Here is a 144,179-nt window from a genome sequence, read left to right on the forward strand (position 1 = left end):
ACCTTTAAGTCTTCTGAAATAATGATCCCTAAATCCCTTTCCTCAGATACTGAGGTTAGGACTGTATCACTGATTGTATATTCTGCTCTTGGGTTTTTACGTCCCAGGTGCATTATCTTGCACTTATCAACATTACATTTTAGTTGCCAGATTTTTGACCATTCCTCTAGTTTTCCTAAATCCTTTTCCATTTGGTGTATCCCTCCAGGAACATCAACCCTGTTACAAATCTTTGTGTCGTCAGCAAAAAGACCCACCTTACAATCGAAGCCTTCTGCAATTTCGCAGATAAAGATATGAAACAATATGGGTCCCAGGACAGATCCCTGCGGTACACCACTGGTATCAAGACCTTGGTCTGAATATACTCCATTGACTACAACCCTCTGTTGCCTGTCCCTCAGCCACTGCCTAATTCATTCAACAATATGGGAGTCCAAGCCCAAAGACTGCAATTTGTTGATAAGCCTTCTATGTGGGACAGTATCGAAAGCCTTACTAAAGTCTAGATAAGTGATGTCTACTGCACCTCCGCCATCTATTATTTTAGTCACCCAATCAAAAAAATCTGTAAGATTAGTTTGACATGATCTCCCTGAAGTAAACCCATGCTGTTTTTTATCTTTCAATCCATGGGATTTTAGATGTTCCACAATCCTCTCCTTAAGTATGGTTTCCATTAATTTCCCCACTATTGATGTCAGGCTTACTGGCCTATAGTTGCCCGATTCCTCCCTACTACCTTTCTTGTGAATGGGCACAACATTTGCTAATTTCCAATCTTTTGGGACGACTCCTGTTTCCAGTGATTGGTTAAATAAATCTGTTAATGGTTTTGCTAGTTCACCGCTGAGCTCTTTAATAGCTTTGGGTGTATCCCATCAGGCCCCTGTGACCTATTTCTATTACTGTTAGACAGCTGACTTAGAACCTCTTCCTCTGTAAAGACACATGCGTCAACAGATTCATTAGTCTTTCTTCCTAACTGAGGTCCTTCTCCTTCATTTTCCTTTGTTAAAACTGAACAGAAGTATTCATTGAGGCAGTCAGCTAGTTCTTTATCTTCTTCCATATACCTTCCTTCTTTTGTTTTTAATTTGGTAATTCCTTGTTTTAGTTTCCTTTTTTCATTTATGTATCTGAAGAATGCCTTATAGCGGGGTTTTTTTTCACGGACTGAGCTAATTTCTCTTCTGCCTGTGCTTTAGAAGCTCTTATAACTTGTTTGGCCTCTCTTTGCCTAATCTCATAAATTTTCCTGTCATCCTCGTTTTTTTTTTTTTTTTTTTATAATTACTAAATGCTATCTTTTTTTAATGATTTTGGCCACTTCTGCTGAGTACCACAGTGGTCTCTTCCTTTTTTTGCTTTTACTGACAAGCCTAATGCAATTTTCTGTTGCCTTCAATAGTGCCACTTTTAAGTAGTCCCATTTCTCCTGGACTCCATTAAAACTGTTCCAATCTGATAGGGACTCGTATACCACTAATCTAATTTGAGAAAAGTCTGCTTTTCTAAGATCTAAAACTTTAGTTTTTGTGTGGTGTGACTCAGTTACTGTACTTATAGTAAACCACACTGACTGGTGATCACTAGATCCCAAGCTTTCCCCTACAGTAATATCAGATACCAAATTCACATTTGTGAATACTAAATCTAAAATGGCCTCCTTCCGGGTTGGCTTCTCAACTACTATTTTGGTTTTCCAGTTTACATCAGGAAGATTAAAGTCTCTCATAATGATAACTTCCCCTTTCAATGTCATTTTAGCTATTTCCTCAAATAGTATATAATCATATAATTCTTTGACTTGGCTAGGTGGTCTATATATCACACCTACACGAGTTACCTTATGATTATCAAGCTGCAAGATAACCCAAACTGACTCTAAATTGGTCTCGCTAACTTGTATTAAATTAGATTTTATGCTATCTTTCACATACAGGGCCACCCCTCCCCCTTTCTTGCCTTCTCTGTCTTTCCTATATAGAGAGAACCCTGATATTGTTATATCCCAGTCATTACTCCCATTAAACCACGTCTCAGTAACAGTCACTAAATCTATATTCTCAGATGCCATTATAGACTCAAGTTCATTGATCTTATTCCTTAAACTGCAAGCATTTGTAGACAAGACTCTGAGCTTGTCATTTCTTAACCTATGTGCTACTGGCATCTTCTGGCATTGTTCCGGGGGGCAGTCGGACTGCTGGATTATCACTCTTTTGCCCCCCTTTCCTAGTTTAAATGCTCCTTAGGAAATACTTGGAACTGTTCACCGAGGACATTCGTTCCCTTGAGAGAAAGATGCAAACCATCTTTCTTGTACAGTTTTTTTCCATTCCAACAAGAGCTAAAATAAGGCACAAAGCCCAAACCCTTGGTTCAGACACCATTCACCAAGCCATACATTGAATTCCTTAATGCGCATCTTCCTGTCATGCTGAAGGTTATGCACAGGCAAAACTGCAGAGGATGAAACAGTTCATGCAACCTCCCGTATATCATTACCAAGTGTGTAAAAAGCTTCCTTCACCTTTGGGTTAGTAGGGTTAGGACAGAGAGCAAACGGAATGCCTTTTAAAGGCTTTCCATTTTGCATTCCGTCACAATACAAGTCTATGGTCAGAAGAACGGATCCGTCCTTCTGTCTTATGGATTCCGTTATTTTCCGTTATAACCATGTTTTAACGGAAAGCCACAACGAAATCCCTAACGCTAGTGTTAACCCACCCTTACTAGTTACTAGTTAGTCACTCTTCCTTCACTGGTTACATTTCTATCATTTGTTACAATTCTGCTGTACAATTTCTCTAATCATTGTTTTTCTATCACTCCTTATATTTCTCTCACTGGTTTCACTTCTATCGCTGGTTCCATTACTGTGAATGCTTAAAATTATGTTATTAGTTGCAGGAAGTAACAGACTGAGCAGAAGAATTGAATGATACATCTGCTGTATAATCTGTAGGGGAGCCTGGCAGTAAGGGGTTAAGACCCTGCAGCGCCCCCTCAGGAAAATGAAAGCAATACACAGTTCCCATTGACATTATGGGCAATCCAAGTAATGTACTGATGTGTCTGGCTGTCCAGAAAAAGAAATGCTCCACGGAACTGCTTTCATTCATAGTTGAGGGTTCTGGATGAGGGTCCTGCTCTGTAATGTCAGAAAACCACAATAAAGTATTTGAAAATCAGTTTCGAGTTCCAGATTCAGCCACATCCACCCCAAACATACTGCACACCTGCAGACACCCGCCCAGGCTTGTGATGGTAGTCACCCCCTTTAAGAGATTCTTTATCTATAGTTGGCTCATTTGCCATTATGGGTTTCCCCAGGTGACAGTCTATACTCTGCATCTTCTTAACCCCTCGTTACTCACATCACCTGACAACCATAAGCGCTCCCATCTATTTACCTTCCAGGGATCCTAGACTCGCCTGACTACTAACATTATGTAAAGTGCTATTGTTTCGGTTTATTTTTAATATAGTGCAGGACCGGGATGTGCAACATTTTTGTAATGTATTTTATTAGGGAAAGATGTTTTGTTCTACAGGATAACAAAGTGTAAAGAGTCTTCTTAGCAAACCCGTAACATCTCTTCTCAGCAATGCGGGAACATGTGAACAGGGACCAACACAGATGCCTTCAGCTGCAAAGCGCACGTACAACAGCCAGTGTCATAGGTACAAAACTGCTGACAGATGCCCTGTAATATATATTAAAGTGAACAGAATCATTTACACTCCAATCTATCTTTCTTTCTTTATCTATCTATCGCATATCTATCTATCTCTCCACCCATCTCTCATTTCTGTCTCATATCTATCGATTTATCATCTTACCTTTGTTTTGAATTTTTGCTACAACGATGATGTAAATCAGATAATAGAAAGAGGATCATCCTCCTCATCATTACAGTCTGTAGCCTGTGTGGTTGTTTCTGTGTATTTGTAAACATTTACTTTACTTTCGATGTTCCAATAAATATTGGGAACCTTTAGGCAGCAGGTGTCAAGCTGCTACTCTTGTAATCATCAGGGAGAGGAGGTCCTGGTGGCCCCATCTTATTTTCCTGACATTGCAGACCCTGTGCAGGTTCTCATCACCATTTTTAATGAGGACAAGACTGACTTTGAACCCCCCATCTGCACCCTAGGGGCCCAGAGCAGCATGATGTAGTGTGTGATTTCATGTCTGCCATATAACATTAGAGGCGCTGGTTACATTGTAAGGACACCTGAACGCAGGTGCAGGAGAACGCACGTAAGAGCCGCACTCATTTCTGTGCATCTCTGCAGCATATTTGCACCAACATATGTCTAATCTGTCCGTTTTTGGCGAAGATTTGATTTTGTCGCCGATCTCAACCTCCCATTGAAAAGGGTGAAATCCGCAGCTAAAACCACAATCATTATTGACATGCTGCAGATTTAGAAATCCGCACGGCAGGTCAATTTCTGCACAGAATAAAAAGTGTAACGTGTACATGAGGTCTGTGTAATCTCATTCATTTTACTGGTGCTGTAATATTCTGTGGTTTTTCTGTACGGGAATCCGCACTTAAAAACTGCGCGTATTCCGCAATGTGTGCAGGTGATCTAACATGGACCTTCCTTGTGTGACGCAGTCTGCCCCATTCATACCCAGCACTGGTTTCCCATTAACCTCAGTGACCCGGCCCCATGATAACTGTGCCATCCTCTGACCCTAGAGTTGCGACATGAGTCGGGGCCCCGCCTAGCATTGTCTCAGCTCCTCTCTATCATTCCTTACATACTTTTAGTATATTTTATAATGGTGATGACTGTGCTACTTAATGTCCCAACTGCATCCTAGTGTCAGGTGTGAGCAGTGAAAGGGGATGTGATTGTGCGGCTCAGGTCCCTGGTTGGATCTGCCTCCTCTATTTAAGCCATTCTCACCTGCTGGGCCTCGCACTTACCAGCTGGGAGGATAATACGGGGATTGCACAGGTGAGGATGGAGGATGGATTTGTATCTATTCATCTATCTCATATCTATCTATCTATCTATTTATCTATCAATCAACCTATCTATTTATCTCTATCAATCAATCAATCCACCTTTCTATCTATTATCTATCTATCTATCTATCTATCTATCTATCTTTCTTTTATTCACCCAGGCCATGTTTTATCCCTGTTCAATGGTACAAATGTCTTATATATATATATATAGGCGCATTAACACAGATTATATAAATAGACAATAAAATAAATCACACAGTGTTACTTTGTGATATTGATGAATTCGTTCACAGTATCTCTCCATCTACACATAATACCACATGCCCATACAAGTTCAGCGAATGTACTCTACATAAGTAATTGATCACTACTACTTGATAATAAACATATATGAAGTCTATAAACCTATAATAGGATGAATGCATCTCACAAAATACCATGATATATCATATCAATATTATCTACTTATATAATCTAATCTACCTCCTATCATATCTATATAAAGACATCAGTACATGTTTAGCTATTGATTGCACATTTATAATGGACCGTGGAAGGGCACAAGGGGAGCACAAGCCTCTCGGCCCTTGCTGCAGCTCTTCTTTATATTTCGCCATATAAGTTTTACAATATCCCCTCAGTTTGCTCCGGAGTCCACAATATCAGGAGGTTTTGTATAATTATTAATATATGGGCAGAGAGAACACTGATACATTATTTAACATTGTAGCAAAGAATAAGTGGAGCTGTTGCCCATAGCGACCAGTTCTGATACATCTCCCTCAGTATCTTCATGGTGTGATGAAGGCTATTCGTGAGGATGGAAGGAAAGGAGCCCAGTGATATATCTGAGCTGTAGGTGCTCCATACGGCCTCTGTATGTAAGACATATGGTGATCACCTGCACCGTGCACGCACTTGTCTCTGCTGCTCATTCACTGAAGGAAAATGGCATTATTAGGGAACAATGGAGGATTTCTATAGGATGACAATGCTGGAAACTGGTTCTGCAGCCAGAACTCTGCCCTATGTGCGTGACATGACACTGACCGGACTCTGTCCTATGTGTGTGACATGACACTGACAGGACTCTGTCCTATGTGTGTGACATGACACTGACCGGACTCTGTGCTATGTGTGTGACAGGACACTGACCGGACTCTATCCTATGTGTGTGACATGACACTGACCGGACTCTGTCCTATGTGTGCGACATTACACTGACCGGACTCTGTCCTATGTGTGTGACATGACACTGACAGGACTCTGTCCTATGTGCGTGACATTACACTGACCGGACTCTGCCCTATGTGCGTGACATGACACTGACCGGACTCTGTCCTATGTGCGTGACATGACACTGGCCGGACTCTGTCCTATGTGTGTGACATGATACTGACCGGACTCTGCCCTATGTGTGTGACATGACACTGGCCGGACTCTGCCCTATGTGTGTGACAGGACACTGACTGGACTCTATCCTATGTGTGTGACATGACACTGACCGGACTCTGTCCTATGTGTGCGACATTACACTGACCGGACTCTGTCCTATGTGTGTGACATGACACTGACAGGACTCTGTCCTATGTGCGTGACATTACACTGACCGGACTCTGCCCTATGTGCGTGACATGACACTGACCGGACTCTGTCCTATGTGCGTGACATGACACTGGCCGGACTCTGTCCTATGTGTGTGACATGATACTGACCGGACTCTGCCCTATGTGTGTGACATGACACTGGCCGGACTCTGCCCTATGTGTGTGACAGGACACTGACCGGACTCTATCCTATGTGTGTGACATGACACTGACCGGACTCTGTCCTATGTGTGCGACATTACACTGACCGGACTCTGTCCTATGTGTGTGACATGACACTGACCGGACTCTGTCCTATGTGCGTGACATGACACTGGCCGGACTCTGTCCTATGTGTGTGACATGACACTGGCCGGACTCTGTCCTATGTGTGTGACATGACACTGGCCGGACTCTGTCCTATGTGTGTGACATGACACTGGCCGGACTCTATCCTATGTGTGTGACATGACACTGACAGGACTCTGTCCTATGTGCGTGACATTACACTGACCGGACTCTGCCCTATGTGCGTGACATGACACTGACCGGACTCTGTCCTATGTGCGTGACATGACACTGGCCGGACTCTGTCCTATGTGTGTGACATGACACTGGCCGGACTCTGTCCTATGTGTGTGACATGACACTGGCCGGACTCTGCGCTATGTGTGTGACATGACACTGACCGGACTCTGTCCTATGTGTGTGACATGACACTGACAGGACTCTGTCCTATGTGCGTGACATGACACTGACCGGACTCTGTGCTATGTGTGTGACATGACACTGACCGGACTCTGTCCTATGTGTGTGACATGACACTGACCGGACTCTGTGCTATGTGTGTGACAGGACACTGACCGGACTCTATCCTATGTGTGTGACATGACACTGACCGGACTCTGTCCTATGTGTGTGACATGACACTGACAGGACTGTGTCCTATGTGTGTGACATGACACTGACCGGACTCTGTGCTATGTGTGTGACATGACACTGACCGGACTCTGTCCTATGTGTGTGACATGACACTGACCGGACTCTGTCCTATGTGTGTGACATTACACTGACCGGACTCTATCCTATGTGTGTGACATGACACTGACCGGACTCTGTCCTATGTGTGCGACATTACACTGACCGGACTCTGTCCTATGTGTGTGACATTACACTGACCGGACTCTGCCCTATGTGCGTGACATGACACTGACCGGACTCTGTCCTATGTGCGTGACATGACACTGGCCGGACTCTGTCCTATGTGTGTGACATGATACTGGCCGGACTCTGTCCTATGTGTGTGACATGACACTGGCCGGACTCTGTCCTATGTGTGTGACATGACACTGACCGGACTCTGTGCTATGTGTATGACATGACACTGGCCGGACTCTGTCCTATGTGTGCGACATGACACTGACCGGACGCTGTCCTATGTGTGCGACATGACACTGACCGGACTCTGTCCTATGTGTGTGACATGACACTGACCGGACTCTGTCCTATGTGTGTGACATGACACTGACCGGACTCTGTCCTATGTGTGTGACATGACACTGACCGGACTCTGTCCTATGTGTGTGACATGACACTGACCGGACTCTGTCCTATGTGTGTGACATGACACTGGCCGGACTCTGTCCTATGTGTGTGACATGACACTGACCGGACTCTGTCCTATGTGTGTGACATGACACTGACCGGACTCTGTCCTATGTGTGTGACATGACACTGACCGGACTCTGTCCTATGTGTGTGACATGACACTGGCCGGACTCTGTCCTATGTGTGTGACATGACACCGACCAGACTCTGTCCTATGTGTGTGACATGACACTGACCGGACTCTGTCCTATGTGTGTGACATGACACTGACCGGACTCTGTCCTATGTGTGTGACATGACACTGACCGGACTCTGCCCTATGTGTGTGACATGACACTGACCGAACTCTGTGCTATGTGTGTGACAGGACACCGACCAGACTCTGTCCTATGTGTGTGACATGACACTGACCGGACTCTGTCCTATGTGTGCGACATGACACTGACCGGACTCTGTCCTATGTGTGTGACATGACACTGACCGGACTCTGCCCTATGTGTGTGACATGACACTGACCGGACTCTGTGCTATGTGTGTGACATGACACTGACCAGACTCTGTGCTATGTGTGTGACATGACACTGACCGGACTCTGCCCTATGTGTGCGACATGACACTGACCGGACTCTGCCCTATGTGTGTGACATGACACTGACCGGACTCTGCCCTATGTGTGTGACATGACACTGACCGGACTCTGTGCTATGTGTGTGACAGGACACCGACCGGACTCTGTCCTATGTGCGTGACATGACACTGACCGGACTCTGTCCTATGTGTGTGACATGACACTGACAGGACTCTGTCCTATGTGTGTGACATGACACTGACCGGACTCTGTCCTATGTGTGTGACATGACACTGACCGGACTCTGTGCTATGTGTGTGACAGGACACTGACCGGACTCTGTCCTATGTGTGTGACATGACACTGACCGGACTCTGTCCTATGTGTGTGACATGACACTGACCGGACTCTATCCTATGTGTGTGACATGACACTGACCGGACTCTGTCCTATGTGTGCGACATTACACTGACCGGACTCTGTCCTATGTGTGTGACATGACACTGACCGGACTCTGTCCTATGTGTGTGACATTACACTGACCGGACTCTGCCCTATGTGCGTGACATGACACTGACCGGACTCTGTGCTATGTGTGTGACATGACACTGGCCGGACTCTGTCCTATGTGTGTGACATGACACTGGCCGGACTCTGTCCTATGTGTGTGACATGACACTGGCCGGACTCTGTCCTATGTGTGTGACATGATACTGGCCGGACTCTGTCCTATGTGTGTGACATGACACTGGCCGGACTCTGCGCTATGTGTGTGACATGACACTGGCCGGACTCTGTCCTATGTGTGTGACATGACACTGGCCGGACTCTGTCCTATGTGTGTGACATGATACTGGCCGGACTCTGTCCTATGTGTGTGACATGACACTGGCCGGACTCTGCGCTATGTGTGTGAAATGACACTGGCCGGACTCTGCGCTATGTGTGTGACATGACACTGACCGGACTCTGTCCTATGTGCGTGACATGACACTGGCCGGACTCTGCGCTATGTGTGTGACATGACACTGGCCGGACTCTGCGCTATGTGTGTGACATGACACTGACCGGACTCTGTCCTATGTGTGTGCCAGAGGTAACTGACTAATGGATAGGATTCCCTTTAGACCAGCAGTTACTGGGGCAGAGATGGCTTGTGTCTGGTTCACTCCGTGTCCTGTATATGTAAGTGTATACCGTGAGACCAGTCAGCTGGCTCCAACACCATTGCCCCAACTTGTCCTATGTATATTAGAAATATATGTATCACTCTGTATATTACTGTATGTATCAGTCTCAATATCACAGTGTCCGTCAGGATACAATGTTTCCAGCAGACAATGGTATTTTCTGACCCAACATAAGTTGAAACCAGACTCAACATACAATGTCTCAGACTCAGACCCAACCACTCCAGGCCCCTTCTCTGGTAAAACAGCCGGATTAGTTGCTAGTTTGCAGCTATTCCTGACTGTTAGGGCTCATGCACAAGATCGTGCCGTTTTTGGCAGTCCGCAAATCGCGGAGGCGGCCCGTGTGCCTTTTGCAACTTGTGGAACGGAACAGGAGGCCCTTTATAGAAATGCCTATTCTTGTCCGCAAAACGGACAAGAATAGGACAGGCAGGGCCGGTGCAAGGATGTTTGCCAACACAAGCAAAGCTACATTTTGGTGCCCCCCCCCCCCCCCCCCACGCTTCTCCTCTCTGTGGTCCTGGTATCTTCTCTCTGCTTCAGACAGGTTTAAGGACCATATTTTTCGCCCTCTAAGGCACACCTAGGTTTTAGAGGAGGGTAATAAGAAAAAAATATTTTCCATTACACCTCAGGTCAGACCCCCAATGTTAATCAGACCTCAGATCAAAACCCCATGTCAGACATCATCCCCCAGCCATCAGCCCCCAATGTCAGCCAACAGACCCCCATGCCACATTTTTCCGCCCTCCCCAGGGTGTGCCCTAAGGCGGCCGCTTGGTCTGCCTTATGGTAGCACTGGCCCTGAGGACAGGACTCGTAATTTTTGCGGGGCCAACTCTGTGTGCTGTCCGCATCTTTTGCTAACCCATTGAAATGAATGGTTCCGTATACGGAATCAAATACGGCCCATATACGGAACACAAAAAACGTTTGTGTGCATGAGCCCTTATATGTAAGGACTAGTTTTATCTTAGTTATCTGCTTATTTTTCTTAAATCTTCATCTTCACTTTATCTTGGATGACATTTTGGGGCTTTGGAACCGATTACTCAACATACAATGGTCGTCCTGGAACCAATTAATATGGTAACTTGAGGGGCCGCTGTATTGTGCAGTACAAATCACTCTGTTCATTAGTGTATTTTAAATATGTAGTTTATATTTAATGGTAAATTTGGCTTTAAATGTAAGATTTGGTGACATTTTGGAAAGTTAGTGACCCCTGGTGTAGTATGGACCATATGGCCCCCCCCCCCCCCCACTCTATTACTGATCATATCGTGCACTTCCCAATATTCCCAGCATCTTTCAGAGAGTTGTGATTCCTTCCAAGGCCGTTTCTCCCTCCGAAGCCTCTTCATTGTTCAATACCCGGCACTGAATGGCCTTTGATATAGACTGGGGGCTGTTGTATTTGATGGGGGTTGTTAGATGTGAGGGAGCAACATTGTTTAAGGGCTTGCATAAAATTTGAAAAACGAGGCTGCTTTCATCCAAGAACCGCGCCATGCCTGGAAATAGGTTGTGTGGGATATGGCAGCTCTTGCCCATTCACTGCAATGGAACTGAGTTTCAATACCACACACAACCTGTGGACAGACGTGGCTCTAGTGGAACCCTTTAAGCAGCGGTGCCCATGTCTGCTGCCTCGGATTGGAGGGGTTGAAGGTCCAATCGGTGATCATGGCCGGGGATGAATGGTCACGTAGCAGGATACTTTCTTCCCCCTCACTGTACTCAGATCTGGCAGCATTTCTGCACCCGAGGCCATTTCGTAAGTAGCGCAGCTTGTTTTTCACTACATGACCCAATGTCACCTGAGCATCCGCTGATGTCACCGGCGGCCGCAGAATTAGCAGGTGGCATTCCTGCCAATATTAGTTTGGTCTCGCATACGATTATCTCATCTGGGTGCAGACTGCACAGGAGCTTAAACATAATTAATCACGTTTAATTAAGAAAAAACATCTTTTGTGATTCAATTGATCACCATTTTTAAAGATCTCTGTTTACTGTCAGTGAATATAACATTAATTAACCGACATGTCAGGAATGGTGACAGGACCTCTCTAATCCTGTAGCACAATGTCATCCATCCGGCTTCTCCTGTCTGTTAGAAAGTGGAGGGAGCGACGAGAACCAAAGACCCGACTAAATTATAAATGAAGAATCTGCGACTTCCCAGGATTTTACCATTATCTAATATATAAGGAGAAATTCACACGCTGCAGATTTATTGCAAAAACCTGAGCTAGTGAACTCCTGCTCCATGCCTCTATGGATTTCTACAAACCCCATTCACATTAAGGAGAAAGTTACAGAAGATTTTGCATAAAATCTGCAGCTTGTGAATTTACCCTAACTGTCCGGGAGGCTCAGGGAGGTTTTGCCATGCCTTCTGGTGACCTCCAGAGAGACTCCACGTCAGGGAGAAGGGAGCTTTCTGGGTTTTGCATAGGAATAAGGTAAATCGACACAGATGCAAATAGGAAAGAATCCCTAAGCAAATCGTGTTAATGCGGAGAACAGAGAAACCTATTCACACGAGTCCAGCGACCTGCAGAATGATCAGCAAAGGACCTGTGAGAGGTAAAATGGTGATAGATATAGATAATAGATAGGAGATGGAAAGATAGATATGAGATAGATAGATAGATAGATAGATAGATATACAGATGGATAGATAGATAGATAGATATTGATAGATAGATAGATAGATATGATAGATAGATAGATAGATAGATAGATAGATAGATAGATAGACAGACAGGAGATATAGATAGATAGATAGATAGATAGATAGATAGATAGATAGATAGATAGATAGATAGATAGATAGATAGATAGATAGATAGATAGATAGATAGACCCCAGCAGCCCAGGAGTAAGCAGCACTGAACATGAGGTCCTGAGTTTTCATCACTTTATACCTTGTAATGAGCAAATTTTAAGACAAAATCTGGGAAATATCGACTCCATGGGATACAGAAGCAAGCAGGACTAAAGCTCTTCATGAAAAAGGAAAAACGTATGGACAGACGGCAATTAACAGGACAGACTACAGACAGCGAGCACCATCATCCTCCAGAGTCCAGAGAACTGAGCACCACAGGTAAGAGCTCCAAACACCAAACCCCCACAACCTCACTAGAAACTGCTAGAGACCAAACGCCATAGAAATAAGAATATCATTTAAGAAACAGAAAACCACAATTTGGAACAAGGAATGTCCATCAATGTAGATGAGGAAAAGACACAAGCCTCAGCCAGCAGGGGGACATCCCTGAGGTAACATACTCAGAAGGGCTGAGGAAAGGAAAGCTGTAAAAGATGCCACCATTATAAGGAGCCACAGAGGAGGAAAACAGAGGTAGTGTTCTTCACAGAGAAGCCGCCTGGCTGGCACACAGCCTTTTGCAGACATTATATTAACGTAACAAAGCGCGGCATCAACAGGGGCCGACAGATCAGGATAAAGGAAACAGGGGATGAGGAGGACACGGTACTCACCATAAATCTATACAACACCGGCGCCATCATGATGCAAGGCAATGAGGACAACTTAACACAGTTTGAAGGAACCATTCCTCATATAAAAAACCTGGCCCAAAAAAGAAGAAGACCAGAGACAACCCCCAAAGACCCCCTGAGGCTTTAGATGGGATGTTTCCCACCCAACACCCGGTATTTTCAGAAACTGTTCTCAATTTATCTTATTTTCTCAAAAGAAAGGGATCAAAAAATTTATTGTGCAACAATCGAACAAGTCACAGCAGTTATCAGCGATCCACACTTCACCAATCTGACCAATATCATCATACATACGGGTACAAACAACCTTCCAGACCATCAGCAGCAGATCGCGGAACAGCTGACCCAGCGGCCAAAAACTGCACAACAGAAGTCCCCAGCCAGTAAAATAACAGTGTCATCCCTGCTGCCCAGAAAGGATGTGCCCAACGATACCATCCAAACCATTAACACTGAACTAGCATCTAAGATCAGCTCTGTGCCAAACGTCCCCCCGGCACAACACCCGGCATCGACCACCTTCCTCTATATGACAGCAAACACATCAATAAGCAAGGAGTCAGTCTCCTGGCCAAAGAAAAGTAAGGACATTGTACTAAACAGAACCCCCCGGCCTAGACCCTACACAGGCCAATTTGGAGACAACAGGGAAAGTCCATCGACAACACAAAGACCTCAAGTATCAAACGCCACACCACAAACAGGAAACAAGGCCCTGTACCCCAACGCGGGCCACCAGAGGCAAAAACCATGGAGGAAACCACCCGCCTCACACAGAGAAATACAGAGCAGAGACCTACACGAGATAAAAAAAAACCTGCTCAGAACTTTATGTAGAACATTCAAGTGACTGGACAACACAAGTGTTATCTATCATACCAGGACCAGTCAGACCCCCAGCTTGTCCTATGAATCCCGCTCATTACAAGGTGTAAGGACCCGCTATCACATCCTTTATAACCAGCAGCTGGAACATCCAAGGTCTGAACGTGTCAGCCTTTGGATGTAAAGTAAATGATAAGGACTTCACCCACAGTTTGAGAAACATTGACACTCAAATCCTTCTAGAAACATGGACTAAGGCAGAGAGTGAGTCCCTGCACCCACTGGATACACCACCAAACTTGGCCGCTGTTCAGGAGGAATACTAGTGTGGTATAAACTGGAGCTTCCATGAGCAGATCAGACCAGTGAAATGGGGAAACAGCCAAATCTGGATCAGACCAGTGACCAATACATCCTAACCTCCCAGTCCGACATCTACCTCTGTGCGGCCTACATACCACCACCTGAGTCCTCCTACTACAACCCAGAAGAGAGCGCTATCATTCTGGGGCCATCTACATGGTAGTAATGAAGGCTCCCATCACCATAAAGCCAAGGTATCCCAGGCAAGGCAAAGCCCCAAAATCAACTTACTGGAACCCAGCCCGACCAGATAGTCACCCCACACCACCTCACAAAAGCCGGGATCGGGAACACAGTAAACAAGAGACAAGAGGAATGCGTCAGTGAATGGAGGAAGGAGGTGAGAGCATCCCAGAAGCTGACGGTGTACCAGAGCCTGCAGAGAGACTACAAACTGGCCCCATATCTGGAGAAACTAGCGAACCCCAGGGAGCGGAAAATTCCTGAGCCGCTACAGACTGAGCGCCCACAGCCTGGCCGTTGAATCCGGACGGCATCGACAGAACTACATGCCTAGAGAAAGCAGACTCTGCCAGCAGGGCCACCTGGAGGCGGTGAAGGATGAGGCCCACTTCCTGATATACTGTCCCAAATACTCAGCAGTGAGGGACATCCATTTTAGGAGACTGTCTGATCTCTGCCCAGACTTCAGCTCCATGGAGGAGAAAGAGAAGCTGCCGATCCTGCTGGGAGAGGAAGAGAACACTGTGGACATAGCAGCACAATATATCAGTGCCTGCCACAGCCTGAGAGGAGCCTGATATGCCATGGACTCCGATACCCTTACCCGGGGTGTGTCCGCACCCCTCCGTCATCATACACCATGGACTCCTATACACCGACCCCGGGTGTGTCCCCATTTCTCAACCCCCTATTTCCCACATGCTTTGGCAATACTAATGTATAATTTTGAACCTGCCAATAAAGCTTTAGGAGATAAGAGATAGATAGATAGATGATTGATAGAGATAGATAATAGATAGATGTCAGATGCATAGATAGTGCTGACAGAACATCTCGCTGTGTAATCAGGTTGAGCTCTAGAAAACGTGCAGATTTTTGGGGGATAAACACGGATAGATACGTTTACATATGTAGGAGATGAACGTCACGCTATATCACGTGTTCTGTGTTGAAGGACTCTTACATAGATAATGCTGGGCAATGTGGGATCTGTGCATGGTACTTCTGCACTCCTGTGTTACACTTCATGTGTATTTTCCGTGTTATTTAGTTAGCACATGCCTGATCTTAACTGCAGAGTCTCCCTTTAACCCTGACAGATCCTGGAGGCACTGAATGAAAAGTCTGAGACTCCAGCCTCAAAATGTACTGGAAGGTACAATCCCTTCTCTGGCTTTTTCTAGCAGGTAAGTGACTACCATAAAGGTCATATAAGAAGAGCGCCCTCTATAGAAGGGATGAAAACCTATATTCCCTCCAGGAAGCTGAGATATGGGGAGCTGTATAATACAGTCCATACACAGTACTGCAGATTTAATGGTGTGCATGTCATTTCAATAAAAAGTGGTTGCATCCCAGACAAAAGGGTGGTCCTGTATGGTCCTGTATTAGGACCCCAACAAACAGTTCCACTTATCTGAGCTTTCAGGTTCTCTGTATGATATTGAGGATATTTTGGGGATCAATACAGTGTATGGGTGAAGTTAAACTTTAATAAAAAAAAAAATATATATATATATGTATCTACTTCATTGTAAAACCAGAATGATACAATATAACCATGTGAGCAGCGCCTTCTACTGGTCACTGCCTGGAACTGCCACACTTTAAATGAAACAGTGTGGAGTAAACAAAAAGGGGTTAAAGAGCCTAAAACAGAGATGCTCAACCTGCAGCCCACCAGCTGTTGTAAAACTACAACTCCCACCATGCCATTCTGTAGGCTGTCCGGAAATGATGGGAGTTGTAGTTTTGCAACAGCTGGAGGGCCACAGGTTGAGAATGCCTGCTCTAAAATATGGAGCTTATGACAGTGCAGGAGCGTTCTAAGGGCGGGTTCGCATTGGCCTTAGGGAATTCAGTTATAGGTTCTATTATGACAAAGTTTAAGGCGCCTTTAAGAGGCATTTCATTTTGCTCCATCCTAATACACATCTATGGGGCCAAATAACGGTTTCGTTTGTTTCTGTTATACATGACGGAAAAAATTGTTTTGTTGACAAAGATCATTGGGGAGGAAACTTTCAGCAATTTCAATGTAAGGACCCTACAATTGGCCAGGAACCTTAAATAGCTGACAACACAGTATATCCGGGTATATTCCATGGCACTGATGTTTTTCTTCAGGTTGCAGGTAAATCCATTGCATTATATTAGGGCATAAACACAACTCAATGCACAGTGAAATATACAAGTGCATGACAAATTTAGCTCTGCTACATCTGTAGGTTAGTGATATAAATGGGACAGAATAATTAAAAACTGGTCCATAGAAGAAACATATTCACTAACATTATTGTGAATGTCTTATCTGTGTTTTCCATATACAGCCTTGTGTGCGGATGCCGGAGCACAAACTCCCTATACGACAGTTGTCTCAGACACTTTGACGACACGTAAGTGAAGCTTCCTCGCCTAAGCTCAAACTCACTTCTTTAATCAAACAGTATATTGAGACTCAGTGCAGGCCATATGCTAAAAGTCTATTTTTTGGTTACTGTGCTTTTAAATGTGCATCAACCTATCCCATCATATATTGAGATATTGGACCATCAATATGACATCAGTATGGACCCATAGTTTGCTGTTTAGACATCAATGCTGCATGTAGGTACTTCCTCACACCCAAGAAATGCAGTGATTTCAAGAAAAGTAAGAGTTTTTTTTAACCAATTGCAAGATCATTATATTTTACAATAAGAAATAACTCAACTTTCAGTCTTTGATTTTGGTGTGAGGAGGAGCTGGCTAATGACTGAATTACAGTAAATTAGCGCACATGTAAAATGCTACCAGAAATGCTAAACCAATATATGAGATATTTAGAGACATTAAGAATGAAAAATGTAATGTTTTTTTTTTATTTTAAACTCCAGGTGATAGAATAAACTCCAGTACAACCACTACCCCACCAATTACTAGTAGTGAGCCGACAACCACAGGGGTACTGACCACCACACAGCCTCCAACAACCATAGAGCCAAAAAGTACCACTGAATCTCTAACACCAGAGTCTGTAACAACCACTAAATCTACAACAACTAGAGCACTTTCAAAACCCACAGAACTAATATCAACCATCGAGCCACAAACAAGTACTAAAACTCAAACAACCACAGAGCTTCCAACAACTACAGAGTTTACAATAACTACAGAGCCACCAACAACCACAGAGCTTACAAAAACTACACAGTCACCATCAACTACAGAGTTTAAAATAACTACAGAGTCTACCACAAAAAGAGAGTCTCCAACAACTACGGAGTTTCCAATAACTACAGATTCTCCAACAACTACAGAAATTACAACAATTACAGAGTCACTAACGTCTACAGAGTCTCCAACAACATCAAATTCTCTAACAACCATAGAATCTCCAACAACTACAGAATCTCCAACAACTACAGAGTTTCCAATAACTACAGATTCTCCAAAAACTTCAGAGTCTCCAACAACTACAGAATCTCCAACAACTACAGAAATTACAACAATTACAGAGTCACTAACGTCTACAGAGTCTCCAACAACATCAAATTCTCTAACAACCATAGAATCTCCAACAACTACAGAATCTCCAACAACTATGGTGTTTCCAACAACCACAGAGTCTCCAACAACTACAGAGTTTATAACAACCACAGAGTCTACCACAAATAGAGAGTCTCCAACAACTACGGAGTTTCCAATAACTACAGATTCTCCAAAAACTTCAGAGTCTCCAACAACTACAGAAATTACAACAATTACAGAGTCACTAACATCTACAGAGTCTCCAACAACGTCAAACTCTCTAACAACCATAGAATCTCCAACAACTACAGAATCTCCAACAACTACGATGTTTCCAACAACCACAGAGTCTCCAACAACTACAGAGTTTATAACAACCACAGAGTCTCCAACAACTACAGAGTTTATAACAACCACAGAGTCTACCACAAATAGAGAGTCTCCAACAACTACGGACTTTCCAATAACTACAGATTCTCCAAAAACTTCAGAGTCTCCAACAACTACAGAAATTACAACAATTACAGAGTCACTAACATCTACAGAGTCTCCAACAACGTCAAATTCTCTAACAACCATGGAATCTCCAACAACTACAGAATCTCCAACAACTACAGTGTTTCCAACAACCACAGAGTCTCCAACAACTACAGAGTTTATAACAACCACAGAGTCTACCACAAATAGAGAGTCTCCAACAACTACGGAGTTTCCAATAACTACAGATTCTCCAAAAACTTCAGAGTCTCCAACAACTACAGAATCTCCAACTGCAGAAATTACAACAATTACAGAGTCACTAACAACTACTGAGTCTCCAACAACCAGAAAATCTCCAACAACTACAGATTCTCCAAAAACTTCAGAGCCTCCAACTACAGAATCTCCAACAACTACAGAATCTCCAACAACTACAGTGTTCCCAACAACCACAGAGTCTCCAACAACTACAGAGTTTATAACAACCACAAAGTCTTCAACAACTACTGAGATTACAATGACAGAGTCACAAACAACTACAGAGTTTATAACATCTACAGATTTTACAAAAACTACAGAGTTCACAACAAATAAAGAGTCTCCAACAACTACAGAGTTTCCAATAATTACAAACTCTTCAACAGCTACAGAGATTACAACAATTACAGAGTCACTAACAACTAGAGAGTCTTCAACAACCACAGAATCTCCAACAACCACAGATTCTCCAACAACTTCAGAGTCTCCGACAACTACAGAGTCTCCAGCAACTATGGTGTCTCCAACAACCACATACTCTCCAACAACTACAAAGTTTCCATTAACTACAGACTCTTCAACAACTACAGAGATTACAGCAACTACAGAGTCTCCAACAACTACAGAATCTCCGACAACTACTGAGTCTCCAACAACCATAGAGTCACCAACAACTACAGAGTCACCAACAACTACAGAGTCACCAACAACTACAGATTCTCCAACAATTTCAGAGTCTCCAACAACTGCAGAGTCTCCAACAACTACAGAATCTCCAGCAACTACAGAATCTCCAACAACTACAGAATCTCCAACAACTACAGTGTTTCCAACAACCACAGAGTCTTCAACAACTACAGAGTTTATAGCAACCACAGAGTCTTCAATAACTACAGAGATTACAATTACAGAGTCACAAACAACTACTTCAAAGGCTACAACAACAACAGAATCTACAACCACTTCACAGGCTGAAACAACAACAGAATCTGCAACAAATTCACAGGCTGAAACAATCACAGTAGCTACAGCAACTGAACTGGCTGCAAACACCACAGAAGCTACAACAGCTTCACAGGCTGAAACAACCACAGAAGCTATAGCAACTTCAGAGTCTCCAACTACCACAGAAACTACAACAACTTCACAGGTTTCAACAATCACAGAATCTACAACAACCTTACAGTCTGAAACAACAACAGAAGCTACAACAACTTCACAGGCTCCAACAACCACAGAAGATACAACAACTTTACAGGCTATAACAACTTCACAGGCTGAAACAACAACAGAAATTACAACAACTTCACCGGCTACAACAACCACAGAAGGTGCAACAACTTCACAGGCCCTAACAACCACAGAACCTACATCAACTTCACAGGATGAACCAACCACAGAACTTACAACTACTACACAGACTACAACAACAACAGAACCTACATCAACTTCACAGGCTGAAACAACCACAGAACCTACAAATGTTTCACAAGCTACAACAACAGAATCTGCAACAATTTCACAGTCTGAAACAACCACAGAATTTACAACTACTTCACAGGCTACTACAACAACAACAGAATCTACAACCACTTCACAGGCTGAAACAACAACAGAGGCTAAATCATCTTCACAGGCTCAAACAGCCACAGAAGATGCAACAACGTCACAGATCCTAACAACCACAGAACCTACATCAACTTCACAGGCTGAACCAACCACAGAACTTACAACTACTTCACAGGCTACAACAACAGAAGCTACAACTACTTCACATTCTCCAACTACCACAGAAACTACAACAACTTCACAGGCTGAAACAACCACAGAACCTACATCAACTTCACAGGCAGAAGCAAACACAGAATCTACAACAACTTCACAGGCTACAACAATCACAGAAGGTACAATAACTTCACAGGCCCTAACAAACACAGAACCTACATCAACTTCACAGGCTGAATCAACCACAGAATTTACAGCTACTTCACAGGCTACAACAACAACAGAATCTACAACCACTTCACAGGCTGAAACAACAACAGAGGCTACAACATCTTCACAGGCTTCAACAACCACAGAAGGTGCAACAACTTCACAGGCCCTAACAACCACAGAACCTACATCAACTTCACAGGCTGAACCAACCACAGAACTTACAACCACTTCACAGGCTACAACAACAGCATCTCCAACAACTTCACAGGCTGAAACAACCACAGAATTTAGAACTACTTTACAGGCTACAACAACAACAGAATCTACAACCACTTCACAGGCTGAAACAACAGAATCTGCAACAACAGAACTAACAACAACCCCTACATCTACAACAACCACAGAGCAACCACCAACATCAGAGCCTCTAAAAACAAATATGACTTTTAGACTACCTGACATGGAATTTAGCAATGATCTCACTAACAGCAGCTCCGAGGGATTCCAGAAACTACGAAGAGAAATAGAGCAGACTGTAAGTAACATAATCATATTCTTAACTACACCTGACGAGATGGAAGCTTAATGGTGTACATATACTGCGGAAGTTATACCGATCATTTACTAAGGCAACATATACACTATTATTTATATTATCATTCTTACAATGGGTCAGCATCACTGTGCCGGGAATTAACTCTGACAGGGTCACAGTTGCAAACCAAATGCTGGGGGCCCTTCTTTCTTCTGATTATTGTTTTCACTTTACATAGTAAGTCATAGTGCAATGAAATCCCTCTACAGACTTGCTGTGATGGCAGATGTCAGGCTCCACTTGTTATACATTGGTTTTATTTCTCATTACTTTGTGTCTCCCTAGATACAGAATATCCTACAGACAAAGTATGGGAATTTGAATGTCTCTGTAATCTCATTCAGGTGAGCAAAACCTCCGACGTGATGTGTTATATGGGGAGGGGGGGACGACGACGACGACATTTTTGCAAAATTCCACAGTGACTATACTTTATGATATAATTATCTTCTGATTTTCTATTTTGATAGCTTTGTGTTGCTGTGTGGGAAGGGGGCCCTGACCAAGGAATACACTCCCCTAGTAATGCAAACAGATTGTAGGTGGATATAACAATGACCCTCCCAGGATGTCTGCTCAAGATAAAGGGGCTGCTTAAGGGCTTGTCCATGGCTGTTGTGGTTCGGTGGCCATATTGTGGCCCGCATACGGCAGGTCCGCAATACATGGGCACCCGCCCGTGTGCACTCTGCATCACGGATGCGGACCCATTCACTTGAATGGGTCTGCAATCACGGAGATACGGAACGGAAGCATGGATCGGAACCCCACGGAAGCACTACGGAGTGCTTCCGTGGTGTTTCTATCCGTGACTCCACACTGCAAAAAAATAGAACTTGCTCTATTTTTCTGAGGTGCAGACAGATAACGGACCCATTCAAATAGAATGGGTCTCGATCCGTCCCGGCCGCCACACGGACGTTGCTCGTGCATTGGGGGGCACAAAGTGCGGTCCTCAGTGCCCGGAACGGAACCACAACGACCCTGTGAATAAGCCCTAAAGTAGAGGATCCCTTTAACGCTCCTGGGGTTGTTGTCCCTGTATGATGACGGGAGGGTAGTGGGCATCTGATACAAACTCATGAATCTGTGTATAATGAGAGTCTCTGATCTCATATGTTAATTATCTTATGTTTATCAGCCTTGGATCGGTGATCGTCATCTTACAAATCCTCTTTCCCGATGGCACTGTGGTGACTATTGCAGATATTCAAGCCTTGTTTGATGAAGTGAGGAGGACTGGCATGCTCGGAAACCTGACAGTGGATGCTTTCAGCATCGCATTTAATGGTAATAACAGATATAGCCTTACACATCATAGAATATTAGACAAGGGGTATAATACAAGTCTTATCTGATGGCCAAAGACATGAATGGCTTTAGATAATATTATAATATTATTAATATATTGCAATATCTCTATGACACCACTATGAGTAATGACTCATATATTTGTTTCATGGCTCAGAACAAGTCATAAATTCTCTTTTAAGGATCTTGACTGTGTCCCGGCAGTAGGTTTGATGTCATATAGTCAGTCCTCAGAGCTAAGATCTTGTCCGAGTTTATTGGAAACAGGTTATAATAGATGCCATGCCATTTTTTTTTGTCATATTATGTAATATATAGCACAGATTTTCCTTCAGTTACAAGTCCTGGATACATTTGTCTTATCAGAATTCTAGCAAGTGGTATGGTAATTTGCAGCTCATATCTTTAACCCCTTAAGGACCAGGCTCATTTTCACCTTAAGGACCAGGCCATTTTTTGAAAATCTGACCAGTATCACTTTAAGTGCTGATAACTTTAAAACACTTTGACTTATCCAGGCCATTCTGAGATTGTTTTTTTCGTCACATATTGTACTTCATGACACTGGTATAATAAAGTCTAAAAAATTAATTTTTTTGCATAATAAAATACCGAATTTACCAAAAATTTGGAAAAATTAGCAAATGTCAAAGTTTCAGTTTCTCTACTTCTGTAATACATAGTAATACCCCCAAAAATTGTGATAACTTAACATTCCCCATATGTCTACTTCATGTTTAAATTATTTTGGGAATGATATTTTATTTTTTGGGGATGTTACAAGGCTTAGAAGTTTAAAAGCAAATCTTGAAATTTTTCTGAAATTTACAAAAACCCAATTTTTAGGGACCACTACAGCTCTGAAGTCACTTTGCGAGTCTTACATAATAGAAACCGCCCAAAAATGACCCCATTCTATAAACTACACCCCTCAAGGTATTCAAAACTGATTTTACAAACTTCGTTAACCCTTTAGGTGTTGCACAAGAGTTATTGGCAAATGGGGATGAAATTTGAGAATTTCATTTTTTTGCCTAATTTTCCATTTTAACATATTTTTTCCACTAACAAAGCAAGGGTTACAGCCAAACAAGACTTTATCTTTATTGCCCTGACTCTGCTGTTTACAGAAACACCCCATATGTGGCCGTAAACTACTGTACAGCCACACAGCGGGGCGTAGAGTGAAAGGTCCGCCGTATGGTTTTTGGAAGCCAGATTTTGCTGGACAGTTTTTTTGACACCATGTCCCATTTGAAGCCCCCTGATGCACCCCTACAGTAGAAACTCCATAAAACTGACCCCATCTAAGAAACTACACCCCTCAAGGTATTCAAAACTGATTTTACAAACTTTGTTAACCCTTTAGGTGTTGCACAAGATTTAATGGAAAATAGAGATACAATTTCAAAATTTCACTTTTTTGGCAGATTTTCCATTTTAATATTTTTTTTCCAGTTACAAAGCAAGGGTTAACAGCCAAACAAAACTCATTATTTATGGCCCTGATTCTGTAGTTTACAGAAACACCCCATATGTGGTCGTAAACTGCTGTACGGGCACACGGCAGGGTGCAGAAGGAAAGGAATGCCATACGGTTTTTGGAAGGCAGATTTTGCTGGACTGTTTTTTTGACACCATGTCCCATTTGAAGCTCCCCTGATGCACCCCTAGAGTAGAAACTCCAAAAAAGTGACCCCATTTTAGAAAGTACGGAATAGGGTGGCAGTATTGTTGGTACTAGTTTAGGGTACATATGATTTTTGGTTGCTCTATATTACACTTTTTGTGCGGCAAGGTAACAAGAAATAGCTTTTTTGGCACGTTTTTTTTTGTTGTTATTTACAACATTCATCTGACAGGTTAGATCACAGGTTAGATCATGTGGTAATTTTATAGAGCAGGTTGTCACGGACGCGGCGATACCTAATATGTATACAATTTATTTTATTTATGTAAGTTTTATACAATAACTTCATTTTTAAAACCAAAAAATTGTTTAGTGTCTCCATAGTCTAAGAGCCATAGTTTTTTCAGTTTTTGGGCGATTATCTTGAGTAGGGTCTAATTTTTTGCGGGATGAGATGACGTTTTGATTGACACTATTTTGGGGTGCAAATGACTTTTTGATCGCTTGCTATTACACTTTTTGTGACGTAAGATGGCAAAAAATTGCTTTTTTTACACCGTTTTTTTTTTTTTTTTTTTACGGTGTTCACCTGAGGGGTTAGGTCATGTGATATTTTTATAGAGTCGGTCGATACGGACACGGAGATACCTAATATGTATACTTTTTTTTTATTTATGTAAGTTTTACACAATGATTTTATTTTTGAAACAAAAAAAAAATCATGTTTTAGTGTTTCCATAGTCTAAGAGCCATAGTTTTTTTCAGTTTTTGGGCGATTATTTTGAGTAGGGTCTCATTTTTTGCGGGATGAGATGACGGTTTGATTGGTACTATTTTGGCGTACATGCGACTTTTTTGATCACTTTTATTACCTTTTTTGGAAAGTAAGGTGGGACAAATTTCAATTTTCTCATAGTTTTTATTTTTATGGCGTTCACCGTACGGGGAAAGTAACATGACCGTTTTATAGATCAGGTCGTTACGGACGCGGTGATACCTAATATGTGTAGTGTATTTTATTTTTTTAATCTTTATTCAGTGATAAATGTTTTTTTTTAATCTTAACTTTTATCACTTTTTTTTACATTTTTTTGACCCAGACCCACTTGGTTCTTGAAGATCCAGTGGGTCTGATGTCTGTAAAATACAGTACAGAACGCTATATAGGTTTCTGTACTGTATTTTACTTACACTGAACAGATCTATGCTTTTAGCATAGATCTGTTCAGCACCATGGACAGCAGGACGCCTGAGCAGGCGTCCTGTTGCCATGGGAACCTTCCCCGTCTGCCACAACTTCGCAGATGGGGAAGGGTGATGATGGGGCTTGGGGGGCTGCCTGGGGGATCTCTCCCTCTCCATCTGGGGGCTGCAAAGGCACAGGAGCCCCCCGATCAGAGAGGGAGGGAGCTCCCTGGCAGCCCCCCGAAGCCCCGTCCTCACCCTTCCCCGTCTGCGAAGTTGTGGCAGACGGGGAAGGTTCCCATGGCAACAGGACGCCTGCTCAGGCGTCCTGCTGTCCATGGTGCTGAACAGATCTATGCTAAAAGCTTTCCATACAGCGGTCGCATCAACGATGTCAGCTGTTTATACCAGGGTGCCAGCAATGTGCTGGCACCCTGGTATAACCCACTAGACGCCAACGATTATTCAGGGGAAGGCGGGCGGGGGATCGCGATCCCGCCTGCCGCACCGCCCGCCTCCCACAACGCCCCCACCACCTGCGACACCCCCCCGCCGCCATAAAATCGTGCAGGGTGCAGGGGTGGTGCAAAATCTTGATTTTATGCACTCTGAAGTTTCTGATCAGAAACTGCAAAAAGCGCAGCAAACCACAGGTCTGAATTGACCTGCGGTTTGCTGCGATCGCCGACACGGGGGGGTCACATGACCCCCCCTGGCGTTGTGACAGGATGCCGGCTGAATGATTTCAGCCGGCATCCTGTTTAGATTAACCCCTGGGGCGCCGGAAATCCCGATTTAAAGTTAGGACGTACCGGTACGTCCTTGGTCCTTAAGGACTCGGGAAATAGGGCGTACCGGTACATCCTATGTCCTTAAGGGGTTAAGACAAGTGATCATTCAAATATTCCTATTAAATAATTATTGTATTGTATGTTCTATGTTTTATAGGTACACAGTTATTGATGCCAACAAGCACTCAGTCCATGACAACAACAGAGACAAAGACAACCATAGAAGCTACAACAACTTCACAGACATCAGCAACAAAATCCACAATGTCAGAGGCTCCAACAACAACAGAAGTTTCAACAACTTCACAGGCTGAAACAACCACAGAACTTACAACATCTTCACAGGCTATAATAACCACAGAAGCTGCAACATCTTCACAGACTCCAACAACCACAGAAGCTACCACTTCACATGTTTTAACTACCACCAAAGCAACAACAAATTCACAATCTGAAACAACCACAGAACCTACAACAACTTCACAGGCTACAACAACCACAGAAGGAACTACTTCACAGGCCCTAACAACCACAGAACCTACATCAACTTCACAGGCTGAACCAACCATAGAATTTACAACTACTTCACAGGCAACAACAACAACAGAATCTACAACCACTTCACAGGCTGAAACAAAAACAGAGGCTACAACATCTTCACAGGCTCCAACAACCACAGAAGGTGCAACTTCCCAGGCCCTAACAACCACAGAACCTACATCAACTTCACAGGCTGAAACAACAACAGAATCTGCAACAACTTCACAGGCTGAACCAACCACAGAATTTACAACTACTTCACAGGCTACAACAACAGAATCTACAACCACTTCACAGACTGAAACAAGAACAGAGGCTACAACATCTTCACAGGCTCCAACAACCACAGATGGTGCAACTTCCGAGGCCCTAACAACCACAGAACCTACATCAACTTCACAGGCTGAAACAACAACAGAATCTGCAACAACTTCACAGGCCCTAACAACCACAGAACCTACATCAACTTCACAGGCTGAAACAACAGCAGAATCTGCAACAACTTCACAGGCTGAAACAACAACAGAATCGGCAACAACTTCACAGGCTGAAACAACAACAGAATTTGCAACTATTTCACAGGCTACAACAACAGAATCTACAACCACTTCACAGGCTGAAATAAGAACAGAGGCTACAACATATTCACAGGCTCCAACAACCACAAAAAATGCAACTACTTCACAGGCAACAACAACAACAGAATCTGCAACAACTTCACCGGCTGAAACAACAACAGAATTTGCAACTACTTCACGAGCTACAACAACAGAATTTACAACCACTTCACAGGCTGAAACAACAACAGAGGCTACAACATCTTCACAGGCTCCAACAACCACAGAAGGTGCAACTTCCCAGGCCCTAACAACCACAGTACCTACATCAACTTCACAGGCTGAAACAACAACAGAGGCTACAACATCAACTACACAGGCTGAAACAACAACAGAATCTGCAACAACTTCACAGGCTGAACCAACCACAGAATTTACCACTACTTCACAGGCAACAACAACAACAATAGAATCTACAACAACTTCACAGGCTGAGACAACAACAGAGGCTACAACATCTTCACCGGCTCCAACAACCACAGAAGGTGCAACTTCTCAGGCCCTAACAACCGCAGAACCTACATCAACTTCACAGGCTGAAACAACAACAGAATCTGCAACAACCTCACATGCTGAAACAACCACAGAATTTACAACTACTTCACAGGCAACAACAACAACAGAATCTACAACCACTTCACAGGCTGAAACAACCATAGAAGGTGCAACTTCCCAGGCCCTAACAAACACAGGACCTACATCAACTTCACAGGCTGAAACAACAACAGAATCTGCAACAACTTCACAGGCTAAAGCAACAGAATCTGCAACAACTTCACAGGCTGAAACAACAACTGAATTTGCAACTACTTTACAGGCTACAACAACAGAATCTACAACCACTTCACAGACTGAAACAAGAACAGAGGCTACAACATCTTCACAGGCTCCAACAACCACAGAAGATGCAACTACTTCACAGGCAACAACAACAGAATCTACAACAACTTCACAGGCTGAAACAACAACAGAGGCTACAACATCTTCACAGGCTCCAACAACCACAGAAGATGCAACTACTTCACAGTCAACAACAACAGAATCTACAACAACTTCACAGGCTGAAACAACAACAGAGGCTACAACATCTTCACAGGCTCCAACAACCACAGAAGGTGCAACTTCCCAGGCCCTAACAACCACAGAACCTACATCAACTTCACAGGCTGAAACAACAACAGAATCTGCAACAACTTCACAGGCTGAAACAACAACAGAATTTACAACTACTTCACAGGCTACAGCAACAGAATCTACAACCACTTCACAGGCTGAAACAACAACAGAGGCTACAACATCTTCACAGGCTCCAACAACCACAGAAGGTGCAACTTCCCAGGCCCTAACAACCACAGAACCTACATCAACTTCACAGGCTGAAACAACAACAGAATCTGCAACAACTTTACAGGCTGAACCAACCACAGAATTTACAACTACTTCACAGGCAACAACAACAACAGAATCTACAACAACTTCACAGGCTGAAACAACAACAGAGACTACAATATCTTCACAGACTCCAACAACCACGGAAGATGCAACAACTTCCCAGGCCCTAACAACCACAGAACCTACATCAACTTCACAGGCTGAACCAACCACAGAACTTACAACCACTTCACAGGCTGAAGCAACAACAGAATCTGCAACAACTTCACAGGCTGAAACAACCACAGAATTTAGAACTACTTTACAGGATACAACAACAACAGAATCTACAACCACTTCACAGGCTGAAACAGCAGAATCTGCAACAACAGAACTAACAACAACCCCTGCATCTACAACATCCACAGAGCAACCACCAACATCAGAACCTCTAAAAACAAATATGACTTTTAGACTACCTGACATGGAATTTAGCAATGATCTCACTAACAGCAGCTCAGAGGAATTCCAGAAACTACGAAGAGAAATAGAGCAGACTGTAAGTAACATAATCATATTTTTAACTACACCTGACGTGATGGAAGCGTAATGGTGTACATATACTGTGGAAGTTATACCGATAATTTACAAAGGCAACATATACACTATTATTTATATTATCATCATACAATGGTTCAGCATCACTGTGCGGGGAATGAACTCTGACAGGGTCACAGTGACAAACCAAATGCTGGGGGCTCTTCCATCTTCTGATTATTGTTTCACTTTACATAGTAAGTCATAGTGTAATAAAATCCCTCTACAGACTTGCTGTGATGGCAGATGTCAGGCTCCACTTGTTATACATTGGTTAAATTCCTCATTACTTTGTGTCTCTGTAGATCCAGAATATCCTAAAGACAAAGTTTGGGAATTTGAATGTCTCTGTAATCTCATTCAGGTGAGTAAAACCTTCGACGTGATGTGTTATATGGGGGGGGGGGGGGGAATGTGGACATTTTTGCTAAATTACACAATGGCAGTCACTATATTTTATGATATAATTATCTTCTGATTTTCTATTTTGATAGCTTTGTGTTGCTGTGTGGGAAGGGGGCCCTGACCAAGGAATACACTCCCCCAGTAATGCAAACAGATTATAGGTGGATATAACAATGACCCTCCCAGGATGTCTGCTCAAGATAAAGAGGCTGCTTAAGGGCTTGTCCATGGCCGTTGTGGTTTGGTGGCGATATTGCGGCCCGCATACGGCGGGTCCGCAATACATGGGCACCCGCCCGTGTGCATTCTGCATCACGGATGCGGACCAATTCACTTGAATGGGTCTGCAATCACGGAGATACGGAACGGAAGCACGGATCGGAACTTCACGGAAGCACTACGGAGTGCTTCCGTGGTGTTTCTATCCGTAACTCCGCACTGCAAAAAAATAGAACTTGCTCTATTTTTCTGAGGTGCGGACAGATAACGGACCCATTCAAATAGAATGGGTCTCGATCCGTCCCGGCTGCCACACGGATGTTGCTCGTGCGTTGGGGGCCACAAATTGCGGTCCCCAGTGCCCGGAACGGAACCACAACGACCGTGTAAATAAGCCCTAAAGTAGAGGATCCCTTTAACAACGCTCTAGGGTTATTGTCCCTGTATGATGACGGGAGGGTTGTGGGCATCTGATACAAACTCATGAATCTGTGTATAATGAGAGTCTCTGATCTCATATGTTAATTATCTTATGTTTATCAGCCCTGGATCGGTGATCGTCATCTTACAAATCCTCTTTCCCGATGGCACTGTGGTGACTACTGCAGATATTCAAGCCTTGTTTGATGAAGTGAGGAGGACTGGCATGCTCGGAAACCTGACAGTGGATGCTTTCAGCATCACATTTAATGGTAATAACAGATATAGCCTTACACATCATAGAATATTAGACAAGGGGTATAATAGAAGTCTTATCTGATGGCCAAAGACATGAATGGCTTTAGATAATATTATAATATTATTAATATATTGCAATATCTCTATGACACCACTATGAGTAATGACTCATATATTTGTTTTATGGCTCAGAACAAGTCATAAATTCTCTTTTAAGGATCTTGACTGTGTCCCGGCAGTAGGTTTGATGTCATATAATCAGTCCTCAGAGCTAAGATCTTGTCCGAGTTTATAGGAAGCAGGTTATAATAGATGCCATGCCGTTTTTTTGTCATATCATGTAATATATAGCACAGATTTTCCTTCAGTCACAAGTCCTGGATACATTTGTCTTATCAGAATTCTAGGAAGTGTTATGGTAATTTGAAGCTCATATCTTTAAGACAAGTGATCATTCTAATTTTCCTATTAAATAATTATTGTATTATATGTTCTATGTTTTATAGGTACACAGTTATTGATGCCAACAAGCACTCAGTCCATGACAACAACAGAGACAAAGACAACCACAGAAGCTACAACAACTTCACAGACATCAGCAACAAAATCAACAATGTCAGAGGCTCCAACAACAACAGAAGCTTCAACAACTTCACAGGCTGAAACAACCACGGAACTTACAACATCTTCACAGGCTATAATAACCACAGAAGCTGCAACATCTTCACAGGCTCCAACAACCACAGAAGCTACCACTTCACATGTTTTAACTACCACCAAAGCAACAACAAATTCACAATCTGAAACAACCACAGAACCTACAACAACTTCACAGGCTACAACAACCAAAGAAGAAACAACTTCACAGGCCCTAACAACCACAGAACCTACATCAACTTCACAGGCTGAACCAACCACAGAATTTACAACTACTTCACAGGCAACAACAACAACAGAATCTACAACAACTTCACAGGCTGAAACAACAACAGAGGCTACAACATCTTCACAGGCTCCAACAACCACAGAAGGTGCAACTTCCCAGGCCCTAACAACCACAGAACCTACATCAACTTCACAGGCTGAAACAACAACAGAATCTGCAACAACTTCACAGGGCTGAAACAACAACAGAATTTGCAACTACTTCACAGGCAACAACAACAGAATCTACAACCACTTCACAGGCTGAAACAAGAACAGAGGCTACAACATCTTCACAGGCTCCAACAACCACAGAAGGTGCAACTTCCCAGGCCGTAACAACCACAGAACTTACATCAACTGCACAGGCTGAAACAACAACAGAATCTGCAACAACTTCACAGGCTGAACCAACCACAGAATTTACAACTACTTCACAGGCAACAAAAACAGAATCTACAACAACTTCACAGTCTGAAACAACAACAGAGGCTCCAACATCTTCACAGGCTCCAACAACCACAGAAGGTGCAACTACTTCACAGGCTACAACAACAGAATCTACAACCACTTCACAGGCTGAAACAAGAACAGAGGCTACATCTTCACAGGCTCCAACAACCACAGAAGATGCAACTACTTCACAGGCAACAACAACAGAATCTACAACAACTTCACAGGCTGAAACAACAACAGAGGCTATAACATCTTCACAGGCTCCAACAACCACAAAAGGTGCAACTTCCCAGGCCCTAACAACCACAGAACCTACATCAACTTCACATGCTGAAACAACAACAGAATCTGCAACAACTTCACAGGCTAAAACAACAACAGAATTTGCAACTACTTCACAGGCTACAACAACAGAATCTACAACCACTTCACAGGCTGAAACAAGAACAGAGGCTACAACATCTTCACAGGCTCCAACAACCACAGAAGGTGCAACTTCCCAGGCCATAACAACCACAGAACCTACATCAACTACACAGGCTGAAACAACAACAGAATCTGCAACAACTTCACAGGCTGAACCAACCACAGAATTTACAACTACTTCACAGGCAACAACAACAACAGAATCTACAACAACTTCACAGGCTGAAACAAGAACAGAGGCTACAACATCTTCACAGGCTCCAACAACCACAGACGGTGCAACTTCCCAGGCCCTAACAACCACAGAACCTACATCAACTTCACAGGCTGAAACAACAATAGAATCTGCAACAACTTCACAGGCTGAAACAACAACAGAATTTGCAACTACTTCACAGGCTACAACAACAGAATCTACAACCACTTCACAGGCTGAAACAAGAACAGAGGCTACAACATCTTCACAGGCTCCAACAACCACAGAAGATGCAACTACTTCACAGTCAACAACAACAACAGAATCTACAACAACTTCACAGGCTGAAACAACAACAGAGGCTACAACATCTTCACAGGCTCCAACAACCACAGAAGGTGCAACTTCCCAGGCCATAACAACCACAGAACCTACATCAACTTCACAGGCTGAAACAACAACAGAATCTGCAACAACTTCACAGGCTGAAACAACCACAGAATTTACAACTACTTCACAGGCTACAACAGCAGAATCTACAAACACTTCACAGACTGAAATAAGAACAGAGACTACAACATCTTCACAGGCTCCAACAACCACAGAAGGTGCAACTTCCCAGGCCCTAACAACCACAGAACCTATATCAACTTCACAGGCTGAAACAACAGAATCTGCAACAACTTCACAGGCTGAACCAACCACAGAATTTTCAACTACTTCACAGGCAACAACAACAACAGAATCTACAACAACTTCACAGGCTGAAACAACAACAGAGGCTATAATATCTTTACAGACTCCAACAACCACGGAAGATGCAACAACTTCACAGGCCCTAACAACCACAGAACTTACATCAACTGCACAGGCTGAAACAACAACAGAATCTGCAACAACTTCACAGGCTGAAACAACCACAGAATTTAGAACTACTTTACAGGCTACAACAACAACAGAATCTACAACCACTTCACAGGCTGAAACAACAGAATCTGCAACAACAGAACTAACAACAACCCCTGCATCTACAACATCCACAGAGCAACCACCATCAGAGCCTCTAAAAACAAATATGACTTTTAGACTACCTGACATGGAATTTAGCAATGATCTCACTAACAGCAGCTCCGAGGGATTCCAGAAACTACGAAGAGAAATAGAGCAGACTGTAAGTAACATCTTAACTACACCTGATGTGCATGGAAGCTTAATGGTGTACATATACTGCGGAAGTTATACCGATCATTTACTAAGGCAACATATACACTATTATTTATATTATCATTCTTACAATGGGTCAGCATCACTGTGCGGGGAATGAACTCTGACAGGGTCACAGTGACAAACCAAATGCTGGGGGCCCTTCTTTCTTCTGATTATTGTTTCACTTTACATAGTAAGTCATAGTGTAATGAAATCCCTCTACAGACTTGCTGTGATGGCAGATGTCAGGCTCCACTTGTTATACATTGGTTTTATTTCTCATTACTTTGTGTCTCCCTAGATACAGAATATCCTGCAGACAAAGTATGGGAATTTGAATGTCTCTGTAATCTCATTCAGGTGAGCAAAACCTCCGACGTGATGTGTTATATGTGGGGGAGGGGGGGGGATGTGGACATTTTTGAAAAATTCCTCAGTGGCAGTGACTATACATTATGATATAATTATCTTGTGATTTTCTATTTTGATAGCTTTGTGTTGCTGTGTGGGAAAGGGGCCCTGACCAAGGAATGCACTCCCCCAGTAATGCAAACATATTGTAGGTTGATATAACAATGAGCCCTCCCAGGATGTCTGCTCAAGATAAAGGGGCTGCTTAAGGTCTTGTCCATGGCCGTTGTGGTTCGGTGGCCATATTGTGGCCCGCATACGGCGGGTCCGCAATACACGGGCACTGGCCCGTGTGCACTCCGCATCACGGATGCGGACCAATTCACTTGAATGGGTCTGCAATCACGGAGATACGGAACAGAAGCACGGATCGGAAACCCCACGGAAGCACTACGCAGTGCTTCCGTGGTGTTTCTATCCGTGACTCCGCACTGCAAAAAAATAGAACTTGCTCTATTTTTCTGAGGTGCGGACAGATAACGGACCCATTCAAATAGAATGGGTCTCGATCCGTCCCGGCTGCCACACGGACATTGCTCGTTCTTCGGGGGCCACAAATTGCGGTCCCCAGTGCCCGGAAGGGAACCACGACAACCATGTGAATAAGCCCTAAAGTAGAGGATCCCTTTAATGCTCTGGGGTTGTTGTCCCTGTATGATGACGGGAGGGTAGTGGGCATCTGATACAAACTCATGAATCTGTGTATAATGAGAGTCTCTGATCTTATATATGTTAATTATCTTATGTTTAACAGCCCTGGATCGGTGATCGTCATCTTACAAATCCTCTTTCCCGATGGCACTGTGGTGACTATTGCAGATATTCAAGCCTTGTTTGATGAAGTGAGGAGGACTGGCATGCTTCGGAAACCTGACAGTGGATGCTTTCAGCATCATATTTAATGGTAATAACAGATATAGCCTTACACATCATAGAATATTAGACAAGGGGTATAATAGAAGTCTTATCTGATGGCCAAAGACATGAATGGCTTTAGATAATATTATAATATTATTAATATATTGTAATATCTCTATGACACCACTATGAGTAATGACTCATATATTTGTTTCATGGCTCAGAACAAGCCATAAATTCTTATTTAAGGATCTTGACTGTGATCTGGCAGTAGGTTTGATGTCATATAGTCAGTCCTCAGAGCTAAGATCTTGTCCGAGTTTATTGGAAACAGGTTATAATAGATGCCATGCCGGTTTTTGTCATATTATGTAATATATAGCACAGATTTTACTTCAGTCACAAGTCCTGGATACATTTGTCTTATCAGAATTCTAGCAAGTGGTATGGTAATTTGCAGCTCATATCTTTAAGACAAGTGATCATTCTAATTTTCCTATTAAATAATTATTGTATTGTATGTTCTATGTTTTATAGGTACACAGTTATTGATGCCAACAAGCACTCAGTCCATGACAACAAAAGAGACAAAGACAACCACAGAAGCTACAACAACTTCACAGACATCAGCAACAAAATCCACAATGTCAGAGGCTCCAACAACAACAGAAGCTTCAACAACTTCACAGGCTGAAATAACCACAGAACTTACAACATCTTCACAGGCTATAATAACCACAGAAGCTGCAACATCTTCAAAGGCTCCAACAACCACAGAAGCTACCACTTCACATGTTTTAACTACCACCAAAGCAACAACAAATTCACAATCTGAAACAACCACAGAACCTACAACGTCACAGGCTACAACAACCACAGAAAAAACAACTTCACAGGCCCTAACAACCACAGAACCTACATCAACTTCACAGGCTGAACCAACCACAGAATTTACAACTACTTCACAGGCAACAACAACGTCAGAATCTACAACCACTTCACAGGTTGAAACAAAAACAGAGGCTACAACATCTTCACAGGCTCCAACAACCACAGAAGGTGCAACTTCCCAGGCCCTAACAACCACAGAACCTACATCAACTTCACAGGCTGAAACAACAACAGAATCTGCAACAACTTCACAGGCTGAAACAACCACAGAATTTACAACTACTTCACAGGCAACAACAACAGAATCTACAACAACTTCACAGGCTGAAATAACAACAGAGGCTACAACATCTTCACAGGCTTCAACAACCACAGAAGGTGCAACTTCCCAGGCTCTAACAACCACAGAACCTACATCAACTTTACAGGCTGAAACAACAACAGAATCTGCAACAACTTCACAGGCTGAAACAACAACAGAATTTGCAACTACTTCACAGGCTACAACAACAGAATCTACAACCACTTCACAGGCTGAAACAAGAACAGAGGCTACAACATCTTCACAGGCTCCAACAACCACAGAAGGTGCAACCTCCCAGGCCCTAACAACCACAGAACCTACATCAACTTCACAGGCTGAAACAACAACAGAATCTGCAACAACTGCACAGGCTGAACCAACCACAGAATTTACAACTACTTCACAGGCAACAACAGAATCTGCAACAACTTCACAGGCTGAAACAACAACAGAATTTGCAACTACTTCACAGGCAACAACAACAGAATCTACAACCACTTCACAGGCTGAAACAAGAACAGAGGCTACAACATCTTCACAGGCTCCAACAACCACAGAAGGTGCAACTTCCCAGGCCCTAACAACCACAGAACCTACATCAACTACAGAGGCTGAAACAACAACAGAATCTGCAACAACTTCACAGGCTGAACCAACCACAGAATTTACAACTACTTCACAGGCAGCAACAACAACAGAATCTACAACAACTTCACAGGCTGAAACAACAACAGAGGCTGCAACATCTTCACAGGCTCCAACAACCACAGAAGGTGCAACTTCCCAGGCCCTAACAACCACAGAACCTACATCAACTTCACAGGCTGAAACAACAACAGAATCTGCAACAACTTTACAGGCTGAAACAACAACAGAATTTGCAACTACTTCACAGGCTACAACAACAGAATCTACAACCACTTCACAGGCTGAAACAAGAACAGAGGCTACAACATCTTCACAGGCTCCAACAACCACAGAAGGTGCAACTTCCCAGGCCCTAACAACCACAGAACCTACATCAACTTCACAGGCTGAAACAACAACAGAATCTGCAACAACTTTACAGGCTGAAACAACAACAGAATTTGCAACTACTTCACAGGCAACAACAACAGAATCTACAACCACTTCACAGGCTGAAACAAGAACAGAGGCTACAACATCTTCACAGGCTCCAACAACCACAGAAGGTGCAACTTCCCAGGCCCTAACAACCACAGAACCTACATCAACTACAGAGGCTGAAACAACAACAGAATCTGCAACAACTTCACAGGCTGAACCAACCACAGAATTTACAACTACTTCACAGGCAACAACAACAACAGAATCTACAACAACTTCACAGGCTGAAACAACAACAGAGGCTGCAACATCTTCACAGGCTCCAACAACCACAGAAGGTGCAACTTCCCAGGCCCTAACAACCACAGAACCTACATCAACTACACAGGACGAACCAACCACAGAACGTACAACTACTACACAGACAACAACAGAACCTACATCAACTTCACAGGCTGAAACAACCACAGAATCTACAACAGTTTCACAAGCTACAACAACAGAATCTGCAACAACTTCACAGGCTGAAACAACTACAGAAATTACAACACCTTCACAGAATAAACCAACCACAGAAGATGCAACACCTTCACAGGCTCCAGCAATAGAAACTACAATTCCACAAGCTTCAACTACCACACAGTTTTCAACACCAACAGAGACAATTATAAGTACAGAACTAAAAACAACAGAACTAACAACCTCTACATCTACAACAACCATAAAGCCTCAGCCAATATCAGGGCCTCCAAAAGCAAATATGACTTTTACACTACCTGACATGGAATTTAGCAGTAATCTCACTAACAGCAGCTCAGAGGAATTCCAGAAACTACAGAGCGAAATAGAACTGGCTGTAAGTAACATAATCATATTCTGAAATGGTATACAGTATACCCCTTCGAGGATAATTTTTTTTTGTGATGTAATTTTACTTATTTTGGGCTAAAAATTAAATTTGTCACAAAGGGTTAACTATCTAGCTTTGTGAACTTTCACATTGTGCTGGTCATCTAATAAACCTTATCTCTAAATTACAAAAATTTCACAAACACTTAGTTAAGCCACATGCTTATCAGTAAGATAAGAATTGAGTTATAATGAGTGTTTAGGAGGTCAGAGACCAGAGATAAGGAGTCATCAGCTGAGAAGCCTGATGGGACAAAGTAAAAATTCAGAGCCTGCTACTAGAGAATCTCAAGGCGGCACAAAGAAAAAATCTCCAAAATGTTTAATAAACACTGATTGAAAAAAATATATTTATAGCTCAAAGTGAGTAAAATGTACCTGACAAGATAGAAGATGGATGGTGTATAAATAGGCTAGGAATTATACCGATAATTTACAGAGGTGACAGATCAATTTTTATTTATCTTATCATTACAAAGGGTCGGTCAGCCTCATTGTGCGGGGAATAATCCCTGACAAGGTCACAATGCTAAATTAGCCCCTTCTTTCTCTTGATTGTTAGATTGTCTTTATATCATGTCATATTGTCATGATACATTTTTCTTTATGATGTTGTGCCATTACATACACTTATCCCCTATTACTGGAAGGGATCTAACTATCACAGTGACCAATGGTGGTCTGACCACTGGAGCCCCGTGGATCATGTTTTCTCCTATTTGAATAAAGTGGCAGTCACACATTTTCCCTTGTGCTTCATTAATCTTTATGGGACTACCGGAGGTCGCCGAGTACAACCGTTAGACTATCTCCATCAGTTCCATAGAGTTGAATAGAGTGCAAGCACACATGTGTGGCTGCTGCTCCATTTAAATGGGTGAAAACAGGGCCCCTGTCCTTGAGATCGACTGGGCCAAGTGGTAAGAACCCCGCCAATCAGACACTTATCCTCTAACCTCTGGATAAAACGTAAGTGTTTGCCTAATCCCGCTCCAGCAGTCGTGCTGTGATGACAGATGTCAGGATCTATATGTACATTGGTTACATTTCTTGTTATTTCATCTCCCCGCAGATCAAGAATATCCTACAGCAAAAGTTTGGGAATTTGAATGTCTCTGTAATATCATTCAGGTGAGTAAAACCATTGACATGTGTGACATGTTATAGTCTGAGGAAAACATGGGCATTTTACAAAGATGGACATTGGTGGTGAATATACTCTATGATGTTATTATCTTCTGATTGTCCCTTTATAATAGCTTTGGGTTGTGCAGCTCTGTGGGAAGGGAGCCCTGATCAAGAAATTAGCCCCCAGTAATGCAAACAGATTGTAGGTGGATCCTGCAACAACCTCCTCCCTCGGGGGAACCTGCTCAATTAAAAGTGGATTGTTTGAAGTAGAGGAATCCTTCAACATTATAGGATTGCTCGCCCTATATGATAGCTGCAGGGTGGTGGCTGCTGATATAAACTCATGAATCTCTGTATAACGGACTCTCTGATTTTCCATATATTAAGTCTTTTCTTATGTTTATCAGACCTGGATCGGTGATCACCGTCTTAGAAATCATCTTTCCCAATGGCACTGTGGTGAACATTACAGATATACAAGCCTTGTTTGATGAAGTGAGGAGGACTGGCATGCTCGGAAACCTGACAGTGGATCCTTTCAGCATTAACTTTAATGGTAAAAATGGATTTGGTTCAACGCATTCATATGCATTAGACAAGAATGATTTGCAATGTATTGATTTTTTTGTTTTTTAACTGAAACAGAGCTCCAAATATCCTATAGGTATTGATAACATTATTTCTGCTTCAAGAGTACCAGTAGAGAGATTACAACATAAAAGACATATACAGCCACCACTAGAGGGAGCTCAGGAGATTACTACATACAGATATATACAGCCACCACTAGAGGGAGCTCAGGAGATTACTACATACAGATATATATATAGTCACCACTAGAGGGAGCTCAGGAGATTACTACATACAGATATATACAGCCACCACTAGAGGGAGCTCAGGAGATTACTACACACAAATATATACAGCCACCACTAGAGGGAGCTCAGGAGATTACTACATACAGATATATGCAGCCACCACTAGGGGGAGCTCAGGAGGTTACTACATACAGATATATGCAGCCACCACTAGAGGGAGCTCAGGAGATTACTACATACAGATATATACAGCCACCATTAGAGGGAGCTCAGGAGATTACGACATACAGATATATACAGCCACCACTAGAGGGCGCTCAGGAGATTACTACATACGGATATATACAGCCACCACTAGAGGGAGCTCAGGAGATTACTACATACAGATATATACAGCCACCACTAGAGGGAGCTCAGGAGATTACTACATACAGGATATATGCAGCCACCACTAGAGGGAGCTCAGGAGATTACTACATACAGATATATACAGCCACCACAAGAGGGAGCTCAGGAGATTACTACATACAGATATATACAGCCACCACTAGAGGGAGCTCAGGAGATTACTACATACAGAAATATGCAGCCACCACTAGGGGGAGCTCAGGAGGTTACTACATACAGATATATGCAGCCACCACAAGAGGAAGCTCTGGAGATTTTTTACATAGAGATATATACAGACACCACTAGATAAGCTTAGGAGATTACTATATTCAGATATATACAGCCACCACTAGAGGGAGCTCAGGAGATTACTACATACAGATATATACAGCCACCACTAGTGGGAGCTCAGGAGATTACTACATACAGATATATGCAGCCACCACTAGGGGGAGCTCAGGAGGCTACTACTTACAGATATATGCAGCCACCACAAGAGGAAGCTCAGGAGTTTTTTTACATACAGATATATACAGACACCACTAGATAAGCTCGGGAGATTAATACATACAGATATATACAGCCTCCACTAGAGGGAGCTCAGGAGGTTACTACATACAGATATATGCAGCCACCACTAGCGGGAGCTCAGGAGGTTACTACATACAGATATATACAGTCACCACTAGAGGGAGCTCAGGAGATTACTACATACAGATATATGCAGCCACCACTAGGGGGAGCTCAGGAGGTTACTACTTACAGATATATGCAGCCACCACAAGAGGAAGCTCAGGAGATTTTTTTTACAAACAGATATATACAGACACCACTAGATAAGCTCAGGAGATTACTATATACAGATATATACAGCCACCACTAGAGGGAGCTCAGGAGATTACTACATACAGATATATGCAGCCACTACTAGCGGGAGCTCAGGAGGTTACTACATACAGATATATGCAGCCACCACAAGAGGAAGCTCAGGAGATTTTTTACATACAGATATATACAGACACCACTAGATAAACTCGGGAGATTAATACATACAGATATATACAGCCTCCACTAGAGGGAGCTCAGGAGGTTACTACATACAGATATATACAGCCACCACTAGGGTGAGCTCAGGAGATTACTACATTCAGATATATACAGTCACCACTAGAGGGAGCTCAGGTGGTTATTACATACAGATATATACAGCCTCAACTTGAGGGAGCTCAGGAGATTACTACATACTGATATATACAGTCACCCCTAGAGAAAGCTCAGGAGATTACTACATACCGATATATACAGCCGCCACTAGAGGGAGCTCAGGAGGTTACTACATACAGATATATACAGCCTCCACTAGAGGGAGCTCATGAGATTAATACATACAGATATATACAGCCGCCACTAGAGGGAGCTCAGGAGATTACTACATACAGATATATACAGCCGCCACTAGAGGGAGCTCAGGAGGTTACTACATACAGATATATACAGCCTCCACTAGAGGGAGTTCAGGAGATTACTACATACAGATATATACAGTCACCACTAGAGGGAGCTCAGCAGATTACGGCATAAAGATATATACAGATGTGTACAGCCATCGTTATGGGAAGTTCAGGAGATTTATACATTCAGATATATGCGGCCACCATTAGAGGGAGCTCGTGAGACTACGATATGCAGAAATATATACAGCCATCGTTATGGGAAGCTCAGGAACTTACTGCATACTGAAGTATTATAGAGTTAAGTGTACAACAGTGTCTATAGGCTTCTGAGCTCCTCTAATGGTGGGTGCAAGCAGATAGTACTTCATTATTTTGCAATATGTCTATACGGAAGATTTGGAGATTTGTACCAGATAAATGATTTTCTGGAAACAAAAAGATATATTAAAAATTAATCAGCACAGAATATTGGACTTAATTATGATTTTCAAGACTGAAAATTGCCTTATCAGAATTTCAGGCCATGTTATGGTTTTAGGCACCCTGTACCCTTAAGAAAACTTTTTTATATTTTATAGGTACAAATGTATTTTTTCTACCAACAACCTCTCAGTCTATGACATCTGTCATAACAACATCTGAAGTTCCTACCACGCCAAGCATTACCATACCTGAAGCCACCACTACCCCAAGTGCCACCACAACACCTGGAGTTACCACTGCAACATCTGAAGTTACCCCCGCGACAAATGAAGTCACTACTACAACATTTGAAGTTACAACCACACCAAATAACATCACAACTCCTGGAGTTAAAACTACACCGAGTGTCGCTACAACACCTGAGGTCACCACTACGCCAAGTACCACCACAACACCATTAATGACCACTACACCTGTGGCCACCCCTACAGCAGGTGCCACCACAAATATTTTGGTCACCACTACACCTGTGATTTCCACCACACCAGATTCCACCACAAGTACTTTGGTCACCACTGTACCTCTGGTCACCACTACAGCAGGTGCCAGCACAAATACTTTGGTCACCACTACACCTGTTGTCACCACTACAGCAGGTGCCACCACAACACCATTAGTGACAACTACACCTGTGGTCACCACTACACTAGGTGCCACCACAACTACTTTGTCCACCACCACACCTACAACAGCTTCACAGGCTGAAACAACCATGGAATCTACAACCTCACAGGCTGCAACAACCTCAGAAGCTACAACAACAGAATTTACAACTCCACAAGCTTCAATTACCACACAATCTTCTACAACAGAGACAATGACAACCACAGAACCAAAAACAACTTCACAGCCTACAACAATGACAGAGATAATGACAACCACAGAACCTACAACAAATTCACAAGCTTCAACAACCACAGAAGCTACAACACCTTTACTGGCTAAAACCACAGAATCTTCTACAACTTCACAGGCTCCTGCCACCACAGAACCTACAACAATTTCACAGGCTACAACAAACACAGAATCAACTACAATGTCACAGTCTCCAACAACCTCAGAAGCAACAGCAACTTCACAGGCTGAAACACCCATAGAATTTACAATAACTTCACTGGCTCAAACTACCATACAAGCTACAACAGCTTCACAGTCTCCAACAACCACAGAAGCTACAACACCTTCCCAGGCTGAAACATCTATAGAATCTTCAATAACTTCACAGACTACAACAATGACAGAATCTTCAACAACTTCACAAGCTGAAACAACCACACACGCTACAACACCTTCACAGACTTCAATAACCACTAATGCTACAACTTTACAGGTTCCAACAACCACAGAATCTACAATAACTTCACAGTCTCCAACAACCACAGAAGATACAACAACTTCACAGTCTCCAACAACCACAGAATCGACAGCAACTTCCCTGGCTGAAACACCCATAGAATCTACAATGATTTCACAGACTACAACAAGTAAAGAATCTACAATAACTTCACAGGCTGAAACAACCACAGCATCTACAACAATTTCACAGGCACCAACAATTACAGAAGCTACAACAACTTCACAGAATAAACCAACCACAGAAGATACAACACCTTCACAGGCTCCAGCTATAGAAACTACAACTCCACAAGCTTCAACTACCACACAGTTTTCAACACCAACAGAGACAATTATAAGTACAGAACTAAAAACAACAGAACTAACAACCTCTACATCTACAACTACCCTAGAGCCTCAGCCAATATCAGGGCCTCCAAAAGCAAATATGACTTTTACACTACCTGACGTGGAATTTAGCAGTAATCTCACTAACAGCAGCTCAGAGGAATTCCAGAAACTACAGAGTGAAATAGAACAGGCTGTAAGTAACATAATCATATTCTGAAATGCTATACAGTATACCCCTTCGAGGACAATTTTTTTTGTGATATAATTTTACTCATGTTAGGCTAAACTTTATTTTGTCACAAAGGATTAACTATCTAGCTTTGTGAATTGTACTTTCACATTGTGCTGGTCATCTAATAAACCTTATCTCTAAATTACTAAAATTTCACAAACACTTAGTTAAGCCACATGCTTATCAGTAAGATAACAACTGAGTTATAATGAGTGTTTAGGAGGTCAGAGACCAGAGATAAGGAGTCATCAGCTGAGAAGCCTGATGGGACAAAGTAAAAATTCAGAGCCTGCTATTAGAGAATCTCAAGGCCGCACAAAGAAAAAAGCTCCAAAATGTTTAATAAACACTGATTGAAAAAAATATATTTATGGTGAGTAAAGTGCATCAATAAAACAATTGCCCTAAAGCAATGTACCTTACAAGATAGAAGATTAATGGTGTACAAATAGTCTAGAAATTATACCGATAATTTACAGAGGTGACAAATCAATTTTTATTTATCTTATCATTACAAAGGGTCGGTCAGCATCATTGTGCGGGGAATAATCCCTGACAGGGTCACAATGCTAAATTGGCCCCTTCTTTCTCTTGATTGTTAGAGTGTCTTTATATCACATGTCATATTGTCATGATACATTTTTCTTTATGATGTTGTGTCATTACATACACTTATCTCCTATTACTGGAAGGGATCTAACTATCACAGTGACCAATGGTGGTCTGACCGCTGGAGCCCCGTGGATCATGTTTCCCCTATTTTAATAAAGTGGCAGTCACACATTTTCCCTTGTGCTTCATTAAACTTTATGGGACTACCAGAGGTCGCCGAGTACAAACGTTAGACTATCTCCATCAGTTCCATAGAGTTGAATAGAGTGCAAGCACACATGTGTGGCTGCTGCTCCATTCAAATGGGTGAAAACAGGGCCCCTGTCCTTGAGATCGACAGGGCCAAGTGGTAAGAACCCCGCCAATCAGACACTTATCCTCTAACCTCTGGATAAAACGTAAGTGTTTGCCTAATCCCGCTCCAGCAGTCGTGCTGTGATGACAGATGTCAGGATCTATATGTACATTGGTTTCATTTCTCGTTATTTCATCTCCCCGCAGATCAAGAATATCCTACAGCAAAAGTTTGGGAATTTGAATGTCTCTGTAATCTCATTCAGGTGAGTAAAACCATTGACATGTGTGACATGTTATAGTCTGAGGAAAACATGGGCATTTTACAAAGATGGACATTGGTGGTGATTACACTCTATGATGTAATTATCTTCTGATTTCCCCTTTATAATAGCTTTGGGTTGTGCAGCTAAGTGGGAAGGGAGCCCTGATCAAGAAATTAGCCCCCAGTAATGCATACAGATTGTAGGTGGATCCTGCAACGACCTCCTCCCTCGGGGGAACCTGCTCAATGAAAAGTGGATTATTTGAAGTAGAGGAATCCTTCAACACTATAGGATTGCTCGCCCCATATGATAGCTGCAGGGTGGTGGCAGCTGATATAAACTCATGAATCTGTTTATAATGGACTCTCTGATTTTCCATGTATTAAGTCTTTTCTTATGTTTATCAGACCTGGATCGATGATCACCGACTTAGAAATAATCTTTCCCAATGGCACTGTGGTGAACATTACAGATATACAAGCCTTGTTTGATGAAGTGAGGAGGACTGGCATGCTCGGAAACCTGACAGTGGATCCTTTCAGCATTACCTTTAATGGTAAAAATTTATTTGGTCCAACACATTCGTATGCATTAGACAAGAATGATTTGTAATGTATTGATTTTATTATTTATTTCATATTGTATCTTTTCTTGGCTGGAGCTCACCTTTACTGAAACAGAGCTCTAAATATCCTATAGGTATTGATAACATTATTTCTGCTTCAAGCCACCAGTAGAGAGATTACTACATACAGATATATACAGCCACCACTAGAGAGAGCTCAGGAGATTACTGCATACACATATATACAGCCACCACTAGAGGGAGCTCAGGAGATCACTACATACAGATATATACAGCCACCACTAGAGGGAGCTCAGGAGATTACTACATACAGATATATACCGCCACCACTAGAGGGAGCTCAGAAGATTGTTTTACATACAGATATATACAGCCACCACTAGAGGGAGCTCAGGAGATTACTACATACAGATATATACAGCCACCACTAGAGGGAGCTCAGAAGATTGTTTTACATACAGATATATACAGCCACCACTTGAGGGAGCTCAGGAGATTACTACATACAGATATATACAGCCTCCACTAGAGGGAGCTCAGGAGATTTCTACATACAGATATATACAGCCTCCACTAGAGGGAACTCAGGAGAATACTACATACAGATATATACAGCCACCACTAGAGGGAGCTCAGCAGATTATTACATACAGATATATACAGCCTCCACTAGAGAGAGCTCAGGAGATTACTACATACGGATATATGATGCCTCCACTAGAGGGATCTCAGGAGATTACTACATATAGATGTATACAGATGTATACAGCCATCGTTATGGGAAGCTCAGGAGATTTTTACATACAGATATATGCAGCCACCATTAGAGGGAGCTCATGAAACTACGATATGCAGAAATATATATAGCTATCGTTATGGGAAGCTCAGGAACTTACTGCATACTAAAGTATTATAGAGTTGAGTGTACAACAGTGTCTATAGGCTTCTGAGCTCCTCTAATGGTGGGTGCAAGCAGATAGTACTTCATTATTTTATAATATGTCTATACAGAACATTTGGAGATTTGTATCAGATAAATGATTTTCTGGAAACAAAAAGATATATTAAAAATGAATCAGCACAGAATATTGGACTTAATTGTGATTTTCAAGACTGAAAGTTGCCTTATCAGAATTTTTGGCCATGCTATGGTTTTAGGCACCCTGTACCCTTAAGAGTCTTAAGACAACTGTTTTATATTTTATAGGTACAACTCTTTTTCTACCAACAACCTCTCAGCCCTCTCAGTCTATGACATCTGTCGTAACAACATCTGATGTTCCTACCACTCCAAGCATTACCATTCCTGAAGCCACCACTACCCCAAGTGCCACCACAACACCTGGAGTTACCACTGCAACATCTGAAGTTACAACCACACCAAATAACATCACAACTCCTGGATTTAAAACTACACTGAGTGTCACTACAACACCTGAGGTCATCACTACACCAAGTACAACCACAACACCATTGATAACCACTACACCTGTGGCTACCCCTACAGCAGGTGCCACCACAACTATTTTGGTAACCACTACACCTGTGTTTCCCACCACACCAGATGCCACCACAAGTACTTTGGTCACCACTGTACCTCTGGTCAACACTACAGCAGGTGGCACCACAAATACTTTGGTCACCACTACACCTGTTGTCACCACTACAGCTGGTGCCACCACAACACCAATGGTGACAACTACACCTGTGGTTACCAGTACACCAGGTGCCACCACAACTACTTTGTTCACCACCACACCTACAACAAATTCACAGGCTGAAACAACCATGGAATCTACAACATCACAGGCTGCAACAACCTCAGAAGCTACAACAACAGAACTTACAACTCCACAAGCTTCAATTGCCACACAGTCTTCTACAACAGAGACAATGACAACCACAGAACCAAAAACAACTTCACAGCCTACATCAATGACAGAGATAATGACAACCACAGAACCTACAACAAATTCACAAGCTTCAACAACCACAGAAGCTATAACACCTTTACTGGCCAAAACCACAGAATCTACTACAACTTCACAGGCTCCAGCCACCACAGAACTTACAACAATTTCACAGGCTACAACAAACACAGAATCAACTACAATGTCACAGTCTCCAACAACCTCAGAAGCAACAGCAACTTCACAGGCTGAAACACCGATAGAATTTACAATAACTTCACTGGCTCCAACTACCATACAAGCTACAACAGCTTCCCAGTCTCCAACAACCACAGAAGCTACAACACCTTCCCAGGCTGAAACATCTATAGACTCTTCAATAACTTCACAGACTACAACAATGACAGAATCTTCAACAACTTCACAGGCTGAAACAACCACACAAGCTACAACACCTTCACAGACTTCAATAACCACTAATGCTACAACTTTACAGGTTCCAACAATCACAGAATCTACAATATTGTCACAGTCTCCAACAACCACAGAAGATACAACAACTTCACAGTCTCCAACAACCACAGAATCGACAGCAACTTCCCAGGCTGAAACACCCATAGAATCTACAATAATTTCAAAGACTACAACAATTATAGAATCTACAATAACTTCACAGGCTGAAACAACCACAGCATCTACAACAACATCACAGGCCCCAACAATTACAGAAGCTACAACAACTTCACAGAATAAACCAACCACAGAAGATACAACACCTTCACAGGCTCCAGCAATAGAAACTACAACTCCACAAGCTTCAACTACCACACAGTTTTCAACACCAACAGAGACAATTATAAGTACAGAACTAAAAACAACAGAACTAACAACCTCTACATCTACAACTTCCCTAGAGCCTCAGCCAATATCAGGGCCTCCAAAAGCAAATATGACTTTTACACTACCTAAGATGGAATTTAGCAGTAATCTCACTAACAGCAGCTCAGAGGAATTCCAGAAACTACAGAGTGAAATAGAACAGGCTGTAAGTAACATAATCATATTCTGAAATGCTATACAGTATACCCCTTCGAGGACAATTTTTTTTTTGTGATATAATTTTACTCATGTTGGGCTAAAATTAATTTTGGCACAAAGGGTTAACTATCTAGCTTTGTGAATTGTACTTTCACATTGTGCTGGTCATCTAATAAACCTTATCTCTAAATTATTAAAATTTCATAAACACTTAGTTAAGCCACATGCTTATCAGTAAGATAGCAACTGAGTTATAATGAGTGTTTAGGAGGTCAGAGACCAGAGATAAGGAGTCATCAGCTGAGAAGCCTGAGGGGACAAAGTAAAAATTCAGAGCCTGCTACTAGAGAATCTCAAGGCCGCACAAAGAAAAAAGCTCCAAAATCTTTAATAAACACTGATTTATAGCTCAGAGTGAGTAAAATGCAATAATCAAACAATTGCATCAAAGCAATGTACCTGACAAGATAGAAGATTAATGGTGTACAAATAGTCTAGAAATTATACCGATAATTTACAGAGGTGACAGATCAATTTTTATTTATCTTTTTATTACAAAGGGTCGGTCAGCCTCATTGTGCGGGGAATAATTCCCTGACAAGGTCACAATGCTAAATTGGCCCCTTTTTCTCTTGATTGTTAGAGTGTTTTTATATCATATGTCATATTGTCATGCTACATTTTTCTTTATGATGTTGTGCCATTACATACACTTATCCCCTATTACTGGAAGGGATCTAACTATCACAGTGACCAATGGTGGTCTGACCGCTGGAGCCCCGTGGATCATGTTTCCCCCTATTTGAATAAAGTAGCAGTCACATATTTTCCCTTGTGCTTCATTAAACTTTATGGGACTACCGGAGGTCGCCGAGTACAACCGTTAGACTATCTCCATCAGTTCCATAGAGTTGAATAGCGTGCAAGCACACATGTTTGGCTGCTGATCCATTTAAATGGGTGAAAACAGGACCCCTGTTCTTGAGAGCGACAGGGCCAAGTGGTAAGAACCCCGCCAACCAGACACTTATCCTCTAACCTCTGAATAAAACGTAAGTGTTTGCCTAATCCCGCTCCAGCAGTCGTGCTGTGATGACAGATGTCAGGATCTATATGTACATTGGTTTCATTTCTCGTTATTTCATCTCCCCGCAGATCAAGAATATCCTACAGCAAAAGTTTGGGAATTTGAATGTCTCTGTAATCTCATTCAGGTGAGTAAAACCATTGACATGTGTGACATGTTATAGTCTGAGGAAAACATGGGCATTTTACAAAGATGGACATTGGTGGTGAATATACTCTATGATGTAATTATCTTCTGATTGTCCCTTTATAATAGCTTTGGGTTGTGCAGCTCTGTGGGAAAGGGAGCCGTGATCAAGAAATTAGCCCCCAGTAATGCAAACAGATTGTAGGTGGATCCTGCAACGACCTCCTCCCTCGGGGGAACCTGCTCAATGAAAAGTGGATTGTTTGAAGTAGAGGAATCATTCAACACTATAGGATTGCTCGCCCCATATGATAGCTGCAGGGTGGTGGCAGCTGATATAAACTCATGAATCTGCGTATAATGGACTCTCTGATTTTCCATGTATTAAGTCTTTTCTTATGTTTATCAGACCTGGATCAGTGATCACCGACTTAGAAATAATCTTTCCCAATGGCACTGTGGTGAACATTACAGATATACAAGCCTTGTTTGATGAAGTGAGGAGGACTGGCATGCTCGGAAACCTGACAGTGGATCCTTTCAGCATTACCTTTAATGGTAAAAATTTATTTGGTCCAACACATTCATATGCATTAGACAAGAATGATTTGTAATGTATTGATTTTATTATTTATTTCATATTGTATCTTTTCTTGGCTGGAGCTCACCTTTACTGAAACAGAGCTCCAAATATCCTATAGGTATTGATAACATTATTTCTGCTTCAAACCACCAGTAGAAAGATTACAACATACAGATAAATAAGTCCACCACTAGAGGGAGCTCAGGAGAATACTACATACAGATTTATACAGCCACCACTAGAGGGAGCTCAGGAGATTACTCCACACAGATATATACGGCCACCACTAGAGGGAGCTCAGGAGATTACTACATACAGATATATACAGCCTCCACTAGAGGGAGTTCAGGAGATTACTGCATACAGATATATACAGCCACCACTAGAGGGAGCTCAGGAGATCACTACATACAGATATATACAGCCACCACTAGAGGGAGCTCAGGAGATTACTGCATACAGATATATACAGCCACCACAAGAGGGAGCTCAGGAGATTATTACATACAGATATATACAGCCTCCACTAGAGAGAGCTCAGGAGATTACTGCATACAGATATATACAGCCTCCACTAGAGGGAGCTCAGGAGATTACTACATATAGATGTATACAGATGTGTACAGCCATTGTTATGGAACGTGCAGGAGATTTATACATACAGATATATGCAGCCACCATTAGAGGGAGCTCATGAGACTACGATATGCAGAAATATATACAGCCATCGTTATGGGAAGCTCAGGAACTTACTGCATACTAAAGTATTATAGAGTTGAGTGTACAACAGTGTCTATAGGCTTCTGTGACGCTTTGCGATCCACAGCGATACTAGGAAATCACAAATGCGCCATATTTCTCAATCACAAAGACAAAAGAGCCTTCACTAAGAATCTTCTCTTTCACTAAAGGAGTAACTCACAGATCAGAGGTACAATTAGCACCTTCTTGCTAAAGAATCTTCCTGCCCCATGCCAGGTTGAGTAGCCATCAATCTGGTATTCTCTTGACAGAACCTCATAAAAAACTGTCTCTCTGCAGCCATAGTGTCTCCAATACCAGCAGGGGTCTCACACCTTTAGCCTGGGCAGCGAGCTTCAGAAGAAAAGGACAGATCCTTATCACACAGCTGGCTGGTACAGGAGGGAAGATGACCTGAAAGTCACCTCCAATCCATAAACTTCATATTCTTCCCATATTTTCCTAATATTTCATGGGTTATGGAAATGGGAAAGGAACCATCTTTTCAGAGATGGTTTTGGTTCTCCTAACCCACCTTCTAGGAAACCCGCGGACAAATCAGAGATTCCCGCTCTGAGATATAAAGGTTCTCGGGCACCCTGTATTATCTTCTAGTCGTATTTGTTATCAGATGATGCGTAAAATTGTACTGATTATCAATATCTACTATATTTCTTGATTGGACTTACGGGATATGGAGAAATGGGCAAAGCAAAGATGCTGCCAGGTTTTCTCCCTATGGGGCAAAGGACTGCCCCTGTTCCAATTACCCAAGGCTGGACCTGAACGTGTCATAACCACTCCCCGCTTCAGAGTAGGTAAAAACAGTGACACACTCAGGTCCTGGGTCCTTCATCTACCATCTGACGTCGTCTAACATCTCGACCGCCCGCAGGGACACGGGCACACCCACCATCTTGGATTATTATTTCAAAGACTTTGCCTATTACTGGACTCTACCACGGTAAATCTGAACTTACAGACATTCTATTCCCTTCCACCTCTAACTATTTCTATCCAAACCAATCTGTTCACCTGGCAGGTATATTTATCTGTCAGCTTTAATATATATATTTTTGTGTGTAGTTTTAGAATAAAAACTAACGATTTCATCGTTCCAGTTTTGCCCTTGTTACTTGATGACCTGATCTATGCTAAGAGCTCTGTCCTCAGAAGACATACTACCAAATTGTTTTATTTTTATAAATTGTTAATGTACTAGCTAGGTTGCAAATAACCGTTTCGTCCCTTTAGGATTAGCTAGCCGGGGTCTCTTCGCCCCGATTCAATACGAAGAGTGGTGGCAGCAAATTAATTTGATTTCCAGCGTGAAATCAGTAATTTTATTTTTACCGATTGTACATACAATCGTGATTGCATCCTTTCTGGGCCCACCAACCAATCTTACACGTCTTCTGTGCTCACAGTGGATTCGCCTCCAGGAGTCTCTAGTTGACGAGACCTGTATGGCAACTGTGGCATAGTACGACGGGATTGGCGGGTGGTCGTCACAGCTTCTGAGCTCCTCTAATGATGGGTGCAAGCAGATAGTACTTCATTATTTTACAATATGTCTATACACAACATTTGGAGATTTGTATCAGATAAATGATTTTCTGGAAACAAAAAGATATATTAAAAATGAATCAGCACAGAATATTGGACTTAATTGTGATTTTCAAGACTGAAAGTTGCCTTATCAGAATTTTTGCCCATGCTATGGTTTTAGGCACCCTGTACCCTTTAGAGTCTTAAGACAACTGTTTTATATTTTATAGGTACAACTCTTTTTCTACCAACAACCACTCAGCCCTCTCAGTCTATGACATCTGTCGTAACAACATCTGAAGTTCCTACCACTCCAAGCATTACCATTCCTGAAGCCACCACTACCCCAAGTGCCACCACAACACCTGGAGTTACCACTGCAACATCTGAAGTTACAACCCCACCAAATAACATCACAACTCCTGGATTTAAAACTACACCGAGTGTCGCTACAACACCTGAGGTCATCACTACACTAAGTACCACCACAACACCATTGATAACCACTACACCTGTGGCCACCCCTACAGCAGGTGCCACCACAACTATTTTGGTAACCACTACACCTGTGTTTCCCATCACACCAGATGCCACCACAAGTACTTTGGTCACCACTGTACCTCTGGTCAACACTACTGCAGATGGCACCACCAATACTTTGGTCACCACTACACCTGTTGTCACCACTATGGCAGGTGCCACCACAACACCATTGGTGACAACTACACCTGTGGTTACCACTACACCAGGTGCCACCATAACTACTTTGGTCACCACCACACCAACAACAACTTCACAGGCTGAAACAACCATGGAATCTACAACATCACAGGCTGCAACAACCTCAGAAGCTACAACAACAGAACTTACAACTCCACAAGCTTCAATTACCACACAGTCTTCTACAACAGAGACAATGACAACCACAGAACCTAAAACAACTTCACAGCCTACAACAATGACAGAGATAATGACAACCACAGAACCTACAACAAATTCACAAGCTTCAACAACCACAGAAGCTACAACACCTTTACTGGCTAAAACCACAGAATCTACTACAACTTCACAGGCTCCAGCCACAACAAAACTTACAACAATTTCGCAGGCTACAACAAACACAGAATCAACTACAATGTCACAGTCTCCAACAACCTCAGAAGCAACAGCAACTTCACAGGCGGAAACATCGATAGAATTTACAATAACTTCACTGGCTCCAACTACCATACAAGCTACAACAGCTTCCCAGTCTCCAACAACCACAGAAGCTACAACACCTTCCCAGGCTGAAACATCTATAGAATCTTCAATAACTTCACAGACTACAACAATGACAGAATCTTCAACAACTTCACAGGCTGAAACAACCACACAAGCTACAACACCTTCACAGACTTCAATAACCACTAATGCTACAACTTTACAGGTTCCAACAACCACAGAATCTACAATAACTTCACAGTTTCCAACAACCACAGAAGATACAACAACTTCACAGTCTCCAACAACCACAGAAGATACAACAACTTCACAGTCTCCAACAACCACAGAAGATACAACAACTTCACAGTCTCCAACAACCACAGAAGATACAACAACTTCACAGTCTCCAACAACCACAGAATCGACGGCAACTTCCCAGGCTGAAACACTCATAACATCTACGATAACTTCACAGGCTGAAACAACCACAGCATCAACAACAACATCACAGGCCCCAACAATTACAGAAGCTACAACACCGTCACAGAATAAACCAACCACAGAAGATACAACACCTTCACAAGCTCCAGCAATAGAAACTACAACTCCACAAGCTTCAACTACCACACAGTTTTCAACACCAACAGAGACGATTATAAGTACAGAACTAAAAACAACAGAACTAACAACCTCTACATCTACGACTACTCTAGAACCTCAGCCAATATCAGGGCCTTCAAAAGCAAATATGACTTTTACACTACCTGACATGGAATTTAGCAGTAATCTCACTAACAGCAGCTCAGAGGAATTCCAGAAACTACAGAGCGGAATAGAACTGGCTGTAAGTAACATAATCATATCTTGAAATGGTATACAGTATACCCCTTCGAGGACAATTCTTTTTCAGTGATATAATATTACTCATATTGGGCTAACATTTATTTTGTCACAAAGGGTTAACTATCTAGCTTTGTGAATTATACTTTCACATTGTGCTGGTCATCTAATAAACCTTATCTTTAAATTACTAAAATTTCATAAACACTTAGTTAAACCACATGCTTATCAGTAAGATAAGAATTGAGTTATAATGAGTGTTTAGGAGGTCAGAGACCAGAGATAAGGAGTCATCAGCTGAGAAGCCTGATGGGACAAAGTAAAAATTCTGAGCCTGCTACTAGAGAATCTCAAGGCGGCACAAAGAAAAAAGCTCCAAAATCTTTAATAAACAATGATTTATAGCTCAGAGTTAGTAAAATGCAATAATAAAACAATTGCCCCAAAGCAATGTACCTGACAAGATAGAAGATGAATGGTGTACAAATAGTCTAGAAATTATACCGATAATTAACAGAGGTGACAAATCAATTTTTGTTTATCTTATTATTACAAAGGGTCGGTCAGCCTCATTGTGCGGGGAATAATCCCTGACAAGGTCACAATGCTAAATTAGCCCCTTCTTTCTCTTAATTGTTGGAGTGTCTTTATATCATATGTCATATTGTCATGATGCATTTTTCTTTATGATGTTGTGCCATTACATACACTTATCCCCTATTACTGGAAGGGATCTAACTATCACAGTGACCAATGGTGGTCTGACTGCTGTAGCCCTGTGGATCATGTTTTCCCCTATTTGAATAAAGTGGCAGTCACACATTTTCCCTTGTGCTTCATTAAACTTTATGGGACTACTGGAGGTCGCCAAGTACAACCGTTAGACTATCTCCATCAGTTCCATAGAGTTGAATAGAGTGCAAGCACACATGTGTGGCTGCTGCTCCATTTAAATGGGTGAAAACAGGACCCCTGTTCTTGAGATCGACTGGGCCAAGTGGTAAGAACCCCGCCAATCAGACACTTATCCTCTAATTTATGGATAAAACGTGTTTGTAATTGGACGACCTCTTTAAGTACATAAGCCTAATCCCGCTCCAGCAGTCGTGCTGTGATGACAGATGTCAGGATATATACAGTTGCAAGAAAAAGTATGTGAACCCTTTGGAATGATATGGATTTCTGCACAAATTGGTCATAAAATGTGATCTGATCTTCATCACAACAATAGACAATCACAGTCTGCTTAAACTAATAACACACAAAGAATTACATGTTACCATGTTTTTATTGAACACACCATGTAAACATTCACAGTGCAGGTGGAAAAAGTATGTGAACCCCTAGACTAATGACATCTCCAAGAGCTAATTGGAGTGATGTGTCAGCAAACTGGAGTCCAATCAATGAGATGAGATTGGAGGTGTTGGTTACAGCTGCCCTGCCCTATAAAAACACACACCAGTTCTGGGTTTGCTTTTCACAAGAAGCATTGCCTGGTGTGAATGATGCCTCGCACAATAGAGCTCTCAGAAGACCTACGATTAAGGATTGTTGACTTGCATAAAGCTGGAAAGGGTTATAAAAGTATCTCTAAAAGCCTTGCTGTTCATCAGTCCACGGTAAGAAAAATTGTCTATAAATGGAGAAAGTTCAGCACTGCCGCTACTCTCCCTGGGAGTGGACGTCCTGTAAAGATGACTGCAAGAGCACAGCGCAGACTGCTCAATGAGGTGAAGAAGAATCCTAGAGTGTCAGCTAAAGACTTACAAAAGTCTCTGGCATATGCTAACATCCCTGTTAGCGAATCTACGATACGTAAAACACTAAACAAGAATGGATTTCATGGGAGGAGACCACAGTGGAAGCCACTGCTGTGGCACAAGAGCACCTGGATATTCCACAGCAGTACTGGCAAAATATTCTGTGGACAGATGAAACCAAAGTTGAGTTGTTTGGAAGAAACACACAACACTATGTGTGGAGACAAAGAGGCACAGCACACCAACATCAAAACCTCATCCCAACTGTGAAGCATGGTGGTGGGGGCATCATGGTTTGGGGCTGCTTTGCTGAGTCAGGGCCTGGCAGATGCTATCATCGAAGGAAAAATTAATTCCCAAGTTTATCAAGACATTTTGCAGGAGAACTTAAAGCCGTCTGTCCACCAGCTGAAGCTCAACAGAAGATGGGTGTTGCAACAGGACAACGACCCAAAGCATAGAAGTAAATTAACAACAGAATGGCTTAAACAGAGGAAAATCCACCTTCTGGAGTGGCCCAGTCAGAGTCCTGACCTCAACCTGATTGAGATGCTGTGGCATGACCTCAAGAAAGCAATTCACACCAGACATCCCAAGAATATTGCTGAACTGAAACAGTTCTGTAAAGAGGAATGGTCAAGAATTACTCCTGACCGTTTTGCACGTCTGATCTGCAACTACAGGAAACGTTTGGTTGAAGTTATTGCTGCCAAAGGAGGTTCAACCAGTTATTAAATCCAAGGGTTCACATACTTTTTCCACCTGCACTGTGAATGTTTACATAGTGTGTTCAATAAAAACATGGTAACATGTAATTCTTGGTGTGTTATTAGTTTAAGCAGACTGTGATTGTCTATTGTTGTGACTTAGATGAAGATCAGATCACATTTTATGACCAGATAAAAAATAGATAAAAAATGGAAGTGGGGCACTCACTTAAAAGTATAGGGATCTAGTTTTTATTAGGGTGATAAAGGTAGTGACAAGGATGTCACCATAACACAGTAAAATAGCATATAATATGTTACATCAAATATCAAAACATTTTATGACCAATTTGTGTAGAAATCCATATCATTCCAAAGGGTTCACATACTTTTTCTTGCAACTGTATGTACATTGGTTTTATTTCTCGTTATTTCATCTCCCCGCAGATCAAGAATATCCTACAGCAAAAGTTTGGGAATTTGAATGTCTCTGTAATCTCATTCAGGTGAGTAAAACCATTGACATGTGTGACATGTTATAGTCTGAGGAAAACATGGGCATTTTACAAAGATGGACATTGGTGGTGATTACACTCTATGATGTAATTATCTTCTGATTGTCCCTTTATAATAGCTTTGGGTTGTGCAGCTCTGTGAGAAGGGAGCCCTGATCAAGAAATTAGCCCCCAGTAATGCAAACAGATTGTAGGTGGATCCTGCAACGACCTCCTCCCTCGGGGGAACCTGCTCAATGAAAAGTGGATTGTTTGAAGTAGAGGAATCCTTCAACACTATAGGATTGCTCGCCCCATATGATTGCTGCAGGGTGGTGGCAGATGATATAAACTCATGAATCTGTGTATAATGGACTCTCTGATTTTCCATATATTAAGTCTTTTCTTATGTTTAACAGACCTGGATCGGTGAACGTCATCTTAGAAATCATCTTTCCCGATGGCACTGTGGTGAACATTACAGATATACAAGCCTTGTTTGATGAAGTGAGGAGGACTGGCATGCTCGGAAACCTGACAGTGGATCCTTTCAGCATTACCTTTAATGGTGAAAAATTTATTTGGTCCAACACATTCATATGCATTAGACAAGAATAATTTGTAATGTATTGCTTTTATTGTTTATTTCATATTGTATCTTTTCTTGACTGGAGCTCACCTTTACTGAAACAGAGCTCCAAATATCCTATAGGTATTGATAACATTATTTTTGCTTTAAGCCACCAGTAGAGAGATTACTACATACAGATATATACAGCCACCACTAGGGGGAGCTCAGGAGATTACTACATACAGATATATTCAGCCACCACTAGAGGGAGCTCAGGAGCTTACTGCATACAGATATATACAGCCACCACTAGAGGGAGCTCAGGAGCTTACTGCATACAGATATATACAGCCACCAATAGAGGGAGCTCAGGAGATTACTACATACAGATATATACAGCCACCACTAGAGGGAGCTCAGGAGATTACTACATACAGATATATACAGCCACCACTAGAGGGAGCTCAGGAGATTACTACTTACAGATATATACAGCCACCACTAGAGGGAGCTCAGGAGATTACTACATACAGATATATACAGCCACCACTAGAGGGAGCTCAGGAGATTTCTCCATTCAGATATATACAACCACCACTAGAGGGAGCTCAGGAGATTACTACATACAGATATATACAGCCACCACTAGAGGAAGCTCAGGAGATTACTGCACACAGATATATACGGCCACCACTAGAGGGAGCTCAGGAGATTTCTCCATTCAGATATATACAGCCACCACTAGAGGGAGCTCAGGAGATTACTACATACAGATATATACAGCCACCACTAGAGGGAGCTCAGGAGATTACTACATACAGGTATATACAGCCTCCACTACAGAGATCTCAGGGGCTTACTACAGTCAGATATATACAGCCACCACTAGAGAAAGCTCAGGAGATTTTTTACATACAGATATAAACAGCCTCCACTAGATGGAGCTCAGGAGATTAATACATGCAGATATATATACAGCCACCACTAGATGGCGCTCAGGAGGTTACTACATACCGATATATACAGCCACCACTAAAGGGAGCTCAGGAGATTACTGCATACAGATATATACAGCCACCACTAGAGGAAGCTCAGGAGATTACTGCAGACAGATATATACAGCCACCACTAGAGGGAGCTCAGGAGATTACTGCATACAGATATATACAGCCACATCTAGAGGGAGCTCAGGAGATTACTGCATACAGATATATACAGCCACCACTAGAGGGAGCTCAGGAGATTACTGCATACAGATATATGCAGCCTCCACTAGAGGAAGCTCAGGATATTTATACATACAGATATATACAGCCACCACTAGAGGGAGCTCAGAAGATTACGATATGCAGAAATATATACAGCCATCATTACGGGAAGCTCAGGAACTTACTATAGGCTTCTGAGCTCATCTAATGATGGGTGCAAGCAGATAGTACTTCATTATTTTAAATATGTCTATACAGAACATTTGGAGATTTGTATAAGATAAATAATTTTCTGGAGACAAAAAGATATATAAAAAATGAATCAGCACAGAATATTGGACTTAATTATGATTTTTAAGACTGAAAATTGCCTTAATAGAATTTTAGACCATGCTATGGTTTTAGGCACCCTGTACCCTTAAGATAACTGTTTTATATTTTATAGGTACAACTCTATTTTTTCCACCAACAACTACTCAGCCCTCTCAGTCTATGACATCTGTCACAACAACATCTGAAGTTCCTACCACGCCAAGCATTACCATGCCTGAAGCCACCACTACCCCAAGTGCCACCACAACACCTGGAGTTACCACTGCTGCAACATCTGAAGTTACCCCCACGACAAATGAAGTCGCTACTACAACATTTGAAGTTACAACATTGGTGACAACTACACCTGTGGTCACCACACCAGATGCCACCACAAGTACTTTTGTCACCACTGTACCTCTGGTCACCACTACAGAAGGTGCCACCACAAATACTTTGGTCACCACTACACCTGTTGTCACCAGTACAGCAGGTGCCACCACAACACCATCGGTGACCACTACACCTGTGGTTACCACCACACCAGATGCCACCACAAGTACTTTGGTCACCACTGTACCTCTGGTCACCACTACAGAAGATGCCACCACAAATACTTTGATCACCACTACACCTGTTGTCACCACTACAGCAGGTGCCACCACAACACCATTGGTGACCACTACACCTATGGTCACCACTACACCAGGTGCCACTACAACACCTGTGGTTCCCACAACACCAGATGACACCGCAAGTACTTTTGTCACCACTGTACCTCTGGTCACCACTACAGAAGGTGCCACCACAAATACTTTGGTCACCACTACACCTGTTGTCACCAGTACAGCAGGTGCCACCACAACACCATTGGTGACCACTACACCTGTGGTTACCACCACACCAGATGCCACCACAAGTACTTTGGTCACCACTACAGCAGATGCCACCACAAGTACTTTGATCACCACTACACCTGTTGTCACCACTACAGCAGGTGCCACCACAACACCATTAGTGACCACTACACCTGTGGTCACCACAACACCAGATGCCACCACAAGTACCTTTGTCACCACTACAGAAGGTGCCACCACAAATACTTTGGTCACCACTGCACCTGTTGTGACCACTACAGAAGGTGCCACAACAACACCATTGGTGACATCTACACCTGTGGTCACCTCTACACCAGATGCCACCACAAGTACTTTTGTCACCACTGTACCTCTAGTCACCACTACAGAAGGTGCCACCGCAAATATTTTGGTCGCCACTACACCTGTTGTCACCACTACAGCAGGTGCCACCACAACACCATTGGTGACCACTACACCAGGTGCCACCACAACTACTTTTGTCACCACTACACCTGTTGTCACCACTACAGCAGGTGCCACCACAACACCATTAGTGACCACTACACCTATGGTCACCACTACACCAGGTGCCACTACAATACCTGTGGTTCCCACAACACCAGATGACACCGCAAGTACTTTTGTCACCACTGTACCTCTGGTCACCACTACAGAAGGTGCCACCACAAATACTTTGGTCACCACTACACCTGTTGTCACCAGTACAGCAGGTGCCACCACAACACCATTGGTGACCACTACACCTGTGGTTACCACCACACCAGATGCCACCACAAGTACTTTGGTCACCACTGTACCTCTGGTCACCACTACAGCAGATGCCACCACAAGTACTTTGATCACCACTACACCTGTTGTCACCACTACAGCAGGTGCCACCACAACACCATTGGTGACCACTACACCTGTGGTCACCACAACACCAGATGCCACCACAAGTACTTTTGTCACCACTACAGAAGGTGCCACCACAAATACTTTGGTCACCACTGCACCTGTTGTCACCACTACAGAAGGTGCCACAACAACACCATTGGTGACATCTACACCTGTGGTCACCTCTACACCAGATGCCACCACAAGTACTTTTGTCACCACTGTACCTCTAGTCACCACTACAGAAGGTGCCACCGCAAATATTTTGGTCACCACTACACCTGTTGTCACCACTACAGCAGGTGCCACCACAACACCATTGGTGACCACTACACAAGGTGCCACCACAACTACTTTTGTCACCACTACACCTGTGGTTCCCACCACAACAGATGCCACCATAAGTACTTTGGTCACCACTGTACCTCTGGTCACCACTACAGAAGGTGCCACCACAAATACTTTGGTCACCACTACACCTGTTGTCACCAGTACAGCAGGTGCCACCACAACACCATTGGTGACCACTACACCTGTGGTTACCACCACACCAGATGCCACCACAAGTACTTTGGTCACCACTGTACCTCTTGTCACCACTACAGCAGATGCCACCACAAGTACTTTGATCACCACTACACCTGTTGTCACCACTACAGCAGGTGCTACCACAACACCATTGGTGACCACTACACCTGTGGTTACCACCGCACCAGATGCCACCACAAGTACTTTGGTCACCACTGTACCTCTGGTCACCACTACAGATGAAGCCACCACAAGTACTTTGATCACCACTACACCTGTTGTCACCACTACAGCAGGTGCCACCACAACACCATTGGTGACCACTACACCTGTGGTCACCACAACACCAGATGCCACCACAAGTACTTTTGTCACCACTACAGAAGGTGTCACCACAAATACTTTGGTCACCACTGCACCTGTTGTCACCACTACAGAAGGTGCCACAACAACACCATTGGTGACATCTACACCTGTGGTCACCTCTACACCAGATGCCACCACAAGTACTTTTTTCACCACTGTACCTCTAGTCACCACTACAGAAGGTGCCACCGCAAATATTTTGGTCACCACTACACCTGTTGTCACCACTACAGCAGGAGCCACCACAACACCATTGGTGACCACTACACCTGTGGTGACCACTACACCAGGTGCCACCACAACTACTTTTGTCACCACTACACCTGTGGTTCCCACCACAACAGATGCCACCATAAGTACTTTGGTCACCACTGTACCTCTGGTCACCACTACAGAAGGTGTCACCACAAATACTTTGGTCACCACTACACCTGTTGTCACCAGTACAGCAGGTGCCACCACAACACCATTGGTGACCACTACACCTGTGGTTACCACCACACCAGATGCCACCACAAGTACTTTGGTCACCACTGTACCTCTTGTCACCACTACAGCAGATGCCACCACAAGTACTTTGATCACCACTACACCTGTTGTCACCACTACAGCAGGTGCCACCACAACACCATTGGTGACCACTACACCTGTAGTCACCACAACACTAGATGCCACCACAAGTTCTTTTGTCACCACTGTACCTCTGGTCACCACTACAGAAGGTGCCACCACAAATACTTTGGTCACCACTACACCTGTTGTCACCACTACAGCAGGTGCCACAACAACACCATTGGTGACCACTACACCTGTGGTCACCACTACTCCAGATGCCACAACAAGTACTTTTGTCCCCACTGTACCTCTAGTCACCACTACAGAAGGTGCCACTGCAAATATTTTGGTCTCCACTACACCTGTTGTCACCACTACAGCAGGTGCCACCACAACACCATTGGTGATCACTACACCTGTGGTCACCACTACACCAGGTGCCACCATAACTACTTTGGTCACCACTACACCTGTGGTTCCCACCACAACAGATGCCACCATAAGTACTTTGGTCACCACTGTACCTCTGGTCACCACTACAGCAGGTGCCACCGCAAATACTTTGGTCACCACTACATCTGTGGTCACCACTACCCCAGGTGCTACCTCAACAACTATAGTCACCACACCAACACCTGTGGACACCACTACAAATATGGTCACCACTTCACCAAGTGCCACCACAAAAACTTTGGTCAGCACCACACCTGCAGACACCCCTACACCAGGTGCCACCACAGCAGCAGTGGTCACAACACCTTTGGTCAACATTACACCAAGTGCCACTACAACATCTGTGGTCACCATTACACCTTTGGTCACTACTACAAGCACTATCACACCTTCTGAAGCTACAACTGAAGCCACCACTATGTCAGATACCAGGAGTACAACAGGAGGTAGCACCGAGCCTGGATCAATCAACATATCAGGTACCTTATAGATTTGCATGTTATAGTTATATGTATTATATGTAGAGCATAAATGTACATACCATTGCCTACGACTTGTGTGTTTACAAGCCACAGGATGTATCCCTCCACAATCTTGGAGAGGAGTTTTCTTAGATTTTAGAGAGTTCAGCTGCTAAAGGGATATCTACTGCCTGCTGTCATGTTCTCCCGCACTCAGGAGCTCTGCAGTCTGTCCCTCAGCCCACAATCCTGTGACTGCTTCTAGAGGGACCTGATCAGTGTTCGGGGTGAGCCCCCTGCCTTAATCTCAGCCACAGTTTTGTTTAATATCAGCCCTAATTAAGACAAAAAACGGTCAGACTTTCATGCCTCACAGATGTTCAGTTATTGCAGAGATTCTGAGCAGTCACAGCTATAGATAACGATATCTGGAGAAAGCATCTTTTTAATAAAGAGTTAGAAAATTGTCACAGCAAAAATGACATCACCATGTATCTACTTCTGTGGTCACTGTGAGAATCTCTATGCAATGCATTCTCACCTGTTGTCACTGTAACAATCAGTATTACAATTAGAGATGAGCGAACTTCATGTTATGAAATTCGATCACGCTTCGTTTGGTGGTAAAAGCAGAATTGCGCTATGGATTCCGTTACCACGGACCATAACGCAAGTCTATGACGAAATTCATAATGAAATGTCTTTAGAGGCATTCCGTTATTCGTTCCGTCATAATAGAAGTCTATAGGCCTACATAACGATCCGTCCCATTTCCGTTATGCAGGAGAGGACTCGCCTGCATAAAGGAAACGCGATGGATCCGTTATGCAGGCCATATGACGGAATGAATAACGGAATACCTCTAAAGACATTCCGTTATGAATTTCGGCATAGAATTGCGTTATGGTCCGTGGTAACGGAATCCATAGAGCAATTCTGCTTTTACCACCAAACGAAGCGCGAATGAATTTCAAAATATGAAATTCGCTCATCTCTAATCACAATGTATCTCCTCCTGTCGTCACTGTAGCAATCCGTAACACAATGTACCCATGATCAGTGTTTGGAGTTTGGGAATATACAGGGAGGCCATGAGTAATGTATGAGATTCTTCAAGGCTTTCTGAGGGTCAGAGGTCCATCTAGGCAGGATATGCATATCTCTACTCTCATCATTGCACCTTCCAGCAGTAAGATCAGATGGATAGTTCATGACAGCTCAAAAATGTGTGAGGAGCTCTAGCGAAGCAATAGAGGATAGAGGGGACTAGAATGACTGATATTCAGTATGGAAGTGTTAAGCAGCAGAATTTGGTTGATCTCTGGATCATGGGGTTGAGTGTAAGAAGGTTGGGTGGTGGTTCTGGGAAAGGAGCCTCATGTTCCTGGATCTAAGGGTATGGCCACATGGTCAGGTTTCTGCATGCAGTTTTGGGAGCCAAAATCAAGAGTGAATTATACAAAATGAGAAGTTGTACTGTATCTGTCCTGTATACTATCTCTCCTTTAATGATCCACTCCTAATTGTGGCTTCCAAAACTGCATGCAGACCCTGGTCGATTGGGATCTCTACCAAGAAAACATGAAAGATCTGGTTTCATGTCCTTATGTAATGTATATTGCAGTTATTACATCGAGCATGACTCTTACTTCTACTTCTAGGGACAACGGGTGGTATTGCAGCAGATGCCGGTGAAGAATCGGGCTTACCTGCCTTTGCCATTGCTTTGATTGTGATGACCAGTGTGGCAGTCCTGCTGGTGCCATTACTCATTTTCATGGTGTGTAAATGCTGATAGGAATATATTATCAAAGGTTGAATGGTATATATTGTAGAATACACAGCGGCTGTCTGCGGCTATGTTCACATTAGCATTGGGTCTTCCACAATGATCTTCTGGATACATCGCACATTGGATACCAGTGGCACTCAAATGTCCCAGTGACTTATATTTCTTTGATTAGGACTGGTTTTGGAAGCTGATAGCATTTACAATACTGCCATATAGTGCTACCAACATATAGCAACATACAGTGAACACATAACATTGATGTCAAGTAAGAAAAATAACATAATTATATATTGCCCATGTGATACTGCCATACTTTGCAGTGGTTATAAGACATCACCATATACTGCCAAAATAAAAGAAATGCACAGTTCCTGTTATATAGTGAACAAAGAGCAGTGCCCCAAAAATAGTACTGTCCAGTCCATAGATAAAGGTGCCATACATGGTCTAGAAGATCACATGCAATAAATATATAGTGCCAAACCGTACCCAATTTGTTTGTAACATCCCAGGGCCCACAAGTTGAAGGTCATTATAACTTTGGATCACGACTCTCCAGATAGAGAAGTATGTTTTATATGGGCAGCTTTTAGCTGTTTCACAGCTTGATTTTCTGTCTCCTAGGCCATCAGACTGGGGTTGTGTTTTCAGGGAGCCGCCGGTGCTAGCATTCAGGCTACTGCATATGATCTACCCGAGTCTGGTGTGAGGGTCCGAAGTGTTGGGGTGAAAATGCCAACTTCCAAGGTAAGAGAGACTCATCAATTGCTAGAACATAAGCTACATTTCCACCACCAAAAACACCAATTAAAGACACCTCAGCTCCCCAAATTCATTCTTTGAATGAAACAACTGCAAGCCACTCCCTATGAGTGCTAAAGATACTGCAAAACACTCCCTACGAGTGCTAAAAATACTGCAAGCCACTCCCTAGAGGTGCTGAAAATACTGCAAGCCACTCCCTAGACGTGCTGAAAATACTGCAAGCCACTCCCTAGACGTGCTGAAAATACTGCAAGCCACTCCCTAGACGTGCTAAAAATACTGCAAGCCACTCCCTAGAGGTGCTAAAAAAAACAGCAGGCCACTCCCTAGAGGTGCTAAAAAATACTGCAGGCCACTCCCTAGAGGTGCTAAAAAATACTACAGGTCACTCCCTAGAGGTGCTAAAAATGCTCAAGCCACTCCCTAGAGGTGCTAAAAATACTGCAGGCCACTCCCTAGATGTGCTAAAAAATACTACAAGCCACTTCCTAGAGGTGCTAAAAATACTGCAGGCCACTCCCTAGATGTGCTAAAAAATACTACAAGCCACTTCCTAGAGGTGCTAAAAATACTGCAGGCCACTCCCTAGTAGGGTTGTTGCGGGTATCGAAATTTCGATACCCAATCGATACTTTTGTCCCGGTATCGATACGATACCGGGATTTCCGTTTTATTCGATACTGGGCTGCGCTTCTGCGCAGTCTAGTATCTCTGAACATGAGCGCGCTGCTATCGGCGCGCTCATGTTCTCTCAGCAGCACGGGGAGAAGGAAGCTGTCCTCCCTCCCCCTGTGCTGCTGCCGCTGCCACCAATGAGAAGAGAGGGGGGGCGGGCGCACTGCGCTACCAAATAGGACTATTCCCATTTCCCACAGAGCGGCGCCCAGCGATGCCCCAGCACTCACCATTAGTCCTGGGTGCCGCTCCGTTCGCCCGCAGTGCTCCATTACTGTCTCCTCTCCTGCTCCACATGCTGCTCATTACTATCGGAGCAATGGGAGGAGACATCAGCTTCACTAGTGGGCGTTCCTTCTCCCTGCGCTGCGATTGGACAGCGCTACAGCCAGGAAGAAGGAACGCCCACTAGTGAAGACAGTAATGGAGCACTGCAGGCGAACGGAGCGGCGCCCAGGACTAATGGTGAGTGCTGGGACATCGCTGGGCGCGGTTCTGTATGGCCGGATAGTGAAAGTCAGTCTAACACAATACAGGAGGTGGGTGCCGGCAGCAGAATCACATTGCCGGCACCCTGCCCCTGACAGGGAGCTGCGATCAGAGGCAGTTAACCCCTCAGGTGCGGCACCTAAGGGGTTAACTGCTAATCTGCCAGTACCCGCCTCCTGTATAAAGGGGTAATTTATCATTGGTGGTTCAGTGTGCCCCTCAACCCCCCATCCCATTAAAATCATTGGTGGCACAGTGCGCCGGCCCCTCTCAACCCCCCAGTATTAAAATCATTGGTGGCAGTGGCCACAGGGACCTCTCCCCTCCCCCTCATTGGTGGTGCAGTGGCAGCTTCTGATCGGAGCCCCAGCTGTGTAAGCCTGGGACTCCGATCAGTTACCATGGCAGCCAGGACGCTCTGAGACGGATCCGCTCATATAATGCAGACGGTGGATCCGTTCAGAACGGATCCGTCTGCATTATATTGTAAAAAAAATTCTAACTGTGAAAGTAGCCTGAGCGGATCCGTCCAGACTTTTACATTGAAAGTCAATGGGGGACGGATCCGTTTGAAGATTGAGCCATAGTGTGGCATCTTCAAGCGGATCCGTCTCCATTGACTTCCATTGTAAACATTGTAAGTCTGGACGGATCCGCTTGCCTCCGCACGGCCAGGCGGACACCCGAACGCTGCAAGGAGCGTTCAGGTGTCCGCCTGCTGAGCGGAGCGGAGGCTGAACGCTGCCAGACTGATGCATTCTGAGCGGATCCGCATACACTCGGAATGCATTAGGGCTGGACGGATGCGTTCGGGGCCGCTTGTGAGCCCCTTCAAACGGAGCTCACAAGCGGACACCCGAACGCTAGTGTGAAAGTAGCCTAAGGGGGGAAATAGTTATTAAATAAAAAGTGTAAAAAAAAAAGTAAAAAAAACCCCCACCAAAATATGAAGTATAAATGACCCCCTTTTCCCAATTTCACATATATAAAATATATAAATAATAAACATATTACATATCGCCACGTCAGAAAAGTCCAAACTATTAAAATATTTAAAAAAATCTAGGTGGTGAACGCCGGAACAGAAAATTTTTTATAAAAACTGCGCGATTCGCCATTTTTAAACATGCGGAATGCACGTGGCTTTTTTGGTTTATTTTTTTTTCGCGTGGTATCGAATGGTATCGAGTATCGCAATACTTTTTCATGGTATCGAAACCGAATAAAAAATTTGGTATCGCAACAACTCTACTCCCTAGAGGTGCTGAAAATACTGCAAGCCACTCCCTAGAGGTGCTGAAAATACTGCAAGCCACTCCCTAGAGGTGCTAAAATATACTGCAGGCCACTTCCTAGAGGTGCTGAAAATACTGCAAGCCACTCCCTAGAGGTGCTAAAAATACTGCAGGCCACTCCATAGAGATGCAAAAAATACTGCAGGTCACTCCCTAGATGTGCTGAAAATACTGCAAGCCACTCCCTAGAGGTGCTGAAAATACTGCAAGCCACTCCCTAGAGGTGCTGAAAATACTGCAAGCCACTCCCTAGAGGTGCTGAAAATAGTCCACACCACTCCCCGGAGGTGCTAAAACAACTGCAAACCAATCCCTACAGGTGCTGTTACTTTTTATGTCTGTTCCATTAGGGTGCAGCTATGACCAGTGATTCCCGCTTCGCTATCATGTCTACTGGAGCTTACGGGAGATATAAATCTACTGTCTCTTCCACCAGTGGCTCATGATGCTCTGTTCTTCATCCATACTTCTGCCTCTCAGGGGAAACATTATTTCATAGGGCCTATTAATGATGAGACAGCAAATCTCTGCTAAATCTTACTTATTATTGTTACAGAGAGGATCTTATCAAGTAAACCACTGAGGTGGCCACAAGAGCAGAGGAAGCATCCGAAAAGAAAGTAACTTTACTGTTTACATATGACCCATGGGACACTTAAAATGAGGACTTATTCCTGATGAGGTTTACAAAGCGAACACAAGGACTGCTAATAATGCCGTGATTAAGGACTTTCAGGTGTATTTATATAAGAAACGTGCACTGAAGACCTTCCCAATGTGAACAGGGACTCTGAAAGGGCAAATGAATTCTGTATAGAAGGACAAGTGCTGCTTATTGATGCAGCATCTCTATGTGTCAGAGAGATGGTAATAACTGTGTATGATGTTTACAGTGAGTAAGTAATCACGCCCGTGCCTTCTTACTCCATGTGCTGCCACCACCTGCAGTTCCCAATGGGACTATTAATATGGAAATGTTCTAATTTATTTTTTATGATATGACTATATTTTTTATGATTCAGTTAATGCAGATTTGTACAAATGGAGAATGCTGTTTAGATGCTAAAAGAGAGGTTTACAGTAAATGATCTTATTTATGCTGATTAATAAATAAATGATGCAACAATTAAATTCCATGTCCATTATTACATATATAGCAGGTCACAGAGCACATAGATGTCACACTACTAACAAAAGTGACTGGATGTCCACATCTTAATATATTTTAAAGCAGCTGAAGCTGTGTGTTTTATGATATAGAGCACCAAATCATCTGCATAGGCATAACATTAGATGCTAAATATTTTCTACCTGCAGCCACCACTAGAGGGAGCTCAGGAGCATACTGAGTACAGATATATACAACCACCACTAGAGGGAGCTCAGGAGATTACTACATACAGATATATACAGCCACCACTAGAGGGAGCTCAGGAGATTACTGCATACAGATATATACAGCCAACACTAGAGGGAGCTCAGGAGATTACTACATACAGATATATACAGCCACCACTAGGGGGAGTTCAGGAGATTACTACATACAGATATATACAGCCACCACTAGAGGGAGCTCAGGAGATTACTACATTACAGATATATACAGCCACCACTAGAGGGAGCTCAGGAGATTACTACATACAGATATATACACCCACCACTAGAGGGAGCTCAGGAGATTACTACATACAGATATATACACCCACCACTAGGGGGCGCTCAGGAGATTACTACATACAGATATATACAGCCACCACTAGGGGAGCTCAGGAGATTACTGCATACAGTTATATACAGCCACCACTAGATTGAGCTCAGGAGCTTACTACATACAGATATATACAGCCACCACTAGAGGGAGCTCAGGAGATTACTGCATACAGATATATACAGCCTCTAATAGAGAGATCTCAGGAGATTACTACATACAGATATATACAGCCATATTTGCAGTATGTTTCTGGTATTGCAACTCAGCTCCAATGCAGTGAATGGTGCTGAGCTAGTTAAAGATTGTTACATTTGTATTCCTTATTGTTAGTGGTTTTGCTACATTAGGACACAGCTGTGATCAGCAACTTCCGCTCAGCTGCATTGTCCACTGGAGTCCACATCCTGACTCACTGATAAAAAAAAACCCTGAAGATTATCAGGTAGTCTCTGCACATGGCCTGCGGGAAATAGTGAAAATTTACTCACCGAAATTTTTGTTTCCTGGAATCCGTAGGCAGCACAAAACCAAGGGGTTACGTCCTCTAGGTACAATCAGGATGAAGACACATTAGAAAGCAATAAACTTAATTAAATGATTAGATAGCAGGCCATAGAAGGCTACACATGACATCAGAGCCCTGGATTTGTATGTAGCAATTTATTAAGCGAGGGTAAGCTGTGCTGCCTACGGACTCCAGGTCCTTGGCAGCACATAACCAAAGGGACTCATTGGGGGGGGGAGCACTGGCCGCAACTTGGAGCACTGTTTTGCCAAATGTTGACCCTTCAGCTGCTAAGATGTCTAGTCTGTAGTGCCTCATGAACGTAGAAATGGTAGACCATGTGGCCGCCTTACATATTTTATCTTGCGAAACCTGCACCAATTCTGCCCAGGAAGAAGTTGTGGATCTTGTAGAGTGAGCGTTCAATGAAATAGGACAATCGAGCCCAGACGCAGCATAAGATACTTCAATTGATCATTTGATCCATCTTGCTAGTGTTGCTTTGCTAGCTCTATTTCCTTTTTTTGGCCCTTGAAATTGTAAAAAATAGACCCTCCAACTTCCTAAAGGAGGAGGTAGTGTGAAGATAGGCCACAAGGCTCTCTTAACGTCTAATACAGGGATGCTCAACCTGCGGCCCTCCAGCTGTTGCAAAACTACAACTCCCAACATGCCCTAATAGCTGTAGGCTGTCCAGGGATGCTGGGAGTTATAGTTTTGCAACAGCTGGAGGGCTGCAGGTTGGTCATCCCTGGTCTAAAAGATGCCAATCAACTTGATCCTAAGGATTTGAGTGAAGAACTGGGGGAGAGATTTCTTGGTTAATGTTAACCACTGATGATACTTTTGGAAGAAACCATGGCATAGTTCGTAGAATGACGCAATCACCAACATCTCTGAAATATGCATAATTGCATGAAAGAGCTTGCAGTTTACGAACAGGTCCGGCTGATGTAATTGCGACTGGGAACAGAGCTTTCATATAAACATGCTTTAGCGAGGAGGATTCGAATGGTTCTTTTGGCATAGCCGAGAGCACTGCAGACAAGTCCCAGGAAGGAACGGGAGAACTAACAGGAAGTCTTAGGGTTCTTAAGGCTTTAAAGAAGGTACGTATTATTTGAAAATTTCCCCTGTAATTGGGCATTAATAGCCGTAAGCTGCGCTTTTAAGGCATTTGTTTTCAAACCATTAGTAAACCCTTCTTGAAGGAATTGTAGAACAGAGTTCAAATCTTCAGGAATAGACGAAGTTCTTTGGCACCAGTCCTTAAAGGTTTTCCAAAGGCCTCATGCACACGACTGTTGTTTGGGTCCGCATCCGAGCCACCGTTTTGGCGGCTCGGATGCGGACCCAATCACTTCAATGGGGCCGCGAAAGATGCGGCCGCATTCCGTGTGCTGTCCGCATCCATGGCTCCGTTCCGCGTCCCCGCTAAAAAAATATAACATGTCCTATTCTTGTCTGCGCTTTGCGGACAAGAATAGGCATTTATATTGCCGGCGCCCGTTCCGTTCCGCAAATTGCGGAAGGCAACACGGGCGGCTTCCGTTTTTGCAAAACCGCAAAAATACAGCACGGCCATTTGCATGAGGCCAAACTCTGTTATATTTTACTAGGTGCAGGTTTCCGAGCGGCTACCATGGTATTGACTAGTCCTAATGAGAATCCCAATGTTGTTTAGGACTGCCGCTCAGCCCCCCGGGCCGCCAGTTGTAAACTGTTGGGATTGTGGTGAAGAAACCCCTTCTGGAGAAGTAAGTCTGGATGGGGAGGAATCTTCCAGACTCTCCCTTTGGAGAGGGATAGGGCTAGAGAGAACCACGTCCTCTGAGGCCAAAATGGAAGAACTGCTTCACCTCTGCACGATCTTCTCGTATCTTTTTGAGGACTTTTGGTATGAGAGGGATTGGAGGAAATAATACATAGATTAGGCCTTCTTCCCAGCTGACTGAGAGACCGTCTATTGCTAGTGCCTGGCTGGACCGATGAATGGAGCAGAACTGACTGAGCTTTTTGTTCTGTTGCCATGGCATCCAACCAAGGCTTTCCCCAGCGAGCCAGAATGTTGTTGAACACTGCCGGATTTAGGCTCCATTCTCCCGGATGTAGAGGAGTACGGCTGAGTAGATCCGCAGACTGGTTCAGAACTCCCCTTATATGAGCCGCCGACATGTCCTTTGTGAACCTCTCTGCCCAACTCATCAGGATAGTTCCAGCTGGTTAGAATATTGTTTTGTAACCTTCTCATGTGGACTTTGGCCCAAGGGACGACTTCTATAGATGAGGTCAGGAGACCCAATATCTTCATTGCCTGACGAATAGAGACCTTGGTCCTGGACAGAAGTTGATATATCCCTCTGTGAACAGAAGATACTCTTTGTGGAGACAATTTGATCGTCATGCGATGAGAATTCAGCATGTAACCCAGAAACGTTGTCTGTTGTGATGGAGTCAGAGAGGATTTCTGTTTGTGTATGAGGAACCCGTGAGACTGAAGGATCTGTATAGCCGCTTGTAGATGGAGGCTCAGCTGCTGGCTGGAACATTAACAGCCAATCGTCCAGGTACGGAATACATATGATACCATCAGCCTCAGAGCTGCTGTGAGGACTATCCATACTTTCGTAAAAACCCTTGGTGCAGATGTTATGGCGAAGGGAAGGCCGGTAAATTGGAGATGCACAATACCGGTTACAGTTTGAATCACTAGTCTCAGAAACCTCCTGTGACTGGGGTGAATTGGAACATGCAGATAAGTATCTGCTAAGTCTATCGACGCCATATAATACTCTTTCTTCAAGATCATTAAGACCGACTATGGATTCCATCTTGAATTTCTTTTTCACTAAGAATTTGTTCAGGAATGTTAGATCGATTATTAGTCTCCATTTTTTTCAGCTTTGGGTACAGGAAACACTTTGGAATATACCCCCTTGAACTGTTCCTCCAGAGGCACTGGTTCTAATGCCCCCTTCTGGATAAATTCCTGAAGAAGATGGAGGACAACCTGATCTTTGGGTCGTTTAGACAAAATCGATCTGGAGGAAAGAACGCAAACTCTAGGACGTATCCCTTTCTGACTGTAGAAATGACCCTGTGGATGTGAGAGACCAAATGTGTGAAAACTGCTTCAATCTTGCGCCGACTTTTGGCAAAATGCCGGCGCCATGGCTCTGAGGGGTTTTGATTCGGCTTCCTTTGGTATTCAGACTTCTCCTCCTTGCCCCAAAATAATCTTTGTCTGAATAAATGCTGTCTATTTCTGAATCTGGGAGATCTCTTTCTCTGGGAACGAAAGGACCTGAATGATATTCTCTTTTTAGATTCTGGAAATACTGAGCCTTTCCCTTATTCAAGGACTCAAGGATTTTTTCTAATTGAGGCCCAAACAGCGAGGTTGGCTGGAAGGGAAGATTGCAAAAGTGATTTTTTGACAATGTATCTCCTGGCCACTGTTTTATCCAGAGCGCTCTTCTTGCAGCATTAGTGAGGGCCATGGAGATTGCTGAAAATTTTGTAATAACAAGAGTAGCATCACACAAAAAATCGGAAGCAGCTTTCATCACCGGATTTTTTTTTAAATGTCTTCTCTAGCCTCCTCCAGGTCATGGGATAGTTGAGACAGCCAAATTCTTAAGTCCCTGGCTGCAGGTCCGGATGATAACCCAGCCACACAGGCCGCTGAAGTGGATGCATAATCTCCTTTTATTAAAGACTCAATTTTTCTGTCCACAGGGTCTATAAGTGATGCCTCATCTGATGGAAATATAGCTTTTTTAGACAGATGTGCAACTGCCAAATCATCCTTAGGCACTGAGGCCCACTGTTCAGAAGATTCTTCATCCACTTTATATATGGATTTCAGCCTAGATCATGAGATGGATTTTCTCTCAGCCTTATCCCGGTCTTGTTGTATCCACTGACTAAGGACCGGATGACCTGGAAACACATTTCCCTTTGTTTTGGGAAAATATAAAAACTTATCTGATTTTGACTTCCCCGAGGAATCTCTATCAGACTCTAATGTGCGCTTTACAGCTTTAATTAGATCAGGTAATTTATCTTTATGCAAAATATTATAATAATCGGGATCCTTAGCAGATATATCAGACACGATTCACCTTCAGACAGGAACTCATCGTCAGAGGAGGAGGAAATCAGTTGTGGTGCGGGAGATCTGACTCATCAAAAACAGACGTAAGTTGATTTTTAATCCACATAAGAAAGGAAGTCCATATTCCCTGACTGAACAGACGCAGCAGGGGACACGCAATCCGTGCACACATTAGCGGATATCTCATCAGGGAGATGCTGTTCACATTTTTTACAAAATCGATGCCTAGTTTTCCTTTTCTTTTTGCTGGACTCCTCTTGTGAGGCAGACATCTGTTAGTTAAATGTACACAGCCAAATCCCTGGTATGAAAAAGGCTCATCCAGCGACCATTATTATGCCCATGACTGGTGACAAGCTGAGGCAACAACATATAACATGAAAAACGTCCTGCAACTGCCCGAATAATGTTTCCAAGCGGACAACCCCGGATCCCGCATGAATCACAATACTTCCCGCAGTAAGCAGCGGGTGAAGCGTTAAATAGCGGAACTTCCGGAACGCGCTTTAGTCGGGCGGCATGTGCACGGCTCCAGCTCTCCCCAGCCGCACGTGCACGCTGTTTTGCCTTCAGCAGCCGGAACCATGCATTGGCTCGTGGAACGGGGCGCTGTATGACCACACGGGGGAGGTGCGCCCGTCTGACCTTCACGCTGAGGGACAGGCAAGCCTGTATACCACCTGGAAGGGATCGGGCACTCTGCAGGGAGGTAAAACAAGTGTCCATCTGATCACGGGTGTACAGAGAAAGGTGGTGGGAATGGGAAGATTGGGGCGCCAAGGGATAACCACAGGATGGTATAGAAGGAGGAAAATATTGGAGAACAATAGATAATAATAGGCAGCTCCCCAGACCCAAAAAAAGGGAGAATTCCATACCCACTGGTGGACAGAGGTGAGAATAAAATCGTTGGTTGGCCAAGTATCCCAGGATTCCTGATAATACTCAGGGGGCGCCACATAGACTCCAAAATTGCCTATAAAGTTGTGATAAATTGCACTATTATCTTGGCGAAAGGTTGCACTTACTTCGGGGAGGAGGGCATAGGATGAAGCTCAAGACACCTATACCTCAGCCTCCCCCACCGAGATCGCTTCGCAAGATGTAGTAATAGCTTCCTGGTCCCCAAAAAGGATGACACCGGGGCTACAACGTATAAAGGAAGTCTTTTATTGGTTCAGCTCGACGCGTTTTGGGAATAAATCCCTTTCTCAAGAGCATATACATGTAACAAAAAAGGACTGACTTATATAGGGGAATACAAACACATGGTATCGCCATCCTGTTTTTGTGCAAAGTGTCTGGAAACGCTATGTTCGGCGTATTTTTTCTTTATGTTGGAGCGGTGGGAGTTGAGTCTCTCTCAGATACTTTGAGTGGTTCGGCCAATGTATTGCAACCCACATGGGCATTCCAACATGTATATTACATTTGTGGTGCCACAATCCATATAGCTTGAAAGGGAGATTCTTTCTTTAGAGGAGTTAATAGTGACCTAATTTATCCCGTGGATAATTGTAGAGCAGCATTTGCACAATTTATGCCCACATGTGTGTGATCCCTTGGGTTTATCCGAGTGTCCCAAGGACTTTGATCCGATGGTGGTAGCTGTATTGAGTTTACTCAGTTCCGGTCGGGATGGGGCTAGGATTTGCTTTAATGTCTTAGCACTGCGGAATGTCATGTGCGGTATTCTGGGCATTGATTTGCCTAAAATGGGGTCCCTTAAAAGTAGAGGCCAATGTTGTTTCAGGATTGCTTTAATTGTACTGTGGGATGATGTGTATCGGGTAATAAAGTTGTAGGTATACTGGTTCTTCTCACTAGTTGGTGCTTGGTGTTTTGGTCGCAGACAATCTATTTGAGATGTTCTCCCAATTTTATTGATTGAGTCTGAAATCAGACCCTCTGGATATCTCTTTTCTAGAAACCTGGACTCTATAATTTTTATTTGGTCTTTTAAAGTTGCATTTTTATTTGGTCTTTTTTTGACCCGCCTCATCTGACTCTATGGTATATTGCGTTTCCACTTGTAGTAATGACAACTTTTATCATCTAAATAGCTGTTTGCATCGACCTCTTTAAAGTGTGTGCTTGTCTCAATCAAACTATTAGTAATGGTTAATTGCAGATCGAGAAAGACGGTTGTCGAGGAATCTATTATCTATCCGTGCAGTAAATTTCAAGTTCCAATCATTTTGGTTATTATTAGAAATGAATTTGTCAAGTGTCTCTACTTCATTCCCAAATGAAAATAATGTCGTCAATATATTGTCTATACAGTTTAATATTGGGATGATCCAATAGGTCAAAGGTTTCCTTGAATGCCCCCATAAATAAATTAGCATACGATGGCGCGAATTTCGTGCCCATCGCTGTTCCCCGGTTCTGGAAATAAAAAACATTGTTATAAGTGAAATAATTGTGATTTAAAATAAAAGTTATTGAGTCTGAAATAAAACTAATCTGTTTAGGAGGCATGTAAGGGTCCATGGAGAGGAACGTATTAATCGCTTTAATACGTAATGTATGTAGATGTTACTGTATAGAGATGATACATCCAACGTTACCCACAGCATGTCATCTCGACAGTCAAAATCTCTCAGTAGGCAGAAAGGTTGGAGGTAATGGAATTTATCCCTGATATTATAGGTCGACCAGGGGCATTGGTCAGCGATTTGTGGATTTTTGGCAAATAATAAAAGTATGGTATGGAGGGGTGTTCTATCAAAAGGTAATTCCTTTCTTTTCTCGTGATGATATTATCAGCATAACCTTTCTCTATAAGGTCATGTAGTTGTTTTTCAAAAAATACTGTGGGATCTGTTTGTAATTTATTATATGTGCTATCCGAAAGTATATTTAAGGCCTCTTTCTGGTAGTTCTCTGTGTTCAAAACGACTACCCCCCTCCCTTGTGATTTCTAGCCAGGTTGAACATGGCTTTTTTGTACGTTTTAGAAAGATTGTGACCACCGGAGGATTTGCTGTCATCCTTCTCTGAGAAGACCAGTTTTAAATCACTAAGTTGTAGAAGGTCTCAATATGGGACCCTCTACTCAGTAGTGGATAGAAGTTCGATTTAGGTTTAAGGGATAAATGTATAGATGTGAGAAAGAGTTCCTCGTCTAGATCGTCAATGGGACCAGAAAGCCATTACTACATCTTGCAAAGTGCTCTCGGCGGGGGAGGCTGAGGTATAGGTGTCTTGAGCTTCATCCTATGCCCTCCTCCCCGGTGAAGTAAGTGCAACCTTTGGCCAAGATAATAGTGCAATTTATCACAATTTTATAGGCAATTTTAGAGTCTATGTGGCGCCCCCTGGGTATTATCAGGAATCCTGAGATACTCGGCCAACCAACGATTTTATTATCTATGGATACCAAGAGCTCAGTAAAAAGGTACTTGGGCTGATTGACTTTGACCTGATTAGGAGACCCCCTCTATTAGCTATAAACTCCATTAGGACATGTGGAAAGAAATCATTTAAAGAGGAGGTGGGGATGGGACCATACAAAAGGGGATCAGTGAGGGTTGTTGGTTCCTCCATAGACAAGATGTCCTTCCCCAAAGTTGCAAAAATATTAATTTTACTAAATTACATTATTGGTTAATTTTTTCATTCCCTAAGAGACATGGGGCAGACTGGGCATGAGGACAGTACGTGGGGCTCCATGGCCAGAGTGGACCTTTGATGTAGAGCCTGCCCTCCACCATGGGCTGCTTCAGTTGGCACAGCTACTATGTTGCTGTTCCTGTATTCATGGATGAGTTACATTGTATGAGCACATGACATTATTTTTACCAAACGGCAATCATTAGAATACGTATATGATAATTGATCTGCTGTAAAGCTTTTTATAAGTGGCCAATATTTATGTTATGACGTTCTGTGGGTCTAGGATGGAGTATTATCCAGCAAGAACTGTTCCTGCAACATTCCCATCAGCTGACGCTCTTCCCAGTTACTCATCCATTACTTCGTATTGCCAAGGTATGCAAATAAACCGAGATTACCGGTGGCTATAAGTTACTCCTTCTCTCCTCTAGATGGAGCTGCAGAGTTTAGGATTAGGGAACAAGCAGGAATCATGTGTTGGATACTTAGAAGAGGGGCCTGCTCCTACTCACCCTGTTCCATCTGTAAATCCCCCCCCCAAAAAAACACCAATATAGCTCTAGATTAGGGGTCCCCAATTTGTGGCTCTTTAAATATTGCAAAACTACGACTCCCAGCATGCTCTTTACACTGACAGCCAGGTGCAAAGAGTTAAAGGGGTGTCAATATTCTCTAGCCCTGTCACAGCACTCATGAACCATGATGAAAAACAACTCAGAGAGGACCCGAAGCCATCATGTTATATGTAAACCATGCTCATAATAAAATCCTCCTTTTTCTGTCATAATTGAGTTTTTATTGATAGACAAAGAAAATGAAGTGATTTACATGTCTTTAGAGGCTCTAGTAATTCCAGGCATCGCTTCTGCATTTTCTTAAAGGGGTTCTCCAAGAGTATAAAATGTCCCTTCATGTGCACCCCACATGGAATATACTTACCCCGGTCCCCGCTCCCTGCGCGGCTCCCAGTCCCCTACCGCCGCTGCTGCTTCTCCCTGCACACCGATGTCGGGGGGGAGCAGCCAATGGCAGGCGGGGACGGGGACGAGCTTTCCTAGCATCTCGGGTGATGAATATCTCATTATTATTTATATTAAGTGCAAGCGAAAAGTATCCTGAGCAAGGGACCTGCCCTGCCCCCACTTCTATAACAGAATACATTCACCAGGAGAACATGGCCGCCCCTCTACCACATCCCAAAAACCATGTAGGAGGAGATAATTTATTATGGGAAGTACGACACTTTTTGGCATACTTTTGCTAAAGATTTGGTCGCAAAGGGGATTTGCGGCCGAATTTGCGACTATCTAATTCATCATTAAAAAAAATGACTTAAAGCTACGCCAGCGAGGGAGCCGCAGGGAACATGGACTAAGAGCAGCATCTAAATCGCCGGTCTTAGTAAATGTCCCCCACAGGGTTTATGTAGCGATTTTGACATAATTAATGCAATTGATTCATAATAGAGACATTTCTAAGAATTATAACTGGAAAAATTGCTGTGAACTATTTTGTTAAAAAAAGATTTAAAGATATGGTCATGTTCCTCCATTCCATTCATCTTCAGGGGATCGGACAAGAACTTATCCTGTACTGATCCTGAGTTACATCCTGCATTATACTCCAGAGCTGCACTCACTATTCTGCTGGTGCAGTCACTGTGTACATACATTACTTATCCTGTACTGATCCTGAGTTACATCCTGTATTATACTCCAGAGCTGCACTCAATATTCTGCTGGTGGAGTCACTGTGTACATACATTACTTATCCTGTACTGATCCTGAGTTACATCCTGTATTATACTCCAGAGCTGCACTCACTATTCTGCTGGTGCAGTCACTGTGTACATACATAACTTATCCTGTACTGATCCTGAGTTACATCCTGTATTATACTCCAGAGCTGCACTCACTATTCTGCTGGTGCAGTCACTGTGTACATACATAACTTATCCTGTACTGATCCTGAGTTACATCCTGTATTATACTCCAGAGCTGCACTCAATATTCTGCTGGTGCAGTCACTGTGTACATACATAACTTATCCTGTACTGATCCTGAGTTACATCCTGTATTATACTCCAGAGCTGCACTCAATATTCTGCTGGTGCAGTCACGTTCTGACGTCTAAACACTGTAGAATACGAAGGGAATTATGCTGACACATAAACAGTGCAAAATGCCAAGATCAATACTCAAGTGCTGCAGGCAAATTTCACATTTCCACAGTCACTCTCAAACTGTGGTGAAACTAGAACTCTCAACATGTCCTGACAGCCTGCAAGGGGGAAGGGTGTAGTTTTATCACCGCTGGAAAGCCGTGGGATGCCGGCCTCTTCCATAAATGAACTTGAATAAACAATAAATATACTTTTTTTTTTAAAACTACAATTCACAATATACTTTAATTCTGTTTGTACATTTATTGTTAGGATTGTAATAATGGCACTTCTATATGGATGTTTTCATTTATGTTTTCTGACTTTTATAAAAAAAAATCTCTCTTTTTATAAAACATAATGATATTTTGAGCTTTTTTTTAATATGCTATTAGTTGCCTCGTCAACGTATTTTTGAAATTCCAGTAAAACTTTAAGTAAAAAGGTTACAAAATAATCACTAGTTTCAGTTTGCAATCTCCATTTCTTAATTCATTTTCAGACCCCCACCTAATATGCAGTTTACAACCTGCTCCTTGTTTCAAATTTTCCATACGTTGATGTGTCCATCCTAGTAATACATGCCGGATCTGTGTGTGCAGATGCTGCTGTCTTCACTTGCTCTCATGTATCAGCACAGCTTTATTCCTACACTGATTTCCCCTTCTCCTGCTCATGAGGGATCTCCTTTCTCACTGATACTGAGATGTGCATGGAACGTCCCCCCCCCCCCCCATGCAGAGTTTGCTGTGGGTGCTCTGCTTTCTCTCTTCTCTTGTGTGTTCTTCCCTCTCTATATACAGCCTGTGTGAGCTGCTCTCCACAGATGCTATCCGCCTCTCCACACTCTGATCTGCAGTGTACACATTTCCCTCCCTCACTGCTGCTAGCTCTAAAACCAAGAGAGGAGAAGTGGAAACCAGAAACATTAGCAGATCTCTGACAGATTTATGTCTAATTCAGGAGCCCCAGCAACTACGTGTAGGTGAAGGACTTAGACACAATCTGCAGAAGCAAAATATTAGAAGATTTTTAATGAAGATGATTTAAAAACTTCCCTAATTTTACATTAAGCAAATAAATGAACACTAACAATTTCAGTCTAAAGTATCCATAGCCTTTCATCTTTATTTGGCAAATCATGAAATAAAAAATCTGGCAAAGAAGACTGAAGACGGTTCGAATCCTACATTAGACAAGAATGGGACAAAATTACTCTCCCAAAACTCCAGCAATTGGTCTCCTCACTTCCCAGATGTTTACAGACTTCTGTTCAAAGAAGAGGGGGATGCTTCACAATGGTAGACATGGCCCTGAAACAACTATTATTTAGATACTTTGCTGCCACCAAGTTCTAAATGAGTTAATTTTCTTTGAGAAATAGTATGTTTCACATTCATCATCTAATATATGTTCTATTGTTCATAAAATTTGGGTCTATGACATTTACAGAACATTGCATTCTGTTTGTATTTACTTTTCTTTACATTTTACACAGTGCCCCAACTTTTTGGGAATTGGGGTTGCGTATTGATTGCAGTATAACAAGGGTTGAAAATCCAAGATCTAAGCTTTTTCTCTTCTCATTGGCTTGGTGGCTGTCAATTGGAGCAGGTCCTCCAGAGAAAGAGACATGCCGTGTAGTGTTCTTCAGACATTGAAAACCCAATAATTATCCTTGACAGAGAAATTGAAATGGATAGATTGTCATCCCTGGCGCTTCTAGGCCAAGTCATCAATAGTTATAAACTCTACCACATCACAAACCTGCTTGGCAGTAAATAAATCTAAGGGAAGAATAGTTGAATATATACTGGAACACCTTCCCAATTAAAATATACCTTTTAATAATATTCTATTAAAATCTGGCCTACAGCCGGACTACACACACAAGGAAGGTCGACAAACAATGTCCTATAATGGCAAAAAATGGCTACAGTTACACCTATATATAGGTAAAAATACACGACTGATGAGCAATCCTGGGGATTTTGGTTACCCCCACACAAGGTACTCTATGTGTAGGGCACAGCTGAGGACCAAGAAAAATCGTTAAGGAAACCAATATATTGTAGTTCACTGATGACCTTATTGCATAGGTTCACATGATACACATTCCGTGATTGTTCACGGTTAGCTGAAATATGAATATGTATATCGTGAATATTCACATATTGTTGAACCACAACAGAGGTTACTTGGTAACTTACGATTTGCTGAAATACCAGGACAGATGGAATCAGAAGGTTACTTGGTTACTCACGATTGCTGAAATACCAATATCATGAGATATTGCTGATGGAGTATTGGTCTCCACTTCCCCTGACGAACCAGTCGGAAACTATATGGACTGGGGAAACGTAGCGTTGGGATTTGTATTTTTGTATTTGTTTTTCTAGTGTGTCTAATATGCCTAGTTTTTGGTCAATTAGGATAGGGAGATAGAGGGAGAGCCAGTTTAGGCACGAGGACAGGGAACCTCTACCCTTAAGGGGTGTCCCTGGGCTGAGTCTGTGTAGGGTCATGAAGGGACATTCATAGGATAGGATTATCTCTCCTACTATTGGATATCACATTTGTGAGCTGTATTACTGCTATCACGACCTACAGACTTCCATAATCATCACTAGTGCTAAATAATCATCCTAACGCTTCCTCTACCAGCACTAGATCTCCATCCAGTTATGGAGCACTACACCCATTGACGACTGAGCTAACCATCTGATTCCATCTGCCCTGGTATTTCAGCAATCGTGAGTAACCAAGTAACCTTCTGATTCCATCTGTCCTGGTATTTCAGCAAATCGTAAGTTACCAAGTAACCTCTGTTGTGGTTCAACAATATGTGAATATTCACGATATACATATTCAGTATTTCAGCTAACCGTGAACAATCACGGAATGTGTATCATGTGAACCTATGCAATAAGGTCATCAGTGAACTACAATATATTGGTTTCCTTAACGATTTTTCTTGGTCCTCAGCTGTGCCCTACACATAGAGTACCTTGTGTGGGGGTAACCAAAATCCCCAGGATTGCTCATCAGTCGTGTATTTTTACCTATATATAGGTGTAACTGTAGCCATTTTTTGCCATTATAGGACATTGTTTGTCGACCTTCCTTGTGTGTGTAGTCCGGCTGTAGGCCAGATTTTAATAGAATATTATTAAAAGGTATATTTTAATTGGGAAGGTGTTCCAGTATATATTCAAGTCATCAATAGTCCTACGGGAAATGTATGTTAATGCAATTAATAAATTGCTGCATGACACAGCAGAGAGAATTTGGACCTGCCCTCAAATGGCATGTCCAGCTCACTCCAGGAAGCACGTGTAGATGTGATGCTCTGATATGAAGATTGTACAAGCCACACAATTTGCCACCACCACACAGAAAACACAAGTACTTACATTTATGACATGAACTGATCTCAAAGAGCCTCCAGACTCAAGGTCTGGAGATATTGAACCTGCAAGCCCCTGAGCCCTATACTTACCATGTGCCTATGTAACATGGCTCCTCAGCGTCCAAGTGTAAATGCTGCCTCTGCACCCTAGAGCTACAACCTTGATCACTGGTCTTTGATGGGGTTTTCTGGAAAACCAATTTAAGGAAAACCTCTGGCATGGAGACAAAGATTTATTCTTGTGTCTATCCTTGGCAGCCTGGACTGTCACATTATCCATGGCCATGCACATTGGAAGTTTAATGGCTGCGACTGCCCATTTAAGAGGGATCAGTTGACCATCTAAAGTCAAACGTCAGGGGGGAATAAGGATCGGGTATTAAAGGTGTATTAAAGTGTTGCTCAGATGTTATACAGCAGCAATACAAAATAAATGAGCCCTTTGGAATTCCCTGGATTATAAAGTAATGAATTATAAAGTAACACAATGTAATGAAACTAATGTCACACAAAGTTCATATCTTTTATTAAGCACATGGAATAAGTATCCACAGATCAGTGCATTCACTTCTCTAAGTGCTAATTAACAAAAGGTGTTTCAGTTAAGGAGATGAGAACGGAAGTTTGGGTTTTGCAGGTGTTTTGCCCATTAAATAAAGGGCACACAAAGCCTGGTTACTGACAAGTCTGTTCTTCTCAAGAAAGATTGGTTAGTGTGAACCATGCCTCGATGGAAACAACTTTCAGAAGATCTTCGAAGATGTGTTAAAGAGACGCATGAAGCTGAAAAAGGCTACAAAAGCTAGAGACCCGAGTGTACCACAATCCACTGAGAAAATCCAGGGCATTGGAGTGGGCATGCTGCTAAGATCTCTCCCAGAGCATAACGGGAAATCCTAAAAGAGGTGAGAAAGAAGAAAGGGTAACAGCAGAGACCTACAGAAGAACTCTGACACTTAATGAGGTATTCCGGTATTAATGATTACATTTATTTATTTAGAGTAGATGATGTTGAACAATTTTCTAATTTCCGTCTATTTGAAATTTTACTCACAGACCTTTATTATATCGACATAGTAGCCGCTCCCTAGAGAAAAAAAATGGTATGGCCCATTTTAGTTCTGTAAACTGCATCCATAGAAGAGCTGGATAGGACTTATCATAGTGTCAGTCATGTGAGCCATCATATGACCCTCAAAAGTATCATGTGACCTGGCTGTCCATTAACTGCCCAGGTATCTAAGGCTAGGTTCACATCACATTTTTCACATCACAGATACGTTAAACGGATGCCTCAGACTGACGCCATACAGGGGTATTTGTAAAAAAATCCAAAACGTATATGTATCTGCAGATCTCTGTTTGTGAATCCTGTACTCTGTGATGACAATGCGAACACGGCCGCGTACATGAATTGTCTTCACTGGATCACTGATCACCAGCAGGAGGATCTAGAAGATTTCTAGCTAAAGCATTAGTAACAGGAGAATGTAGGTAAATGAGAGGACATTATAGCTGGCCGCAGCCATTAATGCTTCCTCTACCTCTAATTCACATTCACAGAGGCTTTAATGTCAGGAATGAATTTACATTACAAGAGGAAAATAAGGAAATTCAGGACACGTGTCACATATATCCCATCCTTTGTTTCCTATGCCGGAACAGAACAGTAGAATTGAAGTGCATATGTCAACTTATAGTAAGTGTCAATTTCAATTTTGTTACATTGTTACATTGTATCTCTTTATTATGCTCTGACAAATGGGGATGCAGCTAGAATCCAATCCGACATCACCCTCCACCATCTTGACAGTTAATGAAAACAGCAACAAAATCATACTTATGATTGGATGTAATGATGGCGGGCTGTGGCCACCGTCACTCCGCTCTCCCTGGTGGTGACCAGCTCCCCCGCTCCCATGCTTCAGCGGCTCAGACCCACCAGCCTTCCTCTCTTCTTTCCTGGCGGGGCAGATCTTAAGAGGCCTGTGTCTGTTCCTTATTGCTGTCCCCTTGCTGGAAGTGCCACTTAGTGCCCCTGGGGCATGCGAGGACACGATCCCTCCAGTTCTTAAAGAGTCAGCACACACCCTAATTCTCCCCAGCCTAGAGCTGGACACCCAGAGGTACTTAAGGCACCTTTGACTGTGGAATGCTGCCTGAGCAATAGGCTCTAGTCTTATAATGTTTTGGCAATGTGTGCTGTTCTACGTTTGCTTGTTTCTTGAATTTGACGCCTTTGGGACTAGCCCCAAGCCAGATCTATTCAAGTGGCAAAGCAGATCCACATCCACTGCCTAACTCTGGATGAAGGTCCCTGACAGCACAAGGACCGTCTGCTGCTCCAATATAATGTGACAGGTGTTGTTCGTTATAATGTAACATGGACCTTCCTTGTGTGACGCAGTCTGCCCCATTCATACCCAGCACTGGTCTCCCATTAACCTCAGTGACCCGGCCCCATGATAACTGTACCAACCTCTGGCCCTAGAGTTGTGACATGAGTCGGGGCCCCGCCTAGCATTGTCTCAGCTCCTCTCTATCATTCCTTACATACTTGTAGTATATTTTATAATGGTGATGCCCTTGCTAATTAACCTCCCTGGCGGTATGATTATGTCAGGAATTTTGTACCAAAAGTGGTACAAATTTTAGCATAAATATTTTATGGGCACAAATGACAGCAAAATGGCGGGCAAGGGGCAAATGTCAGATCTGAGGTTATACAGTGTAATCCTCTCAGATTACAATGTATTACCTCTTTTATGTGTGTTTGTCACTTTTTATGTTTATATTTATTTGAATTTCCCGCCCAGTTCCGCTCCCATGCGCAGCTGCTGCTCGCAGGGAACAGAACCAGGAAGTCAAATGCCGGCCGGTGTTCTGCCAGATCTCTATACCCTGCGAAAAGTCTATACCGGAAGTGACGCGGCCGCACAGGAAACAGCTGGAGGATTTTATGCGCTGCGCAAGCGCACATCCACTGGCTTAGGAAAGAATCTTTGCAGCGCAACGATAGAAGTACTTCGTGCACCACGCGTGCGCACTTAGGGGTATAGAGATTTTGCAGAGCACAATGTTGCATCGGATCTCCCTACCCCTGAGTGCGCACGCACGCACAAATCAACAGATCAAATCAGGATGAACTGTAACTGATGATTTGTGCGTGCATGCACACTCAGGGGTAGGGAGATCTGATGCAACATTGTGCTCTGCAAAATCTCTATACCCCTAAGGGCTCTTTCACACTTGCGTTGTCCGGATCCAGCGTGTACTCCACTTGCCGGAATTACACGCCAGATCCGGAAAAACGCAAGTGTACTGAAAGCATTTGAAGACGGATCCGTCTTCAAAATGCTTTCAGTGTTACTATGGCACCCAGGACGCTATTAAAGTCCTGGTTGCCATAGTAGGAGCGGGGAGCGGGGGAGCGGTATACTTACAGTCCGCGCGGCTCCCGGGGCGCTCCAGAGTGACGTCAGAGCGCCCCATGCGCATGGATGACGTGCCATGTGATAACGCCATCCATGCGCCTGGAGCGCCCTAAAGTCACTCTGAAGCGCCCCGGGAGCCGCACGGACGGTAAGTATACTGCTCCCCCGCTCCCCACTACACTTTACCATGGCCGCCAGGACTTTAGCGTCCCGGCAGCCATGGTAACCACTCTAAAAAAGCTAAACGTTGTATCCGGCAATGCCCCGAAACGACGTTTAGCTTAAGGCCGGATCAATGCCTTTCAATGGGCATTCATTCCGGATCCGGCCTTGCGGCAAGTCTTCAGTTTTTTTGGCCGGAGCAAAAAGCGCAGCATGCTGCGGTATTTTCTCCGGCCAAAAAACATTCCGTTCCGGAACTGAAGACATCCTGATGCATCCTGAACGGATTTCACTCCATTCAGAATGCATTAGGCTAAAACTGATCAGGATTCTTCCGGCATAGAGCCCCGACGACGGAACTCTATGCCGGAAGACAATAACGCATGTGTGAAAGAGCCCTAAGTGCACACGCGCGGTGCGCGAAGTACTTCTATCTCGGCGCTGCAACGATTCTTTTCTAAGCCAGTGGATGTGCGATTGTGCAGCGCCGCGCACACACTCCTCCAGCTGAGTCTTGTGCTGCCGCGTCACTTCCGGTGCGGCCGCGTCACTTCCGGAATAGACTTTTCGCAAGGTATAGACATCTGGCAGAACACAAGCAGAGGACATCACCGGCAGAAGGTGAAGGGACTCTGCAATGTCACCCTGAGCGTGACTCAGGGTTACCGCTCCTGGCAGTGAAAATTATCCCCGAGTCACGCTCGGGAATACCGTCAGGGAGGTTAATGTCCCAACTATCCGTGCATCCTAGTGTCAGGTGTGAGCAGGGAAAGGGGATGTGATTATGTGCGGCTCAGGTCACTAGTTGGATCTGCCTCCTCTTCTCACCTGTCGGGCTTCGTACTTACCAGCTGGGAGGATAATACGGGGATTGTACACACAGGTGAGGGTGGAGAATGTCACAATGTCACTTTGGATGTCAGATCATTCCAGGAAAATTGCTCATGTTTTACTTTGTAAGGCTATGGATATCTTCAGACCTATTTTGCTCCTGCTTGAGATGTATTTTAGACTATTGTGATTGGTTTTGATGAAGTATTTTGCTGCAATTGACTTATGATGCTTCTGTGTTTCTTAGAACATAGCAAGATGCCCGGTGGCTGGCTCCGTCTCACCTCTTCCGAACAATCTTGCATGAGTTAACTATCATTTTTTCTGGAAATCTATCTGTACTTCTATATTTAGGAAAGACCACTTTGTTTCAGTTATTTTTCTATATATAGGAAAGTCAAAAACAATGCCCACTACTACCCATTACTGACCGTCAATCGGACTGAGGTTCCTGTTATGGTTAATGTAAAGAAAATCTCAGAAACTGCTGTTGTTGTAATCATTGTGAACAATATGAATATTCCGCCATTTATACTAAATCCCTGGATGGGGATTTTATACAGTCCTGATCAAAAGTTTAAGACCACTTGAAAAATGGCAAAAAATCCTATTTTACAATGTTGGATCTTAACAAGGTTCCAAGTAGAGCTTCAACATGCAACAAGAAGAAATGGGAGTGAGATAAAAACATTTTTTGAGCATTCAATTAATTGAAAATAACGATTAAACTGAAACGGGCAGTTTTTCAGCTGATCCAAAGTTTAGTACCACATGCCTTTAAAAGGCCAAATCTGTGCAAAGATGTGGATTCATTGTCATCTTCTGTCAGGTAGTCACACGTTGTGATGGCAAAGGCAAAAAAACTCTCCCTTTTTGAACGTGGTCGAGTTGTTGAACTGCATAAGCAGGGTCTCTCACAGCGCGCCATCGCTGCTGAGGTGGGACGCAGTAAGACAGTAATTTGGAATTTCTTAAATGATCCTGAGGGTTATGGAACAAAAAAGGTCAAGTGGAAGACCCCAAAAAATTTAATCAGCACTGAGCCGGGGGATCCAATTGGCTGTCCGTCAAGACACTGGACGATCCTCGACCCAAATTAAGGCCCTTACTGGTGCCGACTGCAGCCCCATAACCATCAGAAGGCATCTGAGACTGAAGGGCTTCAAAAACAAAAAACATCTTCAAAGACCTCGTCTCCTTGAACGCCACAGAACTGCTCGTTTGGACTTTGCAAGAGAGCACCAAACATGGGACATTCAAAGGTGGAAGAAAGTTTTATTCTCTGATGAGAATTTTTTTCACCTTGATGGTCCTGATGGTTTCCAACGTTACTGACATGACAAGCAGATCCCACATGAGATGTTTTCCACGCACCACAGTGGAGGGGGCGCCATAATGGTCTGGGGTGCTTTTTCCTTCAGTAGAACAATGGAGCTTCAGGAAGTGCAGGGGCGTCAAACGGCCGCTGGCTATGTCCAGATGTTGCAGAGAGCATCCCTCATGACTGAGGGCCCTCGTCTGTGTGGTAACAGGACAACGCTACAGTACACAATGCCCGCAGGGCAAGGGACTTCTGCCAGGAGAATAACATCACTCTTTTGGCCCATCCTGCGTGTTCCCCTGATCTAAATCCAATTGAGAACCTTTGGGGATGGATGGCAAGGGAAGTTTACAAAAACGGACAACAGTTCCAGACAGTAGATGGCCTTCGTGCGGCCGTCTTCACCACTTGGAGAAATGTTCCCACTCACCTCATGGAAACGCTTGCATCAAGCATGCCGAAACGAATTTCTGAAGTGATAAACAATAACAGCGGAGCTACTCATTACTGAGCTCATGTTTGGAAGTTGGATTTCTGTTTTGGGGGGGTTTATTTTTTTTTTTGGAGGTGTGGTCCTAAACTTTTGATCAGCTGAAAAACAGCCTGTTTCAGTTTAATTGTTGTTTTCATTAAATTGAATGCTCAAAACATGTTTGGTCTCCCTCCCATTTCTTCTTGTTGCATGTTGAAGCTCTAGTTGGAACCTTGGTAAGATCCAGCCATGCTAAATAGGATTTTATGCCATTTTTCAAGTGGTCTTAAACTTTTGATCAGGACTGTATATCCAGCTAAAGTAAGGTTCCTACCAACTTGAATGCTGTAAATCTAATACAAAAGAAACCTTTGTCTAAAGGAGTTTCAGTGGCTAAGGCTGTAATCTACGCTGAGCTGTGTATATTACCTGGAGGATGATCAGCGTTTATCTCATCTTTTAATTGTTTATTACGATGCAGTCCTGCTAATATTTTCTGCAATGAGAGAAGCTCCCTCTACTGGTCATCATGTGGTAGCGCCCCATTTTTATATCTCACCTAAGGTATATACAGTATTTAGCAAAGCTTAAAGGGTAACTGTCAGATTTTTGTTTTATTTGCTAGTTTATTAGAGCTCGGCATGTATATCTGAGTTATTCTGTCAATGATTGCCAAAAGATCTATAATTACCTTATAATAACAGCTGTCATTAATGTCCTCTGTCTCTTTCCGCTGCTCCATTAAAAGACCGTTACTAGGACTTGTCTATTTTCCTTTTAGTATAAACAGAAGACAGAGGGGCGGTCCTTGCATGCCTGCATTAGTCTCCAGAGTGAGGAGGCGTGTCTCTCAGTAATCCAATCTGATTGGCTGGCAGGGAGCTGCTGGCTACAGCAAGTTTGTAGGTGACCTGAGGGAAAGCAGTTTTGGCCTCAGAGAACTGGCAGAGGAGCCATCTTGAGAAGGTTCTCATATTGAAAATGTTTAAACAGCCGTAACTAAGGGAAAAACTCAAGGAAAACAGTGGTATGTGAAGAAACTAAACATTGCTTAATGCATCATGCTGCTGCAGCAGTGACATATGCTAAAATAGATTATTTGATGAAAACATGAAAGTTAAAGGGGTCCTCTCACTTTAGCAAGTGGCATTTATCATGTAGATGCAGTTAATACCAGGCACTTACTATTGTAATTGTATTGGGATTCTCCATATTGCTTCCTTTGCTGGCTGAATTGATTTTTCCATCATATTATACACTGCTCATATCCAGTGGTTACGACCACCCTGTAACTCCAGCAGTCTTGGTCGTGCTTGCACATTATAGGAAAAAGCACTGGCCTCTCTGGTGGCCGGGACGGAGGGAGCGCACAGAGACTGTTCCCTTTTCTTATAGTGTGCAAACACGACCACCACTTCTGGATTACAGGGTGGTCATAACCATGGAAACGAGCAGTGTACAATGTGATGGAAAAATAAATGAAGCCAGCAAAGGACATAATATGGAGAATCACAATACATTAGGAAGTGCCTTGTATTGACTTTGTCTACATGATAAATGCCATTTGCTGAAGTGAGAGGACCACTTTAAAGGGCACATATCAGCAGGATCAATCCTATCATTCATTGGCACACTTCTTGCTAATTAAAACGATACCTGTCTCATGAAAATCGCTTGTAGCGTTCCCAAGGAAAAATACTTTTATTCTTTACGCAAGTGAAGACTTCAGTGCACTGAGGGGCGGGGCCTATCTCCTCGGCTTTCCAGTGCTGGCCACTCCCCTTGTAAACTGAAGCTCTTATGTTCATAAAGAAGACAAGTCTTTTTTCTTGGGAATGCTGCAACCGATTTTCTCAAGGCAGGTATCGTTTAAATCAGCAGGGTCAAGACTAAAAGGCAGCATGTATGGTCTAATAGGGTTGATCCTGATGATCCGTGCCCTTTAAATAATGGCAACATCAGACCTGTCAAGAAGAAGCTCTAGATGTATACTCCTATATGATGTCAGTCCCTATATTTACCATATCCATGGAGTGTTGCGATAGGAGGATGAAGAGGTGGTTGTCGTCCAGATATAAATCATGCAATCATGTATAAACATGTATGGAGGCAGGCTGCACAGATTTTTCATGATTTTGGGCCACCTGGTTTTCACGCTGCTGTGACATTGTGCTTGCTCTGGGGTTGCTATGGAGTTACCCGACTTCTGTGTATGGGCAACCTGTCATGTGGCTTTCCTTATAAGGAGCACATTCATGATATTGAAGGTCATATGACAGGAAACCCACGCACAGAGTGCACCATGGCAACGTCCAGAGCAAGCACAATACTTATAATGCAGAAGTGATCAAGAGAAGGTGATGATGACCAGTGTTTGGGACCTAAATCTAGGTTCACATCTGCTTTCTTCCTCTGGTTTTATGAAAATGACGACTATGGAATCTGTCACATGAGGACTCCGGTGGCTCCCGACAGCTCCTCCTGACTTATAATGGGGTCCGTCTTTCAGATTCCATCATGGAGCTTATTGTTCTACCACAAAACATGGCTCTGCTTCAGTGGCGTAGGGATTGCTATAGCAGCCATAGCAATGGCTATGGGGCCCTACTCCACTGGGGGCCCGGGCCGCCGGCTGAGGATAAAAAAGTAATAAAAAAATCATCATTGGTGGCAGCGGCAGTTCCGATCGGAGTCCCAGTAGTGTAATGCTGGGGCTCCGATCAGTTACCATGGCAGCCAGGACGCTACTGAAGTCCTGGCTGCCATGGTGAGTTAGTCAGCACAGCATACTTACATGCGCTGTGGCTGCCGGGCGCTCCTCCTTCTTATAACTCGTCACAGGTCTGTGTGGCGCATTGCTATAAGCATAAGAAGAAGAAGGAGCGTCGGGCGGCCACAGCGCATGTAAGTATGCTGTGCTGACTAACTCACCATGGCAGCCAGGACTTCAGTAGCGTCCTGGCTGCCATGGTAACCGATCGGAGCCCCAGCATTACAATGCTGGGACTCCGATTGGAACTGCCGCTGCCACCAATGATGATTTTTTTTATTACTTTTTTATCCTAAGCCGGCGGCCCGGGCCCCCAGTGGCGCTGCCACCAATGTTGGGGGTGGGGGGAGGGCTTGCACCAGGAAAGAGCTCGGGACCGGACGGTTTCCCGTTGGTTTATTACAGAAAGCTCCAGGAAAGCTTACTTCCCCATTTCACAGAGGTATTGTAAGATCCTCACCTGTCTCGCACTCCGATGTGACCAAAAAGGGTCCTCGTGGAGCTGCGGGACAGGTTACGCGTGTCTCCATTGATACACCAGCTCCGACCCCTTTGCGAACTGACGAGGGGATTCGTTCGCATGTGCGCCAGAGGGGAAGACCGCATGGCTTTCGGGGACAGCTTGGTCGGGCTAGTGGCAGTACGCTGCGGCTGAGCTTGTCTCCGGTGCCTGTTGCGGATTCCATTCTGGTGTCCATGTCGACACGCTAGCGCACTCTCGCAGAGCCTGTCGTGCATCCGCATTTACATTTGCAATCCGGTTTGCAAGGGGATACGCGGTCGCGTGTACGCGCTTCTTATGCGATTTGTCGACCAGCGAAGGGAATAGCACCTGTCCGCAAGTTCAAAGCAGATTAGGGCGTAGGCATTAGTGTTGATCACGAATATTCGAAATTGCGAATTTTAATCGCGAATATCGGCACTTCGAGAATTTGCGAATATTTCGAATAAATATATTCGTAATTGTGAATATTCGTTTTTTTTTTAAATACCAATTCATGCGAATTTTTTAGCGAAAATTTGTGTGCGAATTTAATGCAAATTTTCACAATCAAGAAAATAATGCATGGAGATTACGAATTCGCGAATTCTCGAATATATGGCGAATATTCGCCCGAATATTCACGAAATATCGCGAATTTGAATATTGCCCCTGCCGCTCATCACTAGTAGGCATTGATCTAATTGACTAATGACCGACCAAAGCCTTGTACACAGGTGTAGGGCAGGATCACGACCCATGGGGAGTGGACACTTGGCGCCCTGGGATTTGTTAGCAGGCACATAAAAGGTGGCCTCTCAGGTCGGTCAGTGCCCACTGTTATCTTCCCTCATCCAGGTGCAGGTCAGTACTGCTTGCTGCTGACTGAAGTTTGCTTGGACTTCGTCCGTTCCAGTGGGACCCAGGACCCGGGATTTTCTGTGTCGCATCTGTTCACTTGGCAAGTTACACAAGGACTTATGCACGGATCGGGACTACTCCTGGCTTCCCTTTGTTTTGTTTGCCTGATATTCACTGGTCTGTTTTGTTTGTGCCTTGCATTGCAGGTATGTAATAGATTAATGGTAGGTAAATCATTCCCTAGACAGTCACTGGAGTTGTGCGTCATACTCATACCCAAGGAAGGAAAGGATCCGTTGAGCTGCGGTAGCTACAGACCGATCTCATTATTAAACATCGACTTGAAAATATGTGCAAAAATCTTGGCCCTCAGATTGAGTTCTGTGCTACCGACACTCATAGGCTGCGAACAATCCGGTTTTGTGAAAGGAAGGGAGGGAAGAGACAATGCACATCACATTTTCCATTCCATATATGTACAGTGCTGCCCATAATTATTCATACCCCTGGCAAATTTTGATTTAAAGTTACTTTTATTCAACCAGCAAGTAATTTTTTTTACGGGAAATGACAAGAGGCATTATTGTGGAAAAAAATATTCAAAGACCAAATAATCAATAGAAAAGCCTTTATTGGCTATTACAGCACTCAAACGCTTCCTATAATTGCAGAGCAGCTTTTTGCAGGTCTCCACAGGTATTTTTGCCCATACATCTTTAGCAATGAGCTCCACATCTTTCAGGCTGGAGGGTCTTCTTGCCATCACCCTGATCTTTAGCTCCTCCACAGATTCTCAATTGGATTCCAGTCTGGACTCTGGCTGGGCCTCTCCGAAACGTTAATGTTGTTGTCTGCTAACCATTTCTTCACCACTTTTGCTGTGTGTTTTGGGTCATTGTCCTGCTGAAATGTCCACTGGTGCCCAAGGCCAAGTTTCTCTGCAGACTGCCTGATGTTGTCGGTGAGAATCCTCATGTATTGCTCTTTTTTCTTGGAGAATGCTGGACATTCCTGGAGACTAGGCAACGTTAGATGGACTTGTGTTTCTTTTCAATCTTACTATATAGAATAATTATTAGGAATCTGTTAAAGAAACTGACCACAAAATTAAGCTAATTTTTCCTGGTAAATAAACAAGAAACATAACGACTTGTTTCTGAGCTCTGTTCTCAATCCTTGGTGTTAGGGTCCATTCACACGTCCGTTTTGGTGTTCCGCATCCGTTCCGATTAAAAACTGAACGTTATGCGGATCCATTCATTTTCAATGGAATCAGCAAATAATCGGACAGCACTCATGGTGCTCTCCGATTCCGTGATTCCGTTCCGTTCCGTGGGTTCCGTTATTCGGATCCTGGAAAAAAAATATACCCTGTCCTACTATTTGTCCGATTTTGCGTTCCGTCATCCCATTCTAGTCAATGGATCCGTCGAAAATCTGGAAGACATGCTAAAAGCATCCTCATGTCATCCAGATTTTCGGATCCGCAAAAAACAGGAACGTTTATCTGGAAAGGTAAAAATACTGACGTGTGAATGGACCCTTAGAGGCCTGAAGCCTGAGGCTGCCGATCTGCGCTGATCTAATGGCACCAATTCCTGTTCTAATCTGTGATACGTAATCTTCTGCATCCAGATCTCCATCAATGTGTTATACTGGAGGTCCGCACCAGTCACCTCACTCGTCCCAGTGGGTATGGCTGCAGGAGTGCTCTCTTGCTCCTTCTCCAGTGGTCCAAGGCTGCCGGTGTCTTGACACTTCTTCCTGGTGGTCTCAGCCCCTGAAACTCCACTGTTCACTCTACGTCAATTGAGGCCTCCTTCTCCCCCGCTCTGGAGGGCACGCTCTCTCCAACTCTTAAAGGGCCAACACACACCTTAATCTTCCCCAGTCAACGGCTGACCACTTAAAGGTATTTAAGGTACCTGAGCAATAGTTTCTTGTTGTCTAGTATCCTAAGGTGCACCTTTGTCTGTGTATTGCCCTCTGCCTATCTCTGGATTAGATCCTTTGCTGCCTGACCTTATCTCTGCCTGATCTCCATACTGACCTTGAGCTTCTTCCCTGACCCTTTGACTCATTTTGGATTGCACGTCCTCTGCCCGCCCTGACTTCAGAGTGTCGCTCACTATGGTTTTGCCTGAACACTTGCTGTCTGACACAAGTGTATCTTGATTTAGCCTCCTCTGCAATGGAGCCCAGATATCTATATATGGGTAAAGGATGAAGATCATGAGGAGCTGCTAGGATAACACCCTTAGGAGTTGCTCCAAACTCAGTCAGTTCAGTGGGCACAGTGGATCCACGTCCACTTCACATCCACAATTGGGGTAATTTATCAAACTGGTGTAAAGTAGAACTGACTTAGTTTCCCATAGTAACCAATCAAAGGAGCTGTGAAAAATTAAAGGTGGAATCTGATTGGTAGTTTTGGGCAACTACACTTCTAATTTACACCAGTTTGAAAAATGACTCCAAATGTTCACAAATAAATTTTCCAAAATCATAATATCAAACTTCAACTTAAACTAATGATTTACTTTTCCATCCATACAGATGAAGGAGTACCGACCCCAGAACCAACCTCTAAACAAACAACTTCTCCATTATCATCTACCACAGAGTCTCCAAGTACCACACAACCTCCCACCAGTCCTGAGCCTCCAAGTACCACACAACCTCCCACCAGTACTGAGCCTCCAACTTCCACACAACCTCCCACCAGCACTGAGCCTCCAACTTCCACACAACCTCCCACCAGTACTGAGCCTCCAAGTACCACACAACCTCCCACCAGTACTGAGTCTCCAACTTCCACACAACCTCCCACCAGCACTGAGCCTCCAACTTCCACACAACCTCCCACTAGTACTGAGCCTCCAACTTCCACACAACCTCTCACCAGCACTGAGTCTACAACATCCACACAACCTCCCACCAGCACTGAGTCTACAACTTCCACACAACCTCCCACCAGTACTGAGCCTCCAAGTACCACACAACCTCCCACCAGTACTGAGCCTCCAAGTACCACAGAACCTCCCACCAGTACTGAGCCTCCAACTTCCACACAACCTCCCACCAGCACTGAGCCTCCAACTTCCACACAACCTCCCACCAGCACTGAGCCTCCAACTTCTACACAACCTCTCACCAGCACTGAGTCTCCAACTTCCACACAACCTCCCACCAGCACTGAGCCTCCAACTTCCACACAACCTCCCACTAGTACTGAGCCTCCAACTTCCACACAACCTCTCACCAGCACTGAGTCTACAACATCCACACAACCTCCCACCAGCACTGAGTCTACAACTTCCACACAACCTCCCACCAGCACTGAGTCTCCAAGTACCACACAACCTCCCACCAGCACTGAGTCTCCAAGTACCACAGAACCTCCCACCAGTACTGAGCCTCCGACTCCCCACACAACCTCCCACCAGCACTGAGTCTCCAAGTACCACACAACCTCCCACCAGTACTGAGCCTGAAACTACTACACAACCTCCAACTACAACAACCACAGGACCCACCATAAGGCTCCATTCACACGTCCGTGTGTGTTTTACGGATCCACGGATCCGCAAAACACGGACACCAGCAATGTGCGTTCCGCATTTTGTGGACCGCACATCGCTGGCACTTAATAGAAAATGCCTATTCTTGTCCGCAATTGCGGACAAGAATAGGACATGTTCTATTTTTTTTCGGGAACGGAATTGCGGACCTGGAAGTGCGGATCTGCAATTCTGGATACGGGCAGAACATCGTGCGTCCCCATAGAAATGAATGGGTTTGCAATTCCGTTCCGCAAAATGCTTTTTACCGTATTGACTGATCGTATGTCTGGGGTCCAGATGAATTCGGATAATTGGGCGCTAATGCTAAACCTCCCAACATTAGAATCTTCATCTGCAATCATTTCAATGTCCGATCCACCTACGAGTGCCCACGGCACCCATAAATGCCCACTTTGGGGACTTTTTTTTACATAAGTCCTGCACACTTGAAGTCTATAATGTAGAACAATCCTACAAGAAATAGGGCAGTGGGGAGGAGTGCTTATGAGGGGGTCTCCAGACATCTGCCGGCACAGCAGCCATGTATCCCTCTTATTCACAATGTTGTTTCTGCATAACTCACTGAGCGACCGATAAAGCTGAAAAAATACAGGACTAGAAACGTCTGACATTCCTGAAGGCGCTCCAACGGATACTGTGATCCTGATCCTAAGAGCAGCAATCTCCAAACAGCCTGCTAGGAGTTGTAGTTTTACAACAGCCAGAGAGACGCTGGCTGGAGACCTCCATTGCAAGTCTCCTTTTCTGTAATCTTATGGTGGAGACCTCCTTCATGTTTTGTAGTAGTATTGTCACGGATGATATTGCAGATAGCTGGAAGTTATGGATAAACATCCAAATGGCTTAATCCCAAACTAAGGAGCATAAGGGTGACCCCTGTAAAACCCTAAGAGCTCACCCTGACTGCTAAGCACATACAAGGGTCTCAGAGGTAGACAATTGCATGCCCTCGTACCTAGACTGTGTGACACCTGAAAACCCTATAATAGTGAGGGGACACGACCACCGGCTCCCTGCACTTAATACGGAGGGAGCAAAGAAACACAATACAAGAAAGGACTTATCTGAACAAGCAGTAACAGAAGTCTCCAGCAGTGATCACTTCAATCCAGGAAGTAGTATAAACCGCAAAGTGAGGCAGTATGAGAGGGAATATAAAGGGAGGCAATTAGTGTGAATAGGTGACAGCTGTGAGAAGGAAAGGAGGTGACAAAGTGAAACCAAAACAAAGAACATCATGCAAGAGGTACAGAAGAAAGTCTGCCAGACCTTCTCAGAGAGCTGGCGGTGACAAGTATACTGCTTTCGCCAGCTGTCGTCATCTGCACCACTTCTTGTATTGGTGACCACCCTGGGCACTCATATAACATACACAGAGGTGGTCGCTGGTAGTCATCAGGGATCAAGCAGAGCTGCGGTTTTGTCCAGGAGAAGACTGAGGTCACAAATACACGGAACACGTCTCATGACACAAGACTATGGGTTACATTCTACATACAATGTCATCCTCGTCTGCAGCACATGATGACTACTCCCCAGCACACCCATCAGATCCTCATTTATTCACCGTATGCATCTATTTATTAAACAACTTTCTTTTTTATATAATTTCAGCATCAGAATATTTGTATAAATGTGAAATGTAATTTTGTTTCTAATTTTGATACATGATCTGTAATAATAAAGATGTGGCAATCAAAGACAGAAGGCTGAACCATTGGAAGCAGATACATGCACTTACACACATGCAGACCTCCCAACACTGGAATCCCAATTTGTGAGACATTATTAAGCATCTACCCCAATCCAAACAGGAGCAAAACTTTCTGGAAATAAGCACATCGGCATCAGCACATTAATGCCTGTCCCTAAATATGATGGTGAAGGTCCTGGAGTATGCGCCGGCTCCCCAGTGTCAGTAATGTGCTTATATTCCACATCTGTGCCAATGGGGTACAGCTATAGGGAGTATTGAGGTAGCACGCACTCCCAAGCCCAAGGTTAACTCAGATCCAAGTCCGGACCCCAAAATAAATTCAGAACTCATACCAGACCCCAAATTTAATTCAGACCCCAGACCTGATCACACAATGAATTTCAACTCCAGTTCAAACTCCAAAATAAATATGAACCCCCCCAGACCAGACCACAAAATGAATCCCTACCCCTGAACAGACCCATAAATTAATTCAGATCAAAGACCGGAGCTGAAAATGAATTCATACCTCAGATTAGACCGCAAATAAGAAATCAGACCCCAGACCTGACCACAAAAAGAATTCTGAAGCCAAATTAGGCTCCCAAAAAGAATTTAGACCCCACATCAGAACACAAAGTTAATTCCAATCCCACGTCAGATTTCAAAATTAATTCAGATTCCAGACCAGAACACAAAAATTTATTCAGACCTCAGACTGGACCCCAAAATAAATTCAAACCTCAGACCTAACCACAAAATGAATTCCTCAAAATAAATTCTCAAGATCTCAGGGTAGACTGCAAAAACAAATTCAGACCCCAGATCAGACCCCTAAAATCTATTTAGAAACCAAAATGAACACAGATCCCAGAACAAACCGCAAATTAATTAAAATCCCAGATCAGACTTCAGAATATATGCAGAACCCAAAATAAATTCAGACCCCAGACTGAAATTCTAATATTAAATCACATCCCAGACCATAGTCCAAAAGGAGTTTAGACTTCAGACCACAAAGTTTATTCAGACCCCTGACCAGGCGGCAAAATTAAATCAGATCCCAAGCAATACCCCCAAAATTAACTACGCTGCAAAATGAGTCCATGCCAGACCACTAACTCCAAATTACTTCCAGACCAGACCCTAAAATTAATCCAGAACCAGAAGTAAATTTAGACTTCAGTGCAGACCCCTCCATGTATTTATCGACCCCCGGTACTGGGTCAGTCCCTTTCAGCCAGGCTTTAAGGAGAGCAGATAACTGCAGCACAATGCTGTGATATTATAAGGAGGATCCCGTCTATAAGTTATAATTATCCAATAAGATAACGCACAGCTGAGCGGGATAATATAGACATTATTTGTTCTAATCATCAGATGTTGTCTTACAAGATGTGACATGAAGAGAGACACAGATTGTGTATCCTGGGGAGGCGGATAAGGCAGAGTCACGTCACTGTGGTATAGAGGATGGCGGTTTCTTGCTGTGATGGAGGAAGCGTTCACATACGTTATTATAACCTTTCCTGCATAAATCAAAAACATATGAATATGTAAAAGAGGGGAAAGTGTTACGTTCCTCACCGTTCAGAAGCCTGTAGTCCCCCCTTCCCCTGCCTGCAGGATCTCATCTGGTCAGTCGTGTTCTGGACTGGGGACATCATCTGACCAGCAATGTTCCCTCCAAGCCTTTGCAGCTAGGGATTGGGGCAGTTTGGGACCTGAGCGCTGCTGTCTCGGATGAAGTTAGCAGAAAGCTGGAACTTAGAAATAAATGAGAGACTGGCTTGATCCCAAACTAAGGAGCATATAGGTGAGCACTAAAAAAAAACTAGAGCTCTCCCTGACTGCTATGCCCATGCAAAGGTCTTTATGGTAGATGATTGCATGCCCACGTACCTAAGTCTGCGTGACACCTGAAAACCCTATAATAGTGAGGGGAAACAACCATCGGCTCCCTGCACTTCATACGGACGGAGTCAGGGTCACCTAGAATCAAGCCAGCAATGAAACACAATAAAGTAAAAGACTTATCTGAACAAACAGCAGAAGCAGCCTCCAGCAGTGAATACTTCATCCAGGAAGTAATATAAACTGCAAAGTGAGGCAGTATGGGAAGGAATATAAAGGAAAAGGATTCGTCTGAATAAGTGGCACCTGGCAGAAGGAAAGGAGATGAGAAAGTGAAACCAAAACAAAGAACCTCATACAAAAGGTAGAGAAGAACGTCTGCCAGACCTTCTCACAGGACTGGCGGTGACAGCTGCTTCCTCTAAACCTCGCAATACGTAGCCTTGCATCGTAATGATTAGCTATAAATCTCCCAGATATAGAGGACCCCCGAGCACCCAGGGGGATAGAGGTATACAGCAGCCAGGTCTAGTGCACTGAAGGCTATTTACTGCATCCCTGGTGGTCTATGGTAGTGAAGTGGTAAAGGACTGTATTTTTAATGGTTTAGGGCAGTAAAGGTGTCAGTGTAACACCCCAGAGTTGTGTTACGAAACTCTTTTACCCCGCTACAACCTGTTAAGAGCATTTACATTGTCATCTAATGTAATTTCACATAATATCCTCACAAATGTGCATTGAAAGCCTTGTTACATGTATATTGCTGTAATTTCCATGTTCACCAGCAGGTGGCAGCAATGTGTTAGCAAGGATATCGACTATTACACCCATATCCTGACCCACTGCATAATTTGGCGTCCGTGTAACCGTACCACGGTCCGGCTCATTGCATCAGCGTTTCTAGTTTAGGACAGCGAAAGCGACACTAAAAATACATAATATTCTTGGTTGTCTAGAGCAGTGAATGAGTTAATGTAAAATTGTTTAGTTTTATGATGCGACAAAGGGGTTAATGGCTGTATTTCAGGTTGTCTAGAACAGTGAAGGGGTTAATTACAGTACACCTGATGGTCAAGGACAGTGAGAGGCTTAATTGCAGTATCTCTGCTGGTCTTGAGTAGTAAAGGGTTAATGCATTATGTTTCCCTGGAGGTCTAGGGCAGTGAGGGGGTTAATGCCAGTATACCTGGTGGTTTGTGGTGGTGAAAAGGTTAAAGTCAGTATAACTGGTGAACTTGGGCAGTGAGGAAGTATATTCCAGCATCCCTGGTGGTTTAGGGCAGTGGAGGGGTTAATGTTAAAATTCCTGCCGGCCCAGGGCAGTGAACAGGTTAATGCTGCATACCTGGGGTCCAGAAGTTACTCACCTCTCCTGCTCCAGCATTGTTCTTGCAGTTTCCTCCCTGCACCGATTGTATCCGCTTCTCAGTATGTAAACAACAGAGTTCTCATTCACTGACAGCAAACCCATATCTTGGAAATGACGAGGAATTAAAAAAAACTAAGTATTTTAATAAGTTGTGGAACTTTTCATTTATACGACGATTAAGCTTAATTTATATGAGACCAGAAAACCTATTTAAATTGAGATCAGTGACTGGACGCAGGTGGCTCCGCTTATATCCGAGGACGAAAAACAATAGAAAAAGGGTGGGGGCGCAGGGCGGTCTGGGAATTTAAAGTGGCCCCAAACTGACGGAAGCTAGGGACAACTTAAAGGTCAGCAAAACCACGGAGGGGCAGTATTTTACACTACACTTTGGTATATGGTTCTGCAGCACAATATACTGTCCAGCAGAGCTTCTCAGGATGGAGCCGCGTCATTATATACCAGGCCAGCAGCCATAAGGGAGGCTCAGGCAGCCCATGGGCATCGGCCCGCTGGGAATATTCCCTGTAGGGTCTATGGCCAGTCCGCCCCTGTTGGGGCCCCGTTTTTCCTCATCTATATATATTGATATGCACATCATTCTTCACATTGAACAACAACATAGAGCTATGTCAATGACTAACACCCTGTCCTCATGTTCTGTGGTGACCAGCAGGGGGCGCACCCTGCGCCGATTTATCAGGACGCAGGATGCAGCTGGGCATAGGTGGCTGAGTCATGGTGCTGCCAGGTGTAAACCCTGCCTGCAGCAGAACCCATTGTTATCAGCAGCGCTCACAATATCGACAGCCCGAAATGTCACAACGAAAACAGAGCGTACGATTCCACTGAAAGTCACCTTATAATGGATGATGTAAGAAGTCCCCAGACTCACAGCACAGTCTCCAGGGTACGACCACACATATTGTAAACACAGTGGACCACCACATGAGACTATATCCTTACACTAGAGACCACTGCTCCCCACACATGTCCTGCCTGTAGCCACCACTAGGGGGCAATCTGTATGCAGCTTCAATCCAGGTCTAAAGGACCATATAATAAAAAATATATACAGGCCGCCCCCCAGTGGTAGCAACAGGCATTCCAAACAGGGGTCCACACCTTTGTTCAGAAGGTCCATCAGCAGAAGTTTGTATTCTGTCAATGTGTACATATATTATCTGCAGTCCTATGTAACCCTACAAATAACACAGTGATAACTCTCTGAGTACAGATAATGTAGTAGATGTCACCTGCAGTCCTATGTAACCCTACAAATAACACAGTGATAACTCTCTGAGTACAGATAATGTAGTAGATGTCACCTGCAGTCCTATGTAACACCACAGATAACAGTGATAATTCTCTGAGTACAGAAAATGTAGTAGATGTCACCCGCAGTCCTATGTAACATCACAGATAACACAGTGATAATTGTCTGAGTACAGATAATGTAGTAGATTTCAGCAGCAGTCCTATGTAACACCACAGATAAAGCTACTTTCACACTAGCGTTTTTTTGCGGATCCGTCATGGATCTGCAAAAACGCTTCAGTTACAATAATACAACCGCCTGCATCGGTCATGAACGGATCCGGTTGTATTATGTCTTCTATAGCCATGACTGATCCGTCATGAACACCATTGAAAGTCAATGGGGGACGCATCCGTTTTCTATTGTGTCAGAGAAAACGGATCCGTCCCTATTGATTTACATTGTGTGTCAGGACGGATCCGTCTTGCTCCGCACCACATCGCGGACAGAAAAATGCATTTCCCACTTCTCTGCCCAAACTTCTAACATATCCCGATCCATCTGTAGTAATATAAAATCTGTAGTTTAGTATCATCTGCAAAAAATCAATCAATACCCCCTCCAATACCCTGTGGTACCCCACTAGTAACAGTAAACCCTCCAATACTGACCCCTGTGTTATTCAATTATAAAGGTGATCCCTCAATACTGTCCACTGTGATACCCCACTAGTATCTGTGGCTCCTCCATTACTGACCCCTGTGATACCCCACTAATAACTGTGACCCCTCTAATATGCCCCCTGTGGTATCCCACTAGTAACTGTGACCCCTCTAATGCTTCCCCCTGTGGTACCCCACTAGTAACTGTGACCCCTCTAATATGCCCCCTGTGATACCCCACTAGTAACTGTGACCCCTCTAATATGCCCCCTGTGATACCCCACTAGTAACTGTGACCCCTCTAATATGCCCCCTGTGGTACCCCACTAGTAACTGTGACCCCTCTAATATGCCCCCTGTGATACCCCACTAGTAACTGTGACCCCTCTAATATGCCCCCTGTGATACCCCACTAGTAACTGTGACCCCTCCAATATGCCCCCTGTGTTGTACCCCACTAGTAACTGTGACCCCTCTAATATGCCCCCTGTGGTACCCCACTAGTAACTGTGACCCCTCTAATATGCCCCCTGTGGTACCCCACTAGTAACTGTGACCCCTCTAATATGCCCCCTGTGATACCCCACTAGTAACTGTGACCCCTCTAATGCTTCCCCCTGTGGTACCCCACTAGTAACTGTGACCCCTCTAATATGCCCCCTGTGATACCCCACTAGTAACTGTGACCCCTCTAATATGCCCCCTGTGATACCCCACTAGTAACTGTGACCCCTCTAATATGCCCCCTGTGGTACCCCACTAGTAACTGTGACCCCTCTAATATGCCCCCTGTGATACCCCACTAGTAACTGTGACCCCTCTAATATGCCCCCTGTGGTACCCCACTAGTAACTGTGACCCCTCTAATATGCCCCCTGTTGTACCCCACTAGTAACAGTGGCTCTTCCATTACTGACCTCTGTGATCCCTGCTAGTAACTGTGCCAGAGTCTGAGTGTGAACCATTAATAATCCCCCTCTGTTTTCTATCACTGACGCAGCCACCTACCCACTTTTCAAGAATTCTCATTTTACAGTATGTATGGTACCAACCTTTCACTGGCACTGGATCAAACACCTTTAAAAAGTCTAGATACACAACATTCAAGTTACCATCCAATACTATATATATAAAAAAAACATGGGTGACAACCAATATTGCTTCCATCATACTCCTACAGGGTTGTCACCCAGCATTCCCAAGTACCTGAATGGTAAGCTATAATAGTCACGATACTAGTTGTCACCCAGATTTCCAAGAGACAACAAACACTGGAAGGTGGCTCAGTGTAAGGGCTCAAAAAGGGCAAAAAACTGATCCGCAAAAAAATAGGGATGACGTCCGTGTACATTCCGTATTTTGCAGAATGGAACAGCTGTCCCCTAATTGAACAGTCCTATCCTTGTCCGTAATGTGGACAATAATAGGACATTTACTGCACAATAATAGGACATGTTCCATTATTTTGCAGAACGGACATAAGGACATACGGAAACGGAATGCACACAGTGTAACTTTCGGGTTTTGTGCGAACCCATTGAAATTGAAACAGACACGGAAAGAAAATATGTTTGTGTGCATGAGGCCTAAGGAGGAGGATAACTCCCATCCTTTTCTTTCGACTATTGTTCCTTCCGTGTGAGTCAGACATCATACCTGGCATTCCTCTGCTGCCTGTTGTGCCACGCTCCTTGTGAGTGGATTATCCTTCTAGGTGCCCAGTGGTATGATTGATGGAGAATGTGCTGCCATTCCTCGGCGGCATTTGTTTCAAGTCACTGAACCTCCCGATAAGAGTCATTACCATCTGCAATGTCTGTCAGTCAGCGGTGCCTGCTCACAGAAGACTGCGCTGGACAAGAGGACACCTGGGGCAGGTAAGTGGCCAAAATGTCTGACTGCCACATAGCCAATGTCACGGTGCAGCCTGCGCCATCACTCCCACCTCATAGTGTATGCGCTTTGTGTCCAGTATACAGATAACATGGGGTCTGCAGCTGGGACATAAGGCCACTTTGCCTCCATAGTCTTATTTCTATACCCTGGTCAAGATAGAATGACCTGCTTGACCCCCTGTACCTGAGTCACCTACCCCTCCGGCCCTTCACCCTGCACGGGGTCCCCTAGACAAGAAAGTGGACTAGAACTCATGACTTATTGTGAGTCTCATTTACATCTCTCTGCCACTTATAACTTTTGTACTAAAATTTTTCATCATATGGCAAAAACTCTGCATGCTATTAGTGAATGGAAACATTCTTTACATCCAGAGGAGGAAAAGCAGAGTGTTGTTTACAGCTAGAGGTACAGACACCAGCTTCAGCTGTCCTGATAGTGTGATACAATGTATCAGTGCAGCAGGTACAATGAGGTTTACTCTACATCAAGATCCACAATCCATTGCGCTTCTGGATCTATGTCTATGAGGGGATAGTGCGAATGCCACAGTATCTACATCACATATAGGAAAGAAACTGCAGGGAACCCCACGCTATTAGCCACCTCGTGTCATCCAGCACACATACCGAGGAATGTGCCTAAAGGAGAAATGGTAAGAGCGAAAGTATAGTGAAGAGCACACGGATATCTGTAAAATAATAAATAATACATTTACCAGTGTTGAGCTATGATGCGGAGTGGAGCGAGGTAGGAGCTCCGACTCTGCAACAGAAAATTAGTCCGAGTCTTCTGTGACCGCCCTGCAGCCAAACCCATCTGGCTGTCGTGCCAGGGAGCTACAGGTGCGGTCACGGAAGATGTATACAGGTCCTTCTCCAAAAATTAGCATATTGTGATAAAGTTCATTATTTTCTGTAATGTACTGATAAACATTAGACTTTCATATATTTTAGATTCATTACACACAACTGAAGTAGTTCAAGCCTTTTATTGTTTTAATATTGATGATTTTGGCATACAGCTCATGAAAACCCAAAATTCCTATCGAAAATTTTTTGCATATTTCATCCGACCAATAAAAGAAAAGTGTTTTTAATACAAAAAAAGTCAACCTTCAAATAATTATGTTCAGTTATGCACTCAATACTTGGTCGGGAATCCTTTTGCAGAAATGACGGCTTCAATGCGGCGTGGCATGGAGGCAATCAGCCTGTGGCACTGCTGAGGTGTTATGGAGGCCCAGGAGGCTACAATGCGGCATGGCATGGAGGCAATCAGCCTGTGGCACTGCTGAGGTGTTATGGAGGCCCAGGATGCTTCGATAGCGGCCTTAAGCTCATCCAGAGTGTTGGGTCTTGCGTCTCTCAACTTTCTCTTCCCAATATCCCACAGATTCTCTATGGGGTTCAGGTCAGGAGAGTTGGCAGGCCAATTGAGCACAGTAATACCATGGTCAGTAAACCATTTACCAGTGGTTTTGGCACTGTGAGCAGGTGCCAGGTCGTGCTGAGAAATGAAATCTTCATCTCCAAAAAGCTTTTCAGCATATGGAAGCATGAAGTGCTCCAAAATCTCCTGATAGCTAGCTGCATTGACCCTGCCCTTGATAAAACACAGTGGACCAACACCAGCAGCTGACATGGCACCCCAGACCATCACTGACTGTGGGTACATGACACTGGACTTCAGGCATTTTGGCATTTCCCTCTCCCCAGTCTTCCTCCAGACTCTGGCACCTTGATTTCCCAATGACATGCAAAATTTGCTTGTACTTTGGACTTAGTACTTTGGACCACTGAGCAACAGTCCAGTGCTGCTTCTCTGTAGCCCAGGTCAGGCGCTTCTGCCGCTGTTTCTGGGGGATGCGGCACCTGTAGCCCATTTCCTGCACACGCCTGTACACGGGGGCTCTGGATGTTTCCACTCCAGACTCAGTCTACTGCTTCCGCAGGTCCCCCAAGGTCTGGAATCGGTCCTTCTCCACAATCTTCCTCAGGGTCCGGTCACCTCTTCTCGTTGTGCAGCGTTTTTGGCCACACTTTTTCCTTCCCACAGAGTTCCCACTGAGGTGCCTTGATACAGCACTCTGGGAACAGCCTATTCGTTCAGAAATTTCTCTCTGTGTCTTACCCTCTTGCTTGAGGGTGTCAATGATGGCCTTCTGGACAGCAGTCAGGTCGGCAGTCTTACCCATGATTGCGGTTTTGAGTAATGAACCAGGCTGGGAGTTTTTAAAAGTCTCAGGAATCTTTTGCAGGTGTTTAGAGTTAATTAGTTGATTCAGATGATTAGGTTAATAGCTCGTTTAGAGAACCTTTTCATGATATGCTAATTTTTTTAGATAGGAATTTGGGGTTTTCATGAGCTGTATGCCAAAATCATCAATATTAAAACAATAAAAGGCTTGAACTACTTCAGTTGTGTGTAATGAATCTAAAATATATGAAAGTCTAATGTTTATCAGTACATTACAGAAAATAATGAACTTTATCACAATATGCTAATTTTTTTAGAAGGACCTGTATGTTGGTAATATATGTCCACCAGTTCAAGTGTCACCTCAACAGCCAATGGCAGAAGTCATAAAATAAGACAATATATAAACTGTGATACAGATTAAGACTAGTGTACGTAAGCACTTATCCGACATTCCGCCAGTTTGCATTTTGCCATTGTACACAAAGGTGATGTGAAAGCCTTCTCAGATCAGGGAGTGGAGAGGGTCACGTTCCTAGTTAGGGGCAGAGACCACAGACGAAAACTGCTTAGTAGAGAAGCACATTGGATGTTTGAATTAGGAAGCTGTTTTCCCACAGGTCTGAACAAGAAGCAATGATTTGATTTTACAGTATTGATAGTATTGTTTGTAAACATCTTGTTTTATTTAGGACTTTTCTTTTTCCATGTTTTAGGAGTTGCCTAGTCAAATATACCATGTGACACCACAATTTTCAATGTGCTTAGTGGGGTGTGTAGTTACAGTTGCAAGAAAAAGTATATGAACCCTTGGATTTAATAACTGGTTGAACCTCCTTTGGCAGCAATAACTTCAACCAAACGTTTCCTGTAGTTGCAGATCAGACGTGCACAACGGTCAGGAGTAATTCTTGACCATTCCTCTTTACAGAACTGTTTCAGTTCAGCAATAGTCTTGGGATGTCTGGTGTGAATCGCTTTCTTGAGGTCCTGCCACAGCATCTCAATCGGGTTGAGGTCAGGACTCTGACTGGGCCACTCCAGAAGGCGGATTTTCTTCTGTTTAAGCCATTCTGTTGTTGATTTACTTCTATGCTTTGGGTCGTCGTCCTGTTGCAACACCCATCTTCTGTTGAGCTTCAGCTGGTGGACAGATGGCCTTAAGTTCTCCTGCAAAATGTCTTGATAAACTTGGGAATTAATTTTTCCTTTGATGATAGCAATCCGTCCAGGCCCTGACGCAGCAAAGCAGCCCCAAACCATGATGCCCCCACCACCATACTTCACAGTTGGGATGAGGTTTTGATGTTGGTGTGCTGTGCCTCTTTGTCTCCACACATAGTGTTGTGTGTTTCTTCCAAACAACTCAACTTTGGTTTCATCTGTCCACAGAATATTTTGCCAGTACTGCTGTGGAACATCCAGGTGCTCTTGTGCAAACTGTAAATGTGCAGCAATGTTTTTTTGGGACAGCAGTGGCTTCCTCTGTGGTATCCTCCCATGAAATCCATTCTTGTTTAGTGTTTTATGTATCGTAGATTTGCTAACAGGGATGTTAGCATATGCCAGAGACTTTTGGAAGTCTTTAGCTGACACTCTAGGATTCTTCTTCACCTCATTGAGCAGTCTGCGCTGTGCTCTTGCAGTCATCTTTACAGGACGGCCACTCCCAGGGAGAGTAGCAGCAGTGCTGAACTTTCTCCATTTATAGACAATTTGTCTTACCGTGGACTGATGAACAGCAAGGCTTTTGGAGATACTTTTATAACCCTTTCCAGCTTTATGCAAGTCAACAATTCTTAATCGTAGGTCTTCTGAGAGCTCTTTTGTGCGAGGCATCATTCACATCAGGCAATGCTTCTTGTGAAAAGCAAACCCAGAACTGGTGTGTGTTTTTATAGAGCAGGGCAGCTGTAACCAACACCTCCAATCTCATCGCATTGATTGGACTCCAGTTGGCTGACACCTCACTCCAATTAGCTCTTGGAGATGTCATTAGTCTAGGGGTTCACATACTTTTTCCACCTGCACTGTGAATGTTTACATGGTGTGTTCAATACAAACATGGTAACATTTCCTTGTGTGTTATTAGTATAAGCAGACTGTGATTGTCTATTGTTGTGACTTAGATGAAGATCAGATCACATTTTATGACCGATTTGTGCAGAAATCCATATCATTCCAAAGGGTTCACATACTTTTTCTTGCAACTGTATATGGAGGGGGTCACTCTCAGCAACTAATGTCACGAGTAAGGATCAAAAGTATGGGATCCGAAAAGCGTAGACTTTGCATGTAAGTTCTGTCTTTGGATTTTACCACAATCTAATAAAGAATATTGTATTTTATTGGAAACTGGTTTTCATCATCATTTCCTCGTTTCAAGTGCAGGTACAATGTATCAGTCTGGAGTCTGATATTTACACCAATATTGTGGCGTAAAAAAAAGGCCCAGTTTATGTCACATTCCACTTTTGCGGAATAACTTACCACTTTTCCTCATTCTCACAACTTTTGTGACGTGGCAATAAAAGGGGAGCGTGGCAGGAGGGGGCGTGGCCAGAAGGTCGTTTTCTTGCATGAATAAAGATTGAAATCTACAGCAGCTAGCAGGTTGCTGTAAATATAGTCTGTCGTACGGCCTGCTGGAGGATATGGCAAATCTATGCAGAGGCCTGCGCCATAACATCTTCCGCCTGCACAGGGGGAATCAAGATCAGCAATGTAAACGCCAGTCTTGATAAATGTCCCCCAAAGTTTATTAGAAAGTTGCATTAAACAAGGATAGATTTTAGTTAAATCTTCACCTTCTGGGTGAACGTTCTGTATCTGGGGTCATTGAATAGGATTCGGTAGATGTATACATCCGGACGGGGCCGGATATCATATCATAGATGCGTAAAATAAATCAATAAAATAAATAAGCAGCAAGAGACAGAGCAAAACTGGACTTTATTGCAGAGCAGTAGGAACATCATGCAGCAGTCACACATGGTGCGGGTAGTGTGATGGACGGTGTGGGGGCTCCGCGGTCTGGCCATCTGTCCATAAGCTGAAGTACTAATAGGTCAATCAAAATGATGATGGAGAACGGGAGAACACGTGACAGACCCTCAAACAAGTAGAAATATGTGTAAGGAAAACTCAACCAGTTATTCCATAAAAATATGACTGACTAAAGAACCCCCCATTAATAGAGAGGGAGGACCCCAGCTGAAGAGCGGCTTAACCCCTTGGGATTGTTGTACTTCCTAAAAGTCAGACTTTCCATGTCCTACGCTTTTATAGTCATCACCCTTAAAGTAGACTTCCCTCACAAAGTCATTGAGATATTAACCTTCCTATATAATTTAGTTTTACATAATTGCCCCCCCCTGTACCCCTCATTCCAGCCCCAGAGCCAGGGGCACGTGCCGCCTTGGTTGTTAGATGCACAAACCTTGGGTTCACCACTGAGGAGAAGACGTCACGTCTCTTAATATATTGATCTGGAAAATATGTGCTTCAGAACAATTAGGTCCATGGTAATGAGGACACGACTTGCTGGTTCTGATTTATGATCCTGAGTGAATAGTTCAGCAGATAATTAGACATTAAAGATGGATTGGTTTTCCAAGAAGCATCATGCTAATTATCAGAGATTATTATCATATATTAATATAGACATGTAGCCTCTAACCTCCGAGCTGTCCCCATCTAGAAAGTCAGTCCTAAATCAACCCAAGTCACTCTGTCTACTCATCTTCACCTGGTTTTTATAATAATGGGTGAATTAAAACCTTCTGAAGAACATGGACCTGTATAAACAGTAGACAAGTCTCACCATGAACCCTAAAGGGCTCATCCCCCTATGTATTGTTATCCACAGGGAATGAGAACCAAATTGGTGGGGTGCAACAAATGGACCCTCACCAGTCATGAGCATGCGGGTCCTGTGTCCCTCTCTACGGGATGCTACTGCTCCATTCACCACGAGCGCTCAGCTAGGTCTGGCAGACGCATCCTCTCTTCATCATGGACGACCACATCCTAGAGGCGCACCTCCTGAGCTTATTAGGTCTCATGCACATGACTCTATGTATTTTACTGTCCTCAAAAAACAGATCCACAGAAAATACGGATGAGGTCCGTGTGCATTCTGTATTTTGCGGAACAGTTGGCCCCTAATAGAACAGTCCTATCCTTGTCCCTAATGTGGACAATAATAAGACATGTTCGATTTTTTTGCGGAACGAACATACAGACATATGGAAACGGAATGCACACTGAGTCATTTCCGTTTTTTTGTGGACCCATTGAAATGAATGGTTCTGCATACGGTCCGCCAAAAAACATAAGTGAACATAGTAGATCAATATAATGTGACTGTCACACATGTGATTGGCACAGAGTCCGGACCCAGGCTGCTCTTACCTGGAATCTCGCTGTATAATCACAGATCACAATCACTGCGCAGATTAAAAGTCCCGGAGCTAAAAGAAAAGCTCTTGATCTTCCCTCATTGCTAGACCGGTTTTACGAGCCTCGTCGTATTATAATCTACGTAATTATAATCAGCATTTCATTCAAAAATTGTCTCACTGATTTCCATAATGAACAAATAAGGAATTTATATCGGATACAATGTATCATCGGCAACAATAACAAACACAATTCATTTCATTTCTTCGAAAACTGATGGAAAATGAATCCAAAACACCTTCTATAGGCAGGAAATACTGGTGGGGAAGCGACAGGGTCCGCACCATTTGTAGGACGCTTTACCTTCATTTCCACTGTTTTTGTTTTTAGTGACAGAGAAGCTCAAAGACACCTCCACCCCTCCCCCATAAGATGGTCATACAGAGATTTATTTTCATGACTGTGGTTGTTTTGTGTTCTTTTTGTCTTTGAGAACTAAAGTTTTGTCATCAACTTTCTTAGTTTTTGCCACTTTCTATTATTACCTTGATGTCTGACATCCAGTCACAAAGTGAAACTACGCTCCAGATGTGACATGTGAACTTGGCCTTATCATCCCCAGATGTGTTCATTAAAGAGGTTCATTAGAGGGATCTTCTCTGCTTTACACAATCCCTACTTTTTAGAGGGGTCCTTTGAAAAAAGATGATCACAAGGTATCCCCATGATGAAACCCCCGATGATCAGCTGAGATCTGTGTGGGATCCTGGCAGTAAGTCTTCAGTCTCTGCAGCGCCTCCACAGGAGAAGTGAAGTATTGCACAGTGTCCATTTACATCAGTGGGTTCTCTATGTAATACAGGATGGGTCCTCCAGAGTGACAGCTGCACTTTGTAGTCACTCCCAATATGACGAAGGGATAACGCTCCTTGACAGAGGACCCCTTCTATCTACTCCGAATTTGCTAATAGAGAGTATGGAAATGGGGTTTTGTAAACGGTACAAATCCTTTAAGGCTCGTGACTTCTCACATACAAGGAGTTATATATAAAATACTGAAAATTCTGTTTTGCAGTTTACAATCATTCTCTCAATGTTCTAGCTTTCTGTTGAGCTTGTGTATGGGTAAAGCAACCAAACTGAAAAAGCAGAGCTGCAGTGTAAAGCACAGGGAAGAGACAGAGCAGCATTATTCAGTGCACTGGCTGTCCCCAGTGATCAGATGTTTATAGGAATTACTCTAGCAAGCCATAACAAAAACTACAGAACAATCACACCCATCAGACAATAAAGCATTGCTACCAGCAGAAATAAACGGTCAGAATGGCCCCTACAACAAAAACTACAGAACAATCACACCCATCAGACAATAAAGCATTACTACCAGCAGAAATACACAGTCAGCATGGCCCCTACAACAAAACTACAGAACAATCACCCCCATCAGACAATAAAGCATTACTACCAGCAGAAATACACGGTCAGCATGGCCCCCAGTAGCCCATGTCATTCCTGCAGCACCCTATGTAAAAAGGAGCATGGACCCTGGGTCAGACTGGTCCACCGGAGGATCTTCCTTGGGTCAGACTGGCCCACCGGAGGATCTTCCCTGGGTCAGACTGGCCCACCGGAGGATCTTCCCTGGGTCAGACTGGCCCACCGGAGGCTCTTCCCTGGGTCAGACTGGCCCACCGGAGGCTCTTCCCTGGGTCAGACTGGCCCACCGGAGGCTCTTCCCTGGGTCAGACTGGCCCACCGGAGGCTCTTCCCTGGGTCAGACTGGCCCACCGGGGGCTCTTCCCTGGGTCAGACTGGCCCACCGGAGGATCTTCCCTGGGTCAGACTGGCCCACCGGAGGCTCTTCCCTGGGTCAGACTGGCCAGCCGATCTTCCCTGGGTCAGACTGGCCCACCAAAGGATCTTCCCTGGGTCAGACTGGCCCACCAAAGGATCTTCCCTGGGTTAGACTGGCCATTAGACTGGCCCACCGGAGGATCTTCCCTGGGTTAGACTGGCCCACCGGAGGATCTTCCCTGGGTTAGACTGGCCCACTGAAGCTGACACAATCACTGGTGCTAGAGGACACCAGTAGAAGACTGGAGCAATCACCCCCGGGGAAGGTTCACAAGTGACCTGTGACTCGTCACTGATGATGTGTCCTCTGTGCATGGAGGGTAGGTACATGTTCTAGGTAGGTGGAGGGGGTGCCCCAGTCCAGTGCTGTATGCCCCTCACCATACTCAAGAGGGCATTGACAGGGGCCAGTGCTGGTCTCATCCCCCGCGTCTTTTTCTCTCTGAGCACTGGTTGGACTGGTAGCAGCATTAGGTGACCCTGTCCCATTTACAGCCTCCGCTGACCACAGGGATGAACTCAAGTCTGAAATCTTCTCTTTTTGTATTGCAGGATTCTGGGCTCTGACGCTGGGACCGACACCCAGAAGACACAGCACAATGACCCCGTGGGCTCCTCTGCTAGTCCTGACAGGTAAGTGTCCACCATATCTGACTCCAACCTCTGCCTCTCCAACCTGAGCTGAACAGCCCGGACTCCAGGCTGAAACATTGTAACAAAGTAGCAGAGAGATTTGTGCTGCTGATCTGTTTAGCTCACAGAGCATTGTCTACACTGATACAATTGTAACAAACCCTCAGCAGGACTAGCTATGTACAGGATAACTCTCTCTCTGAATGGAAACAAGAAAGTTCTCATTCACTGACAGCAAACAAGGATCTTGACATTGATGAGGAACTGTAACGCAACGTCTATTACAAAGATGTGAATGATATCATTTATCAGTGATTAAGATTCATTTACATAAAACCGGAAAAACCAAATAACCCTTTGTTACCTCAACTGACTTTTCCTGGCCTCTAATTGAGGTTAGATTTACATGTTTTATATGGATTCTATACTGAACCTCCTTCTCCCAAAATACAGGACTCGTTCTGATGGTGAACGGCCAGGCTGCCCCCTCAGGTGAGTGGAGGAGGATAGTCCACTGCATATATCCAACTGTATATATCCAACTGTATATAGTCCATCGTATATAGTCCACTGTAAATAACCCACTGTATATAGTCAATTTTATTTAGTCAACAGTATATAGTCCATTGTATATAGTCCACTCTATATAAGCCACTGTATATAGTCCACTACATATAGCCAGCTGTATATAGTCCACTACATATAGCCAGCTGTATATAGTCCATCGTATATAGTCCACTGTAAATAACCCACTGTATATAGTAAAAAAAAAATAGTCCACTCTATATAAGCCACTGTATATAGTCCACTACATATAGCCAACTGTATATAATCAACTGTATATAGTTCACTGTACATAACCCACTGTATATAGTCCACTGTATATAACCAACTGTGTATAGTCCACTGTATATAACCAACTGTATATAGTTCACTGTACATAACCCACTGTATATAATCCACTGTGTATGACCAACTGTATATAGTCCAGCATATATAGCCCACTGTATATAGCCCACTGTGTATAGCACGCTGTATATAGTCCGTTGTACATAACCCTGAGCACTGTGCACCATCCTAATTTGTAATCATTTACAGATACCCAACTTTTCAGCCAGAAATCAAACTGTTATGGGGGGGGGGGGTCAGTGCGGGTTTGGCCACATGTGTTGCTCTAAAGCCGCACCCGACGTAATATACATACAATAATAACTATACCCGGATACACACAGTATGTTCACCTAAATACATGTAATCCTTGTGTCGTCACGTCTAGGTGAATATTTTGTCAGGTTATAACCTCGCACCCCACCCTTTCATGGCCGCGCTGCAGTAATCTGCCTGACAGACACAGCTTCACAGATCAGAATAATCCCGGGATTAAGGAGAATAATCCAGGGATGACGTGGATGCCTCAGGATTCCCTACTGTTCTCCAGGAGATTTCTCCAGGGGCTGCTGTGGGTTTAACACAAATTAAGGCCATTAACTATCCCTGTCAGGAGGGTCCCTGCACCGCCCCCGCCCTGACAAGGGAGACCCCGCTCAGTGGTCCTGATAGTCCCCGCTGGAGTCAGGCAGACCCTGTAAGGATGGTTTTATTTCTGGCTGAAATGTTGCAAAAAACAAAATGGCTGCACATCATTATATATACAAACAACAGAGCTGAGAAATGGGGGTCATTCTAGATAAAACTGGTACAATACCGACTGTAAATGAATAATGGAAGCTCTTAGCGCACATATGTGTTGGGCCCACCTACCGGGCGTCAAGGTGGCTCCTGCACATGGGTCCCTATCACTAAATATACTGCCTCACTTTGGACTTACTTAAGCCTACAATATTCAGGGCTGTGTTGGAACCAGCTACAAACGTGCTCTGCTCTAAGTCCCAGGTAGATGGGTGTGATCGGCGCTACACTCAATATATTGCAAGAAAATTTAGACTAGAACCTTCAGAATCACTGGGGCATATCCATGAAGCAAACATAATTACAAAAACAAATGGCTTCACACCGTTATATATACAAACAATAGAGCTAAGAAATGGGGGTCATTCTAGATAAAAGTGGCTGAAATGTTGGGAATCTTTTAGGAGACGAGGATTTAACAGTCATTTTTGCTTGGTGCCATCCTAAGGACCAATATATGCCTACTTGGCTGACCTATCCCTTTACCACTGCATATAGTCCACTGCATATAGTCCACTGCATCTAGTCCACTGTATATAACCTACTGCATATAGTCCACTGTATATAGGCACACCTTGGGGGGGGGGTGAAAGCACCCAAAACTGCATATAGTCCACTGTATATAGTCCACTGTATATAGCACACTGTATATAGCACACTGCATATAGTCCACTGTATATAGTCACTGGCATTATATAGTAAGTATTACACATATGCCATTATATAGTCACTGATAGTCCACTGTATATAGTCCACTGTATATAGCACACTGTATATAGCACACTGCATATAGTCTACTGTATATAGTCACTGTAAAAGCCCTTGTATATAGTCACTGTAATATAACCTACTGATATATCCACTGTATCTACCACATGATATAGTCCACTGTATAACACATGCATGATATCCACTGTATATAACCATTGTATCCACTGTAAAGTCATTTGTATCTATCCACTGTATATAACCCACTGTATATACTCCACTGTATGTAGCCCACTGTATATAGTCAACTGTACATAACCCATTGTATATAACCCACTGTATATAGGCCGTTGTATACAGTCCATTGTTTGTAGTCCACTTTATATAACTCACTGTATATAGTCCACTGCTTGTAGTTCACTGTATATAACCACCCTAAATAGTCCACAGCATATAACCACCCTATATAGTCCACGGTATATAGTCCACTGTATATAACCACCCTATATAGTCCACGGTATATAGTCCACTGTATATAACCCACTGCATATTGTCCAAGTCCACTGTATATATTTCACTGTATATAGGCACTTTATATAGTCCACTGTATATAACATACTACATATAGTCCACTGTATATATTTCACTGTATACAGGCACTTTATATAGTCCACTCATGGTCAGCAGGTAAGCAGAAGTCAAATGTGAAAAAATCTAATGCTGAACAAAGAATCTGACCTGTAGACATAATTGTCAGAATGGTGGGGGTCTGCATGTAGATTAAGTAACAGCTGAGAGTCAGTCTACAGGGCTGGACAACGGATTCATAATTATAGTAAATTATCAGCCACTGCCCGCTTACGCATAGTGACGTCAAGGCAGTGAGATTCCTGAAGGCTGCAGGTGCCTAGAGAGAACAGTGACACCAAGTGGTGGAATCTGGTACAACAACGTGGCTTCCATAGAGAGGCAAATCCCTGAAGCTGTTCTATGTATGGTCAGAGAAGGGCTTGTTCCTTCCAGTGATTGGGCCCCACATTACTGGGCCCCAGGTCAGCTCTTCTAGCTTATCACAGTAGTGCAAGGTCACTTTAAAAATATTTTTGCTGTTAATGGTTTGGGACAGAAAATAAAATATTATGGTTATGGTTTTCTGTGAGATTTACCCAAAATGTAACAAATTTCCAACCCTTAACTTTTTATGGATACAGTTTGTTTTGGCCTTAAAGGGTTTTCTGGGAGTAGATATTTATGACCCTTCCACTGGATAGGCCATCAGTATCTGATTGGTGGGTTTCCGACTCCCGGGACCCCGCCGATCAGCTTTATGGGGAATGAAAGACCAACCATTTCTGGCATTATTTTTCTACTTTTGATATATTGCGCCTCTCACCCGGCAGCATAAACACTTTATTCTGCAGGTCAGTACGATTAGAGCTGTGCAAAATTTATATTTTTATTTATGTTTAATTCTTTTGCACAATAAAACACTTTTTTGCAAAAAAATTCATTTCTGTGTCACTGTATTCTGGGAGCCACAGCTTTTTCATTTCCGGGCGACGGAGCCGTGCGGGGGCGCGTTGTTTTGTGAGACAAGTTGTAGTCTCCGAGTCGCACTATTCCAGGTCTGACACTTTCTGAGCTGGTTTTGTCTTCTGGCTTTTCTTTTTTACAGCGCTCACCATGTAGGATAAATAATGTGTTCCATTTATAGGATATATACGATGGAGGCGGTGATGGCAATCATGTATGGGTTCTTATTGTTTTATTATACATAATATTGACATAATAAAACATCTTGAAGGAGAAGAGTTGCTATTTGTGGATTTTTTTCCAATAGTTTTATGTTTTTAAACACTTTTTAGATTTGAAATATTGCAGTTCTCACACCGGACATTAGAGCAGACACTTCCTGTTTTCTGCAGCTCAGTTGTCAGCTTTGCTGTATAGACTGGGATACGATGAGCAGAGTCACCTCATTATTATAAGAGGGTGGCTGAGCTAATGAAAGCTGTAGCTTGAGATCTAGATACACACAGCTAAGGCTCTGTGTGCAGCTCCTCTGCCACTCCATCAAAAAGCATAAGTAATGCCTGTAGGTAGGGACAGACACGGACAGTGAGCCCTAACTGGAACCCTGTCCACTTTCCATGCCTACTTGTAGTTCAAGCCCTAGGTTGCAAGACCGCAACTGGTCGACAGTCCCTATGCTACTGAGGTGCAGAGACATGATAGATCCATGACTCGGCGCTCCATTAGTCAGAAACACTAGCACACAGGAATAGAGAAGCTGAGCAATCAGCCCGCTGCTAATCTCCTCCGGGACACACCCGCTGCAGGGAGAAACAGAGCATTGCATCCTGTTACTAAGGATGTGGTCCAGTCACCAGGGGGCGTAACTTAGCAGCGCGTCTCTCTCGGCGCAGTCGTGCCAAAGCTGGAGATCTCGCTGCTGGAACCCCGACAGGTACGTTTCTAACAGCATACATACCCTGTTGCGCTGTCTATACCGGAAATAAGTGTTTCCAATATGGCTGCCTCCAGGAATATTTTATAAATGTATTATTTATTATTAAATGCAGGTTCAGCTGCGACAACTGATTACGGCTTCACCATTAACATGAAGCTGCCATATCCGCCAGAGCTCGCCGATCAGAACTCGCCACAGTTCACACAACTGAGCAACAGGATAAAACCTTGTGTAAGTTTTTTGCTTTTGTCACGTGTAGCGCCCCCAAGGAGAGCTGCCCGCTAGATTGTCAGCTACAATGAAGTGAATGGGTGCGCATCCGACCCACAAAAAATGCGGATCGGATGAGGACCAAAAATGCGTTTGTGTGCCTGAGCCCTCATGGTGAATGGATGGATGTTCTAGACCAGACGACCCCTTTATCTTCATACAGTCAGGTCTTTGTTTTTTGTTTTTTTGTTTTTTTGTTTTTAATTACGTCTAGAAGAAAAACTTAATTTCATTTTCCTCTTGCAGGCGCTACAACTTCTACAGACTTTGCAGCCGGACTGTACGGCTGTGACCGTATCTTCCTTCTTGTAAGTCAGGAATCTGGTTATTTCAGGAATTATGGGTTTTGTTTTTCCATATACACGGCGCACTTTACCTGTAATTTTAGCCCCTAACGAGCAGATTGCGGTAATATTAAAATGTCCAGAGCCTTTAAGTCTTTCACAGAAAACCTTAATCCATCGTTACAGCTGCTCGAAAATAACAACTGCGCCCCTTCCCTAGAACGTGGACTAGGTCAAATTATCCAAAAACTCCAGTGGTTTCTCCTTTGAATCTCCAGTCTTTGCATACATTTTTTAAAAATTTGTTCTTACCTCCTCTCCGATCTGAACCTGATCACTCATGGATCCACCTCCCCACACGTGTAATAACTCAGTAAATTGTTTGGTATTTGGGTAGATTTACCTCCGCCGCTTGTTTATACCTTTTTGATTATTTTTGTCTGCTGTTTAAAAAAAAAACGTTCTATTCTTTTATTATTATTTATGCCTTTTCCTAGGAGATTTTTTCCTCCAGATGTGGGATTTATAATTGAGCCTCCTCCAGAGTAAGTATCTCTAATTTCTATGAATTCTCCAGTTCGAACGTGTGTCATGAAGGTATGTTACGGCCCACGGTATACGGACACCGGCCATGTGCCCACCGTATCACAGATGCAGACTCATTCACTTGAATGGGTCTGTGCCTCTGCACTGCAAAAAAATAAAACATGCTCTATTTTTTTGCCGTGCGGACGGATCGCGGACCCATTCAAGTTGAGTCTGTCAGCACAGGCCCCATGGATGTGTGCATGAAAGGGCATCTGCCAGCAGTTTTGTACCTATGACACCGGCTGACCTGTTGCATGTGCACTTGGCAGCTGAAGACATCTGTGTTGGTCCCACGTTCATATGTGCCTGCATTGCTGAGAAAAAGTATGTATTAATATATGCAAATGAGCCTCTAGGAGCAACGGGGGCGTTACCATTACACCTAGAGGCTCCGCTCTCTCTGAAACTGCCGCGCACTTTGACAGGACCAGGCAGTAAAACGTCATCACACCTGGCCCTGTCAAAGTGCAGAAGGACCGGCAATTGCAGAGAGAACAGAGCCTCTAGGAGTAATGGTAACTCCCCTGTTGCTCCTAGAGGCTTATTTGCATAAATTACAACATCATTTTTCTCAGTAATGGGGGCACATATGAACATGGGACCAACCAGATGCCTTCAGCTGCCAAGTGCACATGTAACAGGTCAGCCGGTGTCATAGGGACAAATCTGCTGGCAGATGGGCTTTAGGATCCATTCACACTTCCGCAATTTCGTTCCGCATTTTCCGGAACGGAATTGCGGACCCATTTATTTCTATGGGGCAGCACGATGTGCTGCCCGAACACGGAATTGCGGACCCGCACTTCCGGGTCCGCAATTCCGTTCCCGAAAAAAGTAGAACATGTCTTATTTCTGTCCGCAATTGAGGACAAGAATAGGCATATTCTATTAGTGCCAGCAATGTGCGGTCCGCAAAACACGTTACGGACGTCTGAATGGAGCCTTAGCCTCTTTCAGACTTCTGAACGTTCTTGCTGAGTTTGCAGTTGCACGGAGACTGTGCGGCTGCAGGAGCGGGGAGACCATTGGACTCCTCATACAGAAGACGCAGACGGTCTATAACTATCCCTGCCTTTCTGATCGCTGTATACACAGCACCTAATGAATGATGTGTATACAGGTTAGAAAGCAGCCATGACAGTTCCTGATCCCTCCCAAATATAAAAATAAGCTATTGCTTTCAAGCCTATATTTCAGATCTACCTTCTGAAGTTGAAATTTTACATCCTTAAAGGATCTCTGACACTTGGTTTTGCATTGGCACTGTGCCAACGAAGCCGAGGATGGTACACATAATGCACATGTGCAGCAAATCAAGGTATACGCCCTTAGCGTCATTGACGCAATGCACGTGCGCCCATTGCCACTGCAGAAGAGTCCAGGACTTCTGAACAGTTTTTATGAAACACTATGCACCCTTTTACAAATAAGTTCAAAGGACTAGCTGAAGCCATACAAAGACAAATAACACCTATATATAGATAACACACGAAGCACCATTCAATAGGTAATGTCACAGCCCACATCCTCCCCCTCCCTGCACAATGACCTTAGCTCAGGTCACAGAGCATGCCCACAACACTCTCTTATAGAAGTCCATTGTTTCCTATGGTCTATGTGGCTGCTGGAAAACATTTCTCTAAATGCTGTTAACAGCAGTTTGGGCAAGAAGGCTATCTCCATAATAGTAACATAGTAACATATTAACATAGTTTATAAGGCCGAAAAAAGACATTTGTGCATCCAGTTCGGCCTGTTATCCTGCAAGTTGATCCAGAGGAAGGCAAAAAACCCCTGTGAGGTAGAAGCCAATTTTCCTCACTTTAGGGGAATAAAAATTCCTTCCCGACTCCAATCCGGCATCAGAATAACTCCCTGGATCCCCGACCCCTCTCTAGTAGCTATAGCCTGTAATATTATTACGCTCCATAAAATACATCCAGGCCCCTCCTGAACTCCTTTATTGTACTCACCATCACCACCTCCTCAGGCAGAGAGCTCCATAGTCTCACTGCTCTTACCGTAAAGAATCCTCTTCTATGTTTGTGTACAAACCTTCTTTCCTCCAGACGCAGAGGATGTCCCCTCATCACAGTCACATTCCTGGGGATAAATAGATGATGGGAGTGATCTCTGTACTGACCTCTGATATATTTATACATAGTAATTAGATCTCCTCTCAGTCGTCTTTTTTCTAAAGTGAATAACCCTAATTTTGATAATCTTTCAGGGTACTGTAGTTGCCCCATTACAGTTATTACTTTAGTTGCCCTCCTCTGGACCCTCTCCAGCTCTGCTATGTCTGCCTTGTTTACAGGAGCCCAGAACTGTACACAGTCTTCCATGTGTGGTCTGACTAGTGATTTGTAAAGTGGTAGGACTATGTTCTCATCACCGCCATCTATGCCCCTTCTGATGCAACCCATTATCTTATTGGCCTTGGCAGCAGCTGCCTGACACTGGTTTCTACAGCTTAGTTTGCTGTTCACTAAAATTCCTAGATCCTTTTCCATGTCCGTGTTACCGAATGTTTTGCCATTTAGTATGTACGGGTGACTTGTATTATTCCTTCCCATGTGCATAACCTTACATTTGTCAATGTTAAACCTCATCTGCCACTTATCTGCCTAAGCCTCCAATCTATCAAGATCCATCTGTAGCAGCATACTGTCCTCTGTAGTATATATACAGTATACTGTCCTCTGTAGCATATATACAGTATACTGTCCTCTGTAGTACATATAAACAGTATACTGTCCTCTGCAGTATATATATACAGTATACTGTCCTCTGTAGTATGTATACACAGTATACTGTCCTCTGTAGTGTATATATACATACATATATATATAGCATACTGTACTCTGTAGTATATATATACAGTATACTGTCCTCTGTAGTATATATACAGTATACTGTCCTCTGTAGTATATATATATATATACAGTATACTGTCCTCTATAGTATATATACAGTATACTGCCCTCTGTAGTATATATACAGTATACTGTCCTCTGTGGTATATATACAGTATACTGTCCTCTGTGGTATATAGATATACAGTATACTTTCCTCTGTAGTAGAAATACAGTATACTGTCCTCTGTAGTAGATATACAGTATCCTGTCCTCTGTAGTATATATACAGTATACTGTCCTCTGTAGTATATATATATACAGTATACTGTCCTCTGTAGTATATATACAGTATACTGTCCTCTGTGGTATATATACAGTATACTGTCCTCTGTAGTATATATACAGTATACTGTCCTCTGTGGTATATATACAGTATACTGTCCTTTGTGATATATAGATATACAGTATACTTTCCTCTGTAGTAGATATACAGTATCCTGTCCTCTGTGGTATATATACAGTATACTGTCCTCTGTATTATATATACAGTATACTGTCCTCTGTAGTATATATATATACAGTATCCTGTCCTCTGTGGTATATAGATATACAGTATACTGTCCTCTGTATTATATATACAGTATACTGTCCTCTGTAGTATATATATATACAGTATACTGTCCTCTATAGTATATATACAGTATACAGTACTCTGTGGTATATATACAGTATACTGTCCTCTGTGGTATATATACAGTATACTGTCCTCTGTGGTATATAGATATACAGTATACTTTCCTCTGTAGTAGATATACAGTATCTTGTCCTCTGTGGTATATATACAGTATACTGTCCTCTGTAGTATATATATGCAGTATACTGTCCTCTGCAGTATATATATATATATATATATATATATACAGTCCTCTGTAGTATATATACAGTATACTGTCCTCTGTAGTATATATATATATATACAGTATGCTGTCCTCTGTAGTATATATACAGTATACTGTCCTCTTCCGTGTCAATTACTTTACACAGTTTAGTGTTATCTGCAAAAATTGATATTTTACTGTGCAAGTCTTCTTCAAGATCATTATTAAATATATTGAAGAGAATAGGGCCCAATACTGACCCCTAAGGTACTCCGCTAGTGACGGTAACCCCTCCAATACTGACCCCTGAAGTACTTTCATGCGGTACAGTGTCAAATGCTTTGGAGACGTCCAGATATACGACATCCATTGATTCGCCGTTGTCAAGTCTAGAACTTACCTCCTCATAGAAACTGATTAAATTAGTTTAAAATGACCGATCCCTCATGAAGCCATGCTGATATGGCGGTATTTGCTTATTTTCATTGAGGTACTCCAAGATAGCATCTCTTAGAAAACCCTCAAACAGTTTACCCACGACAGATGTTAGACTTACCGGCCTATAGTTTCCGGGCTCGGTTTTTGGACCCTTTTTGAATGTTGGCACCACATTTGCTAAGCGCCAATCCTGTGGGACATTCCTTGTCAGTATAGAGTCCTTAAATATTAGAATTAAGTGTCTGGCTATGACATTACTTAATTCCCTTAGGATACGGGGGTGTATACCATCTGGTCCTGGCGATTTGTCCACTTTAATCTTTTTAAGACGCCGCTGTACTTCTTCCTGGGTCAGACAGGGCACTTTAATGGGAAATTTACTTTTAGATTCTGCATTTCATCTGACAGTTTATTTTCCTCACTAAATACAGTGGAGAAAAAAATATTTAACAGCTTTGCTTTCTCCTCGTTGCTCTCTGCAACTCCTTCCTCATCACTCTGTAGAGGGCCGACATCTTCATATTTATACTTTTTACCATTTATATAATTGAAGAACATTTTAGGGTCCATTCACACTTCCGCAATTTCATTCCGCATTTTGTGGAACAGAATTGCGGACCCATTCATTTCTATGGGGCAGCACGATGTTCTTGCTGAGTTTGCAGTTGCGCGGAGACTGTGCGGCTGCAGGAGCGGGGAGACCATTGGACTCCTCATACAGAAGACGCAGACGGTCTATAACTATCCCTGCCTTTCTGATCGCTGTATACACAGCACCTAATGAATGATGTGTATACAGGTTAGAAAGCAGCCATGACAGTTCCTGATCCCTCCCAAATATAAAAATAAGCTATTGCTTTCAAGCCTATATTTCAGATCTAGCTTCTGAAGTTGAAATTTTACATCCTTAAAGGATCTCTGACACTTGGTTTTGCATTGGCACTGTGCCAACGAAGCCGAGGATGGTACACATAATGCACATGTGCAGCAAATCAAGGTATACGCCCTTAGCTTCATTGACGCAATGCACGTGCGCCCTTTGCCACTGCAGAAGAGTCCAGGACTCCTGAACAGTTTTTATGAAACACTATGCACCCTTTTACAAATAAGTTCAAAGGACTAGCTGAAGCCATACAAAGACAAATAACACCTATATATAGATAACACACGAAGCACCATTCAATAGGTAATGTCACAGCCCACCTCCTCCCCCTCCCTGCACAATGACCTTAGCTCAGGTCCCAGAGCATGCCCACAACACTCTCTTATAGAAGTCCATTGTTTCCTATGGTCTATGTGGCTGCTGGAAAACATTTCTCTAAATGCTGTTAACAGCAGTTTGGGCAAGAAGGCTATCTCCATAATAGTAACATAGTAACATAGTTTATAAGGCCGAAAAAAGACATTTGTGCATCCAGTTCGGCCTGTTATCCTGCAAGTTGATCCAGAGGAAGGCAAAAAAAAAAACTGTGAGGTAGAAGCCAATTTTCCCCACTTTAGGGGAATAAAAAATTCCTTCCCGACTCCAAACAGGCATCAGAATAACTCCCTGGATCAGCGACCCCTCTCTAGTAGCCTGTAATATTATTACACTCCAGAAATACATCCAGGCCCCTCCTGAATTCCTTTATTGTACTCACCATCACCACCTACTCAGGCAGAGAGTCCATAGTCTCACTGCTCTTACCGTAAAGAATCCTCTTCTATGTTTGTGTACAAACCTTCTTTCCTCCAGACGCAGAGGATGTCCCCTCATCACAGTCACATTCCTGGGGATAAATAGATGATGGGAGTGATCTCTGTACTGACCCCTGATATATTTATACATAGTAATTAGATCTCCTCTCAGTCGTCTTTTTTCTAAAGTGAATAACCCTAATGTTGATAATCTTTCAGGGTACTGTAGTTGCCCCACTCCAGTTATTACTTTAGTTGCCCTCCTCTGGACCCTCTCCAGCTCTGCTATGTCTGCCTTGTTTACAGGAGCCCAGAACTGTACACAGTCCTCCATGTGTGGTCTGACTAGTGATTTGTAAAGTGGTAGGACTATGTTCTCATCACCGCCATCTATGCCCCTTCTGATGCAACCCATTATCTTATTGGCCTTGGCAGCAGCTGCCTGACACTGGTTTCTACAGCTTAGTTTGCTGTTCACTAAAATTCCTAGATCCTTTTTCCATGTCCGTGTTACCGAGTGTTTTACCATTTAGTATGTACGGGTGACTTGCATTATTCCTTCCCATGTGCATAACCTTACATTTGTCAGTGTTAAACCTCATCTGGCACTTATCTGCCCAAGCCTCCAATCTATCAAGATCCATCTGTAGCAGCATACTGTCCTCTGTAGTATATATACAGTATACTGTCCTCTGTAGTATATATAAACAGTATACTGTCCTCTGCAGTATATATATATATATATATATATATACAGTATACTGTCCTCTGTAGTATGTATACACAGTATACTGTCTTCTGTAGTGTATATATATATATAGCATACTGTACTCTGTAGTATATATATATACAGTATACTGTCCTCTGTAGTATATATACAGTATACTGTCCTCTGTAGTATATATATACAGTATACTGTCCTCTATAGTATATATACAGTATACTGTCCTCTATAGTATATATACAGTATACTGTCCTCTGTGGTATATAGATATACAGTATACTGTCCTCTGTGGTATATATACAGTATACTGTCCTCTGTGGTATATAGATATACAGTATACTTTCCTCTGTAGTAGATATACAGTATACTGTCCTCTATAGTATATATACAGTACACTGTCCTCTGTAGTAGATATACAGTATCCTGTCCTCTGTAGTATATATACAGTATACTGTCCTCTGTAGTATATATACAGTATACTATCCTCTGTAGTATATATATATATATATATATATATACAGTATACTGTCCTCTATAGTATATATACAGTATACTGTACTCTGTAGTATATATACAGTATACTGTCCTCTGTGGTATATATACAGTATACTGTCCTCTGTAGTATATATAGGCAGTATACTGTCCTCTGCAGTATATATATATATATATATATACAGTCCTCTGTAGTATATATACAGTATACTGTCCTCTGTAGTATATATATATATATATATATATATACAGTATACTGTCCTCTTCCGTGTCAATTACTTTACACAGTTTAGTGTTATCTGCAAAAATTGATATTTTACTGTGCAAGCCTTCTACAAGATCATTATTAAATATATTGAAGAGAATAGGGCCCAATACTGACCCCTAAGGTACTCCGCTAGTGACGGTAACCCCTCCAATACTGACCCCTGAAGTACTTTCATGTGGTACAGTGTCAAATGCTTTAGAGACGTCCAGATATACGACATCCATTGATTCGCCGTTGTCAAGTCTAGAACTTACCTCCTCATAGAAACTGATTAAATTAGTTTAAAATGACCGATCCCTCATGAAGCCATGCTGATATGCCGGTATTTGCTTAATTTCATTGAGGTACTCCAAGATAGCATCTCTTAGAAAACCCTCAAACAGTTTACCCACGACAGATGTTAGACTTACCGGCCTATAGTTTCCGGGCTCGGTTTTTGGACCCTTTTTGAATGTTGGCACCACATTTGCTATGCGCCAATCCTGTGGGACATTCCTTGTCAGTATAGAGTCCTTAAATATTAGAAATAAGTGTCTGGCTATGACATTACTTAATTCCCTTAGGATACGGGGGTGTATACCATCTGGTCCTGGCGATTTGTCCACTTTAATCCTTTTAAGACGCCGCTGTACTTCTTCCTGGGTCAGACAGGGCACTTTAATGGGAAATTTACTTTTACATTCTGCATTTCATCTGACAGTTTATTTTCCTCACTGAATACAGTGGAGAAAAAAATATTTAACAGCTTTGCTTTCTCCGCATCGCTCTCTGCAACTTCTTCCTCATCACTCTGTAAAGGGCCGACACCTTCAGATTTATACTTTTTACCATTTATATAATTGAAGAACATTTTAGGGTTAGTTTTACTCTGTTTGGCAATTAATCTCTCGGTCTCTAGTTTGGCTGCTTTTATTTGTTATTTACATGTTCTATTTTTTCCCCTTATAGTTTTTCAGTGCTTCCTCGCTACCCTCCTGTTTTAGTGATTTAAATGCTTTCTTTTTGTCATGTATTGCTTTCTATACAGTTCTATGTATCCTCATTGTTTTTTTCTTGTTCCTTACCCTTTTATTCCCATAAGGTATGTACCTCTCACAATTAGATTTTAGGATGCTTTTAAAAATATCCCATTTTGTGGCTGGATTTTTATTTTTGAGGACTTTGTCCCAGTTAGTTAGGCCCATGGCCCCTCTTAGTTGGCTGAATTTAGCTTTTTTTGAAGTTTGGTATTTTTGTTCCTCCCTGAAGAAACCCTCTTTTGAATGATAATTGGAAGGTTATTACTTTCTGGTCACTATTTCCCAGGTGTCCCCCGACCTGCACATCTATTGTTCTGTCAGGTCTATTGATTAATACTAAGTCCAGTATGGCCGTCCCTCTAGTCGGATCCTGAACCAGTTGGGAGAGGTAATTGTCTTTGGTTATTGCCAAGAACCTGTTTCCTTTATGAGATGTACAGGTTTCAGTTTCCCAGTCTATATCTGCGAAGTTCCCCCATAATAACCGCCTCATTATGATCTGCCTCCTCGTCTATCTCGTTTAGCAGTAGATAATCATGTGCAGAACACAAAATAAAGAATTCTATCATTAGAAACTAAAAACAGGTAAGAAATATAGAATTTTAGTCAATATCTGGTTTTACGTAATAAAAAATAAAGGGGACAAATTACCTTTATTTCCTGTATTATATGCCATTATATCCGGCTTCCATCCTCTCTCTATCTCCTCTCCTCCACGTTCCAGTTCCTTAGGGCCCCTATGTCAAGGTATCCCAATTCTATACAGATAGTGTAGTGACGTTCGGCTGATTGATGCAGATCGGCCTCCTGGAACCCAAAGTGATCAGTTGTTATCAGCAAGTAATTTTCCTGCAGTGGCCACTACAGGTGAAAGGTGGAATTGCATGCCAGCTATTCAGCTGAATGGCCGATCATGTTATTTATGGACAAGTCCTGAACTTATTTGGTAAGCAGGAGTCACCCGTCTATGCTGTCTGTATGTTCTAATGAGGCATAAAGACCGGGTTGATGAGACAACTGCTTCAAGTAATGGAAAGTCCTACACAAGAACAGTTTCTCTGAATTTCTTTATATTTTTTCTGATTTTCTTTTTTTTTTAATTATTGCAGGGAAGGCTCTGTCTTGGCCAAGTGTTTGGCAACCTTCCCAAACGACAACCACACAGATGAGGAAGTACAGCAGGCCTTCGATCAGACAGTTATTAATAATTCCAGCATGCTGGGAGACATTGAGGTCCTATTCAGTAACCCCAGCACCGCAGGTAGATGAAATCGGTTAATTAGAACAATGTAAAGTTGTTGCTCCATTTATTATAGGGTTTATATTTGCTTTATGCTCCAATATATTCATTATTTTGATGCAGCTCCTTCTACAAGCCCAGACACAGCTCCTCCTACAAGTCTAGGCACAGCTCCTCCTACAAGTCTAGGCACAGCTCCTCCTACAAGCCCAGGCACAGCTCCTCCTACAAGCCCAGACACAGCTCCTCCTACAAGCCCAGGCACAGCTCCTCATACGAGCTCAGGCTATAAGCCTGGGCGAAAATCTAAAAGACCTTACCCGCGCAGAACAGCCAGATCTAGAACAAGACCAAGAACTGGCACCTCTGATTCCAGCACAACAAGTAGACCTATTACAGTACATGTGTGGAGCAGATCCACTACAAGTGCCAGCAACAACACTGAAAGATCCAGCACAGGATCTCAACCCAGTGTGGAAGGATCTAGTGTGACAGCTAAGCCCAGCACTGTGAGAGCGACCACGGTGGGTGTATCTGACATAACAAACATACAAACAGGCAAGTCCAACCCAACCGGTCCACAAAACACAGAAGATGTAACGCCGACTAGCACAAGTACAGAAATTATTTCATCAACAACATTAAGAAACCCTAGAACATTTCCACCAAGTGGAGAAGTTTTTGCTGCTACTGTGCAGTTCAAAGTTGAGAATGTGACCATCGATAACATGGAGATGTTTAAAAGGATTATGGAAGACCAGGCAAGTATCAAAAGGATCTGACTGCTGGAATGTCACTTTTTATAAGATCTGTGAGTGAGTGCATGAATGTAATGCAGCGAGTGTTGGGTCACTGAGCTACTGAACACATTTGGCTTGGGGCTATTCCTGAGGGTGCCGTTAAGGAGGTCCCCTGGTATTAACCCCTAGGCGTCCTGCATACCCTAGTGAATGATGCCATTGGCTGGGGATGGACTGGCCTTTGTGCACACAGTACACACCCTCTGGAAGTGTGCGCAAGGAGAAGGAGGCGAGGAAGGCCATGCGTTGCTTGAAGCAGGGGGCAGCAGCAGCTGTAGCTCCAGTGTCCACTTGGCCAAAAATTAATTATTTCTGCTTGAAATTACCACTAGGGGGAGCTAAGGGCCTAAGGGATCTGTATAAGTATGTCTGCAGTCAGCTCCCCATAGTGGTGGCTTCAGGTAATGCTCCCCCAGTAGTGGCTGCAGTGAGAAATCCTACCATGGCACAAAGAAGCAAAAGATTTGAAGGACTGTATCATGCAATTGGGAGCTCAATGAAGTTAGTCAAGATGGAATTAGAGAGTAATACATAGTGATTTTTGAGGTCGGAGGTTTAATATAAAGAGGCTTCTTGAGGTTTTCACCTTTCCTCACCGGTCTGGCTCTGTGCGCTCTGCACCATCTTTTGCAGGTGACAATTAGATTTGAATACTCAAACATCTGGGAATTGGTCTTCAATATGTAATTCCTGGAAAACCCTTTAACTCTCGACATCCTAAAATGTGCTCCAACGCTTACCTGCTGCTTTTTGTCTTTGCAGCTTTTAAAAGTCTTTGAGTCTAATCCCGACTTCATATCTGCACAAGTCGCCCTTCTGAGGTGGGTGTCCACATGTCTTCTGATGAAAACTTTACCTAGAACCATTAAATCCTATTATAACACGAGACCTCCATGGGTAAAGCCGTTCAAAAGCTCACAGTCTGCAACCTGGTTGTGCTGGTCCATGGTGGTGTTTGTCCATACACTGTGCAGTACCTAATGCAGACACTAGGGGCATCAATAGGTTCATGTTGTCGGTGGCAGTGTGCCCAGGGTCCCGCACTGCATGGGCTCAGTGGGAAGCAGTGAAGATGAGAGGCCATAAGTAAGCAGGATTCGGAATTGCCTTCCAATAGATCAGAATGTCTAATAATTACGCAGCATGCCAGATTACCCAAATTATACTAACATATAAAAAAGTCATTAAAAATGTAAAGCCACTGTAGGAACACATCTACAGTGTCATATACAAGTGATGGTAGTCAAGTAGCTGCTGTGATTTGCCTTACCCAATCTCAGACTCCTCCCTCTATGCCACCAACCTTTCTCTAAAATCATTTGACCTCTAACCTCTTGACATGGTGGAAAAATAGGGCTTTATAAAGTCACATTCTAAAGTTTCCAGACCTGATCATCATAGGTGTTCTACAGTAACAGCAATATGCAAAACCTTCTACCATTTTCTGTATACAGCGGCTATTCAGACTTATGTGTCTCCATGGTTACAGACTACAAACAACCCCAAGTGTAGTCTGATTCTGCAGTCATAAGTCATTTCCAATTCTTCTTCCACTATTCTTACTAATATGCAAACCCAGGGGTCGAGTGGAGGGGGAACGCATGGGAACGGCGTTCCTGCACTTTTTTCATGGCAGGAACGCCGTTCCCTTTCAGCCTCAAGCCAGGAGAACACGGCTGAATCAGATTCACAGGGGGAGACGGAGCGCACTGTGCAGGGCAGGTTAAGGGAGGAGGGGCGGCTTCAGTTGAGAGGAAGCTGTCTGTGCGGTGCCGCTGCCTGCGACTCCTCTCATGGCGCCCCGCCCCCTAATGACATCATCTCCTTCACTACGAGATCATTTAGAATGTCTTTTAGAAAAGTTTGTCCTGGGATTCGAACTCACGACCTCTACACATCAGAGGAAGGCATTTACCCTCACAGCCATGAAAGCCGTCTAGGTAAATGCTTAAAAAAAAAAATATAAGACTTCTAATTATACCTAGTGTACTGATATCTAGTGTACAACCATACACATGACAGCTGCCCACTGTGTATGGATGTAGCAGAGCTGGGTGCTGGTGTGTTGGGGCAGCTGTCATGTGTATGGTTGTACACTAGGTATCAGTACACTAGGTATAAGTAGAAGTCTTATTTTTTTTTTTTAAACAGCTACCTTGACAGCTTTTATGGCTGTGAGGGTAAATGCCTTGCCTCTGATGTGTAGAGGTCATGAGTTCGAATCCCAGGACAAACTTTTCTAAAAGTGTTTTTTTTTTTTTATAAGACTTCTACTGATACCTAGTTTACTGATACCAAGTGTACAACCATACACATGACAGCTGCCCACTGTGTATGGATGTAGCAGGGCTGGGTGTGTTGGGGCAGCTGTCATGTGTATGGTTGTACACTAGGTATCAGTACACTAGGTATAAGTAGAAGTCTTAGTTTTTTTTTTTTAAGCAACTACCTCAACAGATTTTATGGCTGTGAGGGTAAATGCCTTGCCTGTAATGTGTAGAGGTCATGAGTTCGAATCCCAGGACAAACTTTTCTAAAAGTGTTGTTTTTTTTTTATAAGACTTCTACTGATACCTAGTTTACTGATACCAAGTGTACAACCATACACATGACAGCTGCCCACTGTGTATGGATGTAGCAGAGCTGGGTGTATTGGGGCAGCTGTCATGTGTATGGTTGTACACTAGGTATCAGTACACTAGGTATAAGTAGAAGTCTTAGTTTTTTTTTTTTAAGCAACTACCTCAACAGCTTTTATGGCTGTGAGGGTAAATGCCTTGCCTGTAATGTGTAGAGGTCATGAGTTCGAATCCCAGGACAAACTAAAAGTGTTTTTTTTTCTTTTTCTGATACTTCTACTGATACCTTGTGTACTGATACCTAGTGTACAACCATACACATGACAGCTGCCCCAACACACCCAGCTCTGCTACATCCATACACAGTGGGCAAAGTTACCTACAGTAGAAGTCTTATATATATTTTTTTTTAAGTAGCAAGCTAGACAGCTTTCATAGCTGTGAGGGCATATGCCTTGCTTCTGCTGTGTAGAGGTCATGAGATCGAATCCCAGGACAAACTTTTCTAAAAGTGCTATTTTTTTAATTTATTTTTTAGTCCGCAGCGACACAAATTACAGCATGCTAGATTTTCTGTGCTTTTTTATTTTTTGGAGGGGGGGGGGGGGGGGTTGCAGTGGATCTTGGGTGAGTTCCCACACTTTTTTTCCCAGGACTTGACCCCTGTGCAAACCATAGAGGTGGAGTAATGCAGGACTGCAGAATCAGACTACAATGACTCTGTAGTTGTTATGGCCATGGTTGTGGAACTACTGATACAACCAACCAGTTTGACTTTGGGCTAGACCTAAGAGCTTTTCCTGGTGGCCCCCTGGTATATACCCTTTAACTCCTATACAGGGATCTGCGGGGGAGCCAGCAGGCAGCTGCTTCTTGGAATAGTGTTGGTGTGGTTGGCTGCCGACCCACAGGGATCAGAGACAATAGTGCATGGCAATACACATAGTCAGGAAACAGGCAAAGGTCAGGACTGGTAGAGTTCATGCAAATGCGTTGAACAGTCCAAAAGTCAGAGCACGTGATTCATAATCAGTACAGTAAACTGGCATGGGTCAGGAACCAGATAGATAAATGGATAATCACTCCTTTGCAAACTCTAGATACCCTGAAGGACCTAGTAAGATCATTGCACAGCCAAGTATATGAAGGAGCAGCTCATAGCCATGCAGTAGCTCACAAAGTAGGAGATGAACCCTAGCAGTGCTGAGGACAACCACCCAATGAATACAAGCCCTAATTCACACCGGGTAAGCCAGCACCTGTGCACAGGACAGTGGTGGCCAGGAACCCTCATTATAACACCAGTGTAGTTTGTAGCTATGGAGACACATAGGTCTGCACAGGAGCTGCATACACTGGTGATCTTTTATCAAGACTATTTGCAAAATTGTTTAATTTATTTATTTAGAATGCATTATGGTGCGGCCACACGGTCAGGTCTCTGGATGCAGTTTTAAAAGCCAAAGTCAAGAGTGGATCATAAAAGGAGATAAAGTATAAAGGACAGACACGACTTCTACTCAGTTTTGGATTCACTCCTGGTATTGGCTTCCAAAACTGCATTAAAAAAACCTGATTGTGTGGCCATTACCCTCAAACAATAAAAAACTGTTGCAAAAGTTGACGCCCCCAGCATTTTGCATGGAGCACCATGATATAATACATAGACGGGCTCAGCACCATAGGATATTCATACGTTATATCTCACTTATATTCCGGCAGACAAGGATCGGTCTACATCATCAGCATCTTGTACTTCTTACATCGTGCTCCTTCCAACCAGGCGATCGTAGATGTCCTTTCTAAGTTCTTAAAAGAAAACAACATGTATATCGGCCCCTTTAAGATAGATCTTCGTAGCATTCGGTCTGGAGGTAAGTGGACAAAGCTTCCATTGCCTGCAACAAATCCCCATAAGCCATGAACGGACAGAGTAAGACAGAAACTTTTACCCCAGTCCAGAATTGGTGGACACTGGAGGACACAAACATCATCAGTATACAATGCGCTGCGCACAACCCACATCTTATCCATTGCTATGATTTTGCAGGATGTCTAGATGCCTGGTTTATTAGGGTTGACCCTGCTTGAAGGTGCTCTTTAAATGTTCTAGCTGTATTGTAGTTCCCTGCAAAGGCAGTGGTTGGTGGCTTCTTACTCAGAGGTTGACCCCCCCTCGATTGAAATGTCATCCTAGTGACATGTCATTGCAATCAGTGGTGGAAATATAACTTTTAATCATAAATTTGTTTCTACTGTATCTCTAGAAGCAGAAATTTAGCAGATTAATAAACATGGGAAGAAAAATGCAGAGAACGAGCAGTGAGACAAGTGAAGCAGATGCAGGCAATCTGATCCTTAGTCATTATATGAAGAACTCGCAGGGTGCCAAAGACATCAGTCTAAGGGCTCATTCAAATAAACGTGTGTGTCCCGTGCTGTGGACCACAAATTGCGGTTTGCAATGCACGGGCACTATTTGTGTGCCCGCCATTTGCAGATGTAGACCCATTCAAGTGAATCCACAAGAGATGGTCCGCACCACAAAAAAATAGGACATGTTCAGTTTTTTTTTCGTTGCGGAGGCACGGACTGAAATCCCCCGGAAGTGCTCGGTAATGCTTCCGTGGGCATCTGAACTGGGCCTCCGCTCCACACCGATCAGTATCTTGCGGATTGCGGACCCATTCAAGTCAATGGGTCCACATCCGTGATACGGAGTCCACAGGACTGGTGCCCATATATTGCGGACCCGCTGTACGCGGGCTGTAATATGGGCATGGGGCACATGCTTTCGAGTGCATGAGCCCTAACACTTCATCACACTGGTACATGGGACCTCAGGGCTGATGTGTTCAGTACCCATCAGTTACACCTGCTGCATATGACTAGTAGCATGCAGGTGAGGAAGAAGGGTTCGTCCTCAGATCAGGTCTTGCTTCTTGAGGAAGATGTGTGAAGGAACATAAGGCTGTGCCCACATGGACAGTTCCTGTATGGAAACAAATCCAAATCCCCCCCCCCCCCCCCCCCCCCCAAGAATTCCTGCCCACAATAAAAAAAATCTGAAAGTCCTCGGTGGAATTCAGAGGCCTCATCTGCCATAACAAGATCCACTGACACTGGAGGAGAACCTGGAATAAGTAACATGGTAACATAGTACATAAGGCTGAAAAAAGACATTTGTCCATCCAGTTCGGCCGGTTATTCTGCAAGTTGATCCAGAGAAAGGCCAAAAAAATAAAAACTCATGGTTCTCATGGTTCTGGTGTGGGCACAGGACCTACAAATGGTGGTTCTACCACTGGTCCAAATGAAAGGTTAAAAAGCCTTCTGTACCTGGAGTCACTGTCCCATCTATAACACATGGTGATTCTCCATCTTCTCTTATTCCTCCATATGTGCTGTACCTGTTATCAAATCCCAAGGAGGGGCTCTGACTGACATTATCTTGGTCCAATCCTAATCCATGAAATACATTTTCTTCTCACCATTTTGTAGATGCCGTCCTAAGTGACCATGGAACGACTACAAAACCAGGATCAAATTCAGAAGCTTCACTTGCCATAACAAGATCCACAGTCACATCCAAATCTGGAGATGAACCTGGAATAAGTGGTTCTCAGGGTTCTGGTGTGGACACAGGATCTCCAAATAGCGTTTCTACCACTGGTCTGAATGAAAGCCAGAAAAGCACACCTGGTTCAGGGGGTACTTCTGTACCTGGAGTGACCGTCCCATCTACAACACATGGTGATTAGTCATCTTCTCTTATACCCAATATGTCATCATTAAGAATTATTGCTGTGCCTGTGATAAGATCCTAAAGACGGGCTGTGGCTGGCATTATCTGGGTCCCACGATCCTTGCACAGGATTTCCCATAGCCAGGATCATTGCCTATATGGATACTATAGGTACACTGGTTTCATGCATTGATACCACTGGGCAGCAGGCATCTATGGGCACTGCAATGATTGGCACTATTGTGTGATGCCATATGCCTGTGCTCCTGTACGGATTCCATTATACATATCCATACCATTTATACACACTGCTTTGGCCGAGGATAATGTATGGGAGAAACTATGCCTGGATGAATGTGTGGACAATGATACTTACTAAATGGAGATCGGGGTAAAATCAGGGTGGTCATTAGCCAGGGGGTGGGTATTACCATGGCAGGAATTAAAGGGGTTGTCCAGGTTGTAATATATAAAGTGATCTTAGGTCTGACCCCTAATTACTAACATTTGTTATGGATTGTGGAATTATTTTCTGTAAAGACGTCTGTACTGATCCCCAACAACTCCTCTTGGTTCTGACTCTAGTTCTAACCCTATTTATATCCTGGTAATAGTAGTGTTCTTTGTCTGTGACCTGGACTCAGATGTCTCCTGGCTTCTACTCTGGCTCCCTCCTAGATTTGTCCTGACTGGTTTCATCTGCTTCTACCCTGGTTTCATCTGTTCCTGATTCATCTCTTGGTTTGCGTCTTCACCTTTTGATCCTTGTTTGGTCACTCTAACTGATCTAATACCTGGTCCTGGCTGCAGGGAACATCTCCTGGTTCTGAAGAAGTAGGATTTCTAGAACTAGCAAATCAAAATAGTAAGATCAAGACAAATGTCTAATAATACAGCAATACTGTAGAAAGTAACATCTTCAAACCTATTTAATTCTAGAAAATGTACAAATACCATTCTTCTGTACATTAAAGTACAGTAGGGGTTTGTAACAAATGTTGAATGAGAGTAACCACAGCAGCATATGTCTTCTCCATGTACACCTACTCACTTTTTTTTAATTTTAACTCATGTCTCTTCTTCAGCCACAACCATGGATTCAAAAATGATTTCTAGATCTGAAATAACAGCCATATCCAGATTCAAAGATACTCAAGAACCCGGAATGAGCACAGGATCGCCTTCAAATAACATGCCCTCAACTGGTGGACCTCCTAGAGAGACCACCGGATATTCAAACGGTGTATCCTCAACTGGTTCAAAAGTGATCTCTGGAGCTAGTGCTATTCCAACAACTGAGGAGGCAACAGGATCTCTAAATGGTGCTTCTACTAATCCAAGTGTAACCTTAAAAACCCTATCTGGAACAAGTAGTCCTTCAGTTACTGAAGACGTAACAGGATTTACAAGTGGTGTGTCTATTAATTCAAGTGGTCTTCCAGAATCAGTAAAAACTACTGGATCATCAGTAATGTCAACTAATCCAAGTGTGACCTTAATAACCCCATCTGGAGCAAGTGGAAGCCTTAAAACTCCATTTGAAACAAGTAGACCTTCAGTACATGGAGAAATGACAAGAGCTTCAACTAGTGTGTCTACTGATCCAAGTGATCTTCCAGGATCACAAAAGACCACTAGGTCTTCAATTGTTTCTCCTAATCCAAATGTAAGCTTCACAACCCCTCCTGGAGTAAGTGATCCTTCAGTAGCTGGGAAGACCACAGGATCTTCAAGTGATGTGTCTACTGAACCAATTGTAAACCTTAAAACACCTAGCCCTCCAGGATCTGAAAATACAACAAGACCTTCTTTAAGTACTGTTTCCTCAACCGATCAAAATGAAAGCTTAAAAAGCCCATCTGGATCAACTGGCCATCCAGGATCTGGAGGTACCTCAGTGTCATCTTCAAATAATGTCTCTTCAACTCATGAATATGGAGCAAGTGGCTCTTCAAGACCTCAAGAGACAACTCGATCCTCTTCAAATGGGGTTTTCTCAACCAGTTCAAGTGCAAGCATACAAATATCATTAAGAGGAAGTGACTCACCAGGTTCTGGTAAGACGACCAGTTCTTCAGATGGTTTGTCCCCAAGTAGCTTGAAAACCATACATGGAGCAAGTGGTTCTACACAACCTGGAGATACCACAAAATCTTCTTCACAAAGTGTGTCTTCAACTGGTCCTGATTCAAGTGTAATGTTAAAAACCACATCTGAAAGCAGTAGTCCTCGAGAAGCTAGACTGACTTCCAAATCATTTATAAATGGCTACTCTACCAAATCTATAAGTGCTGAGACAGGTGAAATAAGTATGACAGCAGAATCCAAACAAACAATTGTCGATGCATCCAGTTCTCCCAGTTCATGGCGGGCAGCAACAGGAAGTTCTGTCACCAATTCTGATATTGGTAAGTAGAATGTAAAGGACATAGTTACTGTAGTTTGTTGCCCACTTTTAGACTTATAGACTAATATATCAATTGATGGAGTGACCTCTAAAAAATCCAATGGTCTCCCAGAGAGTCAATTACAAAACACCAGTGGGCACATAATCAGCAGCGTGATCAAACTGCTAAGAATATGTCTTAAATCAGTATTTATATTTATAAAGAAATATTGAAAATTCTGAAGTGATACATAGTGGAGCCACTATATACATATGTTAGATTACATTACTAATCCTGTACTGATCCTGAGTTACATCCTGTATTATACTCCAGAGCTGCACTCACTATTCTGCTGGTGCAGTCACTGTGCACATACATTACTTATCCTGTACTGATCCTGAGTTACATCCTGTATTATACTCCAGAGCTGCACTCACTATTCTGCTGGTGCAGACACTGTGCACATACATTACTTATCCTGTACTGATCCTGAGTTACATCCTGTATTATACTGCAGAGCTGCACTCACTATTCTGCTGGTGCAGTCACTGTGTACATACATTACTTATCCTGTACTGATCCTGAGTTACATCCTGTATTATACTCCAGAGCTGCACTCACTATTCTGCTGGTGCAGTCACTGTGTACATACATTACTTATCCTGTACTGATCCTGAGTTACATCCTGTATTATTACTATCTTTTAAAAGCGCATTTCACTAATAGCACGTTATCCCCTATCTAGTCTGACCCCCACTTCTCATGAGAATAGAAAACCAGAGTCGCCCATTTAAAAAGAACGGCCGGTCCAGTAACGTGGATGCTCAACCATCAGCCTATTTAAGCAGGGAACTCAGGTAGCCCATTCTCATGATTAGTGGGGTCTCTATCCAGTGGATAGGGACCAACTTGCTATTACCAGAATCCCCCTCAAGCAGAATTGTGAGAGCAGTGATGATGCCTGTCAAAGCTAAATTAGGAATGTCTCCCCATTCACTTTCACAGCAGTTTCTGTAGAAGGCACGTTCCCCATGTACGGCCGGGTGTTACTGGGATTACTCGCAGCAGCATTTATTATAATTCCTTCAGTCATCTGCTTGGTAAGTAAAGAATTACTTTATGTTGACTGTGTACAATAATGCAAAAGTATACACACCCTGTGTCACTAAAGACAATTTTTTATTATTTGTGTTGTTAATTACATTAGGTTTTGATTTGTAGAATCCACAGTTATATGGATCCCATCATCATACAGTACACAGTCACATCCCTGTATTCATAGTCCAGGCCAGGAGAAAATCAGCCAAATCTACATTTCTAGCTAATACTGCAGCTGGTGCTCAACAAATCCAAGATGTCAATATAGCCTCTGGTAGAGGGAGCTCACATATACAGATCATACAGCCACCACTAGGAGGAGCTCACTACATACAGATTATACAGCCACCACTAGAGGGAGCTCACATATACAGATCATACAGCCACCACTAGGAGGAGCTCACATATACAGATCATACCGCCACCACTAGGGGGAGCTCACTACATACAGATTATACAGCCACTACTAGAGGGAGCTCACTACATACAGATTATACAGCCACCACTAGAGGGAGCTCACATATACAGATCATACAGCCACCACTAGGAGGAGCTCACATATACAGATCATACAGCCACCACTAGAGGGAGCTCACTACATACAGATTATACAGCCACCACTAGGGGAAGCTCACTACATACAGACTATACATCCACCACTAGAGGGAGCTCACTACATACAGATTATACAGCCACCACTAGGAGGAGCTCACATATACAGATCATACAGCCACCACTAGAGGGAGCTCACTACATACAGATTATACAGCCACCACTAGGAGGAGCTCACATATACAGATCATACAGCCACCACTAGAGGGAGCTCACTACATACAGATTATACAGCCACCACTAGGG

General features: G+C 43.3%; 2 protein-coding genes and 1 long non-coding RNA gene across 3 annotated transcripts; all 3 read left to right on the top strand.

The window, feature by feature from the left end:
- Positions 1–21,827: 21,827 nt before the first annotated feature.
- On the top strand, positions 21,828–44,491 carry LOC122944152 (mucin-2-like). The gene is made up of 15 exons (XM_044302382.1): positions 21,828–21,863; positions 21,921–21,979; positions 22,777–22,925; positions 26,710–29,639; positions 29,983–30,041; positions 30,845–30,993; positions 31,486–32,010; positions 32,114–34,152; positions 34,489–34,547; positions 35,353–35,474; positions 35,994–38,575; positions 39,701–39,759; positions 40,167–40,315; positions 43,000–44,388; positions 44,451–44,491. Exons 1-15 carry the CDS (start codon positions 21,828–21,830, stop codon positions 44,489–44,491), a joined length of 10,347 nt encoding a protein of 3,448 aa, XP_044158317.1.
- Positions 34,082–35,459, top strand: LOC122943706. The gene is made up of 3 exons (XR_006390891.1): positions 34,082–34,152; positions 34,489–34,547; positions 35,353–35,459. It is a non-coding gene; the product is annotated as an uncharacterized LOC122943706 (long non-coding RNA).
- Positions 44,492–46,411: 1,920 nt separating the features above from the next.
- LOC122944153 (mucin-2-like) lies at positions 46,412–70,949 on the top strand. The gene is made up of 8 exons (XM_044302383.1): positions 46,412–46,550; positions 47,788–49,535; positions 50,684–50,742; positions 51,151–51,299; positions 60,848–64,852; positions 66,496–66,614; positions 67,251–67,373; positions 70,407–70,949. The coding sequence occupies exons 1-8, from the start codon at positions 46,412–46,414 to the stop codon at positions 70,431–70,433; spliced, it is 6,369 nt and encodes a 2,122-aa protein (XP_044158318.1). The 3' UTR covers positions 70,434–70,949.
- Positions 70,950–144,179: the final 73,230 nt, after the last annotated feature.

Source organism: Bufo gargarizans, chromosome 7 (genome assembly GCF_014858855.1).
Source record: "Bufo gargarizans isolate SCDJY-AF-19 chromosome 7, ASM1485885v1, whole genome shotgun sequence".
Classification (NCBI taxonomy): domain Eukaryota; kingdom Metazoa; phylum Chordata; class Amphibia; order Anura; family Bufonidae; genus Bufo; species Bufo gargarizans.

Bases quoted from the DNA above. Each gene is read 5' to 3' on its own strand.
- LOC122944152 (XM_044302382.1), top strand. From the start codon at position 21,828: ATGAAATCCCTCTACAGACTTGCTGTGATGGCAGAT. The intron at 21,864-21,920 runs GTCAGGCTCCAC...GTGTCTCCCTAG, and splicing joins GACTTGCTGTGATGGCAGAT to ATACAGAATATCCTACAGAC. The intron at 21,980-22,776 runs GTGAGCAAAACC...TATGTTTATCAG, and splicing joins GTCTCTGTAATCTCATTCAG to CCTTGGATCGGTGATCGTCA.
- LOC122944153 (XM_044302383.1), top strand. From the start codon at position 46,412: ATGATCACCGACTTAGAAATAATCTTTCCCAATGGCACTGTGGTGAAC. The intron at 49,536-50,683 runs GTAAGTAACATA...ATCTCCCCGCAG, and splicing joins AGAGTGAAATAGAACAGGCT to ATCAAGAATATCCTACAGCA. The intron at 51,300-60,847 runs GTAAAAATTTAT...TATATTTTATAG, and splicing joins TTTCAGCATTACCTTTAATG to GTACAACTCTATTTTTTCCA.